General features: G+C 33.5%; 8 protein-coding genes and 1 long non-coding RNA gene across 10 annotated transcripts in view; 5 read left to right on the forward strand and 4 right to left on the reverse strand.

Annotated features, from left to right (window-relative positions):
- Positions 1-20,653: 20,653 nt before the first annotated feature.
- LOC111509272 (uncharacterized) lies at positions 20,654-22,190 on the forward strand. The gene has a single exon (XM_023164983.2). It carries the CDS (start codon positions 20,723-20,725, stop codon positions 22,070-22,072), a length of 1,350 nt encoding a protein of 449 aa, XP_023020751.2. The 5' UTR covers positions 20,654-20,722; the 3' UTR covers positions 22,073-22,190.
- Positions 22,191-35,144: 12,954 nt separating this feature from the next.
- Positions 35,145-54,244, forward strand: LOC111517063 (aldo-keto reductase Mvan_2161-like). Its single transcript, XM_074178894.1, has 6 exons — positions 35,145-35,352; positions 38,957-39,037; positions 39,096-39,203; positions 45,955-46,235; positions 47,341-47,511; positions 53,990-54,244. The coding sequence occupies exons 1-6, from the start codon at positions 35,202-35,204 to the stop codon at positions 54,161-54,163; spliced, it is 966 nt and encodes a 321-aa protein (XP_074034995.1). The 5' UTR covers positions 35,145-35,201; the 3' UTR covers positions 54,164-54,244.
- Positions 54,245-58,854: 4,610 nt separating this feature from the next.
- Positions 58,855-90,662, reverse strand: Sirt1 (Sirtuin 1). Its single transcript, XM_023166844.2, has 6 exons — positions 90,473-90,662; positions 76,724-77,007; positions 74,249-74,444; positions 73,964-74,192; positions 68,131-68,688; positions 58,855-66,168 (listed from the first exon to the last, which is right to left on the reverse strand). Exons 1-6 carry the CDS (start codon positions 90,621-90,623, stop codon positions 65,454-65,456), a joined length of 2,133 nt encoding a protein of 710 aa, XP_023022612.2. The 5' UTR covers positions 90,624-90,662; the 3' UTR covers positions 58,855-65,453.
- On the forward strand, positions 84,262-86,282 carry LOC141483891 (uncharacterized). The gene is made up of 3 exons (XR_012466357.1): positions 84,262-84,549; positions 84,609-84,935; positions 85,307-86,282. It is a non-coding gene; the product is annotated as an uncharacterized lncRNA (long non-coding RNA).
- Positions 90,663-92,401: 1,739 nt separating the features above from the next.
- Positions 92,402-95,627, forward strand: eIF1A (eukaryotic translation initiation factor 1A). The gene is made up of 3 exons (XM_023166840.2): positions 92,402-92,560; positions 92,801-92,988; positions 95,196-95,627. The coding sequence occupies exons 1-3, from the start codon at positions 92,545-92,547 to the stop codon at positions 95,436-95,438; spliced, it is 447 nt and encodes a 148-aa protein (XP_023022608.1). The 5' UTR covers positions 92,402-92,544; the 3' UTR covers positions 95,439-95,627.
- Positions 95,628-100,532: 4,905 nt separating this feature from the next.
- Positions 100,533-101,167, reverse strand: LOC111510886 (histone H2A). The gene has a single exon (XM_023166842.2). The coding sequence runs from the start codon at positions 101,050-101,052 to the stop codon at positions 100,633-100,635; it is 420 nt and encodes a 139-aa protein (XP_023022610.1). The 5' UTR covers positions 101,053-101,167; the 3' UTR covers positions 100,533-100,632.
- A 1,885-nt stretch (positions 101,168-103,052) lies between these two features.
- On the forward strand, positions 103,053-117,113 carry LOC111510887 (Death related ICE-like caspase). The gene is made up of 5 exons (XM_023166843.2): positions 103,053-103,446; positions 104,790-105,040; positions 110,848-110,997; positions 111,053-111,205; positions 114,745-117,113. Exons 1-5 carry the CDS (start codon positions 103,316-103,318, stop codon positions 114,990-114,992), a joined length of 933 nt encoding a protein of 310 aa, XP_023022611.1. The 5' UTR covers positions 103,053-103,315; the 3' UTR covers positions 114,993-117,113.
- Positions 117,114-123,241: 6,128 nt separating this feature from the next.
- On the reverse strand, positions 123,242-130,692 carry LOC111510884 (2,5-diketo-D-gluconic acid reductase A). Of its 2 annotated transcripts, XR_012466358.1 has the most exons (7): positions 130,427-130,692; positions 130,290-130,370; positions 129,939-130,046; positions 129,618-129,883; positions 125,420-125,587; positions 123,601-124,065; positions 123,242-123,543 (listed from the first exon to the last, which is right to left on the reverse strand). XR_012466358.1 is itself a non-coding variant. In XM_074178896.1 (6 exons), exons 1-6 carry the CDS (start codon positions 130,485-130,487, stop codon positions 123,892-123,894), a joined length of 858 nt encoding a protein of 285 aa, XP_074034997.1. In that variant the 5' UTR covers positions 130,488-130,692; the 3' UTR covers positions 123,242-123,891. The 2 variants fall into 2 exon arrangements, 1 of the variants encoding a protein (XP_074034997.1); XM_074178896.1 differs by having other exon boundaries at positions 123,242-124,065.
- Positions 130,693-140,431: 9,739 nt separating this feature from the next.
- slow (epidermal growth factor-like protein slowdown) overlaps positions 140,432-144,179 on the reverse strand; it is a 189,251-nt gene continuing 185,503 nt past the window's right edge. Inside the window, exon 9 of the mRNA XM_074178900.1 lies at positions 140,432-140,686. Within this exon, the coding sequence (XP_074035001.1) occupies positions 140,549-140,686 (138 nt within the window). The 3' untranslated portion in view covers positions 140,432-140,548. The remainder of the gene's footprint in view (positions 140,687-144,179) is intronic.

Here is a 144,179-nt window from a genome sequence, read left to right on the forward strand (position 1 = left end):
TTGATTCGGGTTGATAAGTACAGAAGACCTCCAATCTGGTCCAAGAGAGTCAATCGCGACCCAACAAGGGGCGACTCAATTCTTTACCTGTAATAATCAAGGGTAATTTGTCAAATTGTTTTTCTTCAAAACACAAAGAAACATCAACCTTGCCAAACACCGATAACGATTTGCTATTAGCAGCTTTGAGCTGCAGGTTACTTTTCTCGATTTTAAGATTCCTGAAAAATCTTTTGAACAAATAAATTGGAATCAACGTATAAGATGACCCTGTATCTACTTCGAAATCAATCTCTATGTTATTAACAAAGAATTTTTGTACAAGAGGCAAACGAAGTGACTCACAATTATCAATATCCACCATGTTTGCGGCCTGTATACAATTAGTGTTTTTTGGCTTTGGACAGAATTTTGCAACATGACCTTTCTTGTTACAGTTGAAACATTTCCAATCTCTAACCGGACATGCATTCTTATCACTACTGTGGAACAGAAAAACGTTTTTCAAGTTTAGAATCATACTTATTATCTGATGTTGACGATGTCCCTGAAGTAACATCTTTCGACTGAGCAGAAAATCTTCTTGGTTTTGCGGCTTCAAGAGCATGTCATCGAATCTCGGCTCTCCATCCATCACCCTGGCTTGTTCTAACACGAGTTCCATCTCCAAAACGATTTTTACTGCTTATTCAAAGGTCAGGTTTTTTTCAGACAGCAACCTTTTTTTAACCACGGAGTCCCGGATTCCAAAAACTAACTGGTCTCGAAGGGCTTCATTGAGAAAACTGCCATAATTACATGTCGTGGACAATTTCTTAATTGCAACCACAAAGTCACGAATCGATTCATTTATCCCCTGGTTTCGACAATGAAATTTATAACGTTCGGCTACTTCAATGCCTTCTGGTGCGTAATGATTTCTCAGAGTAGAGCAGAGTTGGTCAAACGTCCTTAGGTTTCGCAGGCGATAATAAGTTTTTGAGGACCCCATACATTTCGGGACCGATAAGCACCACAAGGGAGTTAACTTTATCCGACTCACCAGTGTCATTTAAGTCGAAAAACGCCTCAAGCCTGTCGAAGAAGTTTTGAAATGGTTCAAGAGGCGGCACATAAGGATCGACGTGTCCCAAAACTGCAATCCGACGAGGATGACGCAATTCATAGTTTGCTTTTCCCTCTACCTCAGAGCTATTTTCTGAAGATTCCATTTGTAATAGTTAAAACACGTTGGTTAAAATTATGTTCTACGGACATTGTTGTAATAAGGTTTTAACATAAACCTGAAAACATATTGAACTATGTTTTATTAATGATACAATGATCACATGTATAAACATCGGTAATACCAAGAACATGAAAAACTACGGACGAATATAATCATTGACATCTATCAGCAACAAAGGTACAAAAACGTTCATCGCGTTTCCAATGTTGTCAACATAACAGAACGAAGTCATACAAGAGAAAAATCATTTCGGTGTAGAATATGTTCAAAAGCTTTCACGCGAAGTGATATGTTAAAAACTCATGAACGAAGTCATACTGGAGATAAACCATTTCAGTGTAACCTGTGTTAGAAATATTTTGCTCATACTCGTAGTTTGAAGGTTCACGAACGAAGTCATAAAGGAGAAAACCCGTTTCAATGCAAAATGTAATTAAAGTCTTTCGCGCAAGGTAATACATTGAAAAATCATGAACAAAGTCATACTAGAGAAGAACCGTTTCAGTGTAAGATTTGTTTGAAACTCTTCACTCAAAATAGTAATTTGGATATTCACGAACGGGATCATAGAGGAGAAAAGCCATTTCGATGCACAGTATACTCAAAATCTTTCGCTCAAAGTACACATTTGGAAGTTCATGAAAGAAGGCATACCGGAGAACAACCATTTCAGTGTAAAATCTGTTTAAAATATTCCACTCGAATCTTTCGCGCAAGGTAATACATTAAAAAATCATGAACGAATTCATACTGGAGAAAAACCATTTCAATGCACAATCTGTATGAAATCTTTCGCTGAAAGAAATTGTTTGAGAGAGAGTTGAGAGTGAGAGAGTCATACTGGAGAAAAACCGTTTCAGTGTAAGATTTGTTTGAAATTCTTCGCTCAAAATAGTAGTTTGAAGGTTCACGAAAGGAGTCATACAGGAGAAAAACCATTTCGATGCACAGTATGTTCAAAATCTTTCGCTCAAAGTACTCATTTGAAAGTTCACGAAAGAAGTCATAGCGGAGAACAACCATTTCAGTGTAAAATCTGTTTAAATTATTTCACTCGAAATGATAGTTTGAAAGTACACGCAAGAAGGCGTCATACATAGAAGAGAAACCATTCATGTCTACAATTTGTTCAAACTTTTTCACACGGAGTTCGCAAACGGAGTCATACTACCGTTGAGTAGATAGTTATTTGAAATCTGTATTAGTTCTTACAGTTGGTTAAGTTGATTTGAATAAACACTACATATTTCGTACAGTGTTTTTAAAATTCGATCATATTATTCGATTATTGATATTATAGCATGTAAAAAATAGAAAGACTTTTCAAAATTTCGATATTAATGTTAGATACTGATAAAATATGTTTCTCCGCCAATCAGCTATCGATCCTGTGAATATTAACGGGCTTTTACTTTTCAAAGTTCGATAATTTTCAGGTTGCTTTTGACACGAATGTGCCTTGACATTATCTACTCTTTGTACAGAAATGTATTAAACCCTGATGTACGTAGATTTCGCATAAATCGTTTCGGTGTTTCAAGAGCTTGGCTTATTATCTCAACTCATTAATTGCATTATCCCGTAATTGAAATAGCCATTTCCATTGACTTCAGTAGACTGATTAATACTTTTAGTTAAACTGTTGAGAAGTGTGATGATTATAGAGAATATTGTAAGCCGTCAATTAAGAATTTAAAAAGTAATATATTTATTACTGAAGTTATAAGGGAGCGTGCAGGTATTCTAACCCCACAATTTTTACTTGAGAACGCGAACATAAAAACCTTAGGTGTGCAGCATGCATTTTATTCATTTTAGTCTCGATTCCTAGTGGGGAACTCGAAAATATAAAGTATAGGTGTGTAAAATGTTCATTTTGATTGTGAATTATAATGCGTTCACATAAAATATCAACGCTATTGAGACTGCGGCTGAACGGACTCTCTTTTTGGAATGATGCATACAGAACGAAATGTTTTCCTCGAAATTCGGAACAGACCAATCTTCGAATTCTTCTAAATGCACAACTCCTGTGTATATATTGAATATTTGCAGTCATCTAGAAAGGCTTTCTTCTAAACATGCACATAAATTATGTTGACATTATTATGTGCGAAAAAGAAACATATTAACCATTCTGTGAAGACAAAGCAGCCTTATAGCATATTTCCAAACGATTTTATATATTTATTACGGAAATTATAGTGTCTAACAAAAAACACTATAGCATAAGAAAAATGAAATTGACAGAAATTGATAGAAACATTCGAAGATCGAAGACTGGGTTATTATATTCCGCAGTAGCACATCAAATTTAATGATACAAATTTTATATGAAGGTCTCGGTTTGCATGGGAATGTTTGATTAGGAATGACTGAAGATTAAAATTGGTATTACTTCCAAAAACCAAGTTGGCGACATCAGGAAATTAAATAACCCCTAGGAAAGCCTTCCAACGATTTGGTGAAGGAGCAATAATTTCCTTTCTGAATTTATAGAATAGGTATACCAGATAAATACCTCAATTATGAATTTGTTGAATCGCATGCGAACAGCAATTTTACGAAAAATAATCGCAAATAATGTTTAATCCCGACATTTATCCAAAAAAGAACATAGATGAAAAGATGCCAAGATGAACGTAAAATGGTGTAATTTATCTTCTGAAAACGTCAACTTGGCTGGTGAAACACGCGTCTAGAAGAGTGTTGCAGTCCTACTTGTTTCAGATTTCTTCTACGACAGAGGTTCCAGTTCAGTGGATGAAAATGAAACAAATATTTGAATTTGCTTTCATCGATCGCAGCTTGTGAAATGTTTCTTATGGATATTACGTGAAACATGTTTTTCCTTACTAATCAGTAGAGAGTTGTCCTGAAAATCTAGAGAAGAAAATTGTATTGGATAATTTAGGAAACACTTGCTACATATTCTAGAGTACCGAAACAGTTAATCCAAGACAATTCAAATTTTATCGTACTCTTCAAAGAGGATGATATGAATCTCAACCATATTTCTTGTATGTCACATCGGGTGTCTCAAGTTCAAGATAATTTCAAGAACATGTCGATGTTGGGATGATAAATATGGATTTTCATTTATTGATAAGTCTAGAGAAGTGCAAAGTAGGTGTTATTGTAAAGGACTATATGTTTTCATATATCATTTACGTTTCTGGAGAAATTTAATCATTTGAGTATTAGACAGTGAAGACGACACTTCATTGTACATAGTTTTGAAGTGAATGTATGATGAAAGAAAAAATGATGATGAAATATATTTGAAAAAGAAGTGAATGAAGCAACAAGATGCAGTTCGAAAGAAAATCAATTATATCAAGATTAGTCGCCTAGGTGATCAATCAGCATTCGACAGAATCTATGAGCCAATTATAACACCTTTGAAAGCAATATCAGCCAATACTGGAGAAGCATCCCAAATAAATCAGGTGATGCAAAAAACAAAGAGTGCTACACAAATCACCGCTTTAATTAAAAGTGAGTTCGAACCGAAATTTGAAGAATTTGATTAAGATCATGGGGAAAATAATGTGGAAAGGGTTTTTCGGAGGATTTTCAATCCTCTCCAATGACAATTTCAGAATTAGAATCACTTCAAGCAGTTCATATGAACATCGAAACGGGGAATTAGCATATGGGGGTGGCTTATATGTAGTTCATCAATGAGAGAAATTGTGTTAAAAAATAATGGTAGGAAGAAATATTGCCACTTATTGGGGGCACTCAGATTTACGAAGGCGGCTTATAAATGCAATGAGAATAACTGGTGAAAATATCGAGAAGTATTTATGCTTTATGCAATGAAAACTCACTACAAAACTCCAATGAAGTCTCAAAAAGGAGCATATACATTATAATTATTGGAATATCATGAAAGAATTGATTGATCGCTTCCGATTACTTTAGAATTCAAGAATGACTGGTATGATAATAGGTCATAAGGGAAGAATTTAGTGAAGAACGAATGTAGGTACTTTCTAATTCTATAGATTGAATATAGTGGAATTAATTTACTACCTGATTCATTTGGAAATACTCAAAATTTCTCAGAATTCATTCACTGTTAGGTAATTAGATGAACTGACCAATCGTATCCAATTAGCTTTTATATAAATAGAAGGTAATTTCAGAATCACATCAGTTCTGATCGAAAATTGTAATCGTTGTACTGGGTTATACATTTAGTATATGCAGAGAATTTCGTGCCTTTAGAGCCTTTGAAAATGGATAACAATAAATACGAAATGTCTATTGAGGAAGCCAACGAATCTATTTCTGTTGAAGGCACTCACGAATCTAATTTAGTGAAAGTTGAACCACAAGAAGTTGAAACGTTTAGCGATCCTTACTCCATGGATTACCACGACAACATTGGTGAACGGATAAAAATTGAACGTGATAATGAAATAGATCTTGTCTACGTAGATATCAAAACAGAGATTGTATATGAGGATAACGTGACCAATGACTACCTGACCCCAGATATTAAGTTGCTGCAAGTTGCTGATCCGTTATCTATAGATTACCACGATGATATGGACAGTGATGAACAGATAAAAATTGAACGTGATGATGAAATCAACCTTGTCTACGAAGATATTAAAACAGAGATCGTGGATGAAAATAACGATATTTGCAATGACGATATGACTCCAGATATCAAAGTTGAGGAGCGGAGACACACTGATGGAGTTCCTTTGCAAGGCCCAGTGTGTTCACAATTTTTCATTCAACGTCATGATTGGAAAGTTCACGACAGTGAAAGTCATACTAGAAAAAAGTCATTGCAGTGTAAAATTTGTTCAAAATTTTTCAATCAAAAAGACCATTTGGAGGACCATAAGAGACGTCATAGTGTAGAGAATTCATTTAGCTGCAAAATCTGTTTCAAAACTTTTGCTCGTGCTGGTAATTTCAAACGTCACGAACGAAGTCATACTGAAGAAAAACAGTTTCAGTGTAAACTATGTTCAAAAGCTTTCACGCAAGCATATTCATTGAAAAATCATGAACGAAATCATACCGGAGAAAAACCGTTTCAGTGTAAAATATGTTTGAAACATTTCACTATGAAAGGTAATTTGAAAATTCATGAACGGATTCATACGGGTGAAAAACAGTTTCAGTGTAAAATATGTTTGAAGGCTTTCACGCAAAGTAGTACATTGACATTTCACGAACGAAGTCATACTGGAGAGAAACCATTTCAATGTAGAGTATGTTCGAAGCTTTTCACTCAAAAAAGTAATATGAAGGTTCACGAACGAATTCATACAGGAGAAAAACCGTTTCAATGTAAAATATGTTCGAAATATTTCACTCATATCAATGGTTTGAAAGCTCACGAAAAGAGACATACTGGAGAGAAACCATTCATATAGACAGTTTGTTCAAAATCTTTCGCACGGAATAGTACTTAGAAAATTCACAATGGAAGTTATACTACCTATGAGGTAATTCAACACCAGTTTGTACACTGTTTTTTTTTTATTATATTACATTCATATCAGTTTAATTTTGTAATTTCTTTCTTCAACAAAACATATTACTGATGTGTAAAATATCTTCGAAACAAGCCAAGATATGTGGATATTCTTCATCAGTCTCCTATCAAGGTTAATTCACAAGTGAATTGGGGGGCAAGAATGACTTGGGTCATTCTTGCCCCCCAAATATGAGTTGCAGTCCTCGTAGTTCTGATTCCCTTTCAGTGGATGAGCTTCATGAAGCAAGAGCCGAATCGATCCCTCTACCAAACCCTTCTTTACTTGGACAGATCGATCGCAGCTTGAGAAATGGTTCTTATGGAGATTCTGTGAAACATGTTTTTCCTTACGGATCAGAGAGTTGTCCTGAAAATCTAGAGAAGAAAATTGGATTGGATGATTAAGGAAACACTTGCTACATCAATAGCATTTTACAAGTGTTGTTCATGACGAAAAATTTCAAGAACGAGGATTTAATGATGACAAGAACAGGAATATTCCCTACTTATTCATTATACTCAAACACCTGTTCATGCAGCTGCAGTTTCGTAAGAATGTATCATGTTTCCCTCCAACCGATTTCCTGGAGTCTTTGAAGTCCACTAGTACTCGTTAGGACAAGATGATTGTTTCGAATTCTTGGGGTTCTTGTTGAATACTCTTCGTGAGTGAAACAATGGAAAAATCATTACTCCTGACCGCTCTGGATTCATTGATTCCGTACAATCCATCTCGTCTTGTGTTCGTAAATCTCTTGCTGGAAAAATCCTCACTTGTTTACTTTGCTGCAAATATTCAAGAAGTAGCGAAAACTTATGTGAATTTCTGGAACTTCATCTAGCGTTTCCTAATATAACTGATAACCAGTCCGTGCAAAGCTTATTGTTTAATTATCTGAAAATGGAACTTTTAACGGGTGACGATCCCTGTATTGCCAAACATGCGCCAAACTGACTGACTATTATGAGAAAACAAGTACAGCTGAGGCACCAGTCAACCTAATAATAACACTGATGATCTTCAAACATGACTCAACCTCTGACGGGAGCATCAAACTCTTACGAAGATCCGAAATAGATGAACATTTCAATCTAGCAGACCACCATTATATTCTTCATGCAGTTATTGTGTTTCTGGCGTTAAATCTGGTCATTATTACGCCTTGGTCAAAGACGAACGGACTGGTTTAAGTTTAACGATAGTAATGTCATGAAATGTTTTGGCGATGTATTGAATCTATTGGAGCCTCTGGAGATACCCTACATTTTGTTTTATGGGAGAGAGGACATTGGCAGATAAAGATCTTCAGACGATGTGGTGCTGCAGGTTTTTCAGGGTTTTTCTGCAGCTGAAAAATCAAATGCGCGACTGGAATAATCAATGAAGTCGCCCCGGAACGCCAATTAGTTTTTTTGTGGTTTTTGTTTTTATCATTGTTTTATAATTTCACAAATAAAAATTTCGATATTACAGAAAAATGTCTGATAAATTCAATTTTTCCGGTAACCAACTATCGACCCCCTACGCATGACAACATTCAGAATTAGAAACTTGTGCGAGGAAGGTATCAACAGGAATTCACTTTTTAACGTTCGATTATTAGTTTTGCGTTGCTTATGACACGAATTCTTAGGTGCCTTAACGTTCATTGTACAAAAGTACAGTCCTCGCTTCTGTACGTAGTTCTTGCTCAAGTCAGTTAAAACATCGTAAGATAAAAATTCAGCCCCTCTTTTCTGGTGTGAATCGAAATATATCGATCCTACTGAAAAATTATGGGAGCCAAAATTATAATCATTTAAATTTGAAACAACTTTTGTAATAACTTGTTAAAACCAAATATATTTATATATAAAGCAATGCAAATTATGAAAGTATGAAACAGCAATACAAATTAATTGGCGCTCCGGGGCGACTTTATTGATTACAGTGGCGCATTTGCTTTTTTAGCTGCAGGAAAACCTGAAAAAACTTGTAGCATCACATCATTTGAAGATTTTGATCTGCCAATGTACCCTCTTCCATGGAATAATTATTTTTCGTGTAAAATTGGAAATAAACGAATTATTCAATTAACAAAAATCAACCATCAAGTTCAAAATGGCGGATGACACAACGGGTCTGGTACCCCGGGAACTTAAATTTACACTGCCAGTGATTTACCCAAAGAATTTCGGGAAAAAATTGTTTCGTTGTCATGCTGACAAATCCTAATTGGACTGGGCTAAGGGATAATTGCCGAGAGGACAAAAGCTCTGCATATGAGAGTGTGTGCCAGTACTATAAGCACGTGCAAGTAAACAATTTATTGAGAGTTTGGTCTACTGTGGTTAGTGAACGTTTTAGTCGTTTGTGTATGTACGCTGTTGAAAGACGTGCAATAAAAGTGTTGAAATTAAGAAAGTAGTATTTTGTAAGATACAGTGTCATCCCCAAAGTATGCACCATATGGAAAACTTATTTATTAAGGGTTTTTCGACAAAAAGTTATTCCCAATAAAAGTGTGCTTTCCCTAAAACTAAACATGCACCAACAAAATAGAGTAAAACACACGTAATATACGGGGAGCCGTCAAATATTTGATTTTGAGACAAGAATAAAGTACCCTTATTTTGAAAAATTTCGAGAAATGTTATTTGGAAAAGTTGTTGAAAAATACATTTAGATTTGGAGTCATGGCCATCTTAGTGAAGTTCTATTTTTTTACTCATTTTTTTAAATGAGTAAAAAAAAATTGCTAAAATGATAAATAGACAGCATCCTGTATACGACGGTTCATTCCAAAAGCATGTAATATTACGAATTACACAACTATGGTATCAACCACAAACCGTGGTTGTATTTCATCAGTTTGGACTTCCATTGTCTAATATAATATAAATTAATTTGAAATTCCTGAAAATATCTGTAAAAAATTAAAAAAGATTAAACGAAAAATAACCACAGTTGTGTATTTCGTAATATTACATGCTTAAATTAAATAAACCATCGTATGCAGGATGCTGTCTATTTATCGTTTAAGCAAAAAAAATTTTCCGTAGTCTCCATTTTAAAAAATGGGTAAAAAAATGAAACTTTTAGATGGCCATGACTTCAAATCTTGATGTATTTTTTTAATGCTGAACAACTTTTCTAAATAACATTTCTCGAGATTTTTCAAAATGAGAGTACTTCACTCTTGCCTCAAAATAAAATATCTGAAGGCTCCTCGTATATTACGTATGTTTTACTGTATTTTTTTTATTTGAGCAAATTCGCATCAACCTAGTGGTTATTAGCGAGTAGTAAATGTTTATAATTTTGTTATAATATCAATACATTTAAGAAATTTGATAATATTTGGAATATTACAGTTTCTGCCAAAAGTGTTGTAGATATCTAGGGGAAAGTTAAAGTTATTTCGCTGCACCCAGTATTTTGGACAATCGGTGGAAATGTACTTAACACTCAGTTTTGTTTCACAAATGTCACACATTGGCTCTTCGGTGTGATTTAACAGAGATTGGTATGACCTAAGCGTAGCCGATTGATGAGCACTCGATGTTTTCGGTTGTTTGTTTCGTCATGCCACGGTTTCACATCATATTTGATTGTACGTAGTTTTGCCCCGGAAACTTGCCACTGATTTTGCCATTACTGGATTATCGCTGTTTTCATCATTGTTTTAATGTCTGTAGATACTACTTTCGACACCACTTCGGATTCGGTAGAGGTAATTGCGTCACGAACACATTCGTCAGCTTTTTCATTGCCCTGAATCCCAATATGTGATGGGATCCAAGTGAAATTATTATTTTTTCCATGTTGCTGGATCAGATGTAGTTCTCTTTTTATTTTTTGTGCAATTGGATTTTTAGGATATAAGCGCTTAAGTTCGTATATGGAGCTAAGTGAATCCGTTAAAATGATATATTTCTGTCCACCTGTCGCATTGACATAGACCAGCGCACGGTAAATGGCATAGAGTTCTGCACTGAATGTGCTGGTAGTTGAGGGAAATTTATATGATAACGATTCCGAGGTTGTAACTATGGCAGCTCCTACTCCTTCGTTGGTTTTTGAGGCATCCGTGTAGATTTCCGTGTGATTAGGGTAGTTAGAAATAATTCGGTTGAGTTCGTTTTTGATGATCTGGCTATTGGGACTGTGTTTGTCGTATTCAGTTAGGCTCGTGTCACAGTTCGGCGGTTTGACAGTCCAAGGAAAAGGTGGATTGAATTTGATAGGAAACGTTTCCAGTAGGGAAAGATCGAGGGTAAACAAATGGTCTCGGATACTCTGGTAGAAACGTTTATAGATTCTTGTACTATTTGTGAAGAGATTTCTATATTTATCGCAGAATATGTTACTGTGAGTGGGATTTGTTGGATTTGCACTTATTGTTGCTGCTTATGCCAAACTGAGATAGGTATGTCTGTTGTGGAGAGATGACTCTCCCGTTGCACTGTAGATGCTTTCAACTCGTGTTGTACAGAAATCATTTAAAGATATTCGTAAGATTTTGTTGTGGATAGTGTCGAGTAACTTGAGTGTTGTCTTGTTCGCAGAGTTGTATGCAATATATCGAAAATCCATTTTAGATCTGATGAGTGTTCTGTAAACGTGCAGTATTGTTTGACCGTCAGATCCCCATTCTTTATGTGCTAACGTTTTCAACATATTCAGTCTTCTGGTACACGATTCGGTTAGGCTTTTAATGTGTGCATTCCAATTATGTTTGTCATCAAATATCATACCCAGGAACTTTATGGTTTTGACATATTTAAGATTTTGCCCATATAGGTAGAGGGGTGGTATATTGGCCGTTTCTCTTTTAAAGAAGAGAATACATTGTATTTTTTCTGTTGAGAAAATGAATCCAGTTTCATTGGACCAATGCTCTAGGTTCGAGAGTGCTTCCTGAGACAATGATAATAAAATGTCTAAATTTTTGTTTTTGCAGAAGAATACCAGGTCATCCGCATAAAGACATGCTTTCATTGGTGATTTATTTTCTTTCAGAATGTCATTCATGGCGATATACTGTATTTCTTTTAAAAAAAATTTGTTGTTCCGTTGGTGTGTTTAGTTTTAGGGGATGCACAAACTTTTATCAAGAATAACTTTCTGTCGAAAAACCCTTAATAAATAAGATTCCATATGGTGCATAATTTGGGGATAACACTGTAGATAGAAATTTGTAAAATACTGAATCTTTCGCTGAAAATATTCATTTGAGAGTTCACGAACCAAGTCATATGGAAAAAAATCGTTTCAGTGTAAAATCTGTTCAAAATCATTCGCTCGAAAAACTGCTTTGACAGTTCACGAAAGGAGCTATTCTGGAAAAAACCATTCATATATACAATCTGTTCAAAATCTATCACCCAAAATAGTACTCTTAAAGTTCACAAATAGAGCTATACTATCTTTATATAGTAAGCAGGTAAGTAAGTTGATAGAATCAAATACTAGTTGGTATACTGTTCTTTAAAATCCATTATATTCATTTCAGTTTTATTTGTCATTTTCCTCTTTTCAACGAAACCTAAGTTATTGATATGTAATAATTCATTCAGGCCAGTCTCAACTCCTACACTGTAGATCATTGGACTGAAACCTATCATAAAAACACTACTTTCCTGGCTAAAACCACGAAGGGAGTTAGATTATATCCGACAGGTGTCAGCACAGGATTCTTCACCTAAGTAATAAAATTTCAAGTATTGGAACACACTTCCAGACCGGTTTTGGGCTGCTTGGCCACTCGTCATCAACATAAAGTCGATAATCTCCGATATAATTGAAAATTGAACTCTTCAGAGTATCATTCCTCGAACGAGGCTGAAACGGACAACAAACAACAGGTTTGTTATCGACCCATCTACCTGTGAACAAGGATACCAACCGCATATCCGAAATTTGACCAATAAGAAAACTTTTCACATATAGTCAGCGGGTATACTTGGAGTAGTTGTTTTCTGATAGATGTCAGTCCATTAATCTACAGTGTAGGGAGTTGAGACTGGCCTGAACGAATTGTTCCTTTAAATGATCTGACAGCAAGATTTTTGTTATAATGCAATACTATTTCTGAGAATTCAGTGCCTACTATTATGGAATATCAGTGTAGTTTATGCTAGTCGTGACTTACTTACTTATAATCAAGCAATTTCAATACGCAATCTATTCAAAATCTTTCGCTGAAAAAACTCATTTGAAAGTTCACGAAAAGAGTCATACTGGAGACACCTAAATTTCAAGTACTTCAAATTTTCAAATTAGATATATTAAGCATTGAATATGTAAAATTGAGTCAGTAAACACACGACCGAAGAAGCCATTGTATGGCGATGATTTTGTTTACCCTGCAACTTTATAATATTTATGTCGTGAGCATTATGGTAAATAAACTCTTTAATATTATCATTAATAACCGAGTGTATTGAAGAGAATAATATACCAACAGGCAACAGGTCAGAGGTACCTGTATAGGTAAAAGATATTCTGTAATATTCACAGGTACATATTAGTTTTCATATAAATAGACTGAGATAAACAGACTAAGGTCAGTTCTGATTGAAAATTATAATCGTTGTACTGGTTTATATATTTTGTATATTAGATAAGTTCGTGTTTTTATACACTTTAACAATGGATATCTGTAAATACGAAATGACAATTGAGAAAACAAATGAATATGTTCCTGATGAAGTCATTCTGGGTTTGAACTCAGTAAAAGTTGAACCACATGAAGATAAAGTATTCAGTGAGTCCGATAATGGTTCTAATACTGATCTGTACTCTATGGATTACCATGATGATATGATAGACATTGATAAACAGATGAAAATAAAACGTGATGATGGAATCGACCTTGTCTACGAAAATGTCAAAACAGAGATCGTGAATGAGGATAACGTGACCGACGATATTCGGGAAAACGTGCCTGAAGATGTTAAGTTACTGCAAGTTAATAATTTGTACTCTATGGATTGCCACGATGATATGGACAACATTGATAAGAAGGTAAAAATTGAACCTTACGATGAAATTGACATTTACTACGAAGATATCAAAAAGGAAATTACATATGAGGATGAAGTGACCGGCGATATTCGCGATGAAGGTATGCCTCAAGATGTCAAGTTGCTGCACAGTGATGTGACTTCCTCACGAAGTGAGGAAAGTTCGTTTCGATGTAAAATCTGTTCAAGATCTTTCAATCGGATTGATTATTTGAAAAATCATGAAAGAAGTCATAATGAAGAGAAACCATTCAAATGTACAGTTTGTTCGAAATCTTTCGCTCACTCAAGTAATTTGAAAATTCACGGACGAAGTCATACGGGAGAAAAACCATTTCGGTGTGGAATATGTCCAAAAGCTTTCACCCGAAGTGATATGTTGAAAACTCATGAACGAAGTCATACTGGAGATAAACCATTTCAGTGTAGCCTCTGTTCGAAATATTTTGCTCATCCTCGTAGTTTGAAGGTTCACGAACGGATTCATACAGGAGAAAAACCGTTTCAATGCAAAATATGTTTGAAATCTTTCGCGCAAGGTAATACATTAAAAAATCATGAACGAGTTCATACTGGAGAAAAACCATTTCAATGCACAGTCTGTGAGAAATATTTCACTGAAAGAAATCATTTGAGAGTTCACAAACGAAGTCATACTGGAGAAAAACCGTTTCAGTGTAAGATTTGTTTGAAATTCTTCACTCAAAATAGTAATTTGGAGATTCACGAACGAAGTCATACAGGAGAAAAACCATTTCGATGCACAGTATGCTCAAAATCTTTCGCTCAAAGTACTCATTTGAAAGTTCATGAAAGAAGTCATACCGGAGAACAACCATTTCAGTGTAAAATATGTTTAAAATATTTCACTCGAAATGATAGTTTGAAAGTACACACAAGGAGGCGTCATACATAGAAGAAAACCCATTCATTCATTCACACGGAGTTCACAAAAGCAGTTGAGTAGGTATTTATTTGAAAACTGTATTAGTTCTTAATGTTGGTTGAGTTTATTCAAATCACTACATATTTCGTACACTGTTTTTTTAATTCGATCATATTATTCGGTTATTGATATTATTGTAGCATGTAATATATAGTAAGACTTTTAGAAATTTCGATATTAATGATAGATATCTGATAAAATATGTTTCTCCGTCGATCCTGTAAATATCAACGGGCTTCTACTTTTCAAAGTTCGGATATATTCAGATTGCTTCTGACACCAATGTGCCTCAACATTACTCTTTGTACAGAAATGTATTCAACCCTAATGTACATAGATTTCGCATAAATCGGTTCAGTGTTTAAAGGGCTTGCCTTATTATTTCAATAATTATTTATATTAATAATTTAATTATTAATGGCATTATCCTGTAATTGAAATAGCCATATCCATTGACTTCAGTAGACTGATTAATATTTTTAGTTTATCTGTTCAGAAGTGTTATGATGATAGAGAATGTTCTTAGACGTCAACTGAGAATTGAAAAGGTGATATACTTATTACTGAAAATACAAGGGGGCGTGCGGGTATTCTAACCTCAAAATATTTACAGGAGAACACGAACATAAAAACCATAGGTGTGCAGCACGCATTTTATTCATTTTGGTCTCTAACCTCACGATTTCTAATGGGGAACACGAAAATAAAAAGCATAGGTGTGTAACATATTCATTTTGGTTGTGAATTATAATGCGTTTATATGATATATCAACGCTATTGAGACTGCAGCTGAACGGACTTTCTTTTTGGAATGATGCATACAGAACGAAATGTTTTTCTCGAAATTCGGAACAGCCCAATCTTCGAATTCTTCTAAATTCACCACTGCTGTGTATATATTGAATATTTGCGGTCATCCAGAAAGGCTTTCTTCTAATCATGCACATAAATTATGTTAACATCATTATGTGCAAAAAAGAAATACAATTAACCATTCTGTGAAGAAAATGCACTCTCATAACATATTTTCAAAAGATTTTATCTATTTATTACGAAAATCATAATGTCTAACAAAAAAAAACACTATAGCATAAGGAAAATGAAATTGATAGAAACATTTGGAAATCGAAGACTGGGTTATCATATTCCGTAGTAGCACATCAAATTTGGTAACACAAACCGTATATGAAGGTCTTGGTTTACATGGAAAAAGTCGTTTGGAAATGACAAAAATTTTAAACTGTTATCAGTCACAAACCTAGTTGGGGACTTTTGTACATAATCACGATCGTCTAGAACGAAATCAAGAGTATTTCCTGATGAATTGATATAATTATCATATTGTGAAAAATTTACCGACAAAATTGTATCAAGTAATTACCTACTGTTTGTATTTATATAGTTTCTGGGTATACAAGATTTGTTAACACTATCGAAGATCCATTAAATAGAGAATGTAATTAGTTCTCGTTAGTCCTTAACTCGCACAAGTTCTCATTTTTTGAGAGTTGTCGTTCGTATGGGGGCGACAGCTGATTAACGGAAAAACAGATTTAAACAAATCGAAAGTCAATTTTTTTTTGAAAGAAAATCACACGACCTCCTCTGGGTTTTTCACCTTCCACAATCTGGAAAAGTATGAAAATTGTAATGGAGAACTTTTTACACGTATAGAAACGATACTACTTTTAGTTTACCCCTATAAGTTACTGCGTAATATCAAAGTATTTTTCACAAAGGCAAGTGTTTATTCATCAGTAACTTGCTGTATTTTTCAACAATAATGCGTTTCGAAAAACAAAACTAAGAAATCATTTTTCTGAGGCCAAAATCTGCATTCGTCTTCAGAAATCGACAAAATTCTAGTCAATACGCAGTTCATCCTGTGCTGAATATTTTTATACTCAGACAGATGTCAAAGGAGTTTTGAAATTGAAATTATGTCAATTTTGCTGATTGACTCCTGAAACATTCGATATAGTACAGGTTGTTCTCTGATTTTAGTTTGTTGCTATTTCGCTACTATCAATATTTTTTTCAAGTATCTACGATCCATTTCTAGGGAGCTTTTCAAAATAAATTTCTCTCCAGATATGGGAATACACGCTGATTCTTTCAGTTTTCTTCAGAGAACCCTCTGAAATCGGATGGTGAACATCGAGTTGAATGTAACAAGACATCTGAGAGCATATAATCTCATATTCGGGAAGAACATCTCTATAAAAATGGATCGTACATGAAGAAAAATATGAATACTGGGGCGAAATAGCAACAGACTGATATCAGAGAACACCTTGCATTACATCGAATGTTTAAGTAGTCAATCGACAACATTGACATATCTATATCTGTAGAGTAGGGAGAGTGAGTGTAGGCCCACAACATTTAGGCCACATGTGACCCATTGTACATCCTCCCGAGGAGTTGTCCTCCTAGGTCATCCTCCATTCTGTCCTTTCCAGGAAGATGGACAAGTCGCTAGAAGACATCTCCTTTATATCGGCAGGTGAAGGCCAAGACTCGCCGAACACACAGACTATTTGGCAACCTTGAGGTGTCTCACGGTGGCCTTCGTGAATGCCAGTAATGTCGTGCAGCGACATTACTGTCGTTGCGCCTCTCCCGAGGAGTCTTCACCTTGTCGTGGTGGGAGGGCTTGCGTACTGTGATGAAGTTACGGGCTATGTCGGCGGCAGCTCAGCTGCTGGTATGGTCTTCCATGCAAGTCTCCTTCAGATTTATTAAATTTCATGTTTAAAAATGATTTGAGAGATTGCACGCATTGTCAATTGTGACAATTCCCATAACATCAGCATCAGTTGAGAGAACTTTTCCAGAAAGGAGAGAAAAAGAGTATATAAAAGAAGTGACAGGCAACCCCCGATTTTATGACGAAGTAATTGACTACTTTGCCAATTTTAAAAATAGAAGGTTTCCTTTTATATTTAAATATTCATATATTTATTTAAATATTTATATATTCAAAAAGTCTGTATATGGTATATACAGTATATATATATATACAATATATATATATTGTATATATATATATATATACAATATATATATATATATATATATTGTATATATATATACTGTATATATATATATATATATATATATATATATATATATATATATATATATACCGGGTGTTACTGCGTAACTTATAGGTTAACACTACTAACTAGTAGTGTTAAACACCATAGATTATGAATCCAAAATGATGAAACTACTAGAGGATCCAGCCTACAAGAAAATAGTTAGATATCCAACTACCTATCTAGAGAAAACCACAAAAACTGCCATCAATAATTCTCCTATCGACGACGAAATCAAAAGACATCTGATTCCAAGAGAGAAATCATCCAAGTGCCCTAAACTTTATGGACTCCCCAAAGTCCACAAGGAAGGGGCCACCACTCAGGCCAATCGTGAGCTCGGTAGGTTCACCAGTGCATCAATTAGCGAAACACGTTGCTCATGTACTTCAACCACATGCGGAAAAGGTCGATTCATATGTGCGCAATGCCGACCACCTCATAGACATATTGAAAACACAAAACCGTTAGTCCGGACGACATCCTTATTTACCCAGGTACCCACCGGAGAGGCACTAGAAATAATCAAAAAGAAATACAAACCGGAAGAGCATATCATCACCTTGGCGGAACATTGCATCAAAAACACTTACTTCATCTATAACGACCAACGATACAGACAAATTGAAGGGGCACCAATGGGCTCGCCACTATCACCCGTTGTTGCCAATCTCTTTATGGAAGAAATCGAAACCGAAGCAATAGCAACGTCACCCTTGAAACCTAAACTCTGGCTGAGGTATGTCGATGACATCTTCGTGATTTGGTCTCATGGTCACCAGGAACTTTCCAGATTTTTTAATCATTTGAATGAAATCCATCCACGCATTAAATTTACGAAAGAAGTTGAAGAAGGCAACCAGCTCGCATTTCTCGATTTACTGATTATGAAAAAGCCAGACGGAACATTAGGTCACACGGTATATCGAAAGCCAACACACACGAACAGGTACCTAAACGCAAATTCACACCACCACCCAAAACAAATTCACGCGGTGGCAAAAACACTCATTACACGTTCGAGGAGGCTGGCAGACAACGATCACAGACAACAAGAGTTGAACACCATCGAAACAACGCTACAAATGAATAACTACTCAGAAAGAAGTATAAAAGCGGCTGCCAAGACCACACGGAAACAACAAAAAACTCGAGATACACCGGTCATAACAACCACACTACCATATATTGCAGGAACAACAGATAAAATCAGCAGAATTCTTCACCGACATAACATATCAACTTCGTTCGTACCAGAACGAACAATAAGGTCCATGCTTCGTAATCCCAAGGATCAGAGACCACTGGAATCACAAGGAGTGTATGAAGTACCATGCCATGATTGTGACAGGACTTACATCGGCCAGACCAACAGACGAATCAACATTCGCAAAGATGAAAACAAACTAGCAGTGAAGGGAAAAGTCACCACGTCTTCTCTCTTCCAACACGTACTTCAAACAGGACATAACATCAATTTCGACAACACAAAAATGCTAGCAAGCAACGAAAACTTTTACTCACGAACAATCAGAGAGGCAATCGAAATTGAAAAACGACCTAATAATATGAACAAGAGGGATGATGCGCAAAGATTACCATCGACATGGAGATCCGTTTTATCACTTCGCACAAGCAATCAGACTGCTCAACTCCAGAGGCAAAACTCGGTACATGACAATACAGGTACAATAACAGAGACAGGAGAGGCAGCTCAGGTAATAAGACCAAAACAGGTAGTCGAGCAAACACAGGTAGTGGCAGCAACGCAGGTAAAGGCAAACATCCATCCCTATAAATTGAGACACAGAGTTCGAATTAATCAGTCTACTTGAAAAAAACCAGACATCACCAGAAGATGGCAAATGAGACTTTGCCGAAACGTTGTGAAAATAATCCTTATGGGGAGAAAATACACAGAACACGGAGCGAAACCCGAGAAAACAGCTCATCATATATATAAATATATATATATATATATATATATATATATATATATATATATATATATATATATATATATATATATATATATATATATATATATATATATATATATATTATGTATATAAAAATGCATATTTTTTTTTTTATTTTGTAATTTCTTTTTATGAATTTTTGTTCGTCTTGGTTGAGAACGAATGTTATGTTTACTCTTACTTTTTTTTCCTTCCTATCCAAAATTACAAAATACACTTTTCAATTCACCTTTCAAAATGCGGGACCGTCGCAGACTATATTGAACTTGAATGACCGCCGATTGAAAGTAGTTTGCGGGTGCCTTGTGAATTCACTTAAATAAATCAGATTTAACCTTCCTTCTTACCCCATCCTTCCTTTCCTTTCCTGGCAAGACACGACTCTCACCTCCCCGTTGGTTCTTGCTGGACAATAAAATTTACTTTTAGACCTGTTTTTGTAAGCATAATTAAGTACTTGTGCTTATAAAATATTTGTGGCAATTTTTAACAAAACTGTTATTTTAGAACAAAAAAGTATCATTTATTCACTGAGAAGAATTCATTTATATTAAATAACTCAAAGACAACACTTTTTCCTTGTTTTTGTTTTTTTATGGTCAGTTTTATACATATAATTTTCGGCAATACACAATTTTTGTTTCCATTCATGTAAATATTACGTATTTTGCTTTAAATAGGTGCGGTACCCCAAAAAATTTTCGCGCTTCCGGCGGGCTTTTCTGTGTGTACATAGTCTTTATGACTGTTCTTCAATGCACGAGCCGTCACTGGTAAGTATGAACTGGTTTCTAAAACCAGGTATGTCACAACGACCAATCATATTCAATTAGATTTCATATAAATAGAAGGTAATTTCAGAATCACGTCAGTTGTGATCGAAAATTGTAATCGTTGTATTGGTTTATACATTTAGTATATGCAGACAAGTTCGTGCCTTCAAAGCGTTTGACAATGGATAACAATAAATACGGAAAGTTAATTGAGAAAGCCAACGAATCTGTTTCTGTTCAAGTCAGTCTCGAATCGAATTTAGTGAAAGTTGAACCACAAGCATTTGAAACGTTTAGTAAGTCCGATAGTGGTTTAACTAATGAACGGATAAAAATTGAACGTGATAATGAAATCGACCTTGTGTATGAAGATATCAAAGCGGAGATCATGGATGAGAAAAATGTGACCGACGATATTCGAGATGACGAAATGGCTCAAGATGTTAAGTTGCTGCAAGTTACTGATTCGTACTCTATGGATTACCGCGATGATATGGACAACGTTGATGAACAGATAAAGATCGAACGTGATAATGAAATAGACCTTGTCTACAAAGATATCAAAACAGAGATCAAAGATGAGGATAGCGATATTCACAATGACGACATGACTCAAGATGTCAAGTTGCTGCAAAGTGATGCCTTGAGAGTTCATCAGCGGAGGCATACTGAAGAACGTTCCTTTCAATGCACAATGTGTACAAAATATTTCACGCAACTTCATGACTTGAAAGTTCACGAGAAAAGTCATACCGGGAAAAAATCATTTCAGTGTAAAAACTGTTCAAAATCTTTCATTCGAATTGGTCATTTGGAAGATCATAAAAGAATTCATACTGGAGAAAAACCCTTTCAGTGTAAAGTATGTTCGAAACTTTTCGCTAATAAAGGTAGTTTGAAAGTTCACGAACGAATTCATACAGGAGAAAAACAGTTTCAGTGTAAAATATGTTTAAAAGCTTTCACACAAGGAAAGACATTGAAAAATCATGAGCGAAGTCATACTGCAGAAAAACCGTTTCAGTGTAAAGTATGTTTGAAACTTTTCGCTTATAGTGGTACTTTGAAACTTCACGAACGAATCCATACGGGAGACAAACAGTTTCAGTGTAAAATATGTTTGAAGGCTTTCACGCAAAGTAGTACATTGAAATTTCACGAACGAAGTCATACTGGAGAGAAACCATTTCAATGTAGCATATGTTCGAAGCTTTTTACTCAGAAAGGTACTTTGAATGTTCACAGGCGAAGTCATACAGGAGAAAAACCGTTTCAGTGTAGAATATGTTCGAAATATTTCGCTCATAATAGTGGTTTGAAAGTTCACGAAAGGAGGCATACTGGAGAGAAACCATTTCAATGTAGAATATGTTCGAAACTCTTTGCTCAGAAAAATAATTTGAAGCTTCACGAACAAAGTCATACAGGAGAAAAACCGTTTCAGTGTAAAGTATGTTCGAAATATTTCACTCATATTAATAGTTTGAAAGTTCACGAAAGGAGACATACTGGAGAGAAACCATTCGTATAGACAGTCTGTTCAAAATCGCGGAATAGTACTTTGAAAATTCACAAAAGGAGTCATACTACCGTTGAAGTGATTCAAAACCAGCTAGTTCATTTTCTTTAAATAAATTACATTCATAATAGTTTAGTTTAGCACTTTCCTTTCTACAACCATTCCTACGTTATTTTTCACTCGAGAAACTGCTCTGAAAGTTCACAAAAGGAGCTATACTGGAGAGGAACCATAGATGTGATCACTCTGTTCAAAGTAGTACTCTAGAAGTGCATAAAAGGGAAGTAAATGAGTAAGTTGAGATAATCAATACAGTCGTCTTCGGGTGATGACTGACGATTCGATTCTCATATTTTTTTTCAATTGTTTTTGGAATTGTAAATGTTTATTAGGAGTTGACATATTTCACAAATGTTTGGGAAAGGAAGTTTTTGGCGTTCTACTACTCCATCTTGATGAAAAAAAATGATGGAATCTCTCAAAAAAAAGAAGAAAGTAATCAATTTTAAAATGAGTAACTCTATACATGGATGTGTAGATCATACAAGGAAGTGACTTTCAGATACAAACTGGAATTAAAAGCCCTCCCGAAACAGCTACTTTCATATAAATATTGAATTACACGAAAGAAAAATTCTTTCGAAACAAATACTTTTATATGAACACTGAATTATACAGAAGATATTCTCTACTCAGATTGTATTCAAAAGATTCTTTATGGAATAAAATCAGATATTACTCACAGGAGTTCTACACTAAACAAATGGTAGAACGTTGCACTTACATGGAACACTGTCATCCTCACTGGTAGACATCGATGTTTCAGTACCAATCTGGATAAAAAAAATACACAAGTCATTCATGAGTTACGATTTTTTATGTCACGGAATAAGCTTGAGCTACTCATGTCCTCGATGATATCGTAATGACATTCATTCACCTATTTGATTAAATCCCAGCCAAGAGGAATCTTGTTTAAGTTAAAGGGGTTATATTTTTAGAAGTGACTAATTTTTGGGGAGGAAAGTTTTTGGCTTTCTACTACTACATCTTGATGAAAAAAAATTTGGGAATCTTCAAAAAAAAAGGAAGAAGTAATCAATTTTAAAATTAGTGAATGAAATCTGATTTTATTCCGTAACGAATGTTTGGAATATAAACTGGGTTGAGAAAATCTTCTGTTTAATTCAGTGTTCATATAAAAGTATTTGTTTCTAAAGAATTTTTCTTTCGTGTAATTCAATGTTTATATGAAAGTAGCTGTTTCAGGAGGGATTCTCCTTTCAGTTTGTGTCTGAAAGTTACTTCTTTGCATGATCTATACATCTTTACAGTATACAGTAGTAGAACGCCAAAAAATTTCTTTCCCAAAAATTAGTCACTCCTAAACTTTCAAGTCACATCTAACTTATGCATATTTTATCAAAGATTTACATATCATATCATATCAAATATGATTATACAGAATGTGAGAATTTTAAACTAAATAAACGAAATATACCTGACTGCGACATAGACCTGATAGTTACGAGGAAACAATAAAAGTTTCGTTGAATTGAAAGAACAAGTGAATAATAAGAGACTCCCCATCACACTACCGAGATATGAAAAATGTCGATGAAAATGAATTGATTGATAATAGGCAAAGAATTGATATCTAAATGGGGATAATTATTCATTATATCTATTTTAATAATTTGGAAAGAAAATTATTGCTTCTTCACTAAAACGTTGTGATGCTTTCCTGACTTTCAGTTCATTTCCTGATGTTGCCAACTTGGTGTTTGTGAGTGATAACAGTTGAAATTTTTGTCATTTCTATACGAACTTTTCCATGTAAACCAAGACCTTCATATAGGGTTTGTATTATCAAATTTGATGTGCTACTACGGAATATGATAACCCAGTCTTCGATCTCCAAATGTTTCTATCTCTCTCTAAATAATTGGACGTTGCTTCCCACTCGGGCGCATTTGTCCAAATTGACATCAATTAGACAGAAGCTTCGTCAGGGGAGGCGCAGCGGTCTTGCTCGAAGCACTGCTGCCACCTCTTTTTTGTCACACTTTTTATGATGAAAAACACAGTACTTTTTTATTGTCGGCCTCCTGCTCAGGATACCTTACTTATATATTCATTAGGTCGCCTTCTGTTCGAGAGACTCGATTTTTTGAATCACATACATGGCCCTTTTACGTGGTTATCCGAACCACCCGGCCTTGATACCGGCGTGAATAAAGGGGCCCTCAAACTTCACTTTAAAAAAAAACTTTCACGCATTTCAATATTTATTACAATGGACTAGCACACAAAACACAAAACGGAGTCCCCCGATAGCACATGGCATCCGCGTTCCTTCTTTGTGGACGGACGTTATCAGCACATCCGTCCACTACCACGGCCACTACGATACTCAAATGTTTCTATCAATTTAATTTTTCCTATGTGTTTTTTATATTAGACATTATAATTTCCGTAATAAATAGTTAAAATCGTTTGAAAATATGTTATGAGGCTGCTTTATGCTTTAATGTTTGTATTTTCTACTTCTTTAGAATGATTTCGCTTTCGCTGGTATATAATATTTACGGTCTGTGTAGCTTTTGATCTTCGAAAAACCTGTTTATTAACTTGAATTCCAACATCAAAGGTACCTGCTTAATCAGACATGCTTTGATTTTCAGCGATATCTTCGTTACAAGTATTTAACAATTTTTTTTCTTTTTTTTGAACAAACTGTGGAGATTTAGATGTATGGGCCGTCGGTCTATCAATCTGGCAATCAAATATATGCGGAATTACCACGTTTCAATATGAATTTTCCCACTTTCATAGTAAGTCTTATAGTAAACTATATTTTTTTTACTAATCATTATCATTCATACTTACGTTAAAATGATCTTCGCAACAAAAAGTGTCCCCTTGGCGTATACAAAGTCGGCCCTCGGCATAGCGCGCTGCCATAACTATCGTGATTTAAAGTTACTTGGCAGTGAAATAAAAGTTTTGTCTGATGCAGTTAACGAAAAATTCTTTCATTTAGGTACGATGCAATTAGGGCCGTCGCCATGGGGGGACCTCCCCCCCTGCTTTTTCGACTTGGGAAAAAGTTGGGAAATTTTGGGCCATGAAGATAGAAAAAAATACTAGTAAAAAAATGAATAAAAATTAAAAACTTAAAAATTAGAGAAAAGAAAAGGAGAGGTAATAAGAAAAGGGAAAGAACCAGGAGAAGGTTGGAATTTCCCAACATGCATAACTTGAAGAGAATTTTGAGCTTTTTGAAATCTTCAAAAAATTGTAATTTCTCCCAAGTAAGAAAACAGTCCTGAACACAAATTTTGAAATGACAATTTTCCAAAATTCCCAACTTTTCGCTGTTTTTTCGACTTGAAAAAGTTGGGAAATTTTGGGCCGTGAAAATAGAAAATATAATAGTAGAAAACAATAAGCACAATATTATTCAAGTGTTGTTTACTATCATTTGTATTGAATATTCCTATACATGGTGGATATGGTGGAAGACCAAGGACTTTGGTCCAAACTAGAATAATTCCCATTATTATTTTTATAATTACCAAAATTTATTTTTGCTTGTGCATACCCTAACGGACATAAGCATTCAGCCAATCTTTGGATAGCTAAGTAAGAAAATTAATATATTTTAGTAGTAACTAATCCCTCGGCTTTCATTTTTTCGAAAGTTGGGAAATTTTGCTGGTGAGGTTAGAAAAATTTGAATTCCCTCACCCCCCTGGTATTTCTTTTCGCTACGGCCCTGAGTAGGCTCAACGTAATCTCGAACTGTGCAGCTTCCGTAAGAACTCTCGGCTGCTTTACACAGAACCGGTCTCTTCAACTTTTTGAACACGGTCTAGAACATATCGGTGACTCACATTTTGGCCTGCATGCCTTTCATTAAAAACCCGGACTGTCCTACGAGCACACCTATCTTCAGCACCATAAATAAAAATAATTTCAGTTCTTTCTTGTGAAGTGTACACCATTACGATTTGTATTACTGTCAGTGCAACTGACACCACTTGACAAATAGTTAAAAATCAGGAATAACTAATTCTGATAAATGTTTTCACCATTTAATTGTAATTGACGCCAAGAAGCAACTGTGTGCCCTTATCTCACTTTCAGCTAAAGCAGCAAACTCTGTGTAAAAAAGAGACATAAACATTCCGTTATTGAGTCAGTGGTAGCGGTTCCATAAATTTTTGCATTTTGTTATAATTAATTTTCTTTTTGCCCTATTTTACGAGAAAGGATCAACCAATTTCAGTTTTATAAACAGGGTTGAGTGAGGATTTTTAAGATCTTTAAAATGATGTGTTACAAGATAGGGGGTGATACTCAAAATTATTAAGTGAGGGTAGCTAGGGGTAAGGGGGTTAAACCTAAAATACCATTGGTACTGGTTTTAAACTTCCCCTCGATATATAAATTGACGTGTTTTTTTGCCTACGGCAAATCCTCCCTGCTAAACGAAGTACTAGGGGTGGGAAGTTTTGAAATGAAGGCACTGTATATGCTTTATATACATATATTGAATAATGTGGAATTCACTTACTACCTAGTCAACTCAAATTTTCTCAGAATTCATTTATTATATAGGTAAGTAGATGTACGGATTTCTAGAAACAGGTTTGCCATAATGACCAACCATATTCAAATAAGTAGATTTCATATAAATAAAAGGTAATTCCAGAATCACGTCAGTTGTGATCGAAAATTGTAATCGTTCGAGGTACTGGTTTATACATTTAGTATATGCAGACAAGTTCGCGCTTCAATAGACTTTGACGATGGATAACAAAAAATACGGAATGTCAATTGATGAAACCAACGAATCTGTTTCTGATGAAGTCATTCTCGAATCGAATTTAGTGAAAGTTGAACCACAAGAAGTTGAAAAGTTTAGTGACTCTGCTGGTGATGATTCTATTACTGATTCATACTCAATGGTTCACCACAATGATATGTACAACATTGATGAACAGATAAAAATTGAACGTGATGATGAAATCGACGTTGTCTATGAAGATATAAAACCGGAGTTCATGGATGAGAATAACGTGATCGACGATATTGGAGATGACGGAATGGAGAAAAACCGTTTCAGTGTGAAGTATGTTCGAAACTTTTCACTATAAAAGGTGATTTCAAAGCTCACGAACGACTTCATACTGGAGAAAAACAGTTCCAGTGTAAAATATTTTCAAAAGCTTTCACTCAACAAAGTGCATGCACGGAGTCATACTGGAGAAAAACCGTTGCAGTGTAAAGTATGTTCGAAATTCTTCACTATGAATGGTAATTTGAAAGTTCACGAACGAATTCATACAGGAGAAAAACAGTTCCAGTGTAAAATATGTTTAAAAGCTTTCACGCAACATTGTTCATTGAAAAGACATGAACGAAGTCATACTGGAGAAAAACCGTTTCAGTGTAAAATCTAACAATTAATTTGTAGCTTCACGAACGGAGTCATACATATTTCACACATATTATGGTACTTTCACGCGGAATACTATTCAAAAGTTGATGTTCGTACATTGATTTTTTAATTCTATTACATTTATTTCAGTCAAATTTTTCATTTTCCTTTCTTCAACGAAACCTTCGTTCTTGGTGAATAATATAGCTTTTAAAATGTAAGGGTATTTTTTTTTAATTTTGGTAATATTGACAAATATGTTTTTCCGTTTACCAGCTGTCGACCCCATATGTGCCTCATAGGTAGGTACTTTGTACAGAAGTATACTACATCCTGGTATGCGTAGTTCTCGCTCAAATCGGTTTAGAGTTCATAGAACTAGGCTTATTGCCTCAATTCATTGATAACATTATCTTATAATCAAGGCCGTACCCAGAAAACAATTTCGGGGGGGGGGGGGGGGTGTGGTTTGTTGGAGCAGTAGAAAAACATGAAATATAAAAATAACGAAAGAAAGAAAATGATGTTGCATGATCATATATATTCATTATAAAATCATTACAGAAATATTGACACCCTTTTACAAAATCATATTTAGTTTTTTAGCTTTCTTTGCAGCAAACAAATCAATTACTTCCTCGGTGTCGATGTCAATTCTATGGTGGATTGACATTAACGTCAAACCATTCAGTCGTTCCTGGCTTGTGGAGTTTTTTAAATAAGTTTTGAGGCTGAGGATACTATTATTATCTACCGAGTCTTTGGCTAAATCTTGGTGGCACTCTAGTACTAGCCCTGAGGTAACACGTTGTCTGTTCAAGGCTAATAGGGCTCGTCTGCTATCGATGCAGATTGTTATGTTTTTTTGTGGCAATTGAGATACCAGCTAGTTCTGTTTGAACCACCCATTCCCCACTGATACTTGAGCTTACTGATCTGGAGTACACTTCACATTCTGAGCTTCCTTTTTTTTGAGCCGTATGTATATATGCGTATTTCATTTGTAGCATTTGACTCTGTGTTTGATTTTATTTGTATTTCGTAGGGTTCTTTAAACACAAACCTGGGTTCAATTGCATCACAGGTTGCCTGCAGCAGAGGTTGCGTAGTGAGAGCCTCTCGCCATAGTCTCAGCCTCAATTGATTCATTCCCACTTTGAGGTTTACACCAGCCGTGCGCAATCGTAACATGGTCCTTAACGTACAGGTCCAGAGGGGGCAGACCAGTAATTAATTCCATTGCCGCGGTTGGTGTTGTTCTCATGACTCCCGTGGTGTTTGAACAAGCCTATTATTGTATTTGATATAATTTTTGGACGGCCGTTGCTTGTAGAACTTCCGGGGGATTAATTCCCCTTGCCCCCCTGACTACGGCCTTGCATGTAATCGAAATCTCCATCTTCAATGACTTCGGTAGTGTAGATACTAAACTAGATAATGAATTTATATCACCTGTTCCGAAATGAATTTTCAGAAGTCAATTATTCACTATCTGTCTGTCTGTTTAAAATCTGTTTTTCCGTTAATCAGCTGTCGTCCCCATACGAACGATAACTCTCTCTCTCTCTCTCAGAAGTTGAGAAACTTGTGAGAGCTAAGGACTAACGAGATCTTACCTTTTAACGTGTGATTCATTACACGATTGCAGAATCATTCCAGCTTCAACCAGATAAATTCTCTCGAGAAAAATATCTGGTCGAGACGGGAATCGAGCCCACGGTCTTCCAATCGTGAGTCGGGCGCACTACCACCGCGGCCAATTCCACAATTCACCATACACCATATAACCTTTTAGAAAGTCCAAAAGACAAAGTCGAGAATTTGGAAAAGTCTGGAATTTACGAAATCAAATGCGATGCAAATTATTATGGGCAGACAAAAAGATCTATTGAAATAAGATATAAGGAACACTTAGCACACTTATATGGAAGACCTGAAACATCAGCAGTCATATTTTGCAATAAAACCATTCCATTGACTTCAGTTCATTAAGACAAGTTAACAGGCATCTAGATGCCTATAAGAGTGTAGAAATAAGTAGATAAAATACAAGCAACAACAAAAAAATGAAAATAAAATATTGGACTATTAGCACGAGATGAAAATTACAAAAAAAAATATTAACAAGGAATGAAAAATAAAAATTAAAGATTCAAAACCATGTTACTGCACGACGTTTCGATTGTTAGTATCCACAATCGTCTTCGGGTGATAACTGGACTTATTCCTTCGAGATCTGACTATTTAAAGTCATTCGAGTGCTTTAACCTAACTCCTCTTCCCTCTCTCCGCTTCAATGGTTTTTAGCGGGAGATGACCGTTTGGCGGGAGTTGGTCGTATTCCGCTTGATTAGAGGTTTCCATATGCTGCGTATCTCAACGCTAGCTTGGCTTAATGCGTTGTTTGACAACATATATGCGGCTTATTTGAATTTTCCCCTAAACCAGTGTTCCTCCTTATGGATGATTTCAGCTTGAGCCCACTTGATTTTATGTTGATGAGTTCAAACATGCTCTGCTATTCCTGATTTACTGGTTCCTCCTCGCTGTGTGTGTTTCTCGTGCTCGGCAATGCGAACTTTCAGTACGGCTTCCCTGCACTCGCAGGGTATCCGGTAAATGCAATTTTTGGAATCGTTTGGTGGCCTGGTTTTCGTAAGGCTGCTACGGATAGTGTTCCCAGATCTGAAACAGGTTCTGTACAAGTACTGGTTGTGGCGGCTTCTCTTCCTTGTGAAGCTCTTGCTGTTTTCTAGCTAAAACCTGTTTCACCATCACTTTGGAGTAATCATTCCATTGAAGGTCATTTTTGATGATGCCTAGTTCCTTTGTGAGACCTTCCTTTGTATTACAGAGCCCGAAAGCATGGTCTAGTTGAGTCTTGATGAATCCTCTCTTAATCTATTGATGGTGGTTGGATTCCTGGTTCAGATTCTATCCTGTGTTAGTGGGTTTTCGGTATACAGATGTTTCCCATTTAGTGTCAGTTCTCTTCACCAATACATCTAAAAATGGCAATTCGTTGTGGACTTCCTTCTCCATTCTGAAATTGATGGAAGGACTTACGTTGTTGATGTGCTTCAGGAAAGTGTCTAGTTCTGCATACCCATGGTTCCATATTATGAAGGTCTTGTCGACGAATCGCAACCAGACTCGGGACTTCTTGTGGACCTCTTCAATGGCCAGAGTTTCAAACCACTTCATATATATTGGCTATAACCGGTGGAAGTGGCGATCCCATTGGCAATCCCTCATCTTGCTTGTTTAGTGATCAAAATTAGGTATACTTCTTTATTGCAGGTTGTCATCAGCCATTGCTACTATTGCCAATTGTTATCGTGAATTTTTCAAGTGTTTATATTTGAGAACAACCTTTCAAGCAACGCACTGGTCCCAAGCAGACAAAAAATAAACTCGCATAAAATCTTAACATTTTTCTACCCGTTTTCTATTTGCAATAGTTCGAGCCATCGATCTTCAGCACAAATATTTCATGAATTCCATTCAGCAAGAGAATTTTGTGCCCTTTCAAATGATATATCACTCGACTCCACTTTCCATTTGAAGTTTTAGGGTTGTTACTCACCCTCGCTAGGGGGTTGAAGGCACAGGTAGAAAAATACATCTAAAATGTGTCCCCCTCAAAAGCAAAATTGACCTGTCCGAGCATTTTTGCGTTAAGTTACAAAAAAAGGAGAAAAGCAAGGTGCATACTTTCCGTTGGACCACTCGATATAAGGGCTAATGTGATCAAACATTTCTAGTTTACTGCATAAGTTTGAAAATGTCCTTACAGGATAAAACTGCAGTAACGTTTGTTTCAAATAAAAGTTGTAAAAACCTAGAAAGTTTCAATCCTCTTTTCTTCATAATTATCATTCTCCTACTTTCATTATATCACATTGATAAATGGTATCATCAAGCCTGTTGAAAACCGAACAATTCAAAAACTCATCAGTATTAGAACATTCGTAGGTATTTCGTTACTTATTGTATATACTCATCAAATTGTATGTCAAATATTTGGGTTAATATTAAAATTTAATTAGGTACTGAAAACTTTGATTTCATTACTCTCTGTCAATAAACAATAGGTTTCTGTGTTTCATAACACCAAAAATTCAGTGGCTCTCCGTAACAATTGTGACGGTTGTGTAAAAAGGAAAAAAATTATACGCTACATGTTCCGTTCATTTTAAATGAAAGAATACATTTTGAAAAGCAGCTACGACGTAAGTAATCCTCTTTTGAAAATTGGTTTGTAAACTTTTTCAATTGAAAGCATATTGAAATTTTCTTGAACAGAATTCTCACGAATCACATACAAAAATATTTTCATTAATTTTTCATAAACTACACCTCACGATTTGATCTCCAAAAACCTTGTAGTTTATGAAATTACTATGGATCTTCATCAAGTAACGGCCGAATCAATCAGAAATATTTTCATTCTATTTTTTTTTTCACATATAGTCAGTGGGCATACTTGAAGACTGGCTGTAAATCTAATCATCAAAAGGAACAATTTGTTCAGGCCCGTCTCAACTCACTACACTGTAGGTTAATGGACAAAGCAACTACTCCCCTGGATAATACCACGAAGGGTTGGATTATATCCAACAGGTGTCAGTGCAGGATTCTTCACAGAAGTTATTCCTGCATATGCTGTTGGCGATACAACTGCCGCAATACATTTTCAATTATTGGAACTTACTTGCAGACCGGTTTCGGGCTGTTTGATCTCTCGTCAGAGCAAGGTAGTGTCTATCATCAATATAAAGTCTCAATGCAAAGTTTTTTCCTTATATGAGGAATTGGGAAAATTTCGAATATGCGGTTGGTTACCTCGTTCACAGGCAGATGGGGCGATGACAAATCTGTTGTTTGTTGCCCGCTTCAGCCTAGTTTGAGGAATAATACTCTGAAGGAATTCGATTTTCAATTATCGGAAATCATCGACTTTATGTTGATGTGGAATTGGCCGCGGTGGTAGTGCGCCCGACTCACGATCGGAAGACCGTGGGTTCGATTCCCGTCTCGACCAGATATTTTTCTCGAGAGAATTTATCTGGTTGAAGCTGGAATGATTCTGCAACCGTGTTAGGAACTCACACGTTAAAAGGTAAGACCTCGTTAGTTTTTAGCTCGCACAAGTTTCTCAACTTCTGAGAGAGAGAGAGAGTTTTCGTTCGTATGGGGGCGACAGCTGATTAACGGAAAAACAGATTTTAAACAGATTTTTTTCAAACAGATAGACATTACCTGGCACTGACGAGTGACTAAACAGTCCGAAACCGGTCTGCAAGTGTGTTCCAATAATTGAAAATATTGCAACATTTCATCAGTTCGGACTCCCATTGTCTAATATAATATAAATTGATTTGAAATCCTAGAAAAAAAATTAAAAAGATTAACCGAAAATAACAATTTTATTAAACAACAAACTGAAATTACAAAGAAATAACATACAAACAACAACCAAAAAAATTAAAATTTAAATATTAATAAAAGATGAAAATTAAAAAAAATTAAAAATATTATTACCAAAAAATGAAAATACAAATTGAAAGATTCCAAACCAAGTTACGTCACTACGTTTCGATTGTTAGTATCCACAATCGTCTTTGGGTGATAACTGGACTTATTCCTTCGAGATCTGACTATTTATTCGAGTGCTTTCATCTATCCCTCTCTCCACTTCAGTGGTTTTAGAGGGAGATGACCTTTTAGTGGGAGTTGGTCGTTTTTCTCTTGATAAGAGTTTTCCATATGTTGCGTATCTTTGCGCTAGCTTGAATAGATGCGTTCTTGGACAACATATATGCGGCTTCTTTGAATTTTCTCCTAAACCAGTGTTCCTCTTTGTGGTCAGCTTGAGCCCACTTGATGTTATGTTAATGAGTCCAAACATGCTCTGCTATTCCGGATTTGCTGCTAGCTAAAGCCTGTTCTACCATCACTCTGGAGTAACCATTCCGTGGAAGACAGCAAGAGCTCCACAAGAAAGATAAGCCGCCACAACCAGTACTTGTACTCCCCTACATCAGAGGATTATCGGAAAGGATAAAATGGATTGGGTCCAAGTATAACATCAGGACCTGCTTCAGATCTGGGAACACTATCCGTAGCAGCCTCAGAAAAACCAGACCACCAAACGGTGCGGAGAATCATACATCGGTGAATCTAAGAGGCCATTGAAAGTTCGCATTGCCGAGCACAAGAAACACACAGCGAGGAGAAACCAGTCGGATATAATAATAATAATAATAATAATTGATTTTATTGATAGGAACAAAATACAAAGAAAAAAAATATATATAAACAAAAATATAACCTCCTATGAAATGGCAGGATTCAATTTCTGACCATGCTACGGAGAAATCGCAACATGAGCAGACCTTGCTCTTCCATCCAACCAAAATATAATACAAAGATAGATGATTTGTTTATATTTTATGTTGTATGAAAGAATAACAGTAAATAAGAAATGACAATCGAGAAAACCAATGAATCTGTTTCTGATGAAGGCACTCCCGAATTGAATTGCTTTACCACGAATGAACGGATAAAAATTGAACGTGATGAAGAAATTGACCTTGTCTACGAAGATATCAAAACGGAGATCATGGATGAGGAAAACGTGACCGACGATATTCGCGATGATGGGATGACTTGTGACGTCAAGTTGCTGAAGATAAAATCAACCTTATCTACGAAGATATCAAAGCGGAGATCGTGGATGACGATAACGTAACCGATGATATTCACAGAACCAAATATCTGGTAGATCGGAAGTATACAAGTTGACTTGTGGTTCTGGTCCAAAATTGTATATAGGACAAACCGAAAAAACTTTCTCCAAATGAATGAAATAGAATGAAAGTAGTTTTTTGAATGGAAACACCAATTCAACATTTGTGAACCATCTTTTGACAGAGGGGCAGAGGAGTTTGGAACCAGGAAATTGGTAATTATGACAGATCCTATTAATGGGTAAAATTAAGGCTCGAGTTAAAATTGTATTCATTTTTCTCCAGTTTTATGAGTTGTTCCTAGAAAAGTAAACAGTTCAAATAGTGAATATATCATGTAGAAAGAAATTTGTCAGGTAGTAACATTCATAATGATTCAAATTTCTATTGAAGCACGGCACAATATTTGTACAAACAATATTGTGATGCCCGAAGATGTATAGCGAAACATATGTCGCGGTTTTGTGAACATTCTAATGAAAATCTCACATTGAAGAGTGTTTTTTGAAGACAAAATGACAAGAAGCGTAATATGGCTTTTTTATTGAAATTGTTACTTCGACTTACTGAAACTAAAATATTCTTGAGAGTTTAGAGTTCAGATTTTTGATAACACATTCTCGTCAGCATTTTTAGTGTTTTATACAACGATTGATATCATATTTCTCCATTGAATTTTTTAATTTGCGAAAACATCAACGAATGCATCGAATGCGTTTAATAATGGAAATGCACATGATAATTTCGAAATCAAATGAGTGTTAAAAAATAGAAGCGTGAATAATAGTGAATAATACTGTTAAAGCTCTCAAATTATCAATAGAAACGTGTTGACCTTCAAAATAAATATCATATTGGTCGATATATAAATCAACTAAGTATTTTGGGATCATTTTAACTTCACTTCTGTTTAGTGTAAAGAACTGTTAACAAATTAGCGATAATGGCATTTGCATTATATTCGCTAAATTCTTATGTGTACTTTTTGTTGCTGTGTTCATCAGTTTTTGAAGTGTCATGTCTAGAAACTTCGGTTCCAACAAAATATATGAAGTTCCATCTGAATACAGGCGATATCATGCCTGCTATTGGATGTGAGATATTTTTACTTTTCTTCTATATTAATTCGTGGGTAACTTAACTACTGTAATGAGTGAAATATTTTATATTCGAAATAATATGATACACCTGCACGAAAGTTGTTTTTTTAGGTGATCTTTGTTTTCTATCTAATATTTTTTGGGTATTTTCACCTTTCGCAACCTGAAAAAAATGTAAAGGGAACTTCCTGCTGGTGTAGAAAATGCACTTTTAGTGCACTCCGGTAAGTTACTGCGTAAATTCGAAAAAAGTTTTCTTTTTACCAGTAACTTATCGTATTTGATGATTTCACTTATCAAAAAAACTGATTAATTGTACAAATACAATATCTCCTTTGCATCTTGCCTCTCGTTCACCGTAGACGAAGTAAAAATATTTTTTGGAAAATAAGTATTTTGCAAACTGGTTTTTTGGATATCCTTCCGCAACCTGAAAAATAAACAAAGCTTCATAATTCAATTGAGAATCTTTGTAATAAAAGACAAACTGAAAAGTTCACCCCGAAAAGTGACTGCATTATATTAACAGGAAAACAGATTTTAAACATATTTTTTTTTAGTAGTCGACGTTCCGGAAAACAATCTTTTTCGGTTTCAAAACCCAAAAATTCCAAAAAATTCCGCCTCAAATTGTAAATTGCTTCAATTCTTTTGAATTACGTCAAAATGTATAGATTTCATATGCGATAGTCTACATGAATATATATACTGGATGTTTTTTGAGAATTCATTTAAGGTGCCTATTTCCGTTTTCAACCTCTCTTCTTAGCAGTGGCACCAGGTACGATTCATTTCCACAGAGCTATTCGAAATAAACTTGTTACCTGCTGCAACAATATATGCGGATTCTCTGAGTTTTATAATTTTTTCATGAGTTTCTTTGATGATAATTTTTGTTTAACTCCATTCAATAGCGTGATCATCAGATGATTTTCTAATATGCTCCGCTATTGAAGTGAATTTTGGATTTTATTTGAAAACGAAAAAAGATTGTTTTCTTAAACGTCGACCACTCAAGAAAGCTAAATATAAATTGCAATTTTTTAGTTGATTTTTTCATACATGATGGAGTTGGCCGATACTTGATGAAAATCCATAACTAACGTATTAAAAAAACACCTCATTGTGGGATTTTCACTAAACAATTTTACAAAAACGAAACACGTGTTTCGCTATACAATGGCTTCTTCAGGCGTGTCTTTGCTAACTAATTCTACATATTCAATACTTAATATACTTTTCAGTGTCACTGTTTTTCGAGTTTGAAAGCCGTGGATTTTTGGAATTTCTTCCTGCCGTTTCGCTGGCTCAAGTGGCTAGTTTCTTCAGAGGTTTAACCATCATGGCTTGTTGTACTCGGTCATGATGGTTGAACCTCTGAAGAAGCTAGCCACTCGCGCCAGTGACACGTCAGAAAGAAATTCCAAAAATCCACGGCTCTCAAACTCGAAAAACAGTGATACTGAAAACCTCAGCCGCGAAAGTCTAAACCATTTTGTCTTAATATACTTTATTCTACAATTTGAAGTACCTATATTTCAAATACCTAATTTTCACTTAAGTTTGTAATGAATTAAATTACCTGAGATTACGTCCCAGTTTCCACATTTGAAAAAACATATTTAGTAACGGGGAGTTATTCAATTCTAATTGACCATTCAATGAATTACCCGAATTCCTGATTCTATTTGATTGCTAAAAATTCTAGAATATTGCGTTTCAAACTTTTCTCTTCTTAATGTAACACATCGTATTCATGATTGAACTCATGTCCTTCTGCTAAAAGGTGATTTGCGAATGTGAAATTGGTCTTTCTATTTACAAAACTATTTCTATGCTCTCCAATTCTTTGGGAAAATATTCTCCATGTTTGGACAATATACAGTTTTGGGCAAGAGCCACAAGTCAGCTCATATACTGATCTATCCAACATCGAAGTTTTGTCGTATTGTTTTTAATAAATGTACTTAGACTATTATTCGTTCTGTTAACTACGTTAACGTATTCTTTCTTCAAAAAGCGGGCAATACTATTGGTTGGTTCACCTAAATATGACAATGTTCTATAACTGACGTTATCGCATCTTGAATTTTGGTAGACCAAGTCCATGGTCTACCTTATAACCGTTATTAACTGCAATTTGTTTGATCCAACTCAGCTCTCTCTGGAAATTACTCTCGGACGGTGAAACATACTATTGAATGCAGCAACTTCATGCTGGTAAGGATGTGTGGAGAAATTATGTATGATAATGTCCGTGTACGATGGTTTGTGGAAAATTGCAAATTCATGTTTATTATAATTTTTCGTAATGGTTAAATCAAGGTAATTTATTGAATTATTCACCTCCCTCTCGGTGGTGAATTTTATTGACGGATGAATGGAATTGATATATACAATGAACTTGCCTAAATGCCTATCTATACCAGTAAAACAGACTAAGATATCATTTTAGTCTATTTTACTGGTCAAACAAATTGCGGTTAGCAACGGTTACCTATAAGGTAAATATTATAATAGACTCCAATCTTTCCAAAAAACTACAAAAGCAAGCTATGGACCTGGTCTACCCGAATTCAAGATGCGTTATCGTCAGTTATAGGATATTGTCATATTTGGGTGAACTAACCAATAATATTGCCCGTTTTTTGAAGAAAAATGCGTAAAATTAGCTTACAGAATGAACAATAATCTAAGAAAATTTATTCAAAACAATCAAGAAAAAATTTCGGTATCGGATAGATCAAAAGTATACAAGCTGACTTGTGGCTCCTGCCCAAAACTCTTTATTGGCCAAACAGGGGGAAAATTTTCCCAAAGAATTAAAGAGAATAGAAGTGAGTGTTGTAAATAGAAAGACGAATTCCACATTTGCAAACCACCTTTTAGCAGAAGGACATGAGTTCAATCATGAATACGATGTGTTACATTTAGAAGAGAAAAGTTTGAAACTCAATCTTCCAGAATGTTAAGAAATCAATATACTCAGGAATTCGGGTAATTTACTCAATGATCAATTAGAATTGAATAACTCCCCGTTACTGAATATTTTTTCTAATGTGGAAACTGGTACATAAGTTCAGCTAATTTAATTCATTACAAACTTAGGTAAAAATCAGGTACTTGAAAGAAGCCATTATATGGCGTGAAAAAGCCATTATATGGCTTCTTCAGACGTGTTTTTTAAATACGTTGATTTTTTCAATTTGTAGGCAAACATTATGAATATGACTAATTGGACTATACAGTGGTTTATATTATGCAGTAACTTTTGGAGTGAAGTTTTCACTTTTCCTTTTATTACACTTCAGCAGAATCTCTTTTGTTTCAGCTTTGTTTATTATTTAGATTTGAAAAGGTTATACACCCAAAAACCAGTAAGGTGAAACAATGTATTCTCCTTGAAGACATCAAGTGCATGTTAAATATTCTTTGAAATAAACATAAGATATAGCAAAGCAAAAAATGAAAAGGTTTTCATTGTTTCTCAAGTTATACACTCATCTGATTCTTGGAAAAAAAGGGAAATTTTTTGTTAGATGCATATATGTAATAGTGTGTATATTTACTCCCCTTCATGATATAAACAAATTTTCAGTTGGAACTTACCTAATAGAAGGTACCGAATTAATTCATAATGTACTCGATTTGGCTCTGTCTGTTGGATATAGGCTCATAGGTAGGTGGAAAAATTACTAGATAATCAATTCGTCACTTCATCGCTTCATGCATTATAGATACTGCTGCTTTTCACGAAAATGAAGAAGATATTGGAAAGGCTCTGAAAGTACTTCTTCCTAAACATAACCTCACCAGAAAGGACATTTTCATCACAACCAAATTATGTAAGTTCTGAAATAAATATAGGATGTGAATCTGAATATTTTTCACCTTTAATATCATCATGAAAATAGTATGAAAAATCTTGAATATACCGTCAATTTTATTTTCAAGGGGGAAAGTATGAAAATACATTTTTGTTGCCCTGAAAATCCCTATTGAAAAGGGGGCCACGTGCCATATCATTCTGAAAGGTTTTTAATTCTCTTCACAATGCTGTTTTGAAAAATGTGAATCAAAATGTGTTAACCAGCTGCCGCTCCTTATGAACGAAACTGTATATAAACTTGTACGACCTGAGGATCAACGAGGTCTTACTTTACAATGTGAATTTTACAGCATTGTATCTAATTTATTACTTTCACTTATTGAAGTATTCAGCCAGTTTTCGTTTTTCATAATAAATTTGTCATGAATTCGATTAGATCTCTGCCATCTTTTCTTGAAATCCAGGGCGAAGAATGAATTTTTTTTATGCAGTGCAGGCCAACCTTGTTTTGGACACTTTGTACGCATTTCGACGATATTTTTTGAGGCGTTCACTCGCTCTTCTAATTTTGAATAACCAGAACCGTTCATTTTATTAAATAATTCCCTTCTAGTTATACATATTTCTGAGGAACCCGTTCCTACAAATAACAAAAAACGATATTTCCCAAACTGAGAATTGGTATTGTTAATTTCAAATGATATTTTCTTCAAATAGAGCAAATACGTGCAACATTTTTTTGTTATTATGTGATTGCATGCTACGAAGATCATTCGGAAATGATAATTGGAATCATGATTTGCTCTAATTACAACTAAAATCATAATTGAACTTTGAATTATTAAATTAAAAATTGATCCTCTTAGTGATTTTGGTAATACTTTCAAAATTGCTTGCATATCAAACAAATTATTATCATGAGCCAATAGACTAACCTGTGTATAAACACCCATGTCAAAATCAAATTTTCAATAATGAACACACCAGAGTTCTAACAACACAAATTTACGACGCAATGGTTTGACAACTGACTCAGCTGCAAAAATAGCTAACGTCAAATCAAGTTGAACAGAACTCCTGCTAGATCTGAGCTCCAATACATATTGTCTTGCAAGCAGACACTATTCAACTTTACAATCGTGTGTTATTTGACTCCGATTGCTTGTATTCCTTTTTGGAGTTCCTGCCAACTATTGGTATATTTGGCCCCAGTGTGCGTCGTGAGTAGCTTGGATTGAAATGTTTTTTCTTATTTTTCATTTTCTACATCATACATCTCTACGGAGGCGTAGAAGGTCCACACATTTTCTCAATTGTAGAATTCACTAAATTCCAAGTCAAAATTTGACAAAATACCGAATTCAAAATCTAATTCAATGAAATTTCGCATTTTACGTCGAAATTTGATAAAATTTCAAGTTTCAAATCGAAATTCAATGTTATTACAATATCGAAGTCGAAATTCAATGATAACAATTCCATGTCAAAGTTTTTTCGGGTTTTTGTCCGTGGTCTACGTGTTTTATACCTGATGTTTCGTCTACTCCTGCGGTAGATGTTATCAAAGGAGGTCGCAACGTCTGCGTTGCTGAATCATGGCTATGGAAACAAGACATTTTCTTTAAGAATATCGCAACTTATACATTATCATTACGTACCAACTTAATTTATTTTTGTTCTATACGAATGTTCATTTCAATAGATCCAATTCGGATCAACTTCACTGATAATGTATGTTCATGGCGATAATCTGAATGAGTATAATTCTAAATATGAGTTGAAAACACTAAACCAACAACAGACATAATCAACAACAAACATAATCACCAACAAGAAGGCTATTTCATTCCTTCTCGGCTATTCAATTTCGAAACCACTTTTCAAAAGACCCTGGCGCCCAATGTGGGGCACGTGATAGTTGGATCTATCAAAATTATGAAGTGTCGCTATTTATTTTAAAAACCTAATAATATCTATTTAACTCTTATGCACTACAGAAAAATAAAACGAATTCAAGTAAGTAGATCACTATTCGATAGATATCACTAAGTTTTTGGCAGTAATTTTAACCCACAGTTGGTGGCACAAAAAAAAATATCAACAGGGATTTCAATCAATATACATACGATATATTAATTATACCCCGTAATCACAAAAACCGTAAATTGAAATATGTTCTAGTAGAAAACAATTGTTATAGAGCAGTGGTCGCCAACCTGTCGATCGCGAGCTACTGGTAGCTCGCGGAGGCAATTCTGGTAGCTCTCACAACGATTTTAATTTAAAAAATACAAACTGCAAAAATCAGAGAAGCTTCCGAAAATTCCACAAAAAAAACTAATTGTCATAATGTTAAACATAAACAGCGGCAACGTTGCGGTGAGCGATCTGCCACTGACGCCATCAAGCTAGAATTGGCTAGAACCGACCAGCCGGACCAGCGCGTTAGTGTTGGAGAACGATCTGGATTGCTTTGAACTGGATAAATACGCACGGCGGGGCGACATTGCGATTAGTTTAAAACTGAACGCGTAACCAACGTCCAACGGTTGGGTTAATAGAGAACAACAAAAATAATATTATGGCAAGCAGTTGTAAGAAGGTAAAGACATGCCACTCTCATTCGGAATGGGAAGAACAATACTTTTTTACAGAAGTTAAAGATAAAAATGTGTGTTTGTTATGTAATACTTCGGTCTCCGTTGCTAAAAAAGAAAATATTGAGAGACATCATAAAACTGTACATTCTAATTTTGAAAAATCATTCCCACTACATTCTGCCGCCAGAAAGGAGAAACTGGAACAGTTAAAAACGCAGTTAATTGGACAACAATCAATATTTTTGATAAGGCTGCAACTGAAGCATCGTACCGTGTGTCCCAGATAATTGCACAAAAAAAGAAACCTTATGAAAACAGGCGTTTTTAGAAGCTGCTGATTCGTTGTTTGCCAACTTTAGAAATAAAGACGAGATAGTTTCAGCTATAAAATCTATGAAACTTTCTGCTAATACAGTGATGAGACGTGTAGAAGTAATGAGCAATGATATTTTTTTACAGTTAAGAACTGCCTTAGATAAATGTGTTTATTTTTCACTTCAACTGGATGAATCAACAGATGTAGTTGACACTGCCCAGATGGCCGTGTTCGTCAGGATGGTTTTTAGTGATTTTACGATTAAAGAAGATCTTTTGAAGTTCATTCCACTGAAAGGACACACTACTGGACATGAGTTGTTTTCTCATTTAAAAAATATTATGCCTTCCGAGAAAATTCCAATATCGAAAATGGTAGGCTTGACAACCGATGGCGCTCCAGCTATGGTGGGTTGTGATAAGGGTCTGGTGGCGTTATGTCGTAAAGATGAAACTTTTCCGCAATTTCTCTGTTACCACTGCATTATCCATCAGCAAGCATTATGTGGAAATTTCCTGAAATTAAACAACGTTATGAAACTGGTGGTAAAAATTGTGAACAAGATTAGAGCTCAAACGTTATTCAGAACCTTGGCCGATGAAGTTGACTGTCAATACGGGGACCTACTCCTTCACTCTGAAGTCCGAAGGTTAAGTAGAGGACGGGTGCTGAAACGTTTTAATGATGTCCTATCTGGCATAGTTCAATTTTTCAAACAACGCGATGAACCGACTCCGGAACTAGAAAATTCAATCTGGCTTAAAGGTTTTGGTTTTCTCGTGGACATTACAGAGAAATTAAACGAACTTAATTTGCAGCTTCAGGGGAGAGACAAAGAACTAGCGGAAATGATTACTGATATAAAAGCATTTATCAAAAAGCTGGAGTTTTGGGAACAAAACCTAATTAACAGCGATACCAAGCATTTTTCTATTCTTTCAGAAAAAATATCTCAAAATCCATTAGAACCCTATGACAACAAATATCATGTAGAAATAATTTCTACATTGAAGAATAACTTCAAAAATCGTTTTAAGGATTTCAATGAAACGGCTTTAGTAGCGCAGTTTGTTGTTTCACCCTTTATGGAAATTGATATCCAACAGTTTGCAGAACTTTGGCGAAGACATCGCTGCAACAGAAATGGAAGTCATTGAGTTTTAAAATGATTTAGCCTTAAAATCGTTAGTCTCAAGTACTGAATTTATCTGGCCTATTGTGAGTAAAGACAAATATTCAGTTCTATGCCGTGTTGCCTTGAAAGTGAAAGCATTATTCAGTTCAACCTATTTGTGTGAATCTTCTTTTTCCAATATGAAGTTTATTAAGAACAAATATCGCAATCGACTTACAGATGAACATTTGGATAATTGTATTCGAATGGCTGCATCAAATTATACTGCAAACATTAAAAAAAATATCGATGAATCTGAGTGTCAGCCTTCTCATTGAACGTGCTTTTTTATTTTTCAATGTTTATGTTCATGATAGTGCTTTACTTTTTTGTTGTTATAATTAAATATTTTTGAATCATATGTGACATGCCGTTGTGGCTGGATAAAAGTTTGTGTTTATTTTTCAAACACCTTCGTTTGATAGGTAGGAATGTAGCTATGAACAAGTACGTACTAGTAATATTAGTTATTTTGTTATTAGTTTATTATTAGTACCTATGTATTATGTATTACCAGTGAAATAGTAAAATAAATACATATAATGATAAATTAACTGTGGATTATTTCATTTACGTTGCGTTACGTGGCTTCCGTGTGGGTAGCTCGCTGTTTATTCCAAAATTAACAAAGTAGCTCAACACATTAAAGAGGTTGGCGACCACTGTTATAGAGGGTAAATATAGAGTTGGGTACCCATGATCCGTCCATTGGACCCATGACCTTTCCAGTGAAGGAAAGTACAATTAAATATCGCCTATGTCTTCGTCACACTCATCTAGCTTGCTCTTTTTCTACCAGGTGGAAACAGACCAAGATGTAGAAAACTGAATATTTCAAATATAGAGTGATCCAAAAGACATACACACCATTTTATATCCTACTGATATTCCAGACTGAGATAGCTTCCGCTAAATGACCCAAGTTCTCCATGACGCACAGTGCAAACAAAGAAAAAACCGTTCATTATAATATCGAATCTCCCTACTGAAGGGAGATTCGATATTATAATTTTCATTCAAATAATGACCTGAAAATTATTTAAGGCTCGGATTAGTTCATTAACTTGGTGAAGAAATAATGAATTAGGATACCATTCGAAGATTTCGAAGGTAATATCTACCCTTCGTAGGAGGTTAAACCACGAGGGTTAAAATAATTTTTCGAAACTGTCCCCTTTGAAAACTGAGAGGTATATGTGTTTAAAGGTAATTGACAATGTTTCATGATGAATTTCACTAGTTCGGACTTCCATTGTCTGATATTATATAAAATGATTTGAAATCCCCCTGAAACAACTAAAAAAGGATAATTAAAAATGAATAGCTGAAAATAACAATTATATTAAGCAAAATAAACCTGGAATAAACTACAAGTAAAAATATAACAATTGAATAAATAAAAATAAAGAAATGAAAAAAGAAAATAATAAAAAGTGTAGAGATTCCAAGTCACGTTAGTTCACGACGTTTCGATTGTTAGTATCTACAATCGTCTTCGGGTGATGACTGGGCTGATTCCTCCGAGAGATGACTATTTATAGGTCGTTGAAATACTTTCACTTATCCCTGCTTTCCATTTTCCGCTTCACTGATTCCGTGAGAGATGACCGTTTTGGCAAGAGTTGGCCATTTTTCGTTTGATGATGGGTTTCCATATGTTGCGTATTTCTACGCTGGCCTGGCTGAATACGTTGTTGGACAACATGTATGTGGCTTCCTTGAATTTACTCCTAAACCAATGTTCCTCTCTGTGCAAGATCTCAGCTTGGAACCACTCGATGTTGTGTTGATGGGTCCAAACATGGTCTGCTATTCCTGATTTGCTGGTTTCCTCTTGCTGTGTGTGCTTCTTGTGCTCGGCAATGCGAACATTCAATGGCCTCTTAGTTTCACCAATATAGGATTTTCCGCACTCACAGGGTATCCGGTAAATGCAATTTATCCTCTCCGGAGAAGGTAAGAAGAATTGGTTCCAAGTACAACATCAGAACCTGTTTCAGATCCGGTAACACTATCCGTAGCAGCCTCACGAAAACCAGGCCCCTAAACGCGAACTGCGATTCCAAGAATTGCATTTACCGGATACCCTGTGAGTGCGGAAAATCCTATAGTGGTGAAACTAAGAGGCCATTGAATGGTCGCATTGCCGAGCACAAGAAACACAGAAAGCGAGGGGAAACCAGCAAATCAGGAATCATCAAGCGAAAAATGGCCAACTCCCGCCAAAACGGTCATCTCCCACGGAACCAGTGAAGCGGAAAATGGAAAGCAGGGATAAGTGAAAGTATCTCAACGACCGATAAATAGTCATCTCTCGGAGGAATCAGTCCAGTCATCACCCGAAGACGATTGTAGATACTAACAATCGAAACGTCGTGAACTAACGTGACTTGGAATCTCTACACTTTTTATTATTTTCTTTTTTCATTCCTTCATTTTTATTCATTCAATTGTTATATTTTTACTTGTAGTTTATTTCACTATTATTTCATTTCAGGTTTATTTTGCTTAATATAATTGTTATTTTCAGCTATTCATTTTTATTATTCTTTTTTAGTTGTTTCAGGGGTTTCAAATCATTTTATATAGTAGACAATGGAAGTCCGAACTAGTGAAATTCAACTGAGAGGTATATATTCTATTCACTCATTTCGGCATTGTACCCGTACCTATGTAGATCCCGGTACTGGGGCAGAAAAGGCATACGAGGCACTGGAACAATCCTTGAAATATTTGGATTGTGAATACATCGATTTATATTTGATGCATTGGCCAGGAGCTGATAGAGAAAATTTATCGAAAAGTGAAGTGGAAAAATGGCGTTCCAGTGTCTGGCAACAGCTAGTTAGAGGGAAAAGAAACGGCTTAACGAGAAATATTGGAGTGTCCAACTTCAACCTTGATCAATTAAAGGAATTATTGGCGAATGACCATGGTGTAAAGCCAGCAGTGAATCAGGTAAAGTATAATACTCTGTTATTATCTTTAGTAGTAGTGACAAATGTGACCGGTGAGAAATGTAACAATAGTCTACTCTTCAACACCAAACTGCAAAACAATTCTTTCATTTATATAGAAAACACTTTTCCCCCACCAGAACAAAAGTATTGACTCTCGCTCGCCGTCTCCTTCTCAGTAAACTAAAAACGACCAATTCCCGCTAAACGGTCATCTCCCACTCCCGGGGATTGGTGAAAGTACTCGAGCGACCTATAAATAGTCGGATTTCGGAGGAATAAGTCCAGTTATCACCCGAAGACGATTGTGGATACGAACAATCGAAACGTCGTGACATAACTTGGTTTGCTTTCTTTTAATATTTTATTTTTCAATTTTCGTTAATAATAATTTTCAATTTTTATTTTTCAGCTTTTATTAATGTTCCAATTTTTATTTGTTTGGTTGTTGCTTGTATGTTATTTCTTTGTATATTCAGTTTTTTGTTCAATAAAATTGTTATTTTCGGTTAATCTTATTAACTTTTTAATTGTTTTTCAGAGTTTTCCAATCAATTTATATTATACTAGTTGTTTCCTGCGGCTTCGCTCGCCTAGAATTTAGTAGTTGTAGTACTAATTAGTACTATGTTGCTGTATCGCTGCTGTTCCAATGTTTTGACAGAATCAGAATCAACGAACTTAGGCGTGCGCAACATTATAGAACAGTGCTTTCAAAAAATTGTTCTACAGCGCCATCTAGGGGGGCGTTACAGAAAAATTGTTTGCCTTAAAACCTGCACTATGAAAAATTACTTATACATGTCAAGTTTCATTACGATCGGTTGAGCGATGTAGAAGTTTATCACTTACTAACCAACCAACCAACCAACCAACCAACCAACCAACCAACCAACAAACATCCATTTTTATATATTAGATTAGACAATGGAAGTCCAAACTGATGAAATTATTCCATTCGGCTTTTACACGCTGTATAAAAAGTAAAATAGTATTCGAGAAAGTATACTATCTTATACAGAGTGTTTGAACTTTGAACATATACATTACAAATCTGAAACTACCTTACTTCACCTATATTTTTTTATGTAATCTTTCAATTACAGATCGAGTGGAACCCTAATTATCACCCAGATGAAGTAGTGGCATTCTGCATAGTAGAAGAAGGTATAGTAGTCCAAGGTTATTCATCTTTAGGGGGAACTAGTAATCAGGATTTATTGGACCATCCGGAAGTGAAGAAAATTGCCGAAAAATTAGGCAAAACCCCTGCGCAGGTAAATAAATATACAGGTGGATGTATACAACGTAAAAGGTTAGGCTGACTTAGTTACTTATACCTTATGTAATGGTACAATATATACTATGGTGAGTGTGCATAGAAATGTGAAAATATCTCCAGTAGTAACCAAGATATTCTCCAACACATAAGTATTCAATTAAAGGCTATTGAAAAAACTTTTTTTGAAGGCGGTATAGTTATTCCTTCGAATTATACCGTCAACAGACACACTGCACCCATCAATAGGACCGACTCGACTTTTTCAATAGGAAAAAATATTACATTATTTTCTAATGGGAGTTTAAACGCCATGGTAGAGAGGTTAGTCTTAATCTTAGTGATATTTTGTCAGCATCAAATATAAATAAGAAAACAATTCGCCCTTCATTTCAATTGCTAGTTGAATATTTTAAGTTATGTTGGGTTTTTGTTTTGCTTATGAAATAATAAAGCCGATATTATTATTATTCATAATTTAAAGTATTTGTTCCTATGAACTTTACTTATCCAATTTATGAACACAATGACTTTGGAACGTGCTAGTTGCATTGCTCATTAAAAAACTGAGAAACGTGTTTTATTGTGTAATTGCTTGGCATTACGTGGAAACCGATATTGTTCCGCACAAACCATTAAGTCAGAGATAAATCCACAATGCTAAACATTCATTGTGGAATTGTGTAACGTTCCTATGATTGATATCTATTTAAATTCCATAATGAATGTTTAGAGTACAGATTGAATAGGAAAACATGATTATCGTATTATTCAATGTTCACATGAAAATAGTTCTTTCAAAAATACTCTTGTCTTTCATGAAATTCAATATTCATATGACAGTAGTTGTTCGAGAGGAATTTTTTCTTCCTTTTCTTTTTTCCTTTTCTTTCTTTCTTTCTTCCATTCTTTTCCTCCTTCCTTCCTTCCATCCTTTTTTTTTCCTTCCTTCATTCCTTTTCTTCCTTCCTTTTTTTCTTTCTTTCTTGTATCTGAAAGTAACTGCTACACATCTTCGTGAAGAGATTAATTTGAACTCAATTGCTTTCTTCTTTTTTTTTGGAAGTTTTAACAATCTTTTGTGAAAAGATAGAGAACTGAAAGCCAAAAAGTTTCTTCCAAAATCTAATCTTTCCTTGAAAAATTGCCCGTTTCAATGTAAACTATTGAGTTTGATTATTAAAATAGAAGAATAACGAAATAAATTCACCATGTTTGTCAGTATGCTAAAATAGTCAATGAATCAATATCATTTGCTATACAGGATAGAACACGATGACCGTTGATAAACCATATTTTGGCAAAAAGTTTTCGTATGTTCCATCGAATGAAAATAATGTTCAATCAAAAAAAAATACCCGGATTCATTCATGGGTATAGAAATACTTTATTTGACTACGTTCATGTAAGTTTACATTTGTAGCAAGTCGTATTACTAAAGTATTTGAATAGATATATTTATATTTCAGAGAAAAGAATCGCGGAGCCAGTCAAAAATACTATGATATAAAGCATGAACGATCAAACATATCAAAACATTAATAACTTTGAAAGCGATTGAAGATATCAAAATAACTAAATAAAATAACTTAATTTGTAAACGTTCTCATGCGAATGGGGGGGGTGTCTAAATATTTTGCAATAGTGTAGAAATTTGAGTTGATGAGGAACTGTTTCACTTTTTGATTGAAACAATTGGAGGACAAATATTTAACAAGTAATTATAAAGAAATATATTGGAAGATTTATTCATAGCTTTATTCAATACGTATCTTATAGGCCAAATTTAATCTGCATATCGAGTGTGGTAGTCATGGAAATTTTAATTTTTTTTATGGATTTCATGAAATCATGTTATTATGAAAATTATGTCGGCTCGTACTTTCATTGCGTACCTACATTGTTTGTGTTGTTTTCCGCAAGAAAAACTAAAATATCTGGTCCACGGTAGATTTTCTTTATATGGAACATTACTTGTGATGCACTGTTTGGAACTTCTGGTGTAGTAATGAATATTACTGGAGTTTTATCCCAACCCCAAACCGTTATTTTAACACCTCGACACGTGTTTCGATCACCATGTGATCATCTTCAAGAGGAAGATTAAACTGAAAATACGAACAATGTTATCCTTATTTATGCCACAGATACCTCTTCTAGGTACCCACGTTTTAAGTGTCTTAAATTAATTTCACAATATTAATAATAATAATAATGAATCGGCTTTATTGATAATACAAAACAAAAACAATACAAAGATATATTTGAAAATGAAAAAAGAAACTCTAAAACTCAACCAACAAGCACCACTCCATAATGCACGCAAACATACAAAAATAAAAGCAATTAACAGTGATGGTACCACGAAATGAGAAACGTAAATAAAATAATAATTTGTGATTACTTTCTAAAGATAGTTGATAAATAATCTAATTTAATTGAACTGTTGTCTAAAAAGCAAAAATTTACATTACTGACTAACATAGATATAATTGTTAAATTTGTATTTGAATTTCCTGATATTGAATCTCTTCAATTGCTCGGGCAATGAATTATAGAGTTTTACAGCACCAAAAAGAAATGATCTCTGAAACTGTGCAGTGCGATGTTGTGGCATAGTTAATTTGTTGTTTGAAGGTGATTGACAATGTTTCGTGATGAATTTCACTAGTTCGGACTTCCATTGTCTACTATATAAAATGATTTGAAATCCCTGAAACAAGTAAAAAAGAATAATTAAAAAAGAATAGTTGAAAATAACAATTATATTAGGCAACAATAAACCTGAAATGAAATGATAGTGAAATAACCTACAAGTAAAAATATAATAATTGAATAAATAAAAATTAAAGGAATGCAAAAAAGAAAATAATAAAAAATAAAAAAGTGTAGAGATTCCAAGTCACGTTAGTTCACGACGTTTCGATTGTTGGTATCTACAATCGTCTTCGGGTGATGACTGGACTGATTCCTCCGAGAGATGACTATTTTATAGGTCGTTGAAATACTTTCACTTTCTCTACTTTCCATTTTCCGCTTCACTGATTCCGTGAGAGATGACCGATTTGGCGGGAGTTGGTCATTTTCCGTTTGATGATGGGTTTCCATATGTTTCGTATATCTACGCTGGCCTGGCTGAATACGTTGTTGGACAACATGTATGCGTCTTCCTTAAATTTTCTCCTGAACCAATGTTCCTCTCTGTGCAAGATCTCAGCTTGGGACCACTCGATGTTGTGTTGATGGGTCCAAACATAGTCTGCTATTCCTGATTTGCTGGTTTCTCCTCGCTGTGTGTGCTTCTTGTGCTCGGCAATGCGAACATTCAATGGCCTCTTAGTTTCACCAATATAGGATTTTCCGCACTTACAGGGTATCCGGTAAATGCAATTCTTGGAATCGCAGTCCGCGTTTGGGGGCCTGGTTTTCGTGAGGCTGCTACGGATAGTGTTACCGGATCTGAAACAGGTTCTAATGTTGTACTTGGAACCAATTCTTCTTATCCTCTCCGATAATCCTCTGATGTGGGGAAGTGCAAGCACTGGTTGTGACGGCTTCTCTTCCTTGCGAGGCTCCTGCTGTCTTTTAGCCAAAGTCTTTTCTACCATCGCTTTGGAGTATCCATTCCGCTGAAGATCATTTTTGATGATGTCTAGTTCCTTCTCGAGACCTTCCTTTGTATTACAGAGCCCAAAAGCACGGTCTAATAGAGTCTTGATGATTCCTCTTTTTGTCGATTGATGGTGGTTGGATTCGTGGTTCAGATACTGTCCCGTATGAGTGGGTTTTCGGTATACAGATGTTTCCCACTTAGTGTCGGTCCTCTTCACCAAAACGTCTAAGAATGGCAATTCATTGTGGATTTCCTTCTCCATTGTGAAAGTGATGGAAGGTCTCACGCTGTTGATGTGTTTCAGAAAGGCGTCTAGTTCAGTATTCCCCTGGTTCCATATTATGAAGGTGTCGTCAACATATCTCAACCAGACTCGAGGTTTCTTGTGGGCTTCTTCAATGGCCAGAGTTTCAAACCACTCCATATATATGTTGGCTATGACTGGTGAAAGTGGCGATCCCATTGGTAGTCCTTCATCTTGTGTAAAGAATTCGTCCTTCAGTTGGAAATAACAGTTTCGTACACAGCATCCTAGTAATTCCATAATTACTTCTATAGGTAGATTCGTTCTCTCTTTCAGGTTCCCGTCTTCGGATAGCTTTCTCTGTATGATTTGGAGTGCTTCTTCGACCGGAACGTTGGTGTAAAGGCTTTCCACGTCAAAACTAATTAGTTGATCTTCCTGTGTGACTTCAATTGACCCTAGTAGTTCGACAAAATGTCTTGAATTCTTCACAAAAGACGATGTTTTTCCTTGTAATGGTTGTATTAAGGGAAGTAAAAATCTAGACAAGTTTTGAGTAGCCGAATCTCTGGAGCTGATGATCGGTCTAAGCGGAACGTCCTTCTTGTGGATTTTGGGTAGACCATACAAGTGAGGGGGCTTACTGTGGTGCGGTGTTAGCCATGATCTTTCCTTGTCCGAAAAATAGACTTGGTGTTTTTTCAAAATCTGGTACAACTTCCTTTCGATTGATGCAGTAGGGTCCCATACGATCTTTGTGTGTCGTCCCTTCTGCAGAACCTCTTCGATCGATAGTTAATTTGTTTTTATGTCTAATGTTTCTTGAGTGAATATTTTCACGCAGAATTAGTTTTTGTGTCAAAAGAGAAGAATGGGGAAGGGTGATCAATTTATGAACAAAACAACCCAAATGATGAATCACACGGTTTTTCATATTGTGTCAGCGGGAGTTTTTGAAGGCGTCAGAAATTGAATCATACTTACGAATTCCATTAATTAGGCGGCAACAAGAATTTTACACTTTTTGTATTCTTTTTTTATCTGAATCATATAAGTATGGCCCATTACCGTTGGCTTATCTACTAGTCTTAAATTAATTTCACAATGTGTCCTTATGTAATAGTCAGGTTAATCTGATAATTATTTTAAACAGCTATTGTATAGTATACTATTGGGTATTGGCCCACCATCGTTATTCATAATATTATTATGTTTACTTATTTTCACACTCTCATAGGCTTCTAGATGCCTGTTGTTGTTAACTTGTCTAACTAATCTTAATGAACTGAAGTCTATGCCTGTCCATAATATTTTGCATCGCAGTCCTTATTTAGTTTTCCGAATTCTTGACTTTGTTTTTTGGATTTCCTAAAAGGCTCTGTAGTGTATGACTTGTTTTAAAAACCATCGTCTTTTAACTTTTCCTCTCAGACATGATAATATCACAAAAAAACGGGCAATACAGGAAATACCAGTCAGTAACGGTTTCTCGAGGAGTATTGTAGATGATATAATAAGGAAGAAAAAGTTTAGGTCAAGAATGAACGAAATCTTGACTTTTAAAAAGAACAGGCATCTTGATGCCTATTGTTGTTAACTTGTTAACTGTTGTGTAGAAATAAGTAAACATAATATTATGAATAACGATGATGGACCAATAGCTAATAGTATGCTATATAGCTTAGCATCAAAGTTTGACCAGCAAATCCTCTTGCCACACGATCAAAAGACCTTAGAAATATCAAGCGCAACAGCTTTCGACTCTCAATGTTTCTCAATTACGTTATTCCGAATATTTAAGGATATGGTGGTTTACGACTTTCTCCATGATTTTTGATATCACTCTTGCCAATAGTTTGGTCTATAGTTATTTGGAAGTTTTTACTTGCCCTTTTTTGAATAGTCTGAACGCTAGCAATCTTTCAACAAGAAGAAAAAACACCTTTCTTGTAAGACGTGTCAACAGAAACTTTCAGTTAACACATCAAGAAGAGTAGGTACTTCGACCGCGCCACTGAAGATGACTGAAGCAGTTGCAGTTGAAACGTTTGAAGATTATAACCGAAGACGACCACAGCAAAACCCGGAAGACAATCAAAACACTTCAAACCACACCTTCAACTAGACTTCCCCCATATGCGTGTCGGTAGTGTTTATATATGGTAATCGAAGTATCTCAAAGACGATAGAATTATTCTGGAAGCGCCACTACACTTAAAACTATCTAAAAACACAAGTAGAGTTGAGCGCGACCATGGCCAAGTCACAGTCGATTGACGACGACCACCAGCGGCGGCCGGCGTTATGTTTTTCAGGAAATAATTCACAACAATATTATGAATAGCTTTTACCATTTGTTCCAGTAATAATTAGAAATTTCAAAGGTAAACATAAGCACAGACAATGCCATACTATCTCACTCACCACATATTGAGATTTTGAAGAGATGTTGAACTTGTATCAGACCAAATAAACGGTAATCAATTTTGTACCTGTCGATTCTGCAAACGAGATCATTTTAAAAATATTTTATATTGAAAACAGGTTTTTATATTCACATATTTTATTTCAAGTAGTTAACAAATGGAGACTGAAAAATGGTGTGTTCTTTTTTTCCAGATTTTACTGCGTTGGTCTCTTCAACAGAACCTTGCTATCATTCCAAAAGCTCGTTCGAAAGAACACATGGAACAAAATATTGATCTCAACTTCAATATCCCAGAAGCTGATATGAGCATTTTGAGCAACTTCGAGAGAAAGAAACACGACTGGGATCCAGATACTGTTGCCTAAAAAATGTTCATACATAAAACTTACAACGGCAGATACTTATTTTGGATAGATTAGAGAAAAATAAAGTTTCATTCGAAAGCAGTAATGTCATATTTTATACAATCCTCTTTAATTTATTCAACATTACCGAATTTGTTCACCTGTTTCAAAAATGTTCGTCGATCTTTATTTGTCTTTCAACGTATCTTACTCTGTATTTGGGTGATCTTCTTTTAGGACTTTCTTGACTTCACACTTCAATGGTGTAGTTAGCATACGTGGCATCACTCGGTCAGTTGATGATGTCCACCAGTCAAGTGTAATTATTCAGTGAATGTCAATTATGATGTTGTTTAAAACTCAATAATTACCCACAGCTGCACTCGAGTTGTGAAACTCCATTAACCTCAAAATTTCAAACGGGTTGGTAGGCGTTTCCAGTATATGAAGAAAGTTAATCAAAGACAGCTTCTCGAATGGCACTTATCCCAATTACCCATCCATATTCACTATGGTCGGTCAGTAGTCGGTCGGTTCGACGTGGGTGCTTTGTTCACTCGCTCAAATCGACCACCGTGTTGGTCGGCGGTTCAAGCCCCAGGCTTACCGATTGATTTTCTGAAAAAGGGGTTGGTTGGGTAACAGGTTCCATTTTTTCTTAAAAAAACAATTGTATTCTTGCTGATGTTTCGAATTTAATTAAAATCTTCTTCAGGGTTCTGTAGCAATGAATTTTCATAAATATACCTTCCACAAAACTTATAGATTATTATCGTTTCAATTTCACAAGAAATAATGAGTTCTTAATTAAATTACTCATCGACAAGTAGTTTTTTCGTATTGATAATAATAATATTTTAAAAACCATCAGATATATTAGATACATATTTAAAAAATAAAAATAAAAAACATTGCAACAACAAATTTCCGAGACAACACCAACACAAAACGACATGAAACAAACGAATGGCTTCATCTGTGATTTTAATCAATGTCAGGAAGATAAAGAATGAAAAAAGTATTAAATTGAAATATATTGCATTTGAGGATATGTATCATTTCGCTCAAAAGTCTTTTGGATAAATATGGTTGAACATCTAGTTGGAGGATCAAAATAAAAAATGTTCCTATTTTTTTTTATTGTTCAACGAGAGCTGTGGGGTTTTTTATATTCAGTTCCTTAAAGTCTCTCATGTGTGTACCGTCCGGTTTGACCAACATAGCATTTGTGACAGCTTCCACAGTTCAATTTGTACACAATATTGGATTGTATTTCTTGTGGTGTTTTAGTTTTTTCTTTCGAGAAAAAATGCTTTCCAACTGTATTTTCATTCGAAAAAGCCACTTTTATTTCTTCGGTACTGAGTAGTATTCTAAGTTTAACAGATACATTTTCTACAAATGGAATTTTATGATATTTGGGTTTCACCCCTGTATTTTGGGAGGAGAACCTTATTTCTGTAATTATTTTTCTAATGAGGGCTTTAGGAAAATTATTTTTTACTAGGTAATTCTCAATTAATTGGAGATTTTTGTTATGGAATTTAGAATTGGAAATGGCAATTGCTCTTGATTTTAAATTCCTTATAATGTTGATTTTACTTTGAAAATTATGTTTCCAAAAATAATTTAAAAATCTCTCAGAAAAAGTTGGTTTATGATACCAGTCTCCCTTTAAAATTCGGTTTGCATCATTGATTATTTTAGTATCTAAAAATGCTAACGAATTGTTTTCTTCCATTTCTAGAGTAAATTTTAGTTTTGGATGAAAACTATGAAAAGTGTCTAATATTTCAGTTTGTTTGTTTTTTGGAATGGAAGTAACAATATCGTCAACATATCTTTTGAAAACAGGCAGTGAAAATAACAACTTCTTAATGCATATATTTTGTAGTTCTGCCATGACCAAGTCTGCACGAATGAGTGACATACAATTACCCATTCCCAACCCAAAAAGTTGTTTGTAAAAAGATCCATTGTAACAAAAATACTTGGAATTTATACAGAATTTATACAAATTATCTATGTAACAGAACACAAGTTGTAAAAATTATAGGATTTATATCTCAATAAATCTCTGTTGGCTCAGGAGTTCCACAAGGAAGCCATTTAGGGCCATTCCTATTTAATATATTTGTCAACGATATCAAAACCAAAATTAGTCATTCTGAAGTATTAATGTTTGCTGATGACTTGAAAATATTCAAAACCATTGTATACACAGTTGACTACGAACATATTTAGAATGACATTACATCTTTTACTGAATGGTGTGTAGACAATGATATGGATGTGAAGTGTCTAAATGCAAAAGTATGTCTTTTTCTAGATCACTTACTCATTACAACAATATGTATACTGTAGCAAGCAAACTATTAGAATTTGTGAAATCCATACGAGATCTTGGTGTAGTGGTGGATGTCAAAATGGATTTTCACCTGCAGTATGAACAGATCTTTAGCAAAGCAATGAAAATGTTAGGCTTTGTATGCAGGACTACAAAAGACTTCACCAACATTAATTCTATCAAGTTATTGTATTTCGCTTTGGTTATATCGATTACAGAATATTGTAGCAGTGTTTGGTCACCAACTTATGAAATTCATAAGTACAGTATAGAAAAAGTACAAAACAAATTTATAAAATATATTGCCTTTAAGATGTCTATACCTCTCAGTGATCACTCTTTTTCAGAAATTCGGTCTGTAACTGGTTTACCGAAACTTAGTTTATGCAGAGGTCATATAGATATTATATTCCTTCTTAAATTGCTTAATTTTAGAATTAATTGTTCAACTCTTCTTGCCCAAGTAAATCTTCATGTTCCCTCTAGAAAAACACGAAATAATCTAACCTTTGCAATAGATTACCATAGGTGTAACTATGGAATGCATTCTCCTTTATCAAGAATAGTCACAAACGGGAATAATACAAAATTCGATCTCTTTCATATTTCCGAGGATATTCTTAGAAATAAGTTAAGATATACTTATTCTTAAATTGCAAGTATCTGTCATTTACTTTCATTCTCGCTTCATTTCAATGAGACGTACCTTTCTCATCGGCGGCAGAATGTTCTATTAGATGGAATTTCATCAGAGGAACGCTTCATTGACAGTGGGGTTCCACAAGGTTCCGTTTTGGGACCGGTGTTGTTTCTCATTTATGTCAATGACTTGGTCCATGTTAACATAAGTGGTAAATTCACATGTTTCGCTGACGACACCACTATCCTCTGGCATAGCAATACAGCCTCCAATTTACTTGATCAAATCATCGTCGACATAAGAACGGTTAAAGAGTGGTGTGATTCCAATCTCTTATCATTGAACATCGATAAAACAAAGGTGATCACGTTTAGATGTAACATAGGGGAAGTACACTTGGAAAATGTAAAAATTGAAAATTTGGAGAAAACAAATTTTTAGGGTTCTTCATTGTTGAAAATATAAAATTCGATTTCTATGTCGACTACTTATGTAAAAGACTAGCAGCAGGATGTCATGCAGTGAGAGTTGTTGCAAGAGAGTTAGACACTACTATCGCAAAATCAGTTTATTTTGCACAAATTGAATCCTATTTACGTTATGGAATTTGTTTCTGGGGAAATTGTGCAAAATTTCGTTTCAATATGGTATTCTCTCTACAAAAAAGAACCATCAGATATTTATGCAAGGCTAGCTACAGGGATTCATGCCGCCCATTATTTGTGAAGCAAAAAATTCTGACCTTAGTATGTCTTTTTATTTTGGAAACAGTGTGTCTTATCCACAAAAAATATAAAAATCAATTTAGGAACACCGCAACTTATAGTACACGTCAGTCTTACTCCGTTTCCCTTCCCACACCTTCTCTAGGCCTTACACAAAATTCTATTATTTTCAATAGCAAGAAGTTATTTAACCACCTTCCCATTAATTTAAGGCGAATATATAATGGAAAAAAATTCAGAAAGTGAAAGAATACCTTGTTGGGAGGCCCTATTATAGTGTGGACGAATTCTACCAAGGCTCTATCGAATAATTGACACGTAGCTTTGTGTAAACAAGTATTGAAACCAACACAAAATGGCTATCAATGTTCATTATGTAGAATTATATATTTACGTTTACTTAATATTCATAAATTCATGTACTTATATTTGTAGCTGTTCAGCTGGACTTAATATTGTTCTGTCCATATACTCTGCTCCGGTGTTTAAGCATTATTTTATAGTTTATATTTGTTAATTGTCCCTTATACATGTTTTACTTTACTAGACTTTGCCAATAAGATGTTTATATCTTAGGTAATAAAGCATATTTTGATTTGATTTGATTCTCTACTATAACTGTTTGAATTGTTATTAATTATAATTAAATTAGATAAGATTAGTGTTAACAATCTGATATTTGTATAACTTATATTAAATGGGAGTTACCCGTGAATAAATAAATGAATAAAAAATAAGCATAACTGACCGGAAAACATATTTTCAGACTTAATGTCTTGAGAGCACGATTATTACAGTACCTGCATTAATTCATGAATATATTGTGAAAAGAACTTAGCTTCATTTCCAAATTAATAGAGAAGTGACTTCTTTCAATGTTGTACAGAATTTATTTATGTAACACCAATTCTATTTTTTGCAAATATTTGTCTTTTCGAATGAGATCTTTAAGCTTCATTTTCAAACACGAGTTATTTTTTCCAGGTATTGAACGAAAAACTTTCAAGAAAAAAATTTATTGCTTTAGTACCAGTAATTATTTACACATAAATATAAATAATATAGAAAATGTTATTACAAAATATAATTTTAATAGGTCGTATTTATCAATTTATCATAAACTAAATTTATTGTTTACAAAGTTGAACGCCAACACAAACATCTAAATAAATAGTTGTACAAAAATAATAACCCTACATGTACATAACCATCTATCACTTACAAACCAAAGTTTTTCAAGTTCAGCTTTTAAATTGTACAAATCAAATTCAACAGCCGTTTAACAGAACTTGAAACAAATTATAGCCAATTTCCAATAAATAAAAATGTCAAGTAACTCAGGCCAAAGTTTTCTGAATTTTGTACCATCTTATCAAATAATTGAAAACTCAATTTAATAATTTCTAGAAATTATTCTAGTATGGCAGAATTGTTGAAGTTGGTTTGTGCAAATTTCCATGGTAATTTTCAGTACAAACTAAAATGTGACATACATAATTCAGACTCAAAGACATAAAAAAACAACTTAAAGAACCACAAATTAACCATAATATCTACTATCTGAAGGTATTTCATGAGGAAAATATGAAATTCGACTCTACATTAAGTATACTGGAGCTAACTTTTAATTGAAAATTAGTGAAGATATTTATTTCTATCTTATTCTTCCTAATGAAACACCATATTTCAACATCCAGTAAAATAAATCTCATTCTACAGGAGGTTTCTGTTCAGGCTACCAATATCTTTATTTGAAATAGGAAATAATTCTGCAAAGCAAAGGCCTGCCTTTTTCATTATTAATTTTCATCTCTTGAATCAGAATAAAAAAAGGAAACAAACATGGAAAACTCTACAAAAAAAGCGTTAACAAAGTGTCATGTGAGGGATATTTTCAGTTTTAGGAATCCAGCTTTACTTCCAGCAAAATCTATTACCTTGACGATATGTCGGAACAAATATTGATGTGACTGTGTCGTGGTACAAAATTGAGTCTGCTAATGTTTGACTGATACAGACATATCAAGATGACCATAAGAAACAATCATTATCTTCTTCAAAGGATGATGTGAAATTGTTTTGGCAGAGATTTTTTGAGGAGTCTAAAAATCTAAAGGTAATGTCTGCTTAAAATAAATTAATAAAACGCTGGCATGAGTACTTCTGAAAGTGAAAAATCGTCATTAGAACAGAGAATCTGCTCAAAAATGGTCGGCGAATAACTACCGTTGATATAGGAAAAGGACAACAAGAGGTTCATGAAATTCAACACAAATGTTGTGTTGAATTTCATGTTCTGCACCGCCGAGCTGTGCAGAACAAGATCACACTTCTAGTGAGAAAGTTTTCGTCAAAACAATCTGTAGATGCAAGAAATAATTAGACAAAGCAACGGATTACTGTATCACACAGGAAAAGTGTGGCCATAATTAGGGTTAATGAACACGTACAATTCGTTTATGAATTCTGCAATAAAGAAAAAAGCTCCAAAGGATGTACAGAGGGTCAGTTTCAAGTGTGGAGACGACCTGCGAATGAAGTGAATCATCATTTCCATGGTTTCAAAACGAAATCCTCAGTCTAATGGAAGTTACCTGGCTTATGGTTTGGATTAAGAAATATGTTATACAGTCAGGTCTTGAATTGATAGAAAGTCACCGTTGTCTGCTTAGATAAATGGATAGTGTATGATTCATATGTAAAACCAGACCATGAAATTGTCGATTACAGCACCTAACTAACCCAAATCAAGGTTAGGTTAGGTTAGCAGCCAGAAAATTAATGTGAACTATATATTAAAATTGCAAGGGGACAGTACTAACTACAATTAACATATAACATTACTCAAATCTTTTAACTCGCCTGTTATAGCTGAAAAACCTTGAAAATGTAATGAGACCTATACTGAGTGAGGAACGGAGGAAGTTATTCTCCTTTCACCGTTTGGCTCATAGTGGTTATTGTCCATTTCCAAACATATCGTTTTGATTTGACGTCTTAATTATTGGAAACTTGCTATAGATAGGTGACTTGCAGAGATTAAAAAACCCGTTATAGGAATTTCAAAAAAGTAGTTAAGAGTTTGGTTAAGTGTATTTAAATCACACAGATTATGTTGAAGAACGAATGTTTAATTTTCATGAAAATTAACAAAAAAGTAAATCACAGCCATATTTCTAAAAACCTTCCTTGCACTACTAACTTTATGACAGAAGAAATTTTCTCGAGATGTATGTCATTTCATCTATATTGATCATTTAGAGGTCATCTTTCAATCCTTAAATATAAACAATAGATATTGGAAGACTAAGAGAAACCTATCAAAAATATATTTTACTCATTGTTGGATAATAAATTATGGTTAAATTGTTGTTAACATCAATTTAGAAATAACTTATAACCTAGAAAATTGAAAAGTAAATACGTCAACACAAGTTTTGCGCACAACCAATAGGAGAAGTATGAGTATATCATTAACTACACACTTTGATTGGAAAGCATATTCAAATATATATGGTACATTCTTGTAATGAACTTAAGCTATTCAATCCGTTACGTAAAAAAACAGTATACAATAATACAAGAAAATACTATATAACTGTAAAATATAATCCAACCAACAACCTAATGAAACATATTTGAAAGTAAATAACATAAAAATAAATAAATACATATTTCTATCATCAAATTCGGTCAAACTGTTCCTAGCCCCGAAAATAAAATTGCAAATCATTAGTTAAATGTCAATTTTGAATGAGTATATGGTTTCATTATTCATACAGAGAATTTTTTTCATACTAAAACCAAAAGTATTTCGTACTTTATAGTTTATTAATGAATGTGTTCAAAAATCAACAAGCCCTTAATGGAATTTTAATTTTCTTGTGCCTTGAAACAATTTTTAGCTGTGAATTTCGAATATTTTCATGTGTAGTTAAAAAAAGATGTTTTAAAGATGTCTTTCTACACTGTCAATATTTTCAATTCAGCAGAAATCAATTTTATCCAGGTATTACTTATTAATGAATAACTACTAAAGGAGATAGTTAACTTTACGGAAATATCAAAAGACAACTGAATTTATAAAAAGTGTCCTGATTGACATTCTTGAAATTCAATACACATTTCAAAAAAAATTCAAAGTACATTTTTGTTTATAGTTCCTTATTCATAGAATTTTTTTGATCAGCTTAATATTTTTTACCAAAAATAAGCAGGAATAGTTTAGATTTAAAAATTGAATTCACCAACTTTCATTTTTCATTTAATATTCCTTATAATGAAAATTGAATTTTCATTTATACAATCTTATTGAAGTAAAGTGATAAATGAAAATCAACAATGAATACAAGGCATACCTCCAAAAGTCTGCATTTTGAACATTTAACAAACAAAAACTTGCATCTTGGTAATGATTCAACTTCATAGAATAATGGTGCAGGCCATTTTTTTAGGAAGATGTTATTCTGTGAAATATATATTCAGGTCTTCTGAAAAATGAATTATTTCGAGTTATACTTATCTATCTTTGATAAACAGACTTAATTTTTTGAAAAATGTTCTGAACAGTACACAAAGTTTTTTATTACCTTTTTTTTAGTTTTATCGCCTTCCACAATCTATCAAAGAATAAAAAATCAAATGGAGAACTTTATAAGTATCTGTATAATTTTTTAGCTTTTTTTTATAGACAAAACTATTAAGTACGACAAGTTACTGGTAAATAGAAAATTTTTCTTTGTGAAAAATACTTTAAGCAATAACTCATCACGGTGAGCTGAAAAGTTTCCTTGTATAAAGTTCTCGATTACAATTTTTATATTTTTCAGGAAAAAAAAATGGTTGATAAAAAATCTGATTTCTTTCACCAGAAATGACTTTCTATCAGTCAACTTTACGACAAAAGTAGTATGGACTGCCTGTTTGCTAGTATATATCACAGAAATCATGAACTTAATATCCAACAACTAGAAAGCATTTCAATTTTGAAGGAATGAACATCACATGCTTGGTGCAGAATTCACGTATACAGCTAGAGCGGTTTCCAAAAAAGAGTTTAAATTGAGTTTGCAATTTTGTCAATATCCTGTTCGAAAGACCCTGCAGAAGACACCGAATATCTTAACTTGTAAAGGCCCTCTGAAACAGTAGCTTCAAAAATAGAATAGACTAGATAAATTCATATGAATATAATTATACGTATCAATATGTAATAAAGAAAAGAAATTATGTCTATCACCAGAAGATACTTGTTTTAATGCAATTTTGGGAAATTACCATGATACCATGATACGCTATACAATAGCGTATCACGGTTTTTTAAACACTCTTATGGCGAAAATTTTGCAGAAAATTGTATCAGTTACTGGTAATATCAATTTTCATTGAGTATAGGCAAGTTTTATGTCAATCTTTTTCTGATAATCAGTTTTGAAGGATAGTATGTCCCTAATATGCATTACCAATGATTTGTACATCTTCGAGTACAGAATCACAGAAAAGATGCTTTCTAGTTATAAAATATTCATTAGAAACCCTATGATACATATGCAGAACATACAGATATTTTACCTTTAAATATCTATAAGGTCAGATTTTTTCCTTTTGGAGATTCCATTCCGTTAGAAGAAAAAGTAAATATACGATGTATTGATGCTACCATTGAATCTCATTATGAAAAATTTTGCTGTGAACCTTCCATCAGAGGTGTAATTTATTCTGAAAATACTTCAACTTAGGTTAGACTGAGACCATGAACGAATAACTCAAGTTCATCAAATTAGGCACCTAAAAGAAGTTTTATTTAGAACGACGGATTTCAACCAAATGGACAAAACCACAACAAAACAGCAACCATGTTGATTTCGACAAAACAATAACTTGAGTTGTCAAAATAAGAAACATTTTGAAGTATTTGTGTCGCAGGCGACTGTTTTTATCAACAATGAAATGTTCCGTCGGCAGGCGGAAAGATCAAAAGGTTTCAGTGTTTTGTCTGTGTTTTTGTAAACTGAGGTCGCTATGTGGAAACAATCAACCACATTATTCCTTTATTTAAAGTGTTTTTATCTGTTTGTTGAAAGTTTATGTTCTTGTTTGTTATCGAAACTAAAACAGGTTTTTTTGTTAAATTGATGGATGTTGCCGTTACTATGTGGAAAAGAGAATTGAAACTTTGTTTTTCACCACTTTTACTTGTAACTAACGTTACTGCAGTTTCATCCTATAAGAACATTCAAACTTTTACACCAAACTAACCTAGTTTAATGTGTAAGTTTGAAAATGTCCGTATAGGACAAAACTGCAGTAACGTTTGTTACAAATAAAAGTGGTAAAAAACAGAAAGATCCAATTCTTTTTTCTTCATTGAGTTTTTTGTTTTTGAAAACGAAATAAGTCGCAAGAGGGTCCATTTGGTGGAAATCCGTCTTAAGAAACATAAGTTTCCAAAACCGGATGCAATATTTCTGTTTCTCAATGAAATAATAATTTGAACTTTGAGACCATATAATGTATAAGAGATATATAAGACTATATAATATTTTATCTGTTCAGATAAAATATTTCCATAGTTTAAATTGTTTCTCCAGGAAACGTAAAAGAAAGCTTTGAATTTTAGTTCACTCAAACTACATTAAATTGGTATGAAATATATGAAATGCAAATGGTTCAAGAAAATTGGAAGAACTGCATCTTCAGAGATTGATACAGAAATTATCATTAACCTACCGATAAAAAAAAATATAGTACTCTGTAAAATATACACACACATGCACACGTTCCTCAGTAAATAAATAAATAATCAGTCATTTCAATCACTCAATAATCGATAAAAAATAAAAAACCGAAACATCTCGCCCCCTAGGAGATCAATACACAATCGATTTTTTTATTTAGGTAATTTGTTCCTATTAAAATTAAGCGCCCTGTGTATTAGGCTACATGCAACATTCACACACACACAATAACAATTGAATTTTACAAAAAGTATTTACATAAAGTGCTACTTTCATTATCAGCTTCACTTCAGAATAAGTGTGAAAGAATTTCACTTAAAAAAAGATACAATTTTTTGTCAAATTTATGAACGGTTCTTTAGACTTTGTTCAAGACTTGTTCAGTATAGAATTTTTGAATTTACTGCATGACCCTATAATCTACCAATTAAATAACTTTTTCTATACCCAAGTTAGATGGAATCTGCCATGATGACAATTTTTTTGAAGAAACCTATGACAAGAATATCACAGATTTGTTGTGAGAAATGTAATTTCTTTTGATTTTCCACACCAGAGGTCTAAATATAAAGACATCTACTAGTATAATTGAACAGAAATATTCAATTCTCTAGTTAAACTTTACATCTAACAGAAAAAATTTCATGCAAGTAATATGAGAAATGAGAAAATTGTATTTTTTTTAGTGAATTCTCAAAGATAACAGAAATTTGTAAAATTACACAAAGAACGATCGCTGACAAACCTTCATTATCGACCTGACAACAAAATAGCGTGAGCACATTAAAGATGTCCTTAAAATATTTATAAAAATAACAACAAGGAAACTCTTAATACCAATAAAACAAGGAAAGCAGAAAAACTAAAAAGAATCATTCTGACTTCCATACTCAGACTCACTTTCAGATTCATCGGAGCTTGAGGAATCAACTTCATAATGTAGTTTCTCATCTGGATCATAATAGACTTCTGCTCCTGGAAAAATGTAGCGGCTTGGAGGGATTAAATGGAAAGAGTTTTCCGGCAATCTATCAGCTAAACTTTTCTTCACTTTAGGTTGCCAATAACCCCTTAAATCCGAGACGCTTTCTCTTGCGCTAGGGTCCGACGTAGTTGATGGGTTATTACAGATCTCCAGACAAAAACTGCTTTCCTTTTCATCGTAGTTTTCATCAGATTCATCGTACTTATCGGTGAAGTTGGAGTTTTCTCCGATACCCGAGTCTCTAGCCGAGTCTATACTCATGTGTCTTTCTTTTACCATTTTGAGTTCATGTTCAGCATCTCCATCGCTTTTAATTGACTGGTAGTTTTCGTAACATATACAATTTGTTAACTCTATTTCTTTTTCTAAATTTAAGGAACTAGTATTTGTACTTGTATTATTACACGTGCATTTGGTTATCTCTGACCTGCACCTCGATTTGTTTTCTGTAGAACTTGGTTCAGTAATGCTTTCGCCTAAAGTGTGCTTATCAGCTTTGTCAGGTGGATGAGGATCTTTCAATGGCAATAGCGTGGGAGCATGATGGAGTATCTGAGAAGAGTGGTTACCTTCCTCCCATTTATTTCCCAATCTGAAACAATATTTTTCCAATGAAAAATGCAGTCTACCAATGAGACTACAGTAACATAAGAATGATAATAAATGATGATTTATTTCTAAGAAAGTACAAATTATATAGAAAATATTGGCATCGGCGAATATTGATTTTCATCACAATTAAATCAACAAAAAAGGTTAGGTAGGTGGACAGGTCTAAAGTAATTGGACCTAGTGAAGAATAATCCTCTCTAATGATGACAGAAGACGCTACATTTTCTAAATCTAGTGAGGATGGGAGGTCTGCCTACGATTTCTTTCATCATCAACTAGGTAAGCAACACAAATGAGTGGAAGCAGGACTTTTGTATGATTTGAACCTGACCCTAATAATAATAATAAATGACCATGACTTGATCATACTTACTGCATTCACATTTTGCTGTAAGTGCAATTTGTTCTTTTCATGTTTTATATTTCTAAGTGTCTTTGTAGACTATGTCAATAATTATGTTTTGAAAACAATTGGGGTCCTTTGGTCAACTTTCATATTCTCTGTAAATTCAGCTCAACAGCTACTAAGGACTGAATTTTTGTTAGTACTATACATCAACTGTTCCACAAGTCGCTAGGGAAGTAAGGTTCATGATGACAGAGCTAACCTATCCTAACCCAGAGCTAACCTAACCTAACCTAACCCAGAGCTAACCTAACCTAACCTAACCCAGAGCTAACCTAACCTAACCCAGAGCTAACCTAACCTAACCCACAAAGTGTATCAAAAACCCACACACACAGATAGATACTTGCACGCACTATCGAACCACCATCCTAGCCAAAAGAGATAAAGTCACCTGATTTTGAGAAAAATAATCGTGTAATTTTCCAGATTTTTCAAACTTACAGCTAGAATCACAACACATGTAGTTTATAGAAAATAAATATTTCAAAATAAAATCTCAAAATATTCATCTCTCCCAACTACCTACACTGTAATGTTCTGAAATTTAATGAAATGGTAAATGCCTGCCGTAAAACAACTACTCCCCCGGCTGATACCAAGCTAGATATTGAATTATATTCGACATACATTTATGCAAGATACCTCACAGAGGTTAGTCTCGCAGATACTTCTCATTCATCCAGCAGCAAAACCATGCTGAAATAATTCGATTAGATCAGCTACAGTCCAATTTCACTAGTTCGGACTTCCATTGTCTATTATATAAAATGATTTGAAATCCCTGAAACAAGTAAAAAAGATTAATTAAAAAAGAATAGTTGAAAATAACAATTATATTAAGCAACAATAAACCTGAAATGAAATGATAGTAAAACAACCTACAAGTAAAAATATAATAATTGAATAAATAAAAATTAAAGGAATGCAAAAAAAAGAAAATAATAAAAATAAAAAGTGTAGAGATTCCAAGTCACGTTAGTTCACGACGTTTCGATTGTTGGTATCTACAATCGTCTTCGGGTGATGACTGTCATCACAGTCATCACCCGAAGACGATTGTAGATACCAACAATCGAAACGTCGTGAACTAACGTGACTTGGAATCTCTACACTTTTTATTTTTATTATTTTCTTTTTTTTGCATTCCTTTAATTTTTATTTATTCAATTATTATATTTTTACTTGTAGGTTATTTTACTATCATTTCATTTCAGGTTTATTGTTGCTTAATATAATTGTTATTTTCAACTATTCTTTTTTAATTAATCTTTTTTACTTGTTTCAGGGATTTCAAATCATTTTATATAATAGACAATGGAAGTCCGAACTAGTGAAATTCATCACGAAACATTGTCAATCACCTTCAAATAAACAGCTACAGTCCAGTTTCAAGGTATTGCCTTTCATCAGTGCAGGAAAGATCCAACCCAAACAGCAAAGTGTCTGGGACTCGATTAGTTAAATAAGTTAGTTAAAGCTACTTCTGATATGCTTTTTGCTTTTGTTTACTCTATAACTATAATTTCGACTTACAGCTGACAAAGATGGCTGATGATGACATCACAATCCCCTAACAGTTCCACATCGAAGTGACAGTGAGGTAAAGGCTCTCTATTGATGAGAATTTGTGGAACATGTGCTGGCAAGGAGCTAGGAATGAGAGCTACTGGTCTAACTTTCAGCGAACTTCCTATAACCAGGAGTAGATCACATTCAGACTTGTCAGCAGCCATTGCTTCGTGAAAAGTGTCAGGAAGTCCTTCACCGAAAAAAACAATATCTGGTTTCATAATTCCTGAGCTTACAAGGTGTCTGAAGTCTCCACCGTCTGTGGGGGCTTTCAAGTCATCTGTGCAAATTGAACTAGTACTTCCTTCATGACATTTCTCGCACAAAGGGATCAGCTGGGCAAGCACAGTTTCCCTAATCTTATCTGCCGTCACTTTATAGCCGCATTTCGTACAAGTTGCAGTGGCAAATGAACCGTGACATTCTATCACCCTCTGTATGTCGGCTTCCTTCTCCAATGTGTCTATATTTTGGGTGTAATTTCGAAGAAGTTTCTTGTGTTTCTCCAAAAGTTTTATAAACCTAAAAGAAAAAAATAATATATGAGTTGATTACTTCAGATTAAGTAGAATGGAAAATATTAATTCATTGAAATTATTTCACTTATAGAGAAATATTTCGAAGTTATATTCAATAATTATATTTGTGGATAACAATTTCAACATTTACGAGTTAATGTATATTCAGATCAATCCAAGAACAACCTAGAAATAAATATCTTCCAAGTGTTAGAATAAAAATGTAAAAAACATTAGTTATATCAATATCAATCATAAATGTTATGATCTCATAATGGGCTCTCTAGAAATAATATTTCTTTTTTTATTTACAGCAATTTTAAAATTAATTTTACTTCCTTGTTTTACTGAGTTTGTAATTGCCTACTTACTATGACACTCAAACTTATATTATTGTCCACAATTTATTCAAGGGAAAAAGTGAATGAAAATACAGATGGCTCTAGAATTCTTAATAAAAGGAGGAACTAGAACCTTTGGCTAGAATAAATCCAAAACAACTACTTTTACCAAAGTAAAAAAGTGGCAGTAGTAAATGATAAAGAGATTAATAGAGAGAAGAATGATGAACAACTCAGTTGGACTAATAGTGTGCTTGTAGATGTTGAGATAAGGAACGTTTGAAGAGTTGGACAGTGTTACTTTGTTTAATTTCATTAGGAAGCTTGCGATAGTCCAAGAGTCCTCTGTGAAATATAGAGTTCATTGTTCTTGCAAGGTTTGTTCCTTCCTTTTGTATCGTATTTGTGAATCTGATGGTTGTATGTAATGAATTCATTGAGTGAAGTATTTTGAATATGAATATCATGGAAAAATATTGTAATCTATCTTTTACTGTCATCCAATTCAGACTATTAATCATTGATAACATAGGAGTATACTTATGGCATTTTAATAACAAGTCAATTTCCTGTGTTCTTGAATTTTGTAGAGTAGAGTAGAATTACCGTCTAGTAATGATATCAGACAACACAGTAATCAAAGTGTGGTAGGATTATTGTTTTATAAACAGTCAAATTAGATTGGAATGTGTCTACTAATTTCATTTACATATATACTGGAATTATTTTTCAAGTTCAAAGTGTTATCAACGATGAAGTCCAGGTATTTGGCTTCATACCCAAATTCAGTTTTATGAAGCTGAAATTTTCTTTAAAAAATTCAATGTTATTAAAACTGTTTAATTAGGTTTGATGAAAATGGTGTTTACACAGGTGTTAACATTGATTTTAATGACATTAGTTATTAGAAATCCTCTTTTAAGATGACCAATATAGCAGGCAATGTATAGCTGGTACACAGATAAAAAACTTTGTATATTAATACATCAGCAGAAAAGGTAAGGTTGAGACATATAAAATGAAGTGTAAAACAAAATAATTTTGAAAAAACACGCTTCTATTGAAGACTACTAAACTGATGTACTAAAAAGAATGAAATAAGTCCAGAAGAGGGTATCAATTTCAGTAAAAACAAATCATACCTACGTATTTATTGAAAACACTTTCCCAACATGAGAACTGATCTCCTCAGGCGACCATTATGACGTCATAATGATCTCCTGAGGACGCTAACTTGATTAGCGAAACGCGTGTCGAGAGACCGTAATTTTTTGTTCTGGTGTCAGAAAAGTGTTTTCAATAGATTCAACTTACGCCAGAGGTCCGAGTGCAAACTATCATACATTCTGATAATCGTTACCATTATTCTACGTGCATTTAGTTAATAGTTTCAGTAGAAGCTTGTCAAACGAATTGCTAACAAAATATTATCATACTTTTGGCAAGTTTTGTGAAATTAACCAATATATTATAAACGATACAAATATTCAGTAAGTGAGTAACTAAAATTAATTTTTAATAGAATTGACTATATATTCTGAGCTTATTTTATTCTTTTTATTGCATCAGCTTAGTATGCTCTCATAAAAGCCAGTTTTTAAATATTTTTACATTCTAATTTCATCAACTTTCATGGTATTAAATATGAACTGAAATATTTTCCGAGTTTTCTCTTTGACTGGAAATGACAATCACCTTGGGAAAGAAAGAGTTTGCCTTTCTACTTATCCATCTGAAGAAAAATGTTCTCTTCCTTTCTCTGGAAGATTCCCACATTTTTTTGTATAAAGATAAAGTAGAAAGCAAAACCTTTCTATCCCAAAAATTTGTCTCTCCTAAAAATATAGACAAATGCCTATATGAAAAAATTTTATATCAGTTCTGGGAAAATTTTAAATGAAAATCCAGTCATATCATCAAATTAGAAGAAAATGTAAAATGAAAAATACCAGCTTGGCACCAGTTGCCAGAGACCCGCAACGATGAAATTCCATTATACATTAACTTTTCTAATAATTGAAAAAAAGCGCACTGAATTTCTGAAAATGCCACTGATTAATCAATAAAGTCATAAAGTTACCTGCGAACATAAAACATAAAGCAAATCAGCATAAAAAACTGCATGGCAAATTGACCTCAGAAATTTCAAAATTACGAGTGAAAAAATATCACCTAATGGAGGTAAAAAGCACCATAATCACAAATTTTTTAAGGCATCATGACCTCGAAGTTAAAAAACAATTTGCTGAACCAGAGAATATTATCGATTTTGTCTCGTGTCAAACCTGGAGAATAAAATGAACTAGATAGAGTAGAGGTTGCATGAAGATGAAATGAATAACCATAAAATGATATGTATTATGAGACTACAATCTCTAGAAATGGGGACTTCGATATATTTTATAAATAGACATATAATAATTTGTGTAAATCCACTAGTGCATTATTTACATAAATTATAATTTTACTTATTCGAGATATGACTGTCGTAACCATATTTAGAAACTCAACAAATAAATTTGTTGGCAACTAGACTTTCTATTTTTCATATGAGAAAGCTCAGTTGTATAATCAAGGAATGGAATGTGATAATTATATACTGAGTGCATCAAGTTTGATTCTCCAAATGATTTCTTTTCAATCATATCAGAACATTGATTTTGCTGGGAAAGAAAGTTTTTGGCTTTCTACTACTCCATCTGATACAAAAAAAAAAGGATGAGAGAATCTTCCAAAGAAAGGAAGGAAGTAGAAAGCCAAAAATTTTCTTTCCCAAAAAAATTAATCACTCCTAAAAATATAACCCCTTCAATTCAAATTGATTTTGCATTTTCAATTTTGGTAAACAACGAGACCATTAAAAATTATTTGAATTTTGAAAAAATGTATTGCTGTGCCACCAAATATTACACTGTATTATCTGAATGGGCCATTCACTGAACTGAATAATTCTTCTAGCATCAAGTATAAAACATTCTGAAAATGGTAATGATTTGTTGATTTTAGATACTTGTTTATCTACACGAAAGTGCAAGTGAATAGGCTTGTTTCAAGCTATTGGAAATGATACTGGTTTGCTTATAGACTGATCGAGTTAGGGGTGTATATTATAATTATCAAGCCTAATCGGTCCCAATACCTCTTTATATTTGCAGAAAAAAGAAAAATTCAAGAAGCGTGTCTGTTGACCAATAAAATTAATTATGTCTACAGCGGTGTTGCCAAGTGTCAACGAAACATTAAAAAGAGTACATTGTCTCATACATTCAAGAGAGATGGCTGACTGGGTGGCAATATGGCTAATATATAACATACAACATTGAATTTCTTATTTTTGGTGGGTGGCATGAATGCATAATTGATTTATTTTATTAGGGATCATGAGACTTTGAGAACCGTTTAAAAATATAGCTCTTTAAATTCTATTTAGAACCATGGTTTTCGAATACATTTTATTTCATATGGAGAAATGTTTCATGAATTTGAACTTTAACGGGTTCATATACCCTAAAATTTCTGTGATATCAACATGAAAATGTCCACTCCCGGAGATAATTCAAAAACCACGTTTTTATTGCGTTTTGTGTTATTTGGATCCCACGTAGGTATAATTAATTCTCCCTTCCAATGCATTTCTAACACTTTCTTCTCAGATTTAGTTGTCGGAAGTGAGTGTGATTTTTACTTTGAATCACGAATGAATTAGAAACTGTTTATACGCTCCGTAAATTTTACAATTTGGCAATGTTCATTATTTGTATTGTTCCTATTGGTCAATCGAACAAAAAGCGGGATTAGGCCCGTGACGTCACGGGCCTAGAAAACCCGATTTATTATAATTAATTACGGGAAAACAACGCTATATAGAGAGCTGAAACAAAGTACACTATTTTTCAATTTGAAATTACTACCAAATGAACTGTAAACCAAAAATCATGAAACAAGCCCATTACCAAACTAGATAATCTACTTCCATTGAAACCAGTATCAAGTTGATGAAGTTAAATATCTTGGCGTTATTTTTGATAAAAAGTTGTCATTCTCATCCCATATCAATAAAATAACCTTAAAATCACTTATGCTTCTTGGATATTTAGATAGGATCGCTAAAGACTTATCCGCAAGCATATTGAAAATTCTGTATCACTCATTGATTATGTCACATTTAGAGTATGCATCTATTGTGTGGTGTCCCTCTCAATAAGTATACAAAGTCATTGAAAAAGATCTAAGATGAATTTTTGCGTAGTACTGTCTACAAAATGGGCATTCAAATTGACCAGTGACATAACTACACCGTTATTCTTTTTACACAACATCTAACCGCACTGGCAAACAGGAGAATTCAGGCTGACCTAATGTTTCTATTCAAATCATAGTCAGGCCAAATCAATTACCCAGAACTTCTCTCTTTGGTTGGCCTAAGAGTCAAGCAATGTGTAACAAGGAAAGATAGATCCGTTTTCGTTGAGAACTCACATTCTACCAATTATGGATTCAATAGTCCAATGATATCTTTACTCACTCCTTGAAGGTCTTGAAAAAGTCTGCAGTCAATTATGTACTTACTCTATTGATGTATGCCTTGTATGTTTGTTAGTTTTTAGTGGTGGTGTTAATTATAATTGTTTTATTTAGCATTTAGTTTTTAGGTCGCTTTTTATTTTATTTATTTCAATATTCCTACGAATTCTGTAACTATTTTTGAATTGAAGTATATTTTTATACATGTATATTTTACAACGTTATACCTTAGGGATTTCCCGTTTATTCCAAACAAATAAATAAATGAATAAATAAATAAATAAACACAATTTCAGATATATTATTAGAAATAATTTTGACTCTCGCTGTCTCAACGGAGCATGCCATCATAAGTACTATTTCAAAAATACAATGCTCTGAATTCAAAAACTTTTAAAAAGTAGGTTTTCTCACCTGTGACAAGGACTAGGCAGAAATTTTCCTGGATAAATATCTCTGGCGAATTTGTAAAAAGGTCTGGGATCTTGGCTGAAATAACTGATATCAAACATTGCCTGAGGGTCTGGAAGATTTGGAAAATCTATAGCTAATCTGGAGTAAATGCCATCTCTGGACCTGAAGTCTGGAATACCACAAGAAACAGAAACACCAGCACCTGTTAAAACAATTATATTCTGTGCACCTGAAACGAAAGTTTTCGTTGTACTTCCACTCGGGGTAAATAAAGAATGAATTTACCTTTCATCAAACGAACAATGTCATCTAATGTATTAACATGCCTCAGTTTATTTCTGCGAGGAGGTTCTGCTAACATGTTGATAATTATTTTCCATATTGTAATGTCTTCTACGTAATCCGGTATTTGTTCATAATCTACTCCTAATTCTGTGAGTAAGACCCTTGGATTAACACCTTTTTGCATTTGTTGCTGGATCTAAAAAATATATATTTTTAGTAGACTCTTCTTTTGAATTATCAAAATATGGATTAAGAAAATATACCATTCTTTATTATTCTGTGAATTCGCCCGAAACAAAACTCATTTCCTAATTTGTACCGAATCGTTGAGTTCCATAAGATCATTTCAAATTAAATTTACTCTTGACCCCCTTGTAAGGATTATTCTTGCCAGAATTCATATTATGAAGGAAAGCGGTAGAACTGTCAGCTTCATGTGTGTGCCTAGTCATTGTGGCATAAAGAACAATGAGAATGTGGGATAAGGTAGACAACAACAAACAAAAGTTGGTAATTCATTGTCAGCTCCATTGGAAGTGCAACATGGAGTTCCACAAGGAAGCATTTTGGGTCCGCTATTGTTTCTTCTATACATAAATGACATAAAGCATTACAATGAATGTGACTATATACACTTGTTCGCAGATGACACGTTAATATCAGTAACTGATAGAGATTTGAATAATGCCATACAAAAGATGAATAATTCTTTAAATAGAATAACAGAATACCTCAAAATGAATAAATTGAAACTGAATGTAGACAAAACAAAGGGGATGATAATTGCCACACCATTTAAATACAGACAATTTGATATAAATGAAATTCATATCAAAATAGAAAATAATACAATTGAATTAGTTCAAGAGTTTAAATATTTAGGGTTTATGCTTGACAACCACTTAACGTTGAATGGTCATTTCAATTATATTCAGAAAAAAATACTCAAAAAACTATATTTTTTTTCGAGGGTATCTCAGCATTTGAGTATGAGCTCAAGAATTACCGTATATAATACAATTATCAAACCTCACTTCGAATATTGCCCGACCTTATTGTATGGTTTTGACCTCAATAAAATGAGATCACTACAAAAACTTCAAAATCGTGCAATGTGAATCACTTTGAGATGTAACAGATATACACCAATATCATTGATGTTGGGAACATTACAATGGCTGTCAATAGAAAATAGACTTATTTATTTAACTATGAGTTATATCTTCAAAATGTTGCATAATCTTCTTCCATCATATTTTCACAAATATATAACTATAAATACGCAAGTTCACCAGCATGATACGAGAAGTAAACATAACTTACATGTGACTAGGCAAACAAAAGCTTACAATATTAAAACTTTGGTGTTCAAGGGATTCATTGCTTACAACAGTTTGCCAGATGATATAAAGAAATCAGAAACTCTGCAACAGTTTAAAATAAAAATGATAAACCATTTACAGCAAAAGTAAAATCGTTGTATTGTATATCTATCAGGATTAATAATTTTTAGTATCAATACGAGTATTAATATATGTATCTTCTTACGGGATATGAGTGTATAGTGGGTAGTGGGATAGCATAACTTATTGGTTTCATATGTATGTTTGTATATGATTATTGTGGTATTTGGCTGTACGTGAATGGTATCAATATATGTATTTTCTTTTGGGCTATAAGTGTATATTGGGATAGCATTCTTATTGGTTCATAGGTAGGATTGTATACGATTATTATGGTATTTGGCTATACTTGAATGGTTTTCTTTTAGCAAAACAATGGAAAATATAACTCGAAATGTAAATACCTAGTGTGTACGTTTGAATTTAAAACAAAACAAATATATTAATACTATCCAAGGAGCTGCTAATTACTATATATAAGATTATACTTTGTGAATGTAGATTAGGATTACCTATTTCAAATAAAGATTATAAGGTAGCTAGAATGATTGCTAACTCTAACGAACATGAAGATATACCACTCCATTTAGAAAATCAGAAGAATTTCAATAAAATCAAAGAAGAATCTGACTGGCAGACTCTTTGGAATGAAACTGACGCGAAACTGAAATGTTCGAAACCAAGTGTTAATAAGCGAATCTCACCACTGAAATTGACCAGGAAACAACAAGTTGTTCTCACACGTCTGCGAATGGGCCATACAAAAATGAAACACCTTTACCTACTTGCTCCTAGGAGAACAACAACCTCTATGTACTACATGCCAAACAGTACTAACAGTACCACTTATACTTGTAGAATGTCCAGAACATGAGGAAACCAGGAGACAACATAATATAATTGGGGCAATGAAAGAAATTCTATGTGATGATAGACGAACGTTGAGCAACTTGATGGCATCTTTGAAAACCACAAATATAATTGATAGAATTTGAAAAACAAATAAGTCCGCGGCTAATAACCTAGCAGTTGATGCCGCAAAAAAAAAATAAATAAATAAACTGGAACTTACCCATATCATACTGCCAGCCATAGGTTTCCAGTCTTGACCTGATAAATCTGATAAACCACTGAGTTCACTAACTGTGGAAGCATTATCTTCGTCTTCGAGACTGTCCTGAGATGTGTCCAATTGGTCAGGATGTGAGCGAGTTGGCAGAAATGTTTCGGAAATACTTGACATACTTTCGTTAACATATCCTGAATCTGGAGGCGGAGAAGCCTGTTGATATGAATGTGTAGGAATGGATTCAAGTGTCGATGCTTCGTATCCTGAGTCACAGTCGGGAGAAATTCCTGTAAAAGAGAAATATGTGCCCTGCAAATCTGATTTCTCTTTTTATAAACATACAGGGTTTTAATTAAGTTTGTACCATAAATTTAACAGACGATTCTTTAGGTAATTTTAAGACGAAATTTTCATATAAACATGGGTCCGCAAATCCTTCGTTCTCAAGATACAGGGTGTTAAAATAAAAATAAAAAAAAAGTTATTTGTAAATATCTTAAATATCCTTTACCTAATTTTTTTGAAATTTGGCAATGGTATTTATAAAATTAAGGAGCTAATTTAGCCCGAACGTGATTCAATTTATCAAGTCCGGTGGCGTCTCGAGCGGGATTCGAACGAATATTATTGACTTAAAAATGTACGCCACTGACTTTTGTGCAATTTTTATTATTTCTTTGGATTAAGCAATTATAAATACAACTTTTTTGTCTCATGAATTTTTTTCGTATCTTGCTTAGTTTTTAAGAAAAAAAAGTTGACATAATTGCATATCCCTGGACCTCACAAGGAATAATATGGGGAATTAAATGTTTATTTTGGAAATTAACCGTCTAGCCGCCGCATCATTGCGGCGGGTTGCGGTTTTCCAAGGGTTGCCTTGGAAAACGATTGCAGCATTTAATAAACAACTTGACAGTTGTTGTCAACTTTATAAGCTTTTAATTTATAATTGTTATAAAAAGTGTGTTTAGTGATTATTTTTCAAACCATTTTTGTAAAACATGGTTCAATTTACTAACAGTGAAATGGCAGATACGCATTTCTGTTATGGAATGGCTCACGAAAACTCGAATGCTGCAAGACGCATTTACCATGAAAGATTTCCTCAGCGTGTAGTGCCTAATCGAAGAACTTTTGTGCGTCTCCATGCACGACTTTCTGAAACAGGCAGCTTTAAAAGATCGACGGTTGTCATTGGGAGGCCTGCAACGGTACGAACAGTTCAAATTAAAGAAGCTGCTTTAAATGAGATTAAAGTAAATCTTCATACCAGTACTCGGAAAATGGCTGAAGAACTGAATATTACCCATGTCACAGTGTGGCAAATTTTAAGAGCCCAGCAGCTATATCCCTATCACATGGAACGTGTGCAAGTTCTATTGCACAGAGATTTGCCTGTAAGACTAGCTTTTTCTAATTGGTTACGCGGTAAAATAAGAAGAAATCCAGGTTTCTCAAGTCGAATATTGTTTATAGGTGAAGCTTGTTTTTCTCGCAATTCAATTATTAATCAAATATTAATCAATCACATTTGGGCCGAAAACAATCCACACGCCTTGATAGAAAATAATTTTCAAGAACAGTTTTCTTTTGATATTTGGGTTGGAATTATCGATGACCACCTCATTGGGCCTCATTTCCTTCCACCTAGACTTAATGGAGAAGAATACCGAAGGTTTTTAGAATTTGTTTTACCTGGACTTTTAGAAGAAATTCCAGTTATGGAAAGATTCCGTATGTGGTAGATGCACGATGGTGCTCCACCACACTTTAGTGTAGTGGCACGGCAATTTTTGGATGGAAATTACCATAATCCCTGGATTGGGAGTGCAGGCCCACACCCATGGCCACCTCGCTCGCCGGAAATGCATCCCTTAGATTATTTTTTCTGGGGACACCTTAAAGCGTTGGTATACAAAACTGCTATTCAACAGAACAGAAAATACTGGAGCTTCATATCAATGTGGTTGGAAAAAATGTGTTTGATTCGATAATATATTTTTGAGGGGAACTATGGAACGGCTTCAAATTTTTAAGGACAATGACATTAATGTATATGCTAATGAAACGACTAAGTTGCTTGGACTAACAATCGATTATAAATTGTGCTGGGAACCACACGTCAATATACTTTGTAAAAGGTTAAGAAAAAATTGTTATGCGTAAAAGTTCTTATCAAATCATTGCCACGAAAACATACTATCAATCGTTTATTATGCAAACATCAACTGTCATCTGCGATATGGTATTCTTAACTGGAGTACATGTACCTCTTGGTCACGTGTTTTCGCTCTGCAAAAATTTGCTGTAAGAATTGTTGCAGGACAAAATTGGAGGCAGTCATGTAGAGAGGCTACATGACTAAAGATTTCAACTGCGACAGGCTTGTATCTGTATGAACTGTGTATATATGTATAGAAACATAAAGATAATTTTTTCAATAGAACAGATCATCAATATGGCACTAGATCCAGAAATCTTCTTGTGCCTGCTTGGCACAGAACTAACCTATACCAAAAAAGTCATTTATATTTGGGATGCAAAGTTTTTAATCACCTCAATGTCTATATCCAAACATCTTCAAATAATAATTTTTTTGAATCCAGACTTAAAGCATTACTTATTAAAAAAAACTGTATGCTATATTTTATAAAGATGTTTTCTTTTTGACAATCAAATGTTATATTTGCGCTGTTGTTTTCAAATAACATTTGTTATTCATACTATGACAATTTTAACCTTTTTGTAATATGTTCTTGTTGTGTCTTTTTTAATTAAGTCGGTAGGTTCTATGAATTTTATATATTTCTATATAATTATATATTTTACTTCTTTTATATTAATAACTTATGACTGTGTTCATATCATTTAGATTCTTTTCTATATTAATTATGACGTTTTTGTCAGTTATTGATTGAATGTATTCATACACTTATACTTTTTAACTGAAAAGTAAAGATTTATTATTATTATTATTATTTGTCAAATATTCTCAAGTGTATCATGACAATGTCATAAATTATTGTAACTGTCAACTACTGTTCGAATATTTTTCAAAATGCCGTTTTCCCATCAAGAAAAATGTGATATGTTAGAATCCTATTTGGTTTGCCAGAAAATGACTTTTCCGATCGTGAATTACCTACTCGGCGTTTTTTGCTGTGCTTCATTGTCGATTCAGGAACAACGAAAAAGGTTTTGACAAGAGAAGAACTAAAAAACAGAAATTGGCGTTTTAGCCTACTTTGAAGTAAATCCAAACACTTCCATCAGAGATTCATCTAGAGAAATAGATGTTCCACTTTCTGTTATAAATGCAGGCAAGATCCAAACTTCTATCGAAATATTATATGGAGTGATGAGGCTAATTTTTCAAATTGTAGGATGTATAATAGAAATAATTTTCATTATTGGAGTAGACATAATCCATTTCTAGTCCATCCCCACAATCCCCAAAGACGATTTAGTATTAATGTTTGGTGTGGTCTATTTAGACGCAGAATTGTCGTTCAGTTTTTTCCCGAGGCTCTTTGAATGGATCCCGTTACGTAAATTTATTAACAAGAGTGTTGGAAGAGTTTTTCGATGATCTTGATCTGAAGGCTAGTCAGATTATCTGTTTTCAGCAGGATGAAGCACCAGCACGTAATTTCAGTGGTGTAAAAAGAATGTTGCGAGACTGTTTTGGAAACAAATGGATTGCTATAAATTGTCCTGTTAAGTGGCCTCCTCGTTCACCAGACATGACACTTCTAGATTTTATTTTTGGGGATTTCTGAAAATGAGGTGTACGAAATAAAACATAATAATGTAGATGAGTTGAAAAATTATATTGAAACTATAATTCATGGAATTGATGGCTGAATTGTGCTGAAAGCAACACGCAGTGTCAAGAGAAGGGCCCAAATATGTGTTCAACAAAAAGGCGGTATTTTTGAATATTTACTCGATATTTTATAGCTATTTATAGCCAAAACAAAGAAATTTTTTATACTAGTGAAAAAAATAAATATTTCCACATAAGTCGTTCATTTTCAACTTTAGGAAGAAAGGTGATATTAGCTTTGTTCTTGAGAATGTTATTACGAATCGAAATGTATGTAGGGTGTTCCATATTATATGAAATATTTTGAAAACGCGACTGTCAATTTTTTTTGTTTTCGGCATCGAGATCATTAAAAATACTATAGTTTGCCCATTTAACTGAATTCGTAGCATCAATAATAACGCAGTTGGCAATGGTGCCGATTTAATTTGGAACACCCTTTATAGTATGATAAGGTTTCTACAGCTCCATAAATTCCCCATCCCTGTCAGAAGGTATTCTAGAATGAGGGATCCCATATGAACACCATATTTTCTTAAATACTGAGTTTACTTTATATTCTGAAAACGCAACTGGACTGGTGAAACGCGAGTCAAAAAAATTATTGCATTTCTGGTTCCACCAACGGTTCCAGTTCTACCTTTCACAGTTTCACGTTCATACAAAGTAAGAAGCATGAAGTTAAAAATTATTGTAATTTTTGAAATTATTACCAGCTTTATTTGATTTATGTAAGATTGAATAGAACCGACTAATTCTTGATCAAAATCCATACCAAAACTTATGAATATTCACAATGAAAATCTCACAGAAAACTGCTCAAAAATTGTAATAAAAGATTATTTATTTATATGTTTTCAATTAAGACATATATATTTACAACGTTGCTCTTTTTTTAATGTTCCATTGCAAACAATATTAGTTTTAGCAACAGATACATCCAAAGTATAATATTATTCATAATTACATGAAATATACATCTAAAAAAATATATAAAATCAATACTTCAAAGAATTATTATTTTTACCTACATACCTACTTGTATATATCCAACTCTCAAAAATGTATACTCATATAAACTAGAAATAGCTTGAAACGAGAAAGTAAATGTCTATATCTGTCTTCAAGAATAAAAATGCTAGGGATTTTTCTCCAGTTTGCATTTGAAAAAAACGTCTGTGCATGATCTACACATCTTTGTATTTTTTATTTATGTATTCAATTTTTAGACTTTTTTTTGTAGTTCCCAAATTTTTTATATATCCATGGGGAAGTAGAAAGCCCAGTGTTTTTCTCAAAAAAAATATTTTCTTTTCAATAAAAGAAATTTTAATATGAATATATGAAAATGTCCACTGGTTATCTCAATAAATTTATAAATTGTTGATATAAAAATTGAAAAGGATTTGTACTTATCACAGTGCCTACTTATTGAAATAGTCAAGATAAGTACTCCTACCCAGAAAATGTTAACCTTCAAATGAGTTGATACCCTCTTATTCAAGATCTGGGTAAAAATTATAGATAACAAGTACAAGTACAATTACAATATGTATTGATAGACCTATCTTTGTAAACGAAAAATTACTTTTTGATACAATTCCTGATGAACCAACATATTAAAATTTATGCACTAACGGTTTAGTGCAAGCCAACCTCGTCAGACATGACGAGGTTGGCTTGCAATTACACCAACTGGAGTTGGTGTAATTGGTTTTTCCAATCAAAGGCTTTTATACTTCAGAAGTATGCAGACAGAATTATTGTTGATCTAGATCTAAGTTGAAAAGTGATTGGTCTAATAATTTTTGAAGTCGAAGGAAACTCAGCAACGAGATGCCATGATGAATGAAATAAAAACTTTCAGTTTCTAAAGGAAAACAATACGCCTGCTGAAAAATGAGAATCATGATGAGAATAAAGTTGAAAAAATGTGAATTTGTGGAAAAAAGAAAAAAGTCAACAACTGGATAGATCATAAGATTTTATGATAACTTAATTTACTGAAAATCAAGAAAGAAAAGTAGCGTAACAAAGTGCTCCATTTCAGCTGAGTACGTTGTATTGTTTGAATGTGCGAGTGAAGCAAATGTAAGTGAAAAAGAAAATCTGAGTTGTATGATCAAAATGCTTTCATGTTGCTTGGCAATAATCATGCAAAAAATCATCATGATTAAACGAATGGTGTGAAGAAATACTCAATATTAAAAAAGTCAGATTAAGAGAGAGAGATACACGTGTCATAAGAAATACAACTTGTCGACAAATATTTTTTGCTGCAAAAATAACTAAATATTAATAAACTGTTAAACACATATATACATGTACAGAAATATACACAAATGAGCGCACACACAAACAGTATGTTTGTTAAAATGTAATTTTGTACATGGGTAAAAAAGTAGTTTTTGGATAAATGTATAAATAAGAGAAAGACAAAAAAATAATATATATATATATATATATATATTGTGTCGAGGTTATAAAAAAAATTTATCTAATGTATAGTAAGCCTTTTTGACCAGAATTGCCTACAAGTTTCTCCTAAAAGATAGTAGCGTGATACATTCTAGTGAACTTTCAGGTAATTTGTACATTATATTTAATTGCGTTCTTGATTTGACTACTTGTTGGGATAGGAACCTTCAATTGGCAAGCTTGTCTAGTATTGTGGTAAGGCTGTAAAGAAAAGGTACCTTTGTTCTTGAGTATAAGGCAGGTTGATTCAAGAACAAACAATGAAGTCACAGTTGAAATTTCATGCATTAAAAATAGTGGCTTGCAAGGATCATTCCACTTTGCTCTACAGATATACCGTACCGCACATTTTTGTAATATGAAAACAGATCAAAACAGCTGTTTACTGCATACACCCCAAAATGCTATGCCATATCTTAGGTGAGACTCTATGAGGGCATAATAAACATTTTTTGCTGCGTGAAATCCTAGTTCTTTTGAGTGCAAAACACCCAGAGGAAAGTTTCTTATTTATAAAAACCTTGGAATATAAATATTTCATAAATTATACACGTAGACAAAAAATTATTGTAATAAATTGATTTTCATGAAAAGGTTGGAATTTTTTATTTCATCCAAATGAATTGCTGCCCCTTTCAGAATTTTTCAGCAAATAACTTACTTTTCCTCTCCAGTTCCAATTTGCTGTATAATGTGAAGACCTTTGTACCTTCTATAATATATTTCTACTTGTTTTGACAACTGGGTTCTTTGCTTTTATGCTTTTGTTGTAACTAGAGCTGTTTTCTTAAAAATTTTGAAACGAGAAAAACAAATATTTATTTATAATAGATGCCTGTATAACAAAATATTACAAAGAAATATTTTTATTACTTGTGAAACATGAATAATTAACAATCTGAAGACAGTGGGCATTAGAGAAACTACTTTAGCCACTACCATGCAACTCCACTGACCACTATATAATTAAGTTCTCACTCCTGCCAGCAAGATAACAGTGCAACAATTTTTACAAGGTAACTTGATTAAAAATACAAATCCCAAAAAAAAAATGTCAATCTGAAAACAAATATAATACTGATCTGTATCATTCATGTATATTTACCAAACAAATCATTTTAAATGTATGCCCACTATTATGTTTCCATTATCATTCTATTTTATGAGAATATCAGGACAGTTTGTGCACATTCATGAATACCCAATTTGCTATCTTATCTCAAATTGATAAGACAGCAAAATAATTTCATATCTTACATTCCACAATAACCTGCAAATTATAATAACACGTCTATCATCCTGAGTGTTGGCAGTCATGCTTCATACTTAGCTGTGATTTTGCACCTTCAACAATCTTTTTGATATAATAGTGTGAAAATTTTTTTCTTCACCATAAATTATAGTATTATCGTGGAGAATGAATATATCGTGAGTGAATTTTCAAAGAATGATTCTCGAATTCCTAAATACGCCAAAGTTATAGTAAAATTACTTTCATCGTCATTAACTCATTCACAAAAGAGTGAGTAATAATGATAAATATAATAGTAAATAAGTGTAGATTTACTGCGTGTTTTTCAGAAAATATTTCCATTGATAAGTGGTACTAAAGTTTATACTAAAAAGACATTGATAAACTCCAGCAAATACCTAATAAATCTTGCAGATTTCTTTTCAACTCACACTTCAGAAGTTTCGCTTCTCATCTTTGGACTTTGACCAATAAATGGATAGTATTGGGAACACTAACCTTAACAAAATATTTTGAAATGAACAAAAGATGACAAAAACATTTCAAAAAAAGTCAAATCATCTACATCAAATTATACAAGGAATCGTATCATGGAGATTAGCTACTTCACTGGCAAATGTAACACTCGATACTGACACTTTTGAATTGTTTTTCAAGTAAGTAATTTTTTTTAAATGTGTAAATCAAACTTCTTGCATAACATTTAAAGATAGAAACAAATTATGTAAACAAAAAAATAACTAATCGATAAATGAAGTTTAAAGAGTTGCTGATATAATCTTCCTTGCTATTATAGAAACAGAAGCGTACTGTGTCTATCAGCGGACATAATTTTATGAAAGTTGTGAGATACGAAGCCTTTTATATTAGCAGTTGCTTTATGAAGTTTGGAGTCCTTTTGGGATCTATAATATTTAGTTAATTCATCTTAAATCGATTACATAAGACTTTCAAAAAGACACTCATCTTTTGAAATGAGTACATCAAAACAAAATACTTGAAATCTTCTTTCAACATTCTGTTTCAGTGTCAAAATAATGCTCTGATTAAATATATCATCTCTCCCTCCAACCGATTTCCTGGAGTCTTTGAAGTTCACTAGATACTTGTTAGGACAACAAAAGGAGTGTTCTGAATTCTTGGGGTTCTTGTTGAATACTCTTCCTGGGCAAAACAATAGCAGAATCAATACCCCTGGCCGCTCTGGATTGAATGATTCCATACAGTCTAGCTCGTCTTGTGTTTGTAAATCTTTTTTACTGGAAAAATACTCACTTGTTTACTTTGTAGTAGATGTTCAAGAGGTAGCAAAAACGTTTGTGAATTTCTGGAACTTCATCTAGCGTTTCCTGATATGACTAATAACCAGTCCGTGCAAAGCTTATTGTTAAATCATCTGAAAATGGAATTTTTAACAGGTGATGATCGACTGTATTGCCAAACATGCGCCAAACTAACCGACTGTTATAAGAAACAAGTATAGCTGAGGCAGCAGTCAATTTAATAATAACACTGATGATCTTCAAACAAGACTCAATCTCTGACGGAAGCACCAAACTCTTTCGAAGGATCAAAATAGATGAACACTTCAATCTAGCAGACCACTATTATAATATTCATGAAGTCATTGTTCACTCTGATTATGGCGTTGAATTTCGTCATCATTACGCCTTGGTCAAAAACGAAACGGACTGGTTTAAGTTTCACTATAGTCGTGTCACGAAGTGTTCTGGCGAAGTATTGAATTCATTGGAGCCTCTGGAGACACCCTACATTTTGTTTTATGAGAGAGAGGACATTGGCAGAGCAAGATCTTCAGATGATGTGGTGCTGCAGGTTTTTCCGGGTTTTCCTGCAGCTGAAAAAGCAAATGTGCCACTGGAATCAATGAAGCCGCCCTGGAGCGCCAATTAATTTGTAATTTTTGTTGTTTTTATATTATACTACTAATTAAGATATTATTGTCAATTGTATTTTTGTCTCCCACATGTTGGCTTTATGTCAGTCAGTTGAATTGTATTATGATTTTAGTATGTCATTTACCTAATGTATTAACCTACTATAGAAAAAAAAGTTTATTTTTACCACGTTTACAAGATGGAGAATAAAGTGAACGAAATCTTCAATAATTCAGTTTGCAAAATTCTGCGAACACATCGTTGGTTAAAGCTTCTATTATTAGTTTAAAAGTATAACTTCAACTCATATACATTCCAAAAAACACTTACTCAGCTGATTTTCATTACAAAGTTTCAAGTTGATCGAGGACTTTTTAGAGTTGAGTGGAATGATATAGAATCTAAATTACGCAATTATATTTGGACGAATTATATCAGTTATAAAATTTGTCCTTATTTTTTATCAAAAATTATCGGTCTTATTTCATATAAAACAATGCTAAATCAAAAATAGACTCTTGTTTCTTTAACGATCTTTATTTTCAATGACAGGCATCAACTACTTCACCTTTAAACGTATCGTAATTAAATTATAACAAGATATAACAATCAATAAATACTGATACATTTGGAATACTTCCAAAACCTTAAGCAATCATTAATATGGTTTCCACAAACAAAAGTAAAGTGGTGATGGTCCTTTGTATGTCATCCATCTTTTGTCAATTCAATCGAGAATTTCAATATTTGCGAAGCATTTGACTGCAAACAGAATTCGACCCTAACTAAACTCATTATGATATTGAGAATTTAGTAATATAGATCCCCATAATTACAAAGTTACAATTCGAGAAAATGAATAACAAAATTATAATATAATAAAATAAAAAAAACTATACCAGAAAATTAAAAATTCTTCAGTGATAATTATATATAACGGAGTGAAAATAGTTACATAAAAATTCAACAGAATGTGTCACGCTACTATCTTTCAGGAGAAACTTGAAAGCAATTCTTATCAAAAAGGCTTACTATTCATTAGATGAATTTTTTGAGGATAACTTCGACACATAAACTTCATATATGTATTTTTTTTCTTTCTCTTTGTAGTGTCTGTTTATATACCATTTATGTACTCAATTTTATTTTTACCCATGTACAAGCTTACGTTTTTAACAAACATACTGTTTGAGTATGTGCTGATGTATGTATGTGTACATGTGTATATGTACTTAATTTATTAATATTATATACTGAGGATACACTACAAAAACATTTTGTCTATTTTCCACGATATGTTTTTATTGTTGACTAGTTTCGGTCATAACAATTTTTTTTAAACTAACTAGATTACATTTAAATCTGAGTGATTTAAAACTTCCTTGCCTATCCTATCATAAATAATTTGGTACCAACAAGGTCAATACCTGGAATATGGATGAACATAACAAAACAAAACTTTTGATATAATGTAGGTTTTGGGAAATGGATTATAGGTTCAGAAGAGGACCATTGTTTAGATCAAGTTGTTCATGGAGGATAATAGAATTGGGATTTTTCTTTGACCTGTTTATTTCCATAGATTCCAACAGATTCATCATTTTTCCTTTTTCTCATGTGTGGACGATCTTTAAATTATCTTTATCCATTTTATGTTTCGAATTTTGAATATGTTCGTAAATTAATGATTTTTTTATCCGAAATGACATGGCCTGTATATATGGCGGGGCATTCAACACATTCTAGTCGATATATACCAGATCTCTTCCCTTTGTCTAATTTAGGTTTGGCATTAAATACAAAGAGAAGAGATCTGGCATTCACCTAGAATGTGGTGAATGCTCCGCCATATATACAGGCCAAACTAGTAGAAATTTTGATATAAGGTACCATGAACATGTCATTTCGGATAAAAAATCATTAATGTACGAACATCTTCAAAATTCGAAATATAAAATAGATAAAGATAATTTTTAAAGATCCTCCACACATGCGAAAAAGGGAAAATGATAAATCTGTTGGAATCTATGGAAATAAACAGGTCAAAGAAAAAGCCCAATTCTATTGTCCTCAATGAACAACTTGATCTAAACAATAGTCCTCTCCTGAACCTATAATCCAGTTCCCAAAACCAACATTATATCAAAAGTTTTGTTTTGTTATGTTATGTTCATGGATATTCGAGGTATAGACAATATCCACAGTGAACATGAATTTCCACAAAATAAACAAGTTGTCAATCAAGGAAGTAATATTATAAGTTATACATTACATCTTAGCAGAGAAATGTTTGTCTTATGATATCAAACTTTATCTTTCTCTCTCTCCCTCTCTTAAGAGACAGTTCCAAGACCACTGACGCAGTTATACTTCACATTTATAGCCCGACACGCTTCTTTTTTGCTGTAATCACAGACGGGTCCTTCGATTTCTCAAGCACAGATTTATTATTGGCAACAAGTTTCACAAACGAAGCCCTGTCAAACTTTGTTTCTACTTAGTGTGCACAATCCTAATCACTCAATGACATGTTGTGTGCCTGACAACTCAACCTAATCTTATTAACCTAAACCAAGCCAAGGTCCAGTGTCAGCAGCTGTCTGCGTGAGTCTAAACATCAACAAATACAATACAGCAAAAGAAATGGAGAATATTCTCATTCGAGCAAATTCTCACTTTTTTCATGCAGGTACATTCTCAAGTTTCTCCGGCAGTTGGAGAATTTACTCGGCAGGTCGGACTTCATTTTTATCCACTTCGTTTTCAGAAAATGCTCCAAGCACTGTGCAAATAATTGAAGAAAATTGTCAATTTTACTCACTTCATGTTTAACATTTTCAAATTGAACAATTCACTGTGAGATTTCCATAGCTGTTTATAAAACTGGAATAAATATTTCACTCTAAAATAGCTTTTTCATGCATGTCCAATAATAATTTAGTATTAATTATTGTGTAGTGATATACATGTTGCATTTTTGTGAGCTACCAAGTGAAAATATCATACTAAAGTGTTATTCAATAGATTTATCACATATTCGGAGATTTTATCACATATTTCAAAATTGAACTACTATTTCCTTATCGCATTTCAGAGTTTGTGAAAAATTTTATAAAATTGTTGAAAAATATCCCAAGTAATTTCACTTGGAACATCCTAACACCATCCAAACCAAGAAAATTAATAATAAATTATAAATTAATAATTTTCTCAGAATATCCAATTTAATCCAAATATATTCAACATATCAAAAATAATACTTTAAATTTCAACAAAAAAATAATTCCTCACCTCCATTCTAAAACTTAACCAAAAAAATAATATTTTCTTGTCATGTAATTTATTATTTATTGTTATTGAATAAGGTACTGAAGATTTGGCTTTAAATATAGGGTTTTGCAGTAGGTACATTCAAAGAAAGTTACTTTTGCACTAAGATACAAATATTTTTAAAATATATACTAAATATGGTGTTCTATCAGGGACTTCGTTAAAAGTTGATTATTTCAATCTTTTTGAAAAGAGGATTAAAATTATCCTTCATTGTTTTGTAAATTTAATTGTTGTCATTAATTTAAAAAAATTCACAGATTTCATTGGACACTTTCCATGTCTTGAATATAAAAACCCTAAATATAGAATATATATATATATCCTATTATTCACGAATTGAAACTGGAGTGAGAAGCCACCCTTTATCTCCATTTTTGTGAATAATTTCTAAAAAGTGTAATGAAATTTCTGATAGCTTGGATACCAAGATCAAAAAATGTGTTTGCGAGTCTCACGCATCACAACAGCATTACTTGTATATGATAAGAGGATTTTCCTATAAAAATAAATCATCTTAGTTAATAATATTGTTTCATTTTGATAAAAATATAAATTCAAAATTTTCAAAGATTCGCGTACAGGATATGACGTATTAAATTCGCGCATGGCGATATTTGACATATCACAGAAATTAAAAAAAAAATTATTTGAAATATGACTCATAGGAAATCTACAACTAGTCACTTTCGTCCTTGAAATGAGGTAAATAAAAACAAGATTGACAATATTCTGGAAAATTTATTATTTTTCTATGGGCTTTTATAATTTCTTGTGAAATAAATAATGTATATAATCTTCAAATTTTAATTCTTAAAAAAATATCAGATACTTCTTTTATGATTTTTTTTTGAAATCCAAGTGTACCACGCCTACAAAATGTCCGCAGTTTCGCCTTTGTTTTTCGTCGCCATATTGGATGAATAAAATACCCTAAATGACCAAACATATTTTACAAATTTTACCTTCAGAGATGTCAATCGGGCCCGCTGACGATGTGGAAAAACAAGAAAACCCTTCTCCGTTGCACAATTCACCAATATTAGATTCGCAAAAATCTAGTTTAATTCTTTTTGAACAGGATTCGTTTTCTTGCACGTCAGGATAGGACTCCATTTTTGACACGAATAAAATTCAACTACAGATAAATACTCAACCAGAAGAACAGTGTTGCCACATCGAAATTAGTGAAAATTAGAAAAAAATACTCTAAATTATTGGCGCGTTATTTAAAAGTATTTTATTGAGATCGGTGTAAAATTCAAATTAAATTTGAAGACAATGTACAAAATTGAATGAAGTGAGAAAAGTTTCTTACTGCTATTTTTTCAATTATCGCAGATATATGCACAATAATAACGAATGTTACCGGTACTATTTATTATAAAAAGGTAGATAACTAATATGGTTGGAGGTATGTATTGAACTCTGAAAGAATTTGACTTTTAATTATGGGAAATCATCGACTTCGTGTTGATGTAGGACACTATCTTGCACTGACGAATGGCCAAACAGCCCGAAATCAGTCTACAAGTGTGTTCCAATAATTTAAAATCTATTCCAGCAGTTGTATCGCCAAAAGCATATGCAGGAATTTTTTCTGTGAAGAATCCTGCAAAATATTCAATTTGCGGTAGATCGTTGATCAGCAGACTATCAGTTCAAAACAAAATAGGTCTGTGAGGAACACCAGCATTGATGGTGAAATAATTTAGAGATAACTAAAGAGAACCATCAATGGCACTTATGGCACCAGAACCTCGACTGCAACATTCCAATGGAAGTTATTATATATAAGAAGATTGGCTGTTGATTTTTGCTTCTGGCAATCATATTGATGACCACGCTCCAAATGTTAAAACATTCCAAATATTCAAGAATGTCTTGAGCCGTCTCCATGATTTTCAATATCACTGATGAGGTAAAGCAACGGGATATTCGAACAATGGGAGAGTTTTTTCCGAAATATTTCACCTAGGTTTTAAGATATTTTAAGATATTTTGATTTCAATGAGTAGATGGTGGATTCCACCAATGAAACTGTGAACACTGTTTACAAATAAAAAGAACATTTTTTCATAATACAAAATTCAAAATGCCCAGTTTTTAAACCTGCTCATAATGTACCCTTGAAAATATATCACTTAAGTAAGTGTTGTTCAATACATTTATCGTATATTTCAAAATTATTCTGACATTCTATTATATCATTTCAGAGTTTATGGAAAATTTTATGAAGTTGTTTGAAAACACCCCAACTGTTGTCAATTCGAGTATCCTAATATAACACTACAGTTTTTTCAGAATACAGAATTTCGAATGCCCAATTTTGAAATCCGTTTAAAATGTATTTTCGGTGGTATCTTGTGGACAAATTGACCGTTACTTCTATATAAGTACTAATTTATCACAATGAAAGTGTTTCAGTTGTAATATATCTTGGGATTGTTTTTATTATCATTCATGGATCAAGAGGAAAGTTATTCCAATGATTTAAGGTCGAATTGAGTTCAAAATGTAGGCTATTTTTGTATTTGAATATTCCAAAGATAAAGAAGTTTGTAAAAATTTCTCTGACTGTTTGAGATATCAGATGAGCACATCAATTGTTCGGAAAAATACATGCGTGTTCCCTATTGATCGCACCCGGGTTTTTATGCCTGTTGAGTCAAGCATAATCATTGCCAATGAGCTTTCTATGCTACTCATAGTGTTCAAAAAATAAAACTCATTGACGATGGTCTACATTCTACCGATTACAGTCCTCACGAATGAAGAGCACTCTTTATTAAACAAAATATTTCACTTCCCTTGATTTTGAGTAAGTTGAGGTACCTATCAGAATTTCAGTTGGTTATGCTGACAAATTCTCTATTTCAATTCCATGATATTTTGGTTCTGTGCTGTTGTATGGTTCATTTTCTTTCAGCGATTGTCAAGAAAGTGGTCGAAGTGGTCAGTGACATTTTCTTTGAATATTTTGGAAAATATTGATAAGAAGATATCAAATTAAAGTGTTACCTTTCAACAAAGAAAAATGCCGAAAAATAAAGGTAGGTGCCCCCAAATATGCTGGATTATAAGCAATAAATGCATCAAATAACTTGTTTGGCATATGTAGTTATCATAAAACCCTAATGTCGACATTTTCATGGTGGAAAATGATATTTGTTATAGTATTTCCATCATAGTCCTTCATCAGTGAATGTTTTTGTAAAAAAAATGTTTTTTCTAACAATTATTTGAAGTTGTATTTGTGATTATTCACTTCTAATAATATCCTATCATTTCAGGTAAAGGAGGTAAAAATCGTAGAAGGGGTAAAAATGAAAATGAAACAGAAAAACGTGAGTTAGTGTTCAAAGAAGATGGCCAGGAGTATGCACAAGTGACAAAAATGTTGGGAAATGGTAGATTAGAGGCAATGTGCTTTGATGGAGTGAAGAGGTTATGTCATATCAGAGGAAAACTTCGAAAGAAAGTAAGCACATATTAATATTAACATTAATTAGTGCTCCAGGTATAAATAGCTATGAATTTAATTTCAGAAAGACCTTATAGAATATAACTTTATTTAGGAGTCTATTGTATATGTTCCCATAAATTTCACCAATACTACAATTTTGTAGTTTTAAATATTTTGATTAATGATATGCCATGCTTCTATTGGCGACCCTGTATATTGGAAAATATTATAAAAGACCCCTGAAACATTGATACCGAATATTTTTTGATAATTCCATTCCCTCCCCTCAAACGTCTAACTCAAGTTCGATGTGATGAAATACTTTGTATTAAAGTTTATTTTGATTTATAAATTCATCATACTGTTTTTATGTATGGTCTACTTTAAATGGGGACACTTTTTTAAAATACTAAATTTCAAGAATATCAAAATACTTTCATTATTTTTTAATATCAGAAATTTAAAATGATTAACGAATTCTTGTTGAACCATCATTATCATCATTGGTGTAAGTTAAACTTGTTAGATTTAAATGTTGAAAATTGTTTCAAGATTTCTTTTAATAAAAGGAAAATTAAGATCCCACCCTCTTATTCGGTTGATGGTCATTTGCTTAAACTAAGAACTAGTTGAAAATTTGGGAATATTTTTTGATTCTCAATTAAGTTTCATCGAGTATATTAATCAATTAGTGGTTACATCTCAAAGAATGTTAGGATTTGTAGAGATCTTGTCTCTCGAAGATGTGAGGTCAGTGTAAATTGGTTGGTCAGGTCACAACTTGAATGTGTGTCACCAGACTATAACGTTCCTAAGTTATTACTCAAGAAAGTACAAAGTAAATTCTTGAGATATTGTGATTATTGGTTTGATCTAAATCTCATTGCTGGTCATGACTATAGTCTTATTCTCCATGAATTAAAGCTGCTAACACTGGATAAGAATTATGTTTGACGTTTCTCTCATTTATATAATATTAAATGGTATTCATGCACATCTTTGCTGTCTCAAATGAATCTTGCAGTTTAATAAAGAATGCTGAGGCATAATTCATTTTCCATAAGTTTTCACAGAACAAACTATGGTAGATTTTCTTTTATAGTTAGTTTTTAAATAGAGAGGAACGCTTGGATGTTTTTAATGATTATTTTCGAGCCTCTAAGAATACTCCACTGAGTATACTTTAAAGTGTTATAATCACTGTTAGGTACACTAGACCAGCATTTCTCAAACTTTTTTGCCTGAGGACCCACCTTTATTGTGAAATTTTTTCGCGACCCACATATTAAATAATATTATTAATGATTAATATAACTAATAGTATTTTTATTATTATTATCGTGAAAATTCACTATTGAGGAATACACCTCTAAAAGAAAGTGGTGATAATGATATAATTGAAGAAACAATACAGTATGAAAAAATACTTTTAATTCAGAATCTTAAAAACAGATACAAAAAATGAGACTTGTGACTTGTGGAGCTGATGCTTACGATTTACAAGAGTTTCTATATCTGGATTCAAAGTTGAAAGCTTTAAACGCAGGTACTTTTCAGACTAAGCCTATTTCTATATTCATTTTGTAAATATACTAAAGTGCAGAATGCTCTCTCACTCAAATACGTGGTTTCATTTCTTCTTGTTGATTTTATATTGACGTAACCGTAACATATTCTGTTATTATATTTTGTTCTGTTTCCTGTTTAATGAATTTATTTATTATTTATTCATTTATAAACGGTTTACCTCAATACAGTTAAGAAATAACATATATGTTTTGACATTTAACTTATGCACTATATCACATTGAAATCACATCAGAATACAAAACTATAATAATATCTGAAATATATAAATATAAAATAATAATAAAATTCAAATTTTACAACATTATCACTAATCATAAAATCATAAATAGAAATCAATTGAACTAATTGAATTAATAACTAAATATAACTTTTTTAATGTTGAACATATTGTTACATACATCATTTGAAAACTATATGAATTCAGTAGTCAATTTTTATTATATAAAATTATATAAAAATAAAAATTTGCCCGAAAATGAAAATTCTCTCATGAAATAGACTTCTCAAATATCTAACTAATGAAAAAAAATCATTTAATTAAAAAATATGTTTTATGAGGTTGCTTCCATATTACATGATTCATACTGCTTATGGTAATAAAAAAATTACCTTTCTTGTTTCAATGTTTTCAGGTTTGGATAAATCAAAGTGACATTATCCTTATTGGGCTGAGAGACTACCAAGATGCCAAAGCTGATGTTATTCTGAAGTATACACCTGATGAAGCACGTAATCTCAAAACCTACGGAGAATTCCCTGAATCAGTTAGGATCAATGAAACTGTCACCTTTGTTGAGGAAGGTTTTGATGAAGATATTGAATTCGGTGATGATATTAGTTCAGCAGATGAAGCTGATCCAGTGGATGGTATATGATGCTCTCTGAGCCATGCAGATAGTTTATAAGTAACAGATTGCGAATCAATAAACTTGTCCTCATCCAGAATTATGATTCATTCATTTTGTGTCAACCCTTAAACTTGATATCTCGAGTCACATAGAAAACCAATCAATCTAGTGATAAAATATGTTCATGTAACAAGTAAATACATTATCGGTTGTTGAGTAGTAGTATTTCATTTCATATAGTAATCCTATGTTGTGTTAACTGTTGTAATTTTGTTGAAGTTTGTAAAATATCTTTCATTTGTGCAACTAAAGAAAGGAATAATAAAATAATCCAATTAATTGTGGTAACTCAAAAACTATTTGCAACCTGTTACAGAGTCAACACATAAGCAACTTCAGGAAGCTTTGAAAGCATTGTAGAATGTCAAATATGATTTTTTAATATATTTCAAAATTTATTATGCCTAATTTACTGTTTTTGTTTTCAGTCAATTCCATATACACTCTCTATTCTCCCTTTTAGTTTTATTCGAAATTTGACGTTGGTTTTTGATGTGCTGGGGCATCAGGACAAGCGTCGTCATTCACATATCCCTGGCTTTCTGTGAAAAGCTTGTATTACTTGTAAACATTTTTCTGACTCCGACTACTCGTACAATCACCGTGTGCCATTGTTTACATTCCTGGCGTTTCTGAGCTCTTCCATTTTTTACACAAAATTTGAAGGAAATTCTTTGATCCATTTGTTTCAATGGCAGAAGGTCGCCAAACACGCAAAACCTTTGTGCCTCTCACCAACAAACTAAACATGGTAAAGAGCTGAAACTGTAAATATATGATCGAGACGGTAGTACTAAAATAAAAAATGAAAAACGCTAATTTGATGTACGTAGCCCACGGAATTTGAACATTCACCTTATTTTTTTAACAGTCCACGTAAATGAAAGTTGTTGGATTTGATCAACTGTGCTGTTTTTTATGTGACCCTAACCTCAATAATGATGTGTTGAAAACAAATAATTGTTTTGCTAGAAACCAATGAAACTCTAAAGTAATTTCGTTATCAATAGAATCTCAGGAGGTTTTGAAATTGACAATTCTTGGCGTGAACAAATGACACGATGTTTAAAGGGTAGGGAAGTATACTCCCATTGTTAAGGATTAAAAAGTGAATAGTGAGAACAATACATAAAAGTTGGAAGATAAAGCTCCAGATGACTTCATTAAATTTTCTGTAGGAATCGAAGAAAATATAATCAACTCTCTACTGCTAGTATCAGACTCTGAATTACTTAGATTCAAAAAATTTACAGCTCAACGTATTTTTTTGCACCAGTTACATTTCAAGAAGTACTGGACACTAAACTCTTTGAAGAATTTGAAATGTACACATTTTTACAATTTAAACAGTTGAATATCAAAAAATACCATTGACATACTTCTACTACTTTATTTTATTCACTTTTGTCTTTTGGGAAATACTTGAATAAGTAAAAGATTTTGTGAAAGAAATTTTTTGGCTTTCTACTTCTCCATTGAAAATATTTTTCTTTCGTGTAGTTCAATGTTTATATGAAAGTAGCTGTTTCGAGAGGGCTTTTCTTCCAGTAGAAAATCAAAATCTTTCTGAAAAATCAAAATCTCCTAAAAATATACCCCTTTCAAATTAAAAAGATTCCTTTGGCTGGAATTTAATCAAATAAGCGAATGCATGTCATGACAGACTGTCATCGATGAAAGAGTGTTTTTTTGTGTAATTCAGTGTTCATATGAAAGTATTTTTCTTTCGTGTAATTCAATGTTTGTATGAGAGTTACTTCTTTACATTATCTACACATCTTTGTATAGAGTTACTGTTTTGCTTTTCTGCTAATCTTTTCTAAAAATACACTCCTTTCAGTTGGTAACCATCATCCAATATTGGTAATCTGTATATTCGAACTAGTTATTCGAGACGAATAACTAGTTCGATGATTCTCAATTTGGTTTTTGAAAGAACTACTTGTGCAGTGATGAGTGTGAGAGACAGTCAATCTGATTAACAAAGGACATCATATATCAGTAAGACTATGTGACTATGTCTCTCGTGACATCCTTCTTCAGAAGCTGAATTATTATGTTTTGAGAGGAGTTGTTCTTCTAAAAATTGCTATCGAGTTGTTGCAGTCAGTAATGAGAGGTCAGAGTCCAAAACTAATATACATGGTGTGCCACAGGGTTATCTCATATCATTATCCACTGATGAAGTTCATTAACACTAGTTATTACTGTAAGTTTAGATCGCTTTCTGTTTCGATGAGTTTGTTAGGGGTTAAAATGGACACTAATATATCTTGGCACAATCATGTCGCTGGATTTGCAAAGGCTGTTTCTCAACAGCTTGGAACACTGTTCCGAACCAGAAAAATGTACAAACCTTAGCAACTTGTAATGCTTTGTAAAGCGCAGATCAGGCCTTCTTTGGAGTATTGTTCACATGTATGGAGCTCCGCCCCTTAGGGTGGTAAATGACACTCCATGTCACCCTGAAGGGTGACATGGAGTGGCATTTATACTTTTTGTTCATAGAATATGTTGTGATATTAGATAAGTAATAATGACTTATGGAATAAATACTTTATCGCCTGAAGATAATTACATCTTATAGACAAAAGTTTTACAATCATTAATAGTCTACTGGCGAATATCTTTCATAAAACATGTAAATTGAATGATGTAAATAAAAATGACGATTTGAAATATAGCGAGCATAAACAGACAGAAGGTAATTGGCAAAATAAACAAATGTATAAGGTCATTCATTTGAAAATGCACAAGAATTTTATGTCCAAGGGTTCATTGAAATATATCAAGTCAAAAGCATCATCGAAATACTCCATAAGTATATAAAAGGCAATATGAACAAGAAGCTACTTTTCTGAATCTATTGTGAACCGTAATTTCTTTAGAAGGATTTTTTAATTATAGAAATAAAAAAAGTAATACTAGCAGGTGATCAAAAAGTTCAATTCTATTGGACGCGGTGGTAGTGCGCCCGACTCACGATCGGAAGACCGTGGGTTGGATTCCTGCCTCGACCAGATATTTTTCCCGAGAGAATTTATCTGGCTGAAGCTGAATCACACGTTAAAAGGCAAGACCTCGTTAGTCTTTAGCTCGAACAAGTTTTTCAACTTCTGAGAGTTGTTGTTCGTATGGGGGCGACATCTGATTAACGAAAAAACAGATTTGAAACAGATTCAATACCATTGAGTGCCTAACTAGGGGTCTTGAACTGGAATGAAACATTGGTCAAAAGTTGAAATTTTAGTAAAGCAAAGATCAGTCATACCCACAATATTTCAACCTGTTCATGCTCGAAAAGGCAATAAGTTTTCGCCTAATAAGCACAGTCAAATTCTTCTAATGCATATTATTGAAATTGATATACATTTCATTTTTAACTCCAATAGAAGTATAAAAGTTATGTGGCACAAGAAAACAACTGATTTCTAAAAACTGAACTCATTCCTTCCTTCTGCACTGCATTCACTTCCATGGTTTTATTGGAATGTTGACGCAATCTGCCTTTCATTGTTTTGAAGAAATGACGAATATACCCCTTTTCAAATATGATTTTCTGAACTATTTGTTCTACCAATGATATTTTCCGTTTTTGTTCAAATCTACTGATTGCCTGTATACAGAGATCCTAACTTCTTCCCTTGGTACAATCTTTCTAAGTTTAACAAAAACTGGAAACTTCTTTCTTTTGATCCACCCCCATTTCAGCAATGATCAGTTTAAAGGGAATGGAGCAGTAAAAATTATACAGTTTACCTGACCATTATACCACTAATAAGAGTTAATTTTAAGGAAATTATATGAATTACATCTTTCACCTTATAGAGACTTCTCAATATGTCAATTAATCAATGTCTTTGAGTTATTTGGTATAGTGTAAGCTCAAATATCGGAGTTTTCAAGGCTGGAATCATGATAATATAAAATATTACAAGTCAAATCAGACAAATACCTGGTAACCATTTTTTAAGAGGGTTGTATTGATATTTTGTAGCAACGTTGGTCAATGGAGATGAAGCTCTATACACAAGAACACTATCCATTTATGAAAACAGATCAGTGATGAAGAAGGAAGTAGAAACCCTTGTTTCTTTTTTTTTCTGCTGGGGTTAAATCTAAAATTTCTTTTATATTCTCCAAGATACTCACATTTATTTTGAGTAAGGGAATATTTTATAGCATATTTTTTGACGATTCTTACCTTGAATGTTACACAAATTCATATATTGAAGACAAAACTGAAAAACACAATTCATCCAGAAAGATCTCAAACTTGAACGAAGGCCACTGACCACCCACAGATTGTAACCATTTATTTGTTTCGTCTTTTGTTACACATAATTTTTTTCTGAATTGGGTCAGTATTTTTCATAAAAATACTGAAAATATTTTGTTTTAATGCAAATAAATGTATGTTCTCTTTTCTGAAGTTGAGCAATTCATAGAGCTTCTTTGAAAAAAATTCTATTCATGTTCAACTAAAAGTTGACTGTTCCAAGATATCTAGGCACACAGATATTTCAACTGTCTTCTAAAAATTAATGTAGTATATTTCATTATTTTTTGCACAAACGTTCAATTTTGTTTTCTATTTGTACAATGCATAGAAATTGCTCTAATTACAACTTGAAAAATTTTTGCAATTTCTATCCAATGCACAAATCAAAATTTGTGAACACTAATATTCCATTATTTCAATCATCAACATTAAATTTTGTTTTCTGTTTGTGCATTGGATAGGAATGTCCCTAATTACCACTTTAAAATTTCAACACAAAGTCAATGTTAAATTACACTGCGTTAAAGATTCTTAAAACATTACTTAATATTGGCGAATGAACTTAATATGTTGACTTTGAAGAATGTCTAGTTTGAGCACAAGATTAATAATTTTGAGGTGTCCAGGTCATGAGTTTGAAGTTGTAAGAATCTGTCCTGGTGAACATTTATTAAATCTAAACACTTAAGGAAACAAGCATGAATATTGCCACAGAAAATATATTATTCAATGTCTTACAACTGAATGGAGTATGTGAATGTAAATGATTGATAACAAAATAAAGTTAATAAAAAACATTTATTATATAATGAATACAAATGGGACATTCAGACATTGAAACAAATAAAAACAAAATCGTTGATGTATCTTACACTCAACTTAGTAATCTTGTGATTGGGATTTTGAAGATTTTCCTCCTGAGCCCGAGCTAGAACCTCCAGTTTTCTTCGGGAGTAGAACCGCCTGGATATTTGGAAGAACACCACCTTGAGCTATGGTAACGCCAGATAAAAGTTTGTTAAGTTCTTCATCGTTCCTAATGGCTAATTGCAAATGACGAGGAATAATCCTTGTCTTTTTGTTGTCTCTTGCTGCGTTTCCAGCCAACTCCAATACTTCAGCAGCCAAATATTCCATCACAGCAGCTAGGTAAACAGGAGCACCAGCTCCAACGCGTTCAGCATAGTTACCTTTTCTCAGTAACCGATGGATTCTTCCTACAGGAAACTGAAGTCCAGCCCGATTTGATCGGGACTTGGCCTTTGCTTTTCCTTTTCCACCTTTACCTCGTCCAGACATTATTTAATTTCTTTTGGTTGCCGGTTATTCGATACTAAACACTTCTCACAACTAAGAAAGCGGGAAAATGAAGACAAATCACAGTTTGTTCTGTTTTTATATCATGACAATTGACTTTGACAGTTGTACTGTCAAATACCAACGGTTTTTCTTTTTCCCACCAAATACATGAGTACTCTCGGCATTGCCAACATAGAGTTTTACTCTCAGAACAGTCTCGTTTTGGTTATAACAACATTTGATCTGCAAACCAGTGTTTTTTGAGCTTCTGGATTGAAATACTCGAACTATTTTCTTAATGAATATTTAAGGATATCAAGTATGTTGTTTATAAATACATTTATCTTGGTGTTGAATAAATATGTTTTTCGAATAATGTGGGTTTTCAAATGTGCTGTCATTTTTTGCAGTAATAATACAAACTCTCATGACTTTCTGAAACTATATAGTTTGAATTTTTGAAACTTGGTTTCGATATTTTACATTGATGTGTATTAATATGTTTATACTTGCGTATGATTTCTGAATTTCGAGTCCTATTATACCAAAATTACCTGTTTCGTTGGTTATTAACTGATTGAGTTTTAGATGAATGAGGTTAGACTATTGCAGATTGGTATAAAAATAAACGCATTTGTTGAAGGTTTTTCGATCATATAAAATGGCTGGAATAGTGGAGACAATTTTTAAAATTTTCTACATCTATATACTGTTTCTATTCTAAACTAACTTCCAGTACACTTTCAAATTGAATTTTTCTACGGAAAATAATGAAAATTGATGTCACAGCATAGAGTATTTGTTGGCCACCAATCTCGTTGCGGGACGTATAGTATTAATAGTTACAACTTGATTCTGAATGGCTCATATTTAAATTTAGAAAAAGTGATAATCGACAAAATTTTCACGAATTCACTAACAAAGTGATCTTTATGACATCAATAAAAATAAACAATAATCAATGAACACTATTCTAAAGAGTATGACTTATGAAGAAGGAGTATGGCTTATTTTAAATTCATAATCTATGTTATCACCTATCTATCTATTCTGATATTCCTACGGGAATATTTATTCCAAGGACACTCGTGAATACCATCTGGTATTTTCATGTGAGTATTTGTGTGGAAATAGAAAACCCTGTGAATATACTCACATGATATCGATCATTGGACTCCTGAGGGTTATCGTTCGTAAATACATTGTAGCCAACTCAGAAAATATTCTTTGCTCTAAATGAAATTCTTATCCGTTATGGTATTTTGCGATCCAATAGTTGTTTGCGACAACAAAAATATTAGGATAGAAGATGATAGAATGTCTATAGTTGCAGTTGCCAACAACAATATAGAGGTGAGCTATTGAATTCAACAGAAAATATCCGATGGATTGCTCCAGCCAATAGAAATAACGCGCTAGATGAATTCTACGTCCAGAACTTTCATATCTTTTATCCACGAGATATATCAATCGGTGGTGTTGGACTCATCGGCGAATTCAACAAATCGTCTTTATAACATAAAACCTATATTGCCATATTTAAATGTCCTATGGAGTCATAATGACTTCTAGCAGGTGTACAAAATGAGTAGAATACCCATCGGTGTAATTTCAGCATTTTAATAGGGATGGCAATGACCACCGAGGGGTATACTATGAAATGAGGCATTCTCGAAGAGAAAATATAAGTATTGGAAAAAATGACAACTAACGGCAATTGTCACCTCATGCTTCCTCCTTAAATTTACATATATCAGATTCACTTAGCAGATGAATTTATTGCAATAGTATTGAAGAATACATTCGTTTTCAATGTGAACGCTTCAGAAAAAGATATTCAGCTACGACTTTTGGAATTTTAACATGTTACTTCACTGGTATACACAAACGAAAGTCTATGTTCTTATATTTTGAGTAGTTGCTGCTTGAGCAGTAACAACCATCGACATTGGTAACAACTGTCAAATTTCACTGTTTCTGTAGTGGTTGTTGCCTGGAAAGGTACATAATTTTTATGTACAAACGAACGAACTTAAACAACTTTCAAACAAAGAAGTCTTCAGTTCTTCAAATATTTTTGAATTTTTTTAGATTGTGTGTTGTTTTGGTGGTCGTGTTGAAAAATATAACTGAAAACTGGACACGTAATTATAGCTAGAGCAGATTTTTAGTTTGAATTACATCACACTGGATTCATAAATAAAACGAGTAGTTAGGAAAAGTTGGAGTTCAGCATATTTTTTGGATAGTTTACAGGGAAGGAATGGATACAAACAACGGATCAGATGTAGTAGGCAATGGCCATAATAATCCTGAAGAAGATTTTCATGATGCAGAAGATGGTCAATGCTTCGGAAGTGGAAAAGATGCAGGAGATGCTCGAGGACAACCTGGGTAACAAACTAATCATAAGTTTACTTGTTTGAGAATCTTATAATAATGATACTGACATCCTTTGTGGAAGATATGTGACAAATCAATAATTTTGCGTTGGAGCTGGTCTAAATTAATGCTCCTAAAGGGTTGTTCTGCTACAAAAAGTGGGTATAGCTATGGTTGGATAATTCAATAAGAAAACAATAACATATATGAATTCTATGTAGTGTTTATAGCTTCTCCCAGTAGGTCAACAGAATTATAAGAATTGTCCCCTTGATGCAATTCCCCATAACAATTGAATAATCCAGTATTTGTAATAGAGGTTTCTTTGGTCTTTGAGCCAAATCGGACCTTATCTCCAAAAAAGTGGTAAAATTGAATAACCTATCAAGACTAAGATTTGAAAATTTCTATACTCTTCTTTGAATATATTAAGAAGATGATTCTGATCATAGAACAAATACAAAATGTATTGACACCTTTAAAATTCATCTGAGATGCATAGATACCCAGAGTGATCAGTTAACCACTTCCCTATGTGAAATATTTTGTCGGACTTACTCTACCTAAAGCACTATTTTTAAAGAGATCCAATGAATTACAGAATACCATACATGAAGGTATTGAGCTCACTCTCGAGATACTGCTTTACAATATCAAGTTGACATTTCAAAGGGCAACCACTAAACACCTGAACTAGTTGAAATTCTAGAGCACACTTCAAGTACATAAAATGAGTTGTAAAGTGATAAAGATTATTTTCAATTGTGGTAGTAATTAGAGGGTGATTTTTTTGTAATTCAACAAATATTATTTTGAAACAGATTTTTAAGTGAATAACCCAAAAAAGTAAATACATTTCTATTATTATGTATGGATTTGATTTCAAGTTAATTTTCCACTAATCTCTCTGTATGTGTACTTTTCAATTGGATGCGTTCTCATATGTTTGTGTTACTGATTACAGTTGAATTATTGTTAAAAAGAATATTCTGTTGGACATTGTTAATTGTATCAGAGATTTAACACTATACAAATTCCTGTCAGCTTTATGTCAACTGCTGATGATACCAAACACGAATCGAGGACACCTTATACTGCATTAAGGTTGGTCAAATTTAGAAAAATTGTTGTAATAATCACGTAAAGATTTAATCACATGTTGATTAACATACATTGATTCAGCTTGCCTATAAAGAAAGAAATTTACTAATTTCATAGGATTGCGTATCATAGGCGATTGTAAACATTAAATTACCAGTCACACACATTAAAATTATTTCATGAATTCTGTTGAAGTTTATTTGGATTACTGTCGTCTTATTTACTATGGAAAATATCTTTGAATTTTCTTTCAGACCCCAGTCTGGAAAAGTATTTGCACGAATGCCTGTTCCTAAATATGCCACCCACTACAGAATGGATCATCCAAAAAGGGGGTTAGCATTGATTTTCAATCATGAAGTTTTTGAATGTGGTGGATTGAAACCTCGCTCCGGTACTAATGAAGATTGTAAAAACCTCAAGGAGTGTCTAGTAAAATTAGGATTCGATGTCCAAGTCTTCAAAGATTTGAATTATACTGATATCGAGTTTCAAATAAAACAAGGTAGTTTATCTTTAATAATTCTATTGCTGATTGGTTGGGTTTTCTCCAGTGAAATTTTTTGATAGCAACAAATGCGATTTACCAAGAGTAATCTTTCTTTGTTTGGTTAATGAATATTTTTTTAATTTCTTTATGAGAACTGAGATTTGAAGTTGAACATTAATACACATATTCCAAATAGATTTTGATTTATCAATGACCTTTCTATAGATATCAATGTATTGCTGTTGAAGTTTTGAAAAAACTAAACGAAGATTCATGGACAAAGCATTCAGAATGTAAACACATTAAGCTTTCACGTCAAGTAATAAGACTTCTTCAGGACACTAAAATGCAACAACTTTTGCAAGTGGGTTTAGTTATTCGAATCCCTAAAAGATATAAAAAATGATTAAATCTGGCATTAGTAATTTCATTTCCGAACCTAATGTTTTGTTCAGATTATAAATGCTCACATTTTTTGGCTCTCAGCTAGTGTTTTGATTGTGAAAATTCAAAAATATTGCAAGTTGTGATTTGTGTCTTGACTAATCTTTTTTTGATTTAGATAAGTAACAATTTTTTTCTACATATTCTTCCTCCAGACATCTGCAGGTACTTCATTCAGTTGAATAACTGGTTATTGTATTATCATTCTGAATAAGTAGGGCCTGCACTTTCAAGTGATTTTTCTTATCTGCATGAAATTTCCATTCAAATTCATATCTGTATTTTCTTCTGCGCAAATACTTTGACATCTCACTATTTTTCTATAAATTTAGTTTACTTTCATTTTATTTTTCCTCTACCAATATTTCTTGTTAAGTGATCTTACTGTTAGATAATCTAGTATCGATTTTCATTAAAGTTTTCCATATCTAATTTTGCTGTTTACAATGCATAATAATTTGGTGTATTTATTCACCATTAAAATTATGAACAAATTTTGCACGAATTTTCTTCGTGTTTCAAAAGCAGGATCATCAGCTTTTTGGTGATTTCAACTCTAAGATTAACTGTGTTTTCTCGTACTAATTATCCGTAGTTTTGTAATTCCGCTATTTCTCTTTAGGAAACAGGGCTCTGTTCAACGGAGATCTTAACTTCAGGCAATGCAAAAAAGTGACAGAAACTGCGCTTCATATTTCATGCGAATGTGAGGCAAACAATTTATAGATAACCCAAATTATGTGCAGAACAATATGATGAACATCCGAAAAGTTTGTTGAAATGGATGTTATTGAAAAACATGGGGAAAACGCAATAAGCTCATAAGGTTGCAACATTTTCCAGAGACTTTGACGAAATGGACAAGTCAAACAACTCCCAAGTATTAAAAAAAATGTTGAGTATTTATGGTGTCCCAATTTTAGATTTTAAAGGATGAAACTAGTGTAGGGAGGGTCACAGATCAGGCAAAATTGTTTTAATTTAATCCGAAGTTTCGGTTTATTATTAAACCACAATCATGAGTGTTGAAATGGTACATTAATTATTAGTTTGTAGACATAAAACTTTTACAATGAATCACAGTTTGTTGAAAGCTTGAAATTAAATTCTCTGGTAATACAGCAATATGTGAAATTTTATGATTATCATGCACATTTGATATTTTTCCTCAGTTTCATGCACCAATTGTTATATATGGCATTTGTGTTTCTTATCGTTAATTATGAAAGCGTCTCCGAGTTCTTATTATAGATAATCTCAGAACTTGGATTATTGAAGGGTAGCTATCCCTAAATCGAAATTTAATAATGAGAAATTCTTGATATCAAACCCCAATAACATGCATTTATATTATCTGACCGATCTTCCAATACTGTGCAATACTTGAAAATCGAAAAGAAATATTTATTATGTTAAAAGTATAATCGTGGCATATATTGCTATGACAGCACTCGGCTGTGAGAAGAAGTCATTTCACTTTATTATTGTGTAGATTTAAAAAAAATTGAACAATAATGAAGACTTGTGAGCTGTTTTTAGTTTTCAGCTATAGCATTCCTAATTTTTTTGTTGAGCTTCCATATACTAGTGAAATTATTGGTACCGTACTATCATATTCATAACATAGAAAATTAATTGATTATATCTATTTTTGATGTATCAGTTTGTGAAACACTGATAAAGATTATTGATACTCACTGTTATCACTAGAGTGCTAATCAAATAACGGCACCTTCAAGGTGCCTCTGTCAATTCTCACTTCATATGAGAAATACACATTGTTTTCACATTTCAATTTCATACATTAATACTGGTAACCAGTAAACTTTATTTGCTATTGCATTAGCTTCCTCATATAAAATAATATACTATTATGTTCTCTGATGACTAAAATATTATAATAATAATATTTATTCAGTTGGATCATCTATAGATGACATTGAGTATGTCAAAAAGTGTACAAATACAAAATTAACATACAAACTCTGTGCACTTAAAGGCACAATATACAATTTACATAGATAATATAATATAATATATAATAGTCAAAATCTAAAATAATCTGCTATTTATGCAACAGCATCGTTACTAAAATCAGCCTAAAATGTTGAACATGTACATACTATATAAAAGTTGAAACCAAAAATATTCTGTTATTAATGTAACAGCATCATATTTTAATATCTCATAAATGTATATACTTGTAACAGTCAATATTCTGAGATTTTGGAAGATGAGTTTGCAACTTATCCATCTAGTAACTCCTGCTATATACCTTATTGTTTCTTTTTTGAATTTGTAGTATTGTGGAACAATCACTAGATGCTCCCCAAGCTATAATATCATAGGAAATGTTATAATGAAAGTATGCATGGTAGTACATTAATAAGAGTGATGTATTTACATTCCAGCGTAGTTGTTGAATATAATAAGATATTGAGGATATCTTTTTACAAATTGTATCAATATGCTTGTTCCATTTGAGATTTTCTGTTATCTTCAAACCCAAAAATTTTGTCTCCTCTTGTTGAATTGATCCATTAATTGACGTTACTAGTAAACTGTGATCTGGAGTTGTTCTTGAATGATTGAAACGTAAAAGTACAGTTTTCATTTCATTCAACAATATACCATTGTCGGAGAACCACTTTTGGGTTCTTTTTATTTCATCAGATGCTTTATTAACTGTCGCTTTAATATTTTCCTGAGTTATCAATAAAGATGTGTCATCAGCATACATAACGAAATGATCACTATAAAAATCATTTACATATATTATATATAAGAGTGGACCTAATATAGAACCCTGAGGCACCCTGACGGAACAATTTTTAGATTCTGATTTATTTCTGCTAACCTACATACAGCCTTACATCCTTCCTGCTGAAAGGACTTGAGAGGACGGACATATCAGGAGGGTAGCATTATATGCATCTTCACTGAATAACCACCAGTATGCTTATCAAACCGGCAAATCGACAGATTCAGCATTAAACAACCTCGTTGAGAAAATCTCCCAATCCCTTGACAACAAAGAGAATAGACCATAACTGGCTGGAACTATGCCATGCTAGTACACAGAACTGCAACTACGACTCTTCCAAGGCGAGGCTATCAGGTTCAGGGTCACCAGGGGCTGCCCTCAAGATGGGGTACTATCTCCCCTTCTGTGGTCGCTCCTGGTGGATAGTCTGCTCCATGCCCTCGACAGAAGAAAAGTTGATCTGCAAGCTTATGCAGATGACCTTGTCATCCTGGCAAGGTCCACGTCGGGAAGGGTAGCTTGTAATATCCTCTAAAGCGCGTTGGACGTTATTCTCATTTGGTGCCTGAGGGAGCAGATGTCTGTCAACCCCAGCAAAACTGTGTTAATCCCCTTCACAAAGAGAAGGAAATTGGACGATCTAACGCTACTTTCCCTCAATGGTGTGGCCATTCCATTTGGAATGGTGTTGAAATATCTTGGCAATGTCATTGATAAAAGACTCACCTGGAACGCTCACTTGGAAAAAGTTTTACACAAAGCCAGACTGTCTCTATGGACATGTCAAAGGATTTGTGGTGAAACTTGGGGTTTAGGTCCCAAACAAATCCATTAGATTTATGTGATGATTGTCAGACTAATGATTACGTATGGTGCAATTGCTTGGTGGCCGAAGGCGTTACAGAAAAAGGCCCAAGCGAAGCTCTCTGGCTTACAGAGAAGGCTTGTCTGGCTATCAGTGGTGCCATCAGTACCACACCGTCAGCGGCCATGGAGATCCTTCTAGATCTACCTCCTCTCCACATTTTTCTGGAAAGAGGCTAGATGGACTGCATACAGACTTGTGCACATTGCCAATTGCACAAATCAATTCAATGCAGAATGCAACAGACTGTTGGTTGACATTGGAAGTCGCAGCATCCTGGAAATGACCTCCAACTGTCAACAGCGAACTTCCTTATAAAGTACTATTCCCGAGTAGAGAGGACTGGATCCTGCAGGAGAAGGAATTATTAAGATAGATCACAGATGGATCAAAAACACCTTCCGGTTCTGGTTCAGGTGTTTTCAGTCGCAGACCTAGGACAGAGTTATCTACCTGCCTAGGAACTTATGCGAGTGTATTTCAAGCGGAAATTTACGCTTTTGAATTGTGTGCGGAGAGATTGGATAAATCCAACCTCACTCACAAGTCAATAAAAATATTCTCGGACAGTCAAGTGGCGTTGGAAGCTCTTGGCTCCCACCGAGCAACGTCTAAATTGGTAGCAAACTGCCAAAAAAGACTCTCCTCGATAGGAAGACTAAACAGATTGTCTCTGGTCTGGATTCCTGGCCATACTGGCCTGGAAGGCAATGAAGCTGCTGACTCTATTGCAAAGGAGGGTGCTGCAAGCGGCTTCATTGGACCAGAACCTGTCATTGGCATCGCTTTGGGCTTTGCCAAACAAACACTCAACACCTGGATGACACCTGGACTACTGGCAGAATCTTCCAGGATTGGCTCACTCCAAGGCGTTTATTCATCCTGCGAAGCTTGATTCCAAACAGTTGATTCCTACTGTAGTAGGGATGAATTACAATGTCTAACAGGCCTTCTTACACTGTCATTTGAATCATCACACACACAGAGACTTGGACTGTCGGAAGACAGTGTGTGCCTCCTCTGTCTGGAATATGATGAAACTGCAGAGCATATACTTTGTGCCTGCCCCGCTGGGGACCGAATCAGGTTCTTTGAGTTCCGCAGATCCGTACTCTCACCATCTGACCTGAAAGACCACTCATCATACAAACTAATCGGCTTCGTTAAGAAACTGGGTTTATTTGGCCGAATGTGAATAGGTGTGAGCCACAATAAACCCTTATGGGTTGCGGTGGAGGGTCGAATAGACCCACTCACTTTAGACCTACCTACCTACCTACTCCAAACTGTAATGTCTCACTTATATACTCACTGCACTTTTGCCAGACAAGTCGATTCATTCCGCCAGCATAAACATTGTTTTTTCGGGTTTCGATGAAATAGACGAAGGTCTGGTCTTGATTGGCGAAGGTTGTACTGGTGAGAAACTTATCGAAGTAGTACTTGAAAATATAGTAGTCCGTTGGCGAGAGGTCTGGGTAGTATGGCGGGTGAGGCAGAACTTTGATGCTCAATTCGTTCAATTATCAGACGGTGATTTGTGAAACGTGCAGACGGGCGTTGTCATGGGGCAGGATTGTTATATAAGGGCTAATGTAATCAATCATTTTTAGTTTAATGCATAAGTTTGAAAATGTTCCTATAGGAGGAAACTGCAGTAACATTAGTTATGAATAAAAGTGGTAAAGAATGTAGAAAAAGTTTCAATTCTTATTTTTCATATTAAAATTTATGTTATTTTATGTTCAGCTGCACGAATGGACCATTCATCTAGTGACTGCATCCTGGTAGCAGTTCTTTCCCATGGTGAGATGGGAATAATATATGCTAAAGATACTCCTTATAAGCCAGATTACCTCTGGTCACCTTTTACAGCTGATAAATGTCCAACTCTAGCAGGTACAACACTTCAACCTTTTCAAATTTTTTTTATTCCACCTTGAAATTGTTTCAGGTAAACCCAAGATGTTTTTTATGCAAGCATGCCAAGGTGACAAACTTGACAGTGGTGTCAACTTGTACAAGACTGAAACTGATGGTTTAATCTGTGATACTTACAGAATCCCAGTGCAAGCTGATTTTCTAATTGTCTATTCCACTGTCAAAGGTTGGTATTATGTTAAAGATTGAAGGTTCAAATTCTATAGTAAATTTACTTATGTAATAAGTTAATGTAGTTGGGACGCTCGGTTTCCAAAAACCATCACAACTGAGCTAATGTACTGAGCAAAAATCACATTAGTGCAATAATTGTTCATGTCTCAACTCAACTGGTACGTTTACTTCAAATCAAAATATACTTTTTTGTCTGAAGATGAAAAAAATCTCATCAACACAGTGTAGAACATAGCTGGATATGCCTTTATACCATGATTCACATGATACTGATTCAATAATAATATAATATATAATAACAGTACATAACAGTACATAAAAGTATCTAGTAAACTCTAAAATTAATAAATAAAATACAACATTAAATAAATACTAATACTGAAGTGATGAGTCAGGTTATAAACAGTGTCTCAAAAAATTCCAGATCTTGAAGAGAATTTTTTAGATTTTTGCTGAGCACAGTATATGTTTTAGAATGTTTAATTTATTTTGTCAGATGATTGAATATTTCAGAATTGGATTTCTTCCTGAAAATAGTACAGCGAACGTGTCATGCGAGGCAGCACTAGTAGTAGGGACAAACAAACTATTCGCATGTTAAACAGTGTTATTCACGTAATAATAATTTTTTATTTGAAAATATAAATCTGTTATAAAAAATTATTTTGTGCTAGTATAATGCCAACAAAGTATTGCTCTTTTGCGAATTGTACGTCGGATAATCGATATCTGGAAGAATATCATTATACCAGTTATAAAAAACCTCATATTAATGAGGTTAGATGTAAGAAATGGGTACATGCTTTGAGGAGGGTGGATTAAACAGTGCAAAAAATGAATAAATATTCATATATATCCTCTAAACATGAAATGAATTGTAAATTTTTCATAGTTAATTAGCATTGATAGAATGAGATATAATCTCAATCGTTTATTGAAGTATATTCATTTATTATATTTAATCAAATTTATTTCATTACCATCTAAATTCGATTCATATTTCACTCGAAAATAAATCTGAAATTCATAATTATTTTAAATTTCTTTTATTACAGTTTGAATCTACCGCTACTCTTTTACTAGAGTCTGTATACTAACATCTTCTTGTTTCAAAAACATTTTTTTTAATTGTACTTTACCATATGTTTGTATGAGGATTAGGCAGTGTTTGTCCCTACCGAACTACTAGTGCTGCTAGTGAGTGATGTTTCGTACTTCAGGAAAAAGGTTCATTATAAATGCATGACTATATTATTTGATTTGCTTTTGGAATTGAAAGTTTTTATGTCATCTCATTGGCGGGTGATTCCATCAATAACCTTGTATTCTGATTTGTTTTTGTATCCATAACAGGCAGTTTCGAGAATTAGTAGTGAGAGTAAACAACTGATGTGTCTTGAATAATTCTTTACAAGATACCTTGGTCCTACTCTGCAAAAATAGTGCGAGTAGCAGGTTTTTTGGATTAAAGATTGAGTTGAAATGTTCTTGGTTTCAAATACCCCAGAAAGCAACAATGTAACAAATGTGAGTCTCAGTCAAGGCATGGTATGGTGAACCCTTCTTTAATGTTGCTATACCTAATTCATTTGCAACTATATGCAGTCTCGAATAATTGAAGACAATTGTTTATCCTTTATTGACATGGTTCAGGAAACTCAGTTCTCCATCCATGTGTACCACTGAAAACTTGTATACATTATTTTGTATTAGGCCATTACCTAGAGGAATATCAGCCAAAATACACTGAAAAGATAAACAGTTTTTTTAATGTTGAAGAATAAGAATATGAAATGGTAGTGTCATGTGCAAAGATTATAAAGGTTGCCTGCCAATTCATTAAAACAGAACAAGAGTAAAATTGGTCCAAGCTATGAACTTCGAGGAACCCCACATTCGATGTAATCTGAGTTCTCTGTTTCAGTTCTGTCCACTTATGTTTCTGTTTTCTGAAACCATAGTATTTCATTTTATGTAGTAAAATTTATGGTTTACAGTCAAAGGCGTTTGACAAGTGTCACAAAATAGCACTTCACTCACCACTCCATTGTTTATTGTATACAGTTCTTAGAGAAGGATGAACAGAGCATCTCCTGCACCTTTTTTGGTCTGAAAACCGAATTGCTTCTTCGCCAATTCGATTTTGATCACTGTTTTCTTCGACTACCGTTACGTAGTGCATCAGGAGTTCTTGTCTCATGGTCGTACAGTCAGTAAGGAGTATTATCTTGAAGTTTTGCGCCACTTGCGAGAAGTAATACGAAGAAACCGTCCGGTATTGTGGTAACACATTTCAAGGCTTTTGCTGTGTGCCCCTTCACTAGTCATTGCTTATTCGTATTTTTTTAGTCAAAAACAACACCATAATCATCCCTCAGCCACCGTTTTCACCAGACTTGGTCCACTGCGACTTTTTTCTGTTCCTATTACTGAAGAGATCCATGGAAGGATGGCGTTTTGCTGCGATTGAGGAGTTAAAAACTGAATCGCTGAGACAGCTCAGAGACATACCAAAAAGAGCATATTAGAACTGCTTCAAAATTGGAAAAAACGCTGTCACGAGTGTATTATATTTGGTGGAGCTATTTTGAAGGGGACAAAGTAGAAATTGATGAGTAAATAAATAAAAATAATAATACATGTGAAGAAAAGCAATGAAAACTTTCTATGTTTTTTACCACTTTTATTTGTAACTAAAGTTACTGCAGTTTCGTCGTATACGGACATTTTCAAACTTATACAAACTTATGTGTATTTTATAAGTTTGAAAATGTTCGTATAGGACGAAACTGCAGCAACGTTAGTTACAAATAAAAGTGGTTAAAAATATAGAAAGTTTTCATTTCTCTTTTCTTCGTTATGATTTCCTACCACGTAGTAACGGCTACATCCATCAATTTATTAATAATAAATGTCATTTATTGGTGAATACCGAAGGACCATCAACTGAAGTCCTTCAGCCAGTGTACAATTTTTAAATATTTGCAGTGATTTTTACATATGCTTACATAATAAATTTGAGGTACATTATATTTCTGACAAAAAAAAATTATAAATTATGAGAGTGATTTGATGTTTTCACAAATAGTTTTTTCCTGGTATTTGAATTTGGATGGTTGTCCTTCAGCTCTTTCCCTACATAATAATGCCTGTAGGGTCTTCAAGTTAGTCTCATTTTTGGCAAAGCGGTTTCCTAGGTCTGATAGTCTCTCCTTCATAGGTTTCACTTTTGTAGTTCTATAAAGCAGTGCGTTTAAGGGATTGAGTAGTATATTCTGAGGGTGTAAATGTTTCAGCTGTTGGGAGATTTTTTAATGCAGGATTATGACAACTTGAATAAATTACATGTGCATATTCGAGAAGTGGACGACAGATTATTTTACATATTTTAGTTGCAGTTTTAGTGTACTCTGAAAAAAATAAACTTCATTACTTTTTCAACAGACCTCGTCAATAATATACTGTAGAAATAATAATATTGATTTTTTTTCTCTATCAGTTTCAATGAATTATACATTTATATTCCTTCAGGGTACTATTCATGGCGTAACACAACCAGGGGTTCATGGTTCATCCAATCTCTCTGTGAGGAACTTAAAAATAGGGTGAATGAGTACGATGTCATGACAATCCTTACTTTCGTATCACAGCGTGTCGCTCTAGATTTCGAAAGCAACGTTCCTGATTCCATGACGATGCACCGCCAGAAACAAATACCTTGTATTATGAGTATGCTCACCAGGTTGATTCGCTTCAAGGCCCCTTCAAGTGCACAGTAAATTATTACTGAAGTGATGTGATCCATTAGAATAATTTGAAAGATAATGAAATGCGCTCTTGTCTTATCTTAAATACTTTACTTTTTAACCTTGTTTTAAGTATGTGTTTCATATAGATTTTTACCCATGTGAAGGTTTATCTAGTATATTATATACGAAGGGGTTAAAGTGCATGTACCGTCTCCTATTCACAGTGTTTTACCAACATTTATGGGAAGTAAAATATTATTTTTGAAAAAAGAAAAGTTGCCTTTAAGTCCCTCGAATATTTATAGGGCGTTATCACTAATGTAAAGTATAAATGATAAGGACACAAGAAATTGTTTTCAATGAGATCTTATTTTAAATGTTGTCTGGAAAGGAGTTTGTCAATTTTTTATCAATGAATAAAAAGAGCAGCACCCATATATTGAATATTGCACTAAGTTTTTCTCATTACCTTTTTCTATAATCAGATTTTGAAGCTAATATATTTTTTCAATTTTGGAAATTTCTGTTAGTTTAATGGGTTATACAATCTCTTGCCCTTTTTGTTATTAGTGCCATATTAGTGTTGATACTTAATGAACTGATGTTATCTAATACAAAACAAGGCCCATTGAAAACTAATTTCATGTGTAAACTTTCTACTTAAATCCATTTGTTTTTTTAATAGTCTATATTTTTTTGATCTTGTGGGTGTTTATAAATATTATATTTATACGGGATGTTTTCGGTTCTTTTGTTATATTTTCTCACAAAAATCCTAATACAATCACTTTGTATAAAGCAAATGTTGATAAATTTTACGGAATGAATGATCTAGCAGCATTGGAAGGTACCAGTGATCTCACACAGTGAAATGTTATACAGATTACAACAATTATTTTGGCTGATCACTAAAATTAAATGAAGGTTTTTTTGTTCAATATTCACTTGATCTGTTTCTATTTGAAATATGGCTGTAAGACTGTAAACATCCTGTATATACCCACATATAGAATTTGACATTTAATCTGTCAATATCCACTGTACAAGTTTTTTGGTGGTGAATATTTCTACTAGTGATAATTGAGATTGATTTCATGTTAGACATTAAATTCATGCCATTTGTATTATTTTTTGATTAATTTCAATTAGTTTGTCCTAAACCACAAATTGATCTGTTTTCCTAACAAAGTAATTATCTATTTTTTGAAGGTTTTACTTTTCTAAATCTAGTCACTGCCAATATGAGTGATTTTATAAAACATACAATTATATTTTTCTATTACGTACTAAAATATTGCTTTAGCATATAACGTACTGGAGGTATTAGGCTTCGAAGCAACTATTTTGAAACTATCTATCAAAATTACTGTATACTGTTGATTGCAAATGTTATCTCGAACTCCTGAGTGTTATGAAACCATATAAGATTATCCAACTATGAATGATAATCATTTCTGCTATTTTCTCTAAGTATGATTTGGGCTTCGGAAATGATAGATTTGGTTAATGGAGAAAGCCTTCAGCATTTACGATGCCATATTTTGTTAAGCAATTATTCCTAGCTTGGGTTCAATTTGAGCAATTTGCTCTTACATTTACTGTGTTATATTTGCCCAGTGTCATTGTAGAATAATTTGTGATTTAAATGGAAAGGCAATACCAATTTATTCCTATGCTCTCTTCAGTTATTACAAATTAATCCACAAATATTTGACATGTTTATCTCTTGTTTAATGATCACAATATTTCAATACAGTTTTAGATTTCTAAATAGTATCAATAGTATGCTGAATCATACAAGAATGAAAATCTATATATTTCCGAAGACAGTTACATTGGAGTAATCTAGAATGGCTTCTCCAAAACCGCATTTGTCAATTCAATTTGAAAAAAAATGAGTTTCAAATTTGTTGGATATGATGTAGGTACACTTGAGATGAAATTGGAGTAAATCTTTTTTATTCCAATGTATTATGTTTCAACGGACTGACTCTCTTCATTACCACCTTCCACTTGTACCTACTTTATTTGATTCCATGTCATGTTTTTTATATATTATATACATTTTTACACGAGCAGTTGTTTTTGTAATAGTTTCCAATAATATTAGTGATTCATAGATTTTTGGAAATATATTATTTCAGATACAGATTTGTAATGATTTTTCAAATATCTAATATATCCTCTTTCCATTCCCTCTTTATCCACTTCAGAAAATAGCAAAAGGTGTTTATCTTTATTCAGTTTTAGTAGCAACAATTTCATGTCTTGTTTCTGTTTTCTAGCAACACTATATTTTCCTTTTGTTTTAGCATGTGGCTCAACCAGAGTTCTTGGTCTTTTTATCTGTCTTATTTTAGTGGGTTATCAAATAAATTTCATTCAGTACAACTGAAAACAGTTGTATTAGGTCGTTTCAAAAAGTTTTGTTCGTTTTAGTGTCATGTGTTTTTGGAGTAGACAAACTTAAAACTCCTCAACATCCTTTAAATAATATCCTAGACAAAGCACGATCTTGGTTTGCATCAAATGAACTGATTTTCAATGAACAAAAAACAAGTAGAAACTTTTGAAACAATAAACTCAAACCAAGCTGATAAAACTGCAGTCAAATATTTAGGGGTTTATATTGATACACATTTATCATGGTTAGAACATATAAATAACATATGTACCAGGCTGAGTAGATCAACATATGCAATTAGAATAATTAAAAGATCCGCAAACCAGAACGCAGTCCTCACTACATATCATTCTCTTTTTCACTCAGTTCTAAGATATGGAATAATATCCTGGGGCAGTGCATCAAAATATCATCTTGAAAAAGTGTTTATTCTGCAGAAATCCGCTGTAAGAAGTATAACTTTTGCCAGATGGAATGAAACTTTCCGTTCGATATTTAAAAATCTCAAAATAATGACACTATATTCAGTTATTGTTTATGAAAACCTACTAAATACAAATAATTATACCTATCTACAGACCTACATCATCATGATACTAGAAATAAATCATGACCATGTCATGCAAGCAAAGGACGGAAAAGGACGGACAATATTGGTCTTAAGCTATACAATACTTTGCCACTTTTGCAATTTGTCATTTAAAAGATTTAAGTACTCACTGAAGTTTTCCTTAACCAAAAATGCTCTGTATGACATCAATGAATTTTACAGAATTGTCCAAATGAATAGAGATGCCTTCAAAGTGGACACCTAAATAATATATTCCCAGTTGACTAATATGTATGGGTATTGAAATGTAAATCGTATTTTTGTACTGAACATCTTGATGATCTCGATGTAATATTTTAACCTCATGAGTACCGTCTAACTCTCAAACTCTAACATGTTTGTAATCTAATTTCAAATGTGTTTATTTATTTTGATGAGTATGTTTTCGTATTTTTTACTTCTCAAATTGGTTGTGGAATCTCAAAATGTTTGTAGCCTGATTTCAATTGCGCCATTTGTTCTGACATGTCTATGAACCTTGTGTTTCTCAAGATGAATAAAGATATTAGCTTTATATCTCAGTAAATATTCTACTGTGTCGTGGTATATACTGATCAATAGAGAATTTTGTACTCTGTACATTGATGCTGTTGATTTTTTCCAAATTTGAATTTTTGCCTCTTTTCAGCTTATATAATGTTAAGCGATTTATATCCAATTTTTCTCTACGAATTCAAATTGAACCAAAGCGCTGCAGAAACACTCCTAAAAAGTAACCAGTCATTTGGCACTGATAGTGTTGATCAACACACTGTTCGACGTTGGTTTGAGAATTTTTTTTCCGGAGATTTTATCCCTGAATATGAGCCTTGAAATGGTCGACCTACAGTTCTCCAGAACAAGGACTTGAGGACCCTGGTGGAGATTGACCCATCAAAAACGGTGCCTAGGATGGCGGAATGACGGTGCGCCAGCTCCCAGGCGGGTTTTGATGGTTTAAAACATATTGGAAAGGTTAAGAAGCTTGAGAAGTGGGTGCTCCACTATTTAATGATTGATAGAAATTGTAACTTTTGGAGGTCTGCTCCTCTTTGCTTTTGCGCAACCACATTGATCTTTTTTGGATCGGATCGTTACGTGTGATGAAAATGGGATCCTCTACAACATGAGACATTCAGGACAGTGGATGGACACAGAGGAGCCACCTAGGCAGTTCCCAAAAGGTAAAAACCCACCAAATAAAGATCATGGTTACTGTATGGTAGTCAGCAGCTGGTGTGATTCATTATAACTTTCTGCAATCTGGCTAAGCCATATCAGCAGAGTCCTTTTGTAAGGAAATCGACGAAATGTACCGAAAAATTGGTCAGCAGTAGTCGGCCCTTGTCAACATAAGAGGTCCGATCCTCCTCCATGGCAACCCCAGTCCTCACGTTTCACAAATCAGTCCAAAAATTAGAAAAATCGAGCAAAAACAGCCTTCGTCGACTTCATTGACGAATCTGAGCACACAATTTTTATGCTGTCGGAATTATTTAACTTGTGTTACGTTGGCAAAACGGCACTGATACAAATGGCGTCTATTTCTATTGATTTGAATGAGTATTCACTGAGATATTACGATTCAAAATAGACTTTTTAATATATATTAATGATATGGAAAAATATGTTGAATGTGACTACATTCATATATTCGCAGATGATACTCTGATATCAGTAAGTGATGGAAATAGCGATAGAGCAGTGATCAAAATAAATGATGTGCTGAAAATTACGGATAAATATTTGAAAATGAATAAATTGGAGTTAAATGTAAGTAAAAGTAAGGCAATGATAATTACTACACCTTATAAATATAGACAAATAAATAGTAGTAACATTAACATAGAAATAAACAATGAAAAAATTGAAATTGTGAAGGAATTTAAATATCTGGGATTTATGTTGGATAATCATTTATTATTTATTAGCCACTTTGACAAAAACAATCTTGAAAAACTATTTCTTTAATAGAGTGTCCCAAAACTTAAGTCTGAATTCCAGAATAACTGTGTATAAGACTATCATTCAACCTCATTTTGAATATTGCCCTACATTACTATAATGCTTTGATCTGAATGAAATATCCCAATTACAAAAGCTACAAAATCGAGCAATGAGAATAGTATTGCGATGTAGTAGGTCAACTCCTATATCATTGATGCTGGATACTTACACAGTTATTTACTGTGGAGCGAAGACTGACATACATAACTATGATCTATATCTATAAAATGATACATGAACTGACTCCAACATACTTGGGTAAGTTTATTATAACTGTAAACCAAATCCACACATACAATACTAGAGGCCAGAATCATTCATATGTAAACAGGCAGTACCTCATATAATGTAAAAAGTTTATTTTTTGAAGGATTCATTCAGTACAATAGTTCACCATAATATGTGGTAGGTATATATATATATATATATATATATATATATATATATATATATATATATATATATATATATATATATATATATATATATATATATATATATATATATATATATTATTATTGTATAATCTAGAAAGGTTAATGCAGTCAAGCTGCTGGAAAAATAATTCCATGAAAATCAAAAAATAAATAGATAAGTACTTTTTGATTCCAGGTGGTTCCACTTATGTTTATATATCTATATATTTTTTTTTTTTTTTGTAAATTAAGATTGTCCTACTTAAATGAATAAATCAATCAACTCATAAAAACGGAGAAAACTTTTGAAACAACCATATATTTTTCTCCATATTAAAATGAAACTTAATACTTCAGAAATTATCTTAAATTTCACCTTTTTGATTCAACTACTTGTCAAGACCGTGCCCAGGGGGGAGTTCAAAGCCCCCTGGGCATAAATTGTTGAAAATCTTGTTGACTCTACCAGTAACCACGTGCACCCGGAAAAGTTAATTTTCTACACTTAGGCGCCTAAAAACCTACCTACGGAATTCTTGTGGGCAAGAGAGGCTAACTGGGTTGGCCCTAATGGCAATTCACAGAGATATTTTATCATCCCAACTGATGATGTTATAACAAAATTTGTCCATAAAATAGTCTGGAAGGCTTGTTTCTGAATTGTGAATTGACTGAACTGGAAATTTGAGGTTTTTAGTTTTGAAAACGAATATGTTAGTACAGTTTTTTCAGTGAAAAGCTTTTTTCGTGCTAATGTAATGGTAATTAATTGAATTTGAATTGGCAGGCCTTTTTTATTGGGACGTCTCTCAAAAATCTGGACACGGGCTTGCTACTTGTACTGATAGATTGTCCCTAACTTCTACTGTCAGAATGTAAACTTACTTCTTCCTATAAAAAACAACACTTTATTGTGAGACTTTCACCAAACATGTTTCACGTTACAATGGCTTTTTCGGGCGTGTCTTTACTAGTGAAAATCTCACAATAAAGTGTTTTGTTTTTTAATAAGTTATAGATTTTCATCATATATTGGCTAATTCCATCATATTTCTCCTTCGTACTTGAACTATTACATTCTCGGCCAGTGTTTAGTTCATTGGTCACTATTCTATTAATGTGAAATGTATCAAGATACTCTGCGTTTTCCAGAAAAAAATTCCAGGAATGGCATGATGTGCATACAAGGTGGGTCAAAAAGTTTTTAATCATGATAAACAGTTTGTAAGAAAGTGGAAGTGTAAATGATACAAAAAAAGAAGTTAAATTAACTGTTTAATATTAATAGAAAACGAATATGTTGAGAAATAAATTATTTTGAGTCGAAATACACTGGGAAAATATCTGGGAACTGAACATGTGAAACCCTTCATATAGGTACCACTCGCAAAAAGGAATGACATACGGCTTTGGTCTTTAGTAAGGCAATGATTGGTTCAGAACAATTACAGAGCTGTTCACTAGATAATGTCTAGTTACATGTACTGTAGAGGCAGACGAAACAATGGAACAGAGTTCTTCATGTTTTATGTGAGACACCAAAGCCTATAGAAGTGATTAGAAGTAACAGTCATCCATAGTAACAAACAATTTAAAAAAAACACATTCTGTGAAGCCAGCACAGAAATTAGTGTTAAAATCTTTAATTTGATGTCATCGTGACAAGTCCATTGCTTGATTAATATATTCTCAAACATTTAAAATATGATCAATTCGGTGTTTTCAATCTTATTAAAAATAATTCTAATTATTCTATATGTCTGATTTATTTCTATCAGTTTTACAGTTGATTTCATCCTTCAAGTTACCATTTTATCTTTTTGGGTAATATTTATTTTCATTTCAACCTACAATATTAAAAAAAAAACATATCTGTTTTCCTGAAAGCCAATAAAACCATAGATGTAATACTATGACTTTCTTCTGAAAAAAGGTCAGTATAACATACAGCTACAGAATGGACGGTATAGAACTCAACAGAACTCTAGAAATAACAGACCTTGGTGTTACTTTTGATTATGACTTATCATTTAGATCTCATATACTGAATATAACAAAGCCTCAAAGATGTATGGATTTGTAGTTCACAACTCTAGGCAGTTCAACAATATTACCTGCATCAAACATTTGTATATCACTCTTATTAGAAGCATTTTGGAATATGCCTTCATTATCTGGTGTCCTCAATATAACTGCCACAAGTATAGAATTGAAAGAGTTCAAAACAAGTTCCTGAGATATTTTCACTTCAAAGAAGCGGGTAACTATGACCTTGATATTTCCAAAGTAGTGCTACTCGATACCCTGTCTTCTATCAAAAATCAATTTCAAATGTACCTGCTTATGAAACTAGATTGTTTTGCACATTTTATATTGAATCAGCAAGAACAGATTATTATCAAAATGCTCCAATAAATGCTATGTGCAATGCCTATAATAATGTATAAAATGACTTTGATATCTTGTTTCAAAATATTCCAATAATTGTACAACTCTTGTTGAATATTTGTTTTTATAACTTTTTGTCATTTTGTTGTATGTACAAATCTATTTGTGACATTTACCTTTCCTACTCTGTAACTGGGCCGTGGTCTGTACAGTTTGTAAATAAATAAATATTACAAGAATATGTTCACTTATTTTTCAAAGAAAAAATTCAACGGCATAAAATTCAATTCAATCCCGCTAAACTTTACATCATATAAAAAGATTTGATTGGCTGACTTCAAAAATTTGTATACGTCGCGCACTTTCATAAACGCCGTTTTCTGCGTAAGCTCGGTGGTACTTTTTCAAGACGGGTCTCCTACAATTTTTTAAAACCATTAGTTCTTTAATGAATCACTTCATAGAAACAGCTTAGTTTCACAACATAAATTTTATTTAGTATCCAATAACTCAAAACAGAAATGCAATTCAAAACATGTTATAACAATTAATAACTAAAAATCAAAACGCAATTGTAAATGAGCCTAATAACGACACTTCTCAATATAATTGAAAATTAAAAACCATATGAAAAACCAATATTGCCATACTGATGGAAATACAACTCAGAAATGTTCACACTGCACATAAACTAAGAATACGCAACATCCGATGCAGACTCGTAAAGCCTTGTGACGTCATGAATGTTTTTAACACGTGCTTTCATCTGTCTGAAAACTGTTGTATGTACGTATAAATGTGTATTTATTGAGTGTAAACGATTAGTTTTTATACCTGAAAACATCTGTAAGTGGTCTACCAGCTTGTTTTTCATCATACACAATTTCTTGATGTAATTCCACTACATTGTTTTTACTTATTCCAAAATATTATATCAATTTCTCTGCTCTTAGATTTATGGTTTCATATCGAATGTAACATTTAACCAATAATTTGTATCACATAAAAACACTTTTTCTTTCATAAAATACATTATTTAACATTTCAATAAAATTATTTCAATAAACCTAAAAATTGAGTTCCGATTTATTTAAATCAGAGACACAGATTATTTTTGGAATTATTCTAAGGAATGGTATTGGGGTCCCAATCGTACTTGGTTTGTTTGAAGCTGAATAGAGTTTTCATGTCCTCTTCTGGAATGGTGAAGTCGAGTTCACAGTTGCTAAAAATGTACTCTTTGGTCTTTGATTTTGGAATAATTGCAACGTTTTGCTGCACTGCCCAACGCAAAAGTACCTGACAAAATAGAAACACATGGTTTAAAAATATTTGATAACATTTAGAATTAGTCTATGGCAGTGTTATCTCAGGTATAAATAACCTCAAAATTCATGAATAATTGAGAGATGTGATAAAACAAAACAGATGAAAATTTCAAGAAACACTGTATCGTGAGATTTTCACTGAACAGTTGTACAAAAACCCAACACATGTTTCGCTATACGATGGTTTCGTTGGGTGTCTTTACACGAGATAGTAGCTAAAAGTCCCAATGGATCAAACATACAAGTCACTTTTGATAAAATTATTCTTTCGAAATAACTTCCATCCAAAGGCTGAACTTGATATGAAAACTTATTGATAGGTTCCAGTTGAGCACAATCATATCAATTAATTGACTTGTTTTAATCGAATTACAAAAAAGACTGTTGAAGATTCACATCATTACTGGCCTTTTTCCTCAGTTCCAACATAGCCCATTTAAGTTAGGCAAAGAGTTCAGACTGTAGACATTTTGCCTCCTGAACTGTTTTGCAACCGGCATTAATATCACCTACATAAATGTCTTACTGAGCATCTCTGCAGCTTTATGAAAATTTATTTTTTCGACTGTGATCAATTGAAAGATCACTGCATTTATAAGAATAAATCAAATCTACCTTATTCACTAAGCCTGATATTGTTGAATATTCAATCGGCTAGAATTAAGTCTTCTCAGTTTTATTATATCAAAAACGAACGTAATTTGCTTTAAATGTTCCATTAGCAATATATAAGTTGACAACATTTTTGTTGAGAATGAACTATCAACTACATTTGAAATTTGAGGACCATATCAGAGGTCTCAAATCAAAGTCATTCTCTGGGTCTTACACTGTGAGGCTGATATCTTGTGAGTAAGGATTGGCTGCTGCCAAAGTTACTTATCACTCTCTCATAGAATCTCACCTACGATATGGAATCTCTTTCTGGGGTGCATGTACTGTGACAACACTGCAATTAATTTTAGTTATACAGAAAAGAGCTGTAAGTTTTCTGTGTAAACCAAAGCCACGAGATTCTTGCAGGCCACTGTTTAAGGAAGAGAAAATCCTCATTGTAATATCAATTTTTATTATTGTTAAACATCAAAATCAGTTTTCAACTAACGCAAACGTCACTCGCTAAAAACAACTTTAATTTGCCCATTCTAAAATATTCTCTTATAACAGACTCTTTCATTTATGATGGGTTGGAAATGTTTAATCACCTTCCATCGTATTTAAAAGATGCATGCCATAATAGGCATCAGCGTTGAATGAAAAAAGAGAGGTATTTTTGGGTTCATGATAGTATTAAATAATTACAGAATAATTATTATAAGACATACCTGAGCTGGAGTTTTTCCCAATTTCTTGGCAATATTTTTAATATTTTCATTCTCTAGTAGGTCTCGATTACCAGCGCCACCAAGTGATTGATATGCTTGTAATAAGATTCCTTCTTTTTGGCAGAAATCGTATAAGTCTTTTTGATGACAGAAAGGATGCCATTCAACCTGAAAAAGTATTCACGATATTAGAAGAAAACAATATTATAAAAAAAATGCTAGATAGCCATTATCCAAGATGGAGAAAACCCAAGGACATCAAAAACAAGAATTGCAAAGGTGTAGATGGCATTCCTATTAAAATATTTGAAACTCTATTTTATTCAACTATGGTTGTTTCATCACATCTTATCAATCTGGCGAGTTTCCGTCATTCCTGATGACTTCTCTTATAATACCTCTTCATAAGGGTAGCCCTACTGATGTTTGTAATAACAAAAACATTCTTACTTCTCACCAATTCAGATAAGGGTACCAATGATGGTACCCTTATCTACTATCTACTAATAATGGTATATTCCCTATTTAATGGTAAATAATCACTTGCTGCAACTTTCGGTGACCTACCGAAGGCATTAGACTGTGTCAACCACAAGATACTTCCGTATAAGCTACAGAAGTATGGCTTCAGAGGCATCATCCTTCAGTAGTTCCAATCATATTTATCGAGCCACAAACAAACAGTAAAAACAACTGAGTGTGCTTCTGAACAGTCCATCAAATGTGGAGTGATGACACTACCTTATTATGGCACAATAAGGATAATGCCGTTCTGTATGAGATCATCTCTGAAGACATCAGAAAAATGAAAGAATGGTGTGACTGTAATAAGTTATAAATTGATGGATGTTGCCGTTACTACGTGGTAGGAGATCATAATGAAAAGAGATATGAAAGTTTATATGTTTTTTACCACTTTTAATTGTAACTGAAGTTACTGCAGTTTCGTCCTATATGGACATTCTCAAACTAATACAATAAACTAACAATGATTCATTACATTCGCCAATATATACCATTCAGGTACTTGATTGAGTACCTGAATTTACAGTTCACAATGCGGATGTGCCAATTTAAAAACCGGAGAGTAAATGAAATCGATTTGATCGTTTAACAGGTTGCCAAGGAATGGTTTGAAAACGTCGAATCATTTTTTCCGACGTTTTCAAACCATTCCTTGGCATGCAACCACAAGTTTCCGAATCTAAACGATACGGAAATTCTGCACTATGCAAGGAAGGGTTGCAAACTCAATTATTTAAAATCCTTGGAAATTTACAAGCATAAACATTGCGGGTGCAATCTGTTAAACGATCAAATCGATTTAATTTACTCTACGGTTTTTGAATTGGCACATCCGCATTGTGAACTGTAAATTCAGGTACTCAATCAAGAACCTGAATGGTATATATTGGCGAATGTAATGAATCATTTGTTTGAAGGTGATTGACAATGTTTCATGATGAATTTCACTAGTTCGGACTTCCATTGTCTATTATATAAAATGATTTGGCTAGAAGACAGCAGGAGCCTCGCAAGGAAGAGAAGCCGTCACAACCAGTGCTTGCACTTCCCTACATCAGAGGATTATCGGAGAGGATAAGAAGAATTGGTTCCAAGTACAACATCAGAACCTGCTTCAGATCCGGTAACACTATCCGTAGCATCCTCACGAAAACCAGGCCACCAAACGCGGACTGCGATTCCAAGAATTGCATTTACCGGATACCCTGTGAGTGTGGAGAATCCTATATTGCTGAAACTAAAAGGCCATTGAATGTTCGCATTGCCGAGCACAAGAAACACACACAGCGAGGGGAAACCAGCAAATCAGGAATAGCAGACCATGTTTGGACCCATCAACACAACATCGAGCGGTCCCAAGCTGAGATCTTGCACAGAGAGGAACATTGGTTTAGGAGAAAATTCAAGGAAGCCGCATACATGTTGTCCAACAACGTATTCAGCCAAGACAGCGTAGAAATACGCAACATATGGAAACCCATCATCAAGCGAAAAATGGCCAACTTCTGCCAAAACGGTTATCTCCCACGGAACCAGTGAAGCGGAAAATAGAAAGCGGGAATAAGTGAAAGTACTCAAACGACCTATAAATAGTCATCTCTCGGAGGAATCAGTCCAGTCATCACCCGAAGACGATTGTAGATACTAACAATCGAAACGTCGTGAACTAACGTGACTTGGAATCTCTCCACTTTTTATTTTTATTTTCTTTTTTCATTTCTTTATTTTAATTTATTCAAGTGTTCTATTTTTACTCGTATTTTATTTCACTATTATTTCATTTCAGGTTTATTTTGGTTAATATAATTATTATTTTCAGCTATTCATTTTCAATTCTTCTTTTTTAGTTGTTTCAGGGATTTCAAATCATTTTATATAATAGACAATGGAAGTCCGAACTAGTGAAATTCGTAATAAATCATTGTTAGTATATTGTATTAGTTTGAGAATGTCCATATAGGACGAAACTGCAGTAACGTTAGTTACAATTAAAAGTGGTAAGAAACATAGAAATTTTCATATCCCTTTTCGTAATAAGTTATCCTTCCAAATCAATAAAACCAGAATTCTTACTTTTTGCGGCACCTTTCTTGAGATCTACCTTGGAAATCTCAGAAAGAATACATACTTATAAATTTCTTGAGCTAAATATAGATGATGAATTGAAGTTCAAGGACCATACAATAAACTTAAGCAAGAAGCTTGCCTAGGCTGCTATGCGCTGAGAGTCATCTCTATTGAACTAGGCTACGCTCATTCAAGAACAGCCTATTTTGCTCTCATAGAAAGAGTCTGTTCCAGAGATTTATTTCAAATGATTTTTGTTCTTCAAAAAGGGTTGTCAATCAAGTACATGTGCAAAGCTGCTTTCCAGGTTACATGCAAACCTCTTTTCAAAGCTCATGGTATCTTAACAGCAGCCTCCTCATACATTTTGGAAACTTTTTATTTAATGAAGAAACATCATTTGTGTTTGAATTTAAGGGTTTATATTTTTAGGAGCGATTAATTTTTGGGAAAGAAAGTTTTCGGCTTTCTACTACTCCATCTTGACACAAAATAAAGGGGATGAGGGAATCTTCCAAAGAAAGGAAGGAAGTATATGATGGAATCGGCCGATACTTGATGAAAATCCATAACTAACGTATTCCAAAAACACTTTATTGTGAGATTTTCACTAAATTGTTTTACAAAAACGCAACACGTGTTTCGCCATACAATGGCTTCATCTGGCATCTGGCGTAAAACAATTTAGTGAAAATCTCACAATAAAGTGTTTTTGGAAGGAAGTAATCAATTTGAAAATAAGTAACTCTATACATGGATGTGTAGATCATGCAAGAATTTTTTTCTTTCGTGTAATTCAATGTTTATATGAAAGTAGCTGTTTCAGGAGGACTTTCTTTCAGTTTGTGTCTGAAAGTTACTTCTTTGCATGATCTACACATCCATGTATAGAGTTACTTATTTTCAAATTGATTACTTCCTTCCTTTCTTTGGAAGATTCCCTCATCCCCTTTTTTTGTATCAAGATGGAGTAGTAGAAAGCCAAAAACTTTCTTTCCCAAAAATCATTTGTGTGATCCATACTTCTTATAATACCTGCAATCACAATATCAATATAGAACTGCCTATTCCCACGAGTTCCTTTGTTGGGGATTCAATTATTTTCAATGATATCAAACTATTCAATCATCTGCTAGTTCAAATTGAAGGAATGTGTACAACAGATTCAGAAAAGAGGTAAAAATGCTGATGGGTTGATGGGTCTATTCTACAGTTCAGGACTATTTTGATGATACTTTCGACTCTTGGATACACTTACAAACTAATATTTATTCGCTCAGAATATTTATATTTTTATGTTTGCTATTGTATTCATATTTTTCAATTTGTACTCATTTATTAGTATGTTCTGAACGGATTTTCTCCAGAAAAAATATTATCAACAATATCTAAGATTTTGTCTATAAGATGTATTTTTCTTCTGACAAAGTATATTTGATTTGATGGTTATCAATCTTATAGAGACAACTGGTTAACAGAAAAATCTGTTTTGAACTCTCACTCATTAATAACTTTCGTGTTAATATTTGGAAAGTAAATTGAGCTGATCGGTGCTGTAAATATATAGATAGTAAACTTTCATGATACTGAAATCTTTTAGTTTCACCTGATTAACAGCTGGCCTGATGCCAAAATCATTGTTTAGAAGTTCTTTCAAATGGCGAACTGTATAATTCGAAACTCCAATATTTCTCACAAAACCTTTCTTCACACATTCAACCATTTGTTCCCAACTCTTGCTTCGCATTTTTGCATGTTCAGATTTTCCATAAGTGCCTGGCCAATGTATCAAATAGAGATCAATGTAGTCACAGTCCAGTTTTTTCAAAGATGATTCTATTGCCTTATCAGCCTTGCCATGATCCTCAGGGTCTAGGGCAGAGTTTTTGAGTTACATTGAATCGTTATTCAGGAAAGGCACACTTACATAGTTTGGTTGTGATGAAAATATCCTTTCGAGATAAATTATGTCTTGGTAAAAGTTCCTTCAATGCATCTCCAATATCCCCTTCATTATTGTACATTGCAGCAGTATCTAAAACAATCGATGACTATTTTTTTGTTGATAGCTTTGCCCTTTTCGACATAGTTTAATTGGTACTTTTGAGGAAAGACACATATTGTTTCGATCGTCTATATGAAGCTATCGAGATAAATATGGTGTATCATTGAATTAGTACAGAACAACAGATATATAGTTAATCCTCTTTTAGAGCTTATCAAACCTGTCCAGATAAATGTCTGTGAAAATACTTCATAGGTGTGATCAACGCCTTACCAAATAGACGATATCCAGCTTCCAATGCCATATCAAGAGTCTTCAAAGTACTTTCTCTTCCTTTAACAAGCCAAGTTCCAACTTAAAGGAAAGTATTTTTACATAGTAGAACTAATATACTGAAATGCAATACTCACATCCAACTAGTGGCATATAGTCGCCACTAGGTAATTTTATTTTTTTATTTTTTATTGACATTTTCAAAATGTGGAATATATTTTTGAATTTTTTGGGATACCAGGTACCAGGTTAGATTATTTTCCAAAAATCATATGATTACTGATCACCAGTGTTGCCGCAACCCTTTGAAAAAAGTTAGAGAAGGTGAATGACAAAAGTATTAAATCCAATAAAAAAGTATCAAAGGATACATTTAGCATACATCCACCCATACCCTTGCTATAGTTACAGTTTTTTTTAATAAATTGATGGATGTAGCCGTTACTACGTGGTAGGAAATCATAATGAAGAAAAGAGAAATGACACTTTCTTTTACCTCTTTCATTTGTAACTAACGTTACTGCAGTTTTGTCCTATAATGACATTTTCATTGTACAATACAATACAATAATCTTTATTGTATAAGTTTATTGTATTGTATAAGTTTTCAAACTTCTACAGTAAACTTTATTGTATTAGTTTGAAAATGTCCGTATAGGACAAAACTGCAGTAACGTTAGTCACAAATAAAAGTGGTAAAAAACATAGAAAGCTTCATTTCTCTTTTCTTCATTATGATTTCCTACCACGTAGTAACGGCTACATCCATCAATTTATTTAAAAAAATTGTAACTATAGCAAGGGTATGGGCAAGTTTTCAAACTTATACAATGAACTTTATTGTATAAGTTTGAAAATGTCCGTATAGGACGAAACTGCAGTAACGTTAGTTACAAATAAAAGTGGTAAAAAACATTTCATTACAGTTTTTTAATTTTAAATCCCGTTTCAACAATAAAAATAAATAATTGGATGACATATGATAAGAGTGGAAACCAAAGACAAAGTGACAATTGACATGGCATGGAAATGTGTTAGCAATCAGTTTTGTTTTATGAAGAGGACCATGTACAGATGGCTTTATATCGAAAATAACACATATGTATGTCATGCAAATCAAAAGATGAAAATCTATATATCTAGTTAGAATGATCTGATAATCGGCGTACTAAAAATATTTTAAGGTCCCAAATGTCCTGAATTTAGTACAACAGTACTGCAAGGGCAACACTGATATCACAACGTTTTCCATTGATGAAACCGATGTCAGGCGAGTGCACATTTTATGTTGCATTGGTAAAATGAGTGTCTGTTTATATGTTTCATTGGGTCACTAATTCAATTAGAATTGCACTCAATGCATATTTTTCAGCATGACCTCTTTTTGAGGTAATGCGGCTTTGGTGCTTGCTAGGACGATGGAGCGTAAATACAAAATATGAATATTAACTTATCAATTATTATCGTCTTCATCAAGTAGTAATGACGGAAAACTGAAATATAACCTATTCGAAAAATGACTGAACTTTTGTATATAGATATAGACTATCAACTAAACGATTAGTGACGGTTCTCCGGAGTGGGTTTTCCTTTTCTACAATGACTGATCTCGTTCTGCTTAGTATTCTGTGGTTCTGTTCTATGACAAGTTTCGAAAGTCACTTTGTTTAGTTTTACCTGTAAATACGTAGTCAGTTATCCGATCGAAAGGCCAGCACAATGTTTAGCTTTTTTTCTGATGGAGAAATTGGGAAAAAATGATATTTTTAACTTTTTTCAAGAAACTTTTATTTTCGCTTGACACTTAACTTGTTATCAAAAACTTATCTCCATGTGAAATAACAAAAAACCCAAACTTGATATAAATTTCATATAACAGCATAATAATATCTGATACAGAGTATTTCAAAACTTAACACACTTAATTTTTTTCTTTTTATATGTTGTTGTTGTCCAAAGCACGGTTTGGCATTAGTCATTACTTATTAGTCATCTCAAACATGACGAAAATAGGTACCGAAAATGTAATGTTTTGATTGCGATCAACGGTACGTGGTGGGTACGAAGAATAACTTTTATATCTATGAAAAACTCATTAATACAGGTTATTTTATGATTTTCACTATACGCTTTCTCAAGCGTAAGATATATAAGTATTTTACGCTTGAGCAGTGCCGTTTTTAGGTTTTCCGGGGCCCTGAGCCAGTCACCGTTAGGGGCCCCTCCCTCCTCCCCATAAAAAATGTTTTTTACAACAACACGTGTTACAAATATTTTTTACAACATTTTATTTATTACACAGGTTTTTTTTGGGCCTTTCGAATGGCGAACTCCTCGATTACATCTTTGAAATCTAAATCTCTAAGGACATCGTTCTCTATACTCATAAGCGACAACCATTTGAGTTTCTCCTGGCTCATGCTATTCCTCAGTTCGTTTTTGGTCAATTTAAGTTTGGAGAATGATCGTTCACCACTGGCGTTGGTGATCAATAAGCACAAGAAAATTCTTAACGCGATCTCTACATTAGGAAACGTGGCAGCAAGATTGTTACTCTTTAAAAGTTTGTACATATCATAGATAGGTATGTGATCACCAAACATTTTTTCCTGCATCAAATAATGCTTAAAGTGTTCACATTCCATCAGCAGTTCTTTTTCGTGGACGTCGTTTGACAGAAATACGTTAAAAAAATATAAATTAGTATTTTTTCAAGAAATTTCAGTCGATATACTGGATATACCAAAAGCGGGCCGACTCGATTCCAACCCGATTCCAAATCGTTTTTTCCTTCCGCGTTAGAATCGGGTCGGATATTTTAATCTGGAGATCCTTTTAAAACGTTATGCAATAGCTCCCCAAATACATTCATTTTCAAAAAGGTGCAGTTAATATTACCACCCCCTAGAGAGGGGAGGTCTAGGGGGGTCGTGACTTTTCGTCATTTAAATCCTGTTAAAAACATCCGTTTATGTTACTTTTAACATGTAGCTTGGTTTAATACTTACGCCAATTCATAAAAAATTTTGCGATTACCTAATCACTGTAATTATTAGAAAAAGTATTGAGATTAATGTGTTGGTTTTAAATTGGTTTATTTTTTTCAGGGGCCCCCAAGAAAATTTCGGAAGAAATTATAACTTTTGTTAGAATTTCAATAATTTTAATTTAATTTCAATAAATTATAATTTCAAAAATTTCAATGATGTTTTTCTGAGAAACATTTTGTCATTCACACGAACTTTTGGGGGCCCCTCAGGACCTCGGGGCCCTGGGCCCGGGCCCAGGTGGCCCATGCCTTAATACGGCGCTGCGCTTGAGAACGCTATTTTATAGCGAAATACGTGTAGCGGTAAAACCCTTTATAGTGAAAATCATAGAAAAAGTGTATTAATGAGTTTTAATATGGATTTATATCAAGTATTAGCCAGTTCCGTTCAATTTGGAACAATGTTCCGAACCAGAAAACTATACACACCTTAGCAATTTTTGATGCTTTTAAAGCTCAGATCAGACCTTCTTTGGAGTGTTGTTCTCATGTATGGAGTTCCGCTGAGCATACTCTTAAGCTGCTGGATTCCATCCAGATTGGTGACGCGAACATCACTTGCAACCTTGATAGTCTGGAACACCATTCTCTCTTCCATATATACTTTCGAAGGTACATATCAAAAATACGCGACGGACTGTGGGTGCTTATCGTTTTGAGGTTTAATTCAGTACCCTTCGAACTTCACTGTTTGAGAACTCTTTCATTTGGAGAACTGCGTTTATGTGGAATAAACTTCCTGGACATGTTTTTCCAAATGGATTTAATATCCTGCGATTCAAATCCAATGTGAATCGTCGCTACTTTCGCACAAGCACCACTCTTAGAGTGCCTCAAGGATTTTCCAGTAGTGCTTGTGTTTTGTTCTTGAATAAAGGCGCCTCACGGCAAGCCCTGCACTTGGTCTCAGGAATTTTTATGCCTATCACACGTCTACGGTAGACTAAGTTGTTTGAGACACTATTCTAGCAGGTCATGATACAATCCTAGTTTCCCACTAGATCTGAGGAAATCAAAGTTCAGGTGCTTTGATAAGCCATGGTCTTCAATGATGTTGAAAAAGGTCGGCTTACCCTTTGTTGTCGCAGGACGCAGGAGTGAAGTATTCTCTCCGGCTTTTATGTGAGCCTTTGCTAAACGAGTTCCAACTCGGTGACAGAGTCGAAAACTAAACCAAGGTCATCAGCCGCTTAGGCAGCTGCCTCAAAGAGAAACGCTACAATAACTGGTCTCACATGATCGCGTACTAAGAAGAGAAGGGAAGCTGAACTTCTGATGACTTTACAGGCTTTAGATAGAGACAATTCTGCTGTGTAGACACCCTAAGATTGAAAGTCCATGACCTTTTCGTCGTTGGGAAAAGTAAGAGTAGAATGAGAATATCTAGATGAATATTTCTAAGGATCTATTTGGAGGTCGATATCTTGTAATTATACACTGTTTTGAATTCATAATTTCGACACGCCACCATGAATTGACTTTGTCGGATGAAATGTGCTGCTGATATATAATCAGGTTAATGAATTTTATTTAAATTTAGTTTCAAACACCATGATTCAGAGACAGAAAGAATATGTGGGCTTTCTATATGTAATAATATTTCAATTTGATTGGTTTTATTACTGATTGATTGAAAATGTTTGTGAATAACTTTGAGAGAATTGTCTTTCATTTCGTCAAGACGGTCGCTGTCCACAACTATCCGAGATTAGAACATATCTCCAAAATTTGAAACGTTCAACAAGAACACCTTCTGGCCAATAAGGAGGTTTGTAGTTCATTATCCGCAACAACTTGATAAGAAAGTAACCTACCTCAAGAGTTTGATTTCACAACATCAAATAGATGACCTGGTGACTTTCGTTTCAAAGACTGTTTGAGTCTTGCCATGGAAGAGCTTGATACATCCAAAGTCGTCTTGCCTCTGTGAAATTCCCATTTTCATCTGCTTCGTATAGTATATAGAAAGTCAATTCGAATGGCGTAAACACTAAATGGTTACCGAACGTCGGCAGTTTCTTTGGGCGGCGTGCACCTCATACCAGTTCTTATCAGTATTTTTATGTGGGAGGTTTTATATTAGTCCTGTCAAATTAGACTAAAAAATAAGAGTGAAGGTACATAAATTTACAACAAGTTGCAAATGCGTGTCATTGTTCAAAACATAGATAAATATAAGAATTTGAAATTCCGAATGATTGTGATGCCTGGAAAAAAAATTACTCGAGGTCAAAGGTAAAAAATCTCGAAAGAAATTGGTTTTTCGCGATTTTTAGGAAAACGGTGAGTTTTATCATAAAATAATCTCAGATAAAAATTGTAGATCATGAAATTCTCTACAAAAATGTATTAATACTTTTTTTTCTTAGAGCCACCGTTTTTGAGATACGACGAGTCAAAAAGATGTAAAAGTTGTATTCGTCATTATATGCATAAGTATGCCACGTATATACATCTCTGAAGTTGTATTTCAAGTAAAAATATTTTTCAATTGGTAAATATAAATATAAGAATATCAGGTAGAATGAAATCCAGTCTTTTAATTTGTACGCTAGTGTAACTGATTATAGCTATAGAGCAATTTAGTTTGACAAATACTTTCAACTATTTTCTCTCTAAAGCCAGGAAAAGCTCAAAGTCAAACCGAAATATATTCGTCAAAAAGTGTATCTACTTTTGCAAAGAGTCAAAATCATATAATATTTTTACACGCAATAACTGGGTGTGATACGACGTCTGCATTTTACAGGAGGGGTAAAGCAACAATCTTTGAAAGATTTAGTTCAATGTGTTGAAGTTTTCAAAAAAAGTATTTTGAGTCAACAAGAAATTATCACCAACGGGATTCAGTTTCTTCTTTCTATGTACAAATCTCCGAAAAAAACCACCTGCTTAGATAAGTATTGATATGTATGTTTCGTAAAAACACTAAAAATAAGAAACAGGTGCAATCAGCTTGTCTTCCTCCAACCTCAGTTGCTGCTCATCAACATCTTTTCCGGGTATATTACCAAGTTCAAGTGTAGCTTGGTTATCAGCTAGACCCAAAAGACTGGGGTTGAAAGTTGGTCGACAATGCATTAGAACCTATTCAGACTTTACTCCCACCTGCGCTGGAAAAACTGCTGAACACAATTTTTGCAACTGTAAAAAGGGATGCAGCGCTAAATGTGGTTGTTGAAAAGTTGGACTGTTGTGTTCTCTGGCATGTACACATTGTCAAGGCCAGTCATGTTCTAATGCTGAATCACCAATAGTCACTCTTGACGAAGTTTACCTACACACAGGATGAACATCAAGAAGAAGAAGAAGATTAAGAAGAAGAAGACCAAGAAGAAGAAAGACAAGAAGAAGTATTTGAAGGTTATGACTCAGATGAATAAATTTTTACATATTTTTAATTTCAATCGCTTTTATAATTTCCAACCCTTCCTAATATATTTCATTATGCAAGTGTTCAATTTGACTGAATCACAACAGACATGTGGAATAGGCCTACTGGGGAAACCACGTTAAAAAAACGCGCTTAGTACACTACCTCATAGGTGGCGTGGAAACGTGTGCATATAATGACGATTACAATTTTTACAACTTTTTGACTCGTTGTATCTCAGAAACGGTGGCTCTAAGAAAAAAAAGTATTGAAACATTTTTTGTAGAGAATTTTATGATCTACAATTTTCATCTGAAATTATTTTATGATAAAACTCACCGTTTTCCTGAAAATCGAGAAAAACCAATTTTTTTCGAGATTTTTGACCTTTGACCTCGAATAAATTTTTTTCCAGGCCTTGCAATCATTCGGAATTTTGAAATCTTATTTTTAACTATGTTTTGAACAATTACACGCATTTGCAGCTTGTTGTAAATTTATATACCTTCCAATGTCTAGATTGACCGGATTATATGGTATTAACTAGTAAATTTATCAGACTCGATATCACCAGAAATTTTGTTTCGTGTGCAATTTTCAGATATACCTGTACGTTTCTGTAGATTGATTTATTTATTGCACGTCAGCTGTGATGACTGTATCAGATGAAGTTCATTAAAACCCTCATGATGGGGCTCGTAATTGTTAGTACATACTTCTTTTGATACAATGGCAAAAGTTACTTCTATCTATGAGCATTCGAACTAGATCTACGATTGAATCTCTCAGATTATTAATTTCTTTAAATTGAGAGGGATATATTCTCAGGAAAGAATAATTTTCGGAAAAGAAAGCTTTTGGCTTTCTACTTCACCATCTTTATACAAACAAATGTGGAAATCTCCTAAAGAAAGGAAGAAAGCAATTAATTTCAAAATAAACTTCTTACAAAGATGTGTACATAATGCAAAGAAGTAACTTTCAGACACAAACTAGAAAAAAAAAGCCCTCTCGAAACAACTACTATATGTACACGATGATTTCTTGCCTCATTTTGGCGCTTTCTTCAAGCAGGCTGGCGTGATTTAATTTCATTCACAAATGATTAAAGTTGAATATACAAGTATTTGCAACTTTTGAAAATCATTTGAGTTAAGCGACAGCTTAAACGCTGAAACACATTTTCTGTTTCAGGACTGTGAATATCACAGCCTACCAAAAAAAACGTTTGTTTTGCTGCTGAAAAAAATCAAATGATTTTGGTTAATTCATTTGTGCTGATTCCAAAAATACAAACCTTTTCTTTGTATCAGCTCTAGTTTTCGAGATATAACATACTTATCAAATACTTAAATATTCTTAGATTTCTGTATAATCCATCACTATAATTGCAATATGTTTATAAAGAAACTTTACAAATTCTAAGACACGTACTAATGACTTCTAATTAAAGTGTACTTATTGGAAATGTCCATAACATGTAATTAGCGCTAATTGCTTCTTACCTATTGTCCGATAAATAAATAGTATTTTCTCTGAAATTGCCTTAATACATTCCTATAAAGTCGACTGCATTCCATTGTTGTGTGAATGACCCGAAGGTTTTTGCTACATATGTGGCGAGTACATTGTTGAGGAAAGTTGAAAACCAGTTTGTGATTTTATAAAAAGGGCATATCAAACCTATTTTGGTGTTCATTTAGGAGATCAAGATAAATCTTGCATAACTTGTTTCGAAAATTTGCGACATTGGACGAAAGGACAACGAAAATGTTTAAAGTTTGGCGTTTCAATGGTATGAAGGGAACCAAAAAATCATTTTGACGATTGCTATTTCTGTTTTGTGAATATAAAAGGCATTAATCGTAACAATCGACATACGTGGACATATCCTAACCTGGATTCAGCAATTAGACCAATTCCACATCAGCTTGAGCAGATACCCATTCCAATATCTCTTAGCCTACTTACGTTACCAGAGGATAATGTCGAAACGTTATCTGACGAACTAGAGACGAATAGAGTTGAGGAAGACGACAGTGCTTTTGAAGGGGATTCAACACGTCCTGAGCGCTTTACTCAGGAAGAGTTAAGAGATCTTATTAGAGATTTGAACCTTCCAAAGGATTCTTCCGAGTTGCTTGCCTCCAGACTAAAGGAAAAGAAACTTCTTCACCCAGACACCAAAATTACATACTACCGTAATAGAGAAAAAGATCTTTGGCCTTTTTTTTTCTCAGCAAGATGATATGGTTTTTTGTAACAATATTAAAGGACTTTAAAAAAAATGGGTGTATCGGAGTATAAACCAGATCACTGGCGTCATTTTTTATCGACAGTTCCAAACGAAGTTTAAAGTGTGTCCTTCTACATAATGGCAACAAATATGGAAGTATACCAATTGGGCATTCTACAAAACTGAAAGAAGAATATAAAACAATATCGCTGGTGCTAAAAAACATCGATAGGACCAAAATCAGTGGGCGATCTGTGTTGATTTTAAAATGGTGAACTTTCTCCTGGGAAAACAAGATGGCTATACAAAATATCCTTGTTTCCTGTGTCTTTGGGATAGCAGGGCTAAGGACCAACACTGGATGGAGTAGAAGAAAATGGTGTTCTAGAGATGCTTCAGTTCAAGGAGAAGCTAATGTAGTTAACGAAGCATTGGTCGACCGAGAGAAAATAATATTACCTCGGTTACATATTGAACTAGGGCTGATGTAACAATTTGTAAAGGCCCTAGATCAGTATCGTCCTTGTTTTGAATACTTGTCCAGCAAATTCCCTGCACTTAGTAAAGAAAAATTGAAAGTTGGAATATTTGATGAGCCTCAGATACGACAACTTACAAAATATTCGCATTTTACAGAATCGATGATTGGAATTGAGTGTAATGCATGGTTCTTTCTTGTGAAAGTTGTGGAAAATATTCTTGGAAACAATAATTTGGAAAATTACCGGGATTTAGTGGAAGAAATGCTCAACAATTTTAACAAACACGGTTGTCATGAGTATTAAAATTCATTACCTCCACAGCCACTTAGATCTTGGTGACCTTACTGAGGAATAAGGGCAACGCTTCCACCAAGTTATCAAAACGATGGAAGAGAAGTATCAGGGGAGATGGGACACTCACATGATGGCGGATTACTGCTGGAATCTTCCAGCAGTAACCGTCCTTTTAAAGCCTTTGGAAGGAAATCATATAGAAGGAAGTTTTTTGATGACGCCGAATAACAGATTTGTGCTGCGATGCTGGTTAGGTTACATGGAAAGTTGAGTTTTTTTGGCAGATATGTGGGATGATTTTTGTAAGTATATTATTGTACAATAAATATCTTACTTTTTATTCGTGTTTCGTTTATTTGATGGGTAGCACCACTACATATATGTAGGTAGTGCTGCGTTAAATTACCCTATATGTTAGAAATATAGGGTAATTTACAATCTGTTGTGGTATTTTCTGAAAACGATCTGATGGAGCAAATCTGATGGCATTTTTGGATTCAGCAGACCCAAATTACCTAGAAACAGTAAAAAAATTTCCGGCATCAAACTGTGTGTTTACCAGTGATATCAATACATTTTCAAATTTATCATATGACCCCCTAAAATTTCAGCATGGGATTTGCAGTCTCTTTAGAAAGATATACGCTATTTAACTGAAAAATCTTATCATAATCGATAAGTCATATATTTGTAGTTTGTTTTTATTATAAATAAGTAAAAAAAATTACAATGGCAGTGCATTTTCACAAAATACAAAATACTGACTCCTTAAAGTAATCTTAGATATACATATGCACAGATTCTTAAATTATCAGTCACAACATCTCACATACAAATTTTATTATAAAAAGCACATTTTTTAATTCGGTCATATTTAATGATGAGTTCATCCACTTGTTCGGCCTTTTTCTCGATTCTGTTTAGTTTGTTTTTGAAAACGTACATATCCCTCTTATAGTTTTCCTGGAAAATAAATAATCAGAATGAGTTGAAATTGAATTATTTGCATTGGACAAATTCTTGTCATCTCATCAATTTTGAATTCATTTATCCATTAGTTTCAGACCTGTATATTGAAGAACGTAATTTTTGAAATTAAATTCTGTTCGAAATGAAATCCTAGACATGAATTCTCTTCAAAATGTTTGGTGACAAATAGAAGTAACATTGTAACAAATGAATGATTGTTCACCCTATATTATAATAGATAAAGGCTAATATTTATTTAGTCGGATATATAAGAAAATTCCTACGAGTTCCAGCTGTGTTAATCTGTATTGTTGATCGTCATAAACTCCTAAACATTTCATAATAAACGAAATAAATTTTCAAACAGATTTCTTTGAAAGACATTTTATGTTCCTGGTTTGTCTGATTAAACAAGGTGACACACTTGAGATGAAGACTCCCCTGTATTTTAGTTATTTTTGACCTTCATGGGCCGCACTTTTCACAAGACTTTGCGCGAGTGACATTCTTTAACCCAGCCTATCGTGTTCCTGCGAAAATAGCAAATACTCGTTATTTTGCTTCACTTTCAAAAGTGACTAAAATACAGAGGTGTCTTCATCTTGAGTGTTGTTACGGTTTTAAAATCGTTACCTCAAAGATCTGTGAAATGGTTCAATTTTTAGTGAACCTCCAGTAGATTCAATAATAAGAAAGGACGTGCCTAACATTTTATATAATTAATAGTTTACTTACGATTTAACAAAGACATTTCATTTCGTTTTATGATATAGTATGGCCCTGTATATGTCAGGAAGTAAAACGAGTCGTTCTATCTTTGATGGATTTGGCATATTCACAAAGTTTATTTGTAAGATACCGTTTTTTCCGAATAATTCATCAGTCTTTTATGACCGTTTATGTCATTCGACATTTTGAGACTTCAAAATGAAACCGTCTCTTCCTTCTTTTTTTGTTTTTGAGCCAGACACGAGAAGAACATCGCGATTCTGCGGATTTGAAAGAATGTTTCAAAGTATTCCTGAATCGAAAATAGATTTATCTCAAGGGAGGTAATCAATTATCCACTGTCGTAGGATTTATGTTGGAATTACTCGAAACTTTCTAATTGAAGTCTACCTTTTCGAAGAACTCAGACATCTCAAAGGCCAGTAAAACTGAATCTTTTCGTTGCTAACTGAGAAAACTCTCAAGATCTCTCCTAGATGGCTCACCATAGTTGAAAACGACATAAGAACGGATCGTAAGCCGTATTTCTTGATCGAGGTAATATTGTTTCTTATTATCACATATCACAGAAGTAACACTGCTACAGTAGCTAAAAATTAATTTTACTAAACTCTGTCCATCCAACAAAGTAACCCAAACAATGATAGAGGCGTGATCAAAGCATGAACACTACGCACATTAACATCTATTGGGTAAATCGGCTGGCGGAATTCATGTAGGTATATCGCTACCGAGTCGGAGTTCTGAGTTACGTTTTAACGCCTGCGGTGTGTATATATACGGTATTTTGAAGTTTAAAATTTTTGAAGAAGGAACTACTAATTTGTGTCCCTACACACTCCACCTAAAGAATTTCCTATCCCCAGCCGCATATTATAAAAGAAATAAAATAGAATAGACTGGGAGATCCCGTGTACTATGCATGATACTGTTTTGGATCACTCCGTTGCTTAGATGGACAGAGTGAAATGTCAATTTTATCAGTTTATTGTGTTTGTGTTGGAATTTTGAAACCTTTCCTTAGCTATCTTTCAACAACTGTAAAACTAGAGGGAATAACACTTACCAAATGAATGAAAAAACGAAGATATCATTGTGAGAAAATCATTCATATTTATACAGTGTGTTACAACGAAAACTTAACAGAGCCGTTTTTGAATATAAAAAGTAAGATTTTTAAAAAAAGCTTGGACACGTCGATTTCTAATTGAAAGGGGACACCTTTCAGACTAATCAGATTTTTTGTAGTACGCACCCCCTCGAAGGGGTGCGTCCGACGACCCTTATTTAGATAGGGAAAGTAGGTCGAGTGGCACCTGGTTTTAAAGGTCTTTCGAATACCTTTACAACTTTGTTAAAAGAAAATTTTTGTAACGATTAGTTTTCTAGATAATTTGAAGTTAAAATTGCCATGTTAATAATACATTAGACAGACCACTCGGTAACTTGTATGTAAATAAAATCCCTTTTTTAAAATCAATACCTACCCACTCCTCTTCTTCCAGTTTTCATTAGTACATCGTTCGACTGTTTTGTTTAAACGGGTCGTGTATTGTTATTTGTTTGAAAATGCCTTACATTACTACTGAAAGGGTTTCAGTTATTGCTTTACTTTTTGGCAACGACCAAAATGCTAATAGAACATCAATTTTATTCAACGAGCAAAACCCTGGTAAACACCTAAGCAGAAATCACGTTCTGGATTTGGTCACAAAATTCAGGGAGACAGGTTCGGTTTTAAATAAGAAAAGAAATGTTCAGAGAAAGGTATTGAATGACGATAATGTGATTGGAGTGATTGGTCAAGTCATCGCCAATCCCAGGTTAAGTAACAGAGGTTTATCAGCAATGTCCGCAATAAGCCATATGAGCGCATGGAGAATCCTTAAAAACCACAAATTCCATCCTTACAAAATTAAACTTGTTCATGAACTCAATGAGGATGATTTTGACCGAAGACAGGAGTTTTGTGAGGGCATGAGTGAGAGATTAATGCAAAATCTCGAGCTGCTTTATAACATCTGTTTTTCGGACGAAAGCTCATTTTATTCAAATGGTTGCGTGAACCGTCACAATTGCCATTATTGGTCGGATGAAAACCCAAGACAATACGCAGAAATACATACCCAACATCCCCAAAGTTGAATGTCTGGGCCGGAATAATAGGCAATCATATTATAGGTCCATTTTTCATTGATGGAAATTTAACCGGTGATTCTTATTTACAACTTCTTGAAGAGGCAGTACAACCTCGTATAGTTGAAATAATTGAACAGGAAACAAGATGTCAAGATGAATTTATCCATTTTCAACAAGACGGTGCACCACCCCATTATGCCCATCAGGTTCGAAATTTTTTGAATAATCATTTTGAAGGACAATGGATTGGCAGAAGAAATCCAATTGAATGGCCAGCACGATCACCACATTTAACAACACTGGACTACTTTTTGTGGGAATATTTGAAGTTTAAAGTTTATGCTACACAGCCAGCCAATTTGGATGAATTACGTCGTAGAATTATTGATGAATGCCAAGCTATAACTTCTGAGATGTTGAATAATGTAAGAGCAAAATTCGAACAAAATCTTTATTGTTGCATGGAGTAAAATGGCGCACATTTTGAACATTTACTCTAAATTTTCTATGTGAGTTACCCTTATTAGGTTTTATTTTTTTTGTGTGTGCTTCAAAAGCAATTATTGGGATTTATTAACCCTAAAACAGTTTTTTAAACATTTCTGTGTCATCAGCATTC

Source organism: Leptinotarsa decemlineata, unplaced genomic scaffold, assembly GCF_025532065.1.
Source record: "Leptinotarsa decemlineata unplaced genomic scaffold, Ldec_3_MD MMD2_tig00004307_RagTag_RagTag, whole genome shotgun sequence".
Classification (NCBI taxonomy): Eukaryota; Metazoa; Arthropoda; class Insecta; order Coleoptera; family Chrysomelidae; genus Leptinotarsa; species Leptinotarsa decemlineata.

What these genes read in the sequence shown, in the direction of transcription:
- LOC111509272 (XM_023164983.2), top strand. Translation starts at nt 20,723, where the DNA reads ATGGATAACAATAAATACGGAAAGTTAATTGAGAAAGCCAACGAATCT.
- LOC111517063 (XM_074178894.1), top strand. Translation starts at nt 35,202, where the DNA reads ATGGCATTTGCATTATATTCGCTAAATTCTTATGTGTACTTTTTGTTG. An exon ending in TAAAGCCAGCAGTGAATCAG is followed by an intron (nt 46,236 to 47,340) that starts GTAAAGTATAAT and finishes TTTCAATTACAG; the next exon opens with ATCGAGTGGAACCCTAATTA. An exon ending in TAGGCAAAACCCCTGCGCAG is followed by an intron (nt 47,512 to 53,989) that starts GTAAATAAATAT and finishes CTTTTTTTCCAG; the next exon opens with ATTTTACTGCGTTGGTCTCT.
- Sirt1 (XM_023166844.2), bottom strand. Translation starts at nt 90,623, where the DNA reads ATGGAGTCCTATCCTGACGTGCAAGAAAACGAATCCTGTTCAAAAAGA. An exon ending in CCCGATTGACATCTCTGAAG is followed by an intron (nt 77,008 to 90,472) that starts GTAAAATTTGTA and finishes TCTCTTTTACAG; the next exon opens with GAATTTCTCCCGACTGTGAC. An exon ending in CTGCCTAGTCCTTGTCACAG is followed by an intron (nt 68,689 to 73,963) that starts GTGAGAAAACCT and finishes TTTTTCTTTTAG; the next exon opens with GTTTATAAAACTTTTGGAGA.
- eIF1A (XM_023166840.2), top strand. An exon ending in GAGGAAAACTTCGAAAGAAA is followed by an intron (nt 92,989 to 95,195) that starts GTAAGCACATAT and finishes CAATGTTTTCAG; the next exon opens with GTTTGGATAAATCAAAGTGA.
- LOC111510886 (XM_023166842.2), bottom strand. Translation starts at nt 101,052, where the DNA reads ATGTCTGGACGAGGTAAAGGTGGAAAAGGAAAAGCAAAGGCCAAGTCC.
- LOC111510887 (XM_023166843.2), top strand. Translation starts at nt 103,316, where the DNA reads ATGGATACAAACAACGGATCAGATGTAGTAGGCAATGGCCATAATAAT. An exon ending in CGAGTTTCAAATAAAACAAG is followed by an intron (nt 105,041 to 110,847) that starts GTAGTTTATCTT and finishes TTTTATGTTCAG; the next exon opens with CTGCACGAATGGACCATTCA. An exon ending in TAAATGTCCAACTCTAGCAG is followed by an intron (nt 110,998 to 111,052) that starts GTACAACACTTC and finishes AAATTGTTTCAG; the next exon opens with GTAAACCCAAGATGTTTTTT.
- LOC111510884 (XM_074178896.1), bottom strand. Translation starts at nt 130,487, where the DNA reads ATGTCAATAAAAAATAAAAAAATAAAATTACCTAGTGGCGACTATATG. An exon ending in CTATATGCCACTAGTTGGAT is followed by an intron (nt 130,371 to 130,426) that starts GTGAGTATTGCA and finishes CTTTCCTTTAAG; the next exon opens with TTGGAACTTGGCTTGTTAAA. An exon ending in TGGGAAAAACTCCAGCTCAG is followed by an intron (nt 124,066 to 125,419) that starts GTATGTCTTATA and finishes CTATTTTGTCAG; the next exon opens with GTACTTTTGCGTTGGGCAGT.